The 144,179-nt window shown below is 39.4% G+C and overlaps 1 protein-coding gene across 4 annotated transcripts; it reads right to left on the reverse strand.

Moving 5' to 3' along the window:
* Window positions 1–14,588: 14,588 nt before the first annotated feature.
* ANO5 (anoctamin 5) lies at window positions 14,589–87,746 on the reverse strand. 4 transcript variants are annotated; one of them, XM_045194288.2, is made up of 22 exons: window positions 87,247–87,746; window positions 75,681–75,727; window positions 65,854–65,901; window positions 59,964–60,005; window positions 57,308–57,421; window positions 54,323–54,391; window positions 52,936–53,220; window positions 50,048–50,161; window positions 47,529–47,644; window positions 43,100–43,234; window positions 41,813–41,918; window positions 41,653–41,713; window positions 37,618–37,769; window positions 35,583–35,657; window positions 33,795–34,017; window positions 31,737–31,906; window positions 30,970–31,067; window positions 25,291–25,421; window positions 22,596–22,801; window positions 20,789–20,967; window positions 19,363–19,468; window positions 14,589–16,696 (listed from the first exon to the last, which is right to left on the reverse strand). In XM_045194288.2, the coding sequence occupies exons 1-22, from the start codon at window positions 87,284–87,286 to the stop codon at window positions 16,475–16,477; spliced, it is 2,739 nt and encodes a 912-aa protein (XP_045050223.1). In that variant the 5' UTR covers window positions 87,287–87,746; the 3' UTR covers window positions 14,589–16,474. The 4 variants fall into 4 exon arrangements, with proteins under 4 accessions (XP_045050223.1, XP_045050222.1, XP_053781208.1 ...); XM_045194287.2 differs by having other exon boundaries at window positions 65,854–65,904; XM_053925233.1 differs by lacking the exon at window positions 59,964–60,005.
* Between the last annotated feature and the right edge of the window lie 56,433 nt (window positions 87,747–144,179).

Below are 144,179 nucleotides of genomic sequence, written 5' to 3' on the forward strand. Positions count from 1 at the left end.
ATTTAACTTTGAATTTCTAAATCAATATACATGCTATTGATCATGCATTTTTTCCAGGTTGAGGTGTCTGTCCCCTTTTTTCTTATCAATGGTTTTGAAGGGGACAGTTTTTAGTTCAGCTTCATTTGACTTTACTTTGTAGTGATAGCATCAGAGATATTTCCAAGAAATTATAATTATGCAATTTCTTGAGGGCCAGAGATAGGAGAAATAATTTAGTTTGTCTTACCCATATGTGTACATAACATCTAATCCTCTCCACTGCTATATTTAGTGACCTAGTATAAAATATCTTCTGATTTCTCTGTGTTCTGTCTGATTAAAAAACTGGAAGCAGGAAGTTTTAAATAGATATACATTGTAATCTTAAGAATATATATCTACTTACCAAAAATATATGTGTGCAATCACATTTGCAGTGTGTCCTATTTGTGCACATCTCATGCTGTATAATTCATCATTGCAAAGACTTATACATTTAATTCCAGTTCTGTAGTTTTGTACTCAAGGAAAAAAGAAACCCTATTCACTACATGCCATTGTGCCTTGGAAAAAGTCCAAGGTTTGAAGTGAATGAAGACCAAATACTGCTTTTCATTGTCAGAACAGTTTTTCTATTTTTGAATCCAACACTGTATATATAGAGTAATGAAATAAACTACAGAAGGACTTTGAAAGCATTAAGTCTCAAAAATATTTCTCTAAAATGAAATATTTGATTGTATAAAGAAATCTTGGGGAAAATAAAGAATAGAAAAAATGCAACTTATGAAATGAATAAAAGGAATATTATATTCTTCAATATGAAAAAGACCAAGGCAGAGATCACCACGACTAAAGGTATTTTAGAGAAAAATAAATCGATTAAATGACAAATAATATATCATAGTTTGGAGGTCTGATGAGATCATGCTTGGCTGAAATGTCTGTGTATTTCTGGGTCCTGGACAATCCCTGTTCGCTTTCACCACCCTGGGTTACTGACTCTCGTCTCCCTTTGGGCACGTATGCTTGTCATTCCAGGCTGTAAAATGCTGTCGTCCTTGAAGGAAAGCATGTAACATTATTGAAATCTCCCACTTGGCTGAGAACACCTAGAGAACACAAAATATTTTGCTGCTGAAAGCATACTGTAATTATAATTTTGGAGAAGTAAAAACAGTAACAACAAAAAACAATGAAATACAGTGGTGACCAAAAATATTTTCTAACTGCTGCCCTCTAGTGGTCACAAAAGGAAAACATTTCTTTGTGTTGAAAAGGCTGACCTAAAGCAGGTTGATTTAAATTGTTTGAAGGTAACAGGTAAACGTGTTTCAAATGATTTTCATATTCTATGTGTGGCTTCTTTACGAGCATAAGAATAAAGTGGCAGATGCATTGGTATTTAAAAGTTGTGTCACAACTTACACAGTTTTTCACGCCTGCCGGTGGGATTATGATAAGGTAAAGACACCATTATGCTGTGGTGAGAACCACAGTGGGCGGCAGGTCTCATTGCGTAAATAGAGAGGCCATGGTCATTCACTGAGACTCTTCGGATACTCAGCGCCAATCCTTTCAGTCATATATCGTGGAGAAAGAGCGTCAGAGATCTGTCACACCACACCTGAAACCTGCTCTGTAACTAAACTGAGTTGCCTACTTTTTGAGTCAATTAATCCTTTTTAATTAACATTTAAGCCAGTTTAAGCTGGAGTCTCCATGACTTGCGACAGAGAGGATATTGCTATCTCACCTTAAATGTATTTGGTTGGATAAACGTATGAGCGAAAGAAAAATGGATTAACAGAGCCAAGTTTTAGAGTATAAATAAAAAACACTGGAAAGGGGGTAGGGTCATATAAGAATAGTTATAGAACAACATATTAGAAAGATGAAAATACTAGCTTCTTTAAAGCCTTCAAAATATTTGCTTATAATATTTAATATTATAGGGAATTTTCCCCATTCTTCCTGACACCTGCTCATTGGCCAATGACTGTTCTGACGCTACCATTCCAAGTCGATTTCCCACTTTTCCTTGTACACACTCCCTGAACCAGAATACTCTGTTACTCACAGAAGCCCCGTTGCCGGCTCTTCTGCCATTTTCCACAACGTCACTCTCAACCTAATACCATTTCCCTTTCCTTCCATCCACCAGTGTCCACATTGCTCATCATTCAAGACCCAGATCAGCCCCAGCTGGTGTGGCTCAGTGGATTGAGTGCTGGCCAGAGAAACAAAGAGTCGCCGGTTGGATTCCCAGTCAGGGCAGATGCCTGGGTTGCGGGCCATCTCCTGGGTAGGGGGTGCGCAGGAGGAAACCACACATTGATGTTTCTCTCCCTCTCTTTCTCCCTCCCTTCCCCTCTCTCTTAAAATAAATAAATAAAATCTTTAAAAAAGAGAGAGAGAGAGAAACCAAGGGTTAATGGTCCCTTAGTTTCTTAAAAAAAAAACCCCAAAAGACCCAGATCAAATGCATTCTCTTTCATGAGGTTCTTTCCCTTCTCCCCTCACTGGAAATGGAGATCTAGCCATATCATTGGAAGAAATGTACAACTGTGGATAATGTCATTAAAATTCACCATGTCTTAGACTCTCATCTGTTAAATGGAATACGTTGTAGCTACCGTTAGCAGATTAAACTGAACAATGCATGTAAGCCGCCTCTCACCGTGCCAGGCACATGCGTACTTAATATGCGAGAGCAATCATTATATTCATGGTTATCGTTATTTCTCTAAACTTCTTATATGACGCTTGTCTCTTTCTACCACTCAGTCTTTGAAAGTGGATCCCATATGTGCATCATGCGCACTTTCCGTAAGTCTTGCCACAATACCTGGCAAACACTATAAACAGCAAACAGAGCTGAATAAACCAATCCTCCTAATCTTTACTAATAGGTTCCTCTTGTGGCAAAGGGTATTGCATTAGTTTCCTAGGGCTGTCATAACAAATTACGACATTGAAATAACAGAAATTTATTCTTTTACAGTTTAGGAAGCTAGAAGTCCAAACTCAAGAAGCGAGTAGGATTGGTTCTTTCTGTGAGGGAGAAATCACCCATGTTTCCCTCCTGGGGTCTAGTGGTATGGGCAATCCCTGTAGCTCCCTAGCTTAGAGATAGGACCCTCAGGTCTCTGCCTCTGTGGTCACATTGTTTTCTTCTCTGTGTCTCTGGGTCCTTTCTTCTTACAAGGCCCGTGGTCGCTGGATGTGGGGCCCACCCTCACTCAGGAGTGATTTTACCTCAAGGCCCAAATTTCAGGTCATGGCCTATGTAAGGTCACATTCTGAGGTCCAGGTTCACATGAATTTTGGGGAGACACTATTCAACCCACAACAAACATGAATAAGGCTTCCTCTCACTTATAACAATGGTAAGAAGAATACGTGTTTTACAGCTAGATCGTACAGATCCAGGCCCTGCCCTCCTTTTATTGGGTGTGTGGCATTGGTCATATTACTAATTACACCCAGTTTCAGTTTCTGCATGAGTGATTATAATAATACTTATCTTAAAGAGTTTCTGTGTGGGTTAAAAGAGATAATCCTTATAAAAGACTTAGTATAGTCTGGTTGTTATTAATCAACCGATAAGTGTTGGCTTTTTCTTTCATTTTTTTCTTTTCATAGGGCAGGTCTCTCCGCCTGAAAAGCTCAGGATCATCACACTTTTTACATAACCCCTTCGAAACAGGTGCATCTTGGTTTAGGTGTCACTTCCTCAGGGAGGCATTCTCCGACATTCTCAAGAAAATCTAACAGTCCTCAACCTCTCATTTCAGTCCTTAACACAATTGTACAAGGTCTGTCCAGAAGGTATCCAGCCACATGCTATGAAAAGGAGACATTTACTGAAGAAGATATAAGATATAAGAAACATTGTGCATGGGACGAGGATGCCTCAGTTCCCCTTCAAAGTAGGCACCTTGGGACCTCACACAGTTCTCCCAATTGCCATCAGCTGCCCATTGTATTTTCCTGAATCTCACTGATGGCCTGAAATCTCTTCCCTTCCAAAGGTGATTTTAGTTTGGGGAAAAGCCAGAAGTCACAGGGCACCAAATCTGGGCTGTAGGGGTCTGAGTCACCTGGGTGATTTGATCTTTCGCAAAAAAACTCTGCACGAGATGTGATGCATGAGCAGGCGTGTTGTCGTCACAAAACTGCCAATCACCAGTTGCCCATGGCTGAGGCCTCCTGAATCATCCAGTTTCTGCAGAGGAATGTTCAAGCTTAATGCAAAATTTGATGCAGATTCGTTATTCTACTCGCTCAGTCATTTGAATGGGACGGCCACACATGCTCACTGAACAGCATCTACCACCCACCACTGACTAGTACATCATCATTCACGTATGCACATTCCAGTCCACTCTCCTTGGCTGCCAGGTTACATGGATGTCTCACAAACCATTCTCATTATATTAACAATAGCTGGGCTTTTTCAGGACAGACCTCATATAATGATTATTTCCATCAAATAATAATTGAATGCATTTTAGGTCATTAGTATTTAATATCTGGCTCCCCATGGAGCTGTACACTCCATAGGGACAAGAACTCTCTTTAGTAAAATAAGGACCCAGGTTGCCTGGGGTTGAATCCTCCTCGGGTGAGTTTCTTAATCTGCTGAAGTCTCGGTTTTCTCACATGAAACGGCTCTAAGCACATTACTTACCTCCAGCAAATGCTGTGAGGATTAAGCGAGATCTTGTATATAAAACACAGTGCCCGGCACATCTTGTGTTTAAACATTGCTAATTAGTATTAATATATTTGTTAGTCTCTGGCAGCTAGCTGGGTAAGTGAATGAATGAGCCGGGTCATTGGCCAAATCTAGGAATGCAGTCTCTGCCGCAGAGCAGCACAACAGTTCAATAGGCTCCCGTGACCTTGTTCTCATTAGAGAGTTTCTCGAACCAAAGCAGCTACAAAGCCCAAGGAAAGAGCTGCCACACCACTGCCCCCAAATAATGTCCTCTGTTGTGACCTTTACAACCCCGTTTAGAACCAGAATTAAAATAAAACAGTTCGGAGAATTCCATTTGGTTCTAGCCCTAGAGAGGGGGTCTTTTGGAGCTGGAGAAAAGGCTTCTGGGAAGGCAGGGATAAAGATCAGGATGAGCAAGTCTGGTTCCTTAACAGTGACGTGTGACTTCAGGCAGCAGTGCCTTCGTGTGAGGAGGGCTAGAAGCGCATCAGGATTTTGTACTTTTAAAGTGCTTCTCTACAGTCTAGGGGGAAAAACCCAATAAAGGCAGCTTTAAAATTTGAAAGAACGTCATTCACTACCCTGAGAATAGATCGGTGTTCTGGAACAGATACGCCCATGGAAGACCATGCAATGCTTATTTCTGCCTTGCCTCTACAGCACGGTGACAATTCAGGGGCACAGCCTTGCCACCGGACTGACCCGGTTTAAAACTCTGGTGGAAACGTCACTTTCTTGTTAAAGGGAGTCGTGAATCACACAGCTTTTTAATCTACTTTTGCAGGGACCTGGCGGGGGTGCTGACACATTCCCCTCAGGCCTCGTCTCCCAGGGCGTGTGACTTATATTTCCAGGGTGGGTCAAGGATTCTAAATTTAAACTATCAGGAATTTAAAAATAATTCAAGGCAATTCTGATACTGATGATCTACAGACATTTTCTTGAAGAAAAAAAAAACCCAGCAAGAAAATCACTGTTGCGGACAACACTTGGTGTCAACACAGAAAAGGTACAGATTTACCTGTGTCCTGTGGCAGACACGGAGCTGGCTCCCCCACTGACATTTGTGGTTAGCCACGGCCCCTCAGCCTGGGAAGCAGACCCTGACATACGACGGCCCACCAGCCCACCCTCTTTCAAATTGCCTGATACAGAAGTGAGGACCTTGTTAACCGGACTGACTGCCCGGGCCCACTGGCCCACCACCCTCGTAAGGACGACCTGAAGTGCAGCACCGTCGAGTTCCCATTTGTTATGGCAGAGCATCAGTGGTTGAGGTACCTGGATTTGGGCATCCTCCGTGGTAATGGTGGCCGTTTCCGAGTGGTGGTTTGCCCAGGGCTTTCACAGTTTGCCACTAAAAGTCTTGTGTCTCCGTTCAGGGCCCAGCAAACCTGGGTTATTTGTGACCCTATGGGCTAGGCTGACATTGTCAATGCAGGTGGTTAACTGCAGTTTCAGTAAACCGAGTTTCTGGAATGTAGTGGGAAGTAGTGGCAGTGGCTGAAGTTCCAGGTGTGTTTTGCAGTCAGATTTTGAAATTTCCTCCTAGATGCTGAACTGAAGGTCTTTCCCCCCACCCTTCCAATGGTTTCCTGAGCTGGTAAAAGTTCACCGTGAATTACTTCTAAGCTTAAACCAGCACGAGTGAATTTACTGTTTTGAGCTAAGGTTCCTGTCTAATACACCCTCTTGCTGCTCCAAGTACCACCATGACAATTAGAGATAGAGACCTAACATGAAATGATGAAAATGAGGATAAAAACCAACAGTAAAGGATGACAGAGTGGAAGGAAAAATGAGCTGGTGGTTTTGCTGGTATAATTAAGACAATGAGCAAGGCCTGGAAGTGCCTACCTGTTAAGACTTCTTGTGCCTGAGATAATAAATGTCTAGTGTGAGGCCATTATACCCCGGTTAAGTAGCTGTCTTAACTGAAATGGGCTCCTGTTAATCGTGCTGTTCATGTAACCTGCTTTTTCTCACCCCGTAGTGTGTGACTTCCTTTCTCTGACAATAATGCGGACTGACGTGCCGACCAGGATTGAGCCTGAATTTCCTTGGACATCCTGTCTCCTTTTCCCACCAAGTTTTATTCATCTGTTTTTTTGAACTGTTTTCTAATATTTTTTCATGATTCCATCTCATATTAATTGCTTGTTAAAATTTCAATAAAATATGAGGGTAAAGATATTATATTTGAATATATTGATAAACTCAAGGCATAAACTACCTGAAAATGGTTAAAAATTACTATGTGAAATCTGGTGGATAGTTGCTGCTGCAGCACAGGTTTCTGTACAACAAAGGAATTACATCATCTTTTTTGTTCCTTTGAAACCTTACATCCTGACTCTGCAGAATCGGTCCTAGAAGAAATAGGTTAGAACATTGTCTGTCTCCTCCAAACAAGGAATGAGACAGTTATAGGGGGTAAGTTTCACTGGGTTGCTCAGAGCAGATGGTTAAAAGAGGAAAAGAAAAAAGCGGGGGAGGGAGTTAAGGGAAGGAAATGAAGAAGGAAAGAGTAAGAGAAAAAAGATAAAGGAGCACAAATAATATAGGATATAAAAAAGAAAAGATTAATCTAAACTGCATATGAAAAGTATGAAAAGCAAGTGATTAAGGACACACATTACCTTATTTATTTTTAAGTGAAATCCCATTTGTCATCTTATTTAAAAACTCTTTCAGCTAGCCCTTGCAATTATTTCCCTTCAATATGTTAGCGATTCCTGTATCTTCCCCAAAAGAACATTCTGCCAAGACAAGAGACTATCAGCAAAGCACAGTGCTTCCAGCTCACTTCTCCCTTAGCCTGGAGTCTCCCTGCTGCAGGGATACAGGTGATACAGACATCCCATGCCCACATGTCCAGCCCTGCTCTCTCAGGATCCGTGATGCATCAGACTCACCCAAGCCATTTGCTGCTGACAAGCTGCAGTTGGGTCTCGTGGTGTGTGGAACCTGCAGACACCTGTACCACAGCCCGTTAGTATCTTTGCTTCCCCTTAACTTGCTTTCTCTAGCATCCTGCCTCCTATTTTCACACTGTTTGTGAGAATAAAAACTAATCACTTCTGACCCAGTATGTCAACCCAGTACATCATGAATCTTCCAGGACAGCCTTCACAAATCATTTGCGTTGCGACTGAAATCTGCAGCCATGTAAACTTTTTTTTTTTTTTTTAAAGCAGCTAATTCATTTCACTTCTGAGCAGGTTTAAAAGAAAGAAAGAAAAAAAACATTGGCTCCATTGTTATAGATTGGAGAAGTTACTTTATCCCTCTGAGCCTCCATTTCTTTGCATATGATGTAGACAGCCATCCCTGTTTTACAAAATTGGGTTGGCAGATAAAAGAAATAGTACATGACATGTAAAGTGCTTAATTTAGCACAGTGCCCAGCACATAAGCAAAAGCACCTTTCTCCCTTCTGATCCCCACTACTCTAGCAATGAAGTTTATTTTAAAAGAAAACGTTTATCTATTTTTTTTTAGAGAAAGGGGAAGGGATGGAGAGGGGGAAACCTTCGGCTTTGTGGGATGACACTCCAATCAGCCGAGCTACTCCAGCCAGGGCCTGAAGTTTCTAAGAAAGGCTGGGTTTTGCCAGAGTGCTGGAGTGGGTCTAGAAGTATTCTTAGAAAAATTTTGTGACAAATAGAGTCACAATAAAAGACTGAAAGGGTCTCAGCCTAGGGACAGAGAAAGTTTTCAGGGATGGGAAGTGCCATCAGTTAAAACCACCTGCTCTACCAGAAGATAATGTTGGAACTTTATCACTAAATTTTGTTTTTCATAAATTCCTCCTATACAAATACATGAAGTGGGCGCATAGTGGAAACTCTAGCATCGTAATTAAGAGCCAGTCTTATTTAGCCCCGAGTCTAAATCCTCTTACACAGAGTGCTGACTGTACACTTACTGAAAAAAAATCTATGTAGAAACAGACCCACACAGTTCCGTCCTGTGTTGCTCAAGGGTCAGCTGTAGGTTGATTTCCAAGTACTTGTGCAGTAAGTCAGCAACGAAAACATGACGAATGCATTGTTCATTATTAAAGATACAAAAATAACGCAGATAACGGAGTGATTGGCATGATGATGTGGCCTTGTATGTCATTGTCATTAATATTTTGATTTTTGGTTGAATAAAATGTATTTTCATAAAAATAAAAAAATCCTCTCTCTGGCATTTATTAGCAATACCTGGGTAGGTTCGTTTACTTCTAAATTTCTTCGCTAGTTCAATGGGATAACATTTCAAATACAGGAACAACATAAGAACGAAACGTGTTTAAATGGTAGGCACTCAATAGGTTACGTTCCATTCATTGGACAAGTGTGGATGCCTGGAGCTACCGGGTGCAGCCGCGTGACTGTCTCCTGAACTACGAGCACCCTGGTTGCCGCAGGGGCACGGGTGGAAGAGCACACACTGCTCTTGCAGCACCGACTCTGCGGCACTGTCATCGCCAAACTGCTGTTTATGAGAACCACAGTTTCTACCGTATGGACCAAGACAGATTTAGATACTTTCTGGGCCCGCAGACGTTTTCGTCCATCTACACGATCCTTCATATTGGTTACTGTTTTGATTAGGAGTACCAATTTAAGAATCGGAAACACAGATCTGAAGCCCGGCTTGGCCAAATACTAGCAGGGAGACTTAAGATTATGTATTTAATGCTCCATGATATCTACTTCAGGATTTTTTAAATTTTAGTTAGTGCCACTGACATATATAGATGTCACTCATCTGAAGTGTTGAGATGCATGAGTGACAAATGAATACCCACGTAACAACCGTGATCAGGAGTAGAATATTTCCTTCATCCCTGAATCTTTCTTCTTGCCTTTTGCCTGTCTCTGCACCAGGCCGTGTCCTCGATCCATTGTTTGTCCTAGAACTTCATTATTATTGGTGTATGACTCTGGTAAATGACTTCTTTCACTCAGAATAATAGTTTTTATATTTACCCATGTTGTTACAAATGTAAGTAGTTAATTTCTTCTTATTCTATTCCTTTGCATGTATATACCAGTTTGTTTATCCACTTATTGTTGCTAGACCTTGAAGTTTAGTTTTTGGCCATTACGAATAACACTGTAAATATTTGAATATGAGTCTTTTGAGGTCTATGTTCTTATTTTCTTGGGATTGCTAGGTCACATGGCAAGTACCTATTTAACTTTTTAAACAAACTGCTGATCTGTTTCCAAAACAATGGCAATTTTATTTTATATTCCCACCAACTGCATACGAGGGTTCCAGTAGCTTCATCCTCGCCAACGTTGGGTACAGAGCTTTGTTCTACTTCAGCCATTCCAGAAAGTGGGCAAAGGTATCTCACTGTGACTTTAATTTGTATTTCCCTGATTACTAACAATTCTTAGTATTTTTCAAGTGTTTATTTTACAGCCACAAATGCAGGCTTACCTCTGTTTTTTCTCGCTTTTCCTAGATGTTGGTTCTATTGGGTTGACCAAAAAGTCCACTTAGTTTTTTCCGTAAAATAAGACACATCAATTCATTTTTACCAACAACTTTATTGATTTGGATATTTTGAGTATGTCAGTTATCTCCCATATGGTATAATGTTGACTAGTCTCAATTAATGTCTCCAAGTGATCACTATCAGCTTCAACTAATCTACCCAAACATGGAGCATCGTCCAGCGAGAAATCTCCAGTAAAAACTTCAAAAACCACTTTTGACACGTTTGTTCACTCACAGCACCTTCTCTGTACACTGTACAAATCCTTTTTTTTTTTGCATTCAGTTGCATTTTTACCTTTCTTGAATAAAGCATAATATGCTCAAAATGTGTATTTTCTTCCACCTTCAACATTAAAATGGCTACACAAAAATTCACCAATTTTGATGTTTTTTTTAATGCGTGCTGATATGACAGCTGTCACAATATAACCTAACAAAATTGTTGTGAATGAAGTTAAAGACAACTAAGCACTATTACAGCCATCTTATAGAAAAAACCAAATGCACTTTTTGGCCAACCCAATATATGGCCATGTCTGTCTGTGCCTTATAATTTTCTGATACTTTCAGTTAATTTTTAAAAACATCTTAGCCAATTTTTCTAGTTGCTTTCAGGGCTTCAATGGTCTTAACAAAGCTCACGGTATTATTCCTGAAAGTGTATTTTCTCGTTTCTAATTATGAAAGGGGTAAATCTAACATGTTACATTAAGAACAATGTTTTCTGATGCTTTCCATGAATTTCTCCTCCTCAAAATTGATTTTCCTTCCTTTTTTAAAATTTACATTACCATTCTGTAACTTCTCTTGATGCTTGTCCTGTTTCTTTCTCTTTAAAAACTTAAAAGGCCATACATTTCCCCTAAAAACAACCCTCAAGAGGTATTCAGTGTGCCCACAAAATTTGAGCTGTACAGTGTATTTGATACCATGTAATGAAAATTATCTTTAAAATTCCATGTTGATTAACTTTTTGATATGTTATTTCAAAATTTCTTACATTATTTTCCTAGCTATCTTCTTGTTTTCTAGTTTCATTTGATTGTGGTCAGAGAAAATGATCTGATTTACTTGTTTGAAATTTGCTGAGTTTGTTTTTTTTTAATAGCCTGATAGTTGGTCAGATTTTTGCCAATGTTTAAAATATGCCTGAGAAGAAATGTTATTTTTCAGTTATTTAGTACAATACTCTATGAAAGCAAATTAAGTTGATTTTTAATCATGTTCAAAATAAACAGTCAAAAAATTTGTATCTTGTCCTGTGTCAGCTTGGTTAAGCCAGAGTCGCATTACCATTAGTCTTTTTCTTACACGGTGTCGGGTTAGATTTGCAAGAGGAAGATAGAAGTGAAGCTGCCGCTATTTATCTCTGAAGGTCTTTGAGGCCAGATATGGTGAAAGATGGACAGAAAGGGAAGCATCCAGTGGGTCCAGCTTGTCGTCACTCTTTTCCACTCAATGTCTAGGTTTTCCTCATCAGCAGTGGCCCCAAGCCCATAAGTGGAGTGTGGCTGCAGACTCTCAGAAGTAGCTACACAGCAGCAACAGCTTTCCCCAGACTTCTTCGATAGCTTTCCTTCCCAGACTCACGTCCGCACTGGGGTATCTGCATCAGCTCAATCTGTCCACGCATGGCCGTGTTTCTCAAAAGCTGCAGGGTCTTTTCACTGACCCTTCAAGTATTACTTCCCAGTTCCTCCCACAACTTCAAAAGGCCTCTTTTCTGTGCCAAATCCTTTACAATATTCATAGTAGCGTTGTTGTCCTGATTAAATCCTAAGAATCTATTTGTTCTTCTTTTTTTTAAAAGACTGTATTTATTTATTTATTTAAAGAGAGGGGAAAAGAGGGAGAAAGAGAGGGAGAGAAACATCAGTGTGTGGTCGCCTCTCACGCGCCCCCAACTGGGGACCTGGCCCATAACCAAGGCATGTGCCCCGACTGGGAATTGAACCAGTGACCCTCTGGTTCCCAGGCCCGTGCCTAATCCACTGAACTACACCAGCCACGACTATTTGTTCTTTTAAATACTTAGACTGTGATGTATTCACCTTAATTTCTGGCCTGTGTGCACTTCTCTTTTCTTGAACAGATTTTATCTTATCCTCTTTCTCTTTAAGTAGAAACTACAGGGCTGGGGCTCTGAAGGTATAAGGCTTCCACTGCTGCTGCACACTGCAGGACTGGCAACTTCTACAGGCTTGGAAATCCTGAGTCTGCACGAGCTGGCATACTTCCCTGATGGGTTGGAGTGGTAAATGAATATTTGACTTTGTCTCAGGAATGACTGAGGCTAGGGAATTTGGCATTTTTGTGAAATTTTTATCAGTCTCTCGCCCCCAAAAGGTAATCCTGAAGACTTTTTTTATAGCTCCTCTCCCAGAGTTTCAGTCTGATCCTAGAGACCTAGGAGAGGGCTCAGGGGTACTCACTTCTCACAAGCTGCCCAGCCAAGTCTAATGAAGGTAGCTGTGTATTTCCTATTGGTCAAGACAAGACTAGAAAAACTTTAGAAAATATCTTAACATGTTATTTATGTCCTTGGGCCTTTCTATTCCCCTCTGTCACCTCACAAAATAGAAAAAGAGGCAAAACAAAACTACCATCCAGTTTTTCTGGGCCATCCAACCTCTATTTTAAGGAATTTGCATCTTTAAATATAACAAACATGTAATTTTGTGACTTAAACATGTTACATATAATGCATTTTAATGTCCCTAAATAAAAAATGATGTAAAAACTCTTAGAACACTGAAATTCAGAAAAAAGTATATTAACATTTTACTCTAAGAACAAATTGAGCTCACGTCAAAATGTAGCAAATGTGAATCTCCTGAGATTTATTACTTTGGAGCAACTTTCCCTGTATAGCGACTTCTTTGCACACACACAAATTGGAAGAAAAAAGAAAAAGCAAAACTTATTTTCTTGGTTAACAGCATGGCATATATTCACTTACAGGAAAGACACACCTAGTTAAATATTTTGGGGGGATGAAAGCAGGTATCTCACACACATTAAACCATGTTACTTTTAAAATATTATCACACATTTTTACATAATGGTAGAATAACTGATATACTTAACTGATATTATACATAAAGGAGAAGAGTAATAATTGTCTAGAAAAAATAATATGAAACTTATAGTAAACCATGGTAGCAGAATTGTAAGCCAGGTCAATGGTACTTCTTTCAATGCTATTTTTCTTAATAACTTTATCTAAAGAGATAACAACTGTTGCTAATTAAAAGCACTAGTAGAGAGGTCCTTTCAAAGACAGTTGACTCCCCTTTTGCACAAGCGGGGAAAATTCCTTTCCCTCAACTGGAGTCAATCAACAGAGATCCAGGGCTACACATAGCATCTGATGCTACAAAAATCACTTGGAATCACTTTTCCCTTTGACACACAATGGTTTCCAACTTGAACTTTCTTGGCTTTTCTTGCACCCTCAGTACACAGCTTAGGAAAGAGACCTTCTTCTTCCCCCTAACAGCTGCACCTTGACAACCCATCTCCCTGTGGAAACTCGCACAGTTCATAAGGAAAGAACTCTCTTATCTCCTTCTTCCTCTTGTTTATCATCTTCTTTCCTTCTTCACCTTGATAACTGCTTAATGGTTTAGATAAAAGGAGAAAGTTAAATCCAGGAGTCATGAGATGCAGCAAAATAAAGCAGCATTCCATTTAATGAAAATATTCCCTTTTTGATGGATTACTCTAAAACAAATGTTTTGAAGTGGATTCTGCTTCTTGTGTTCAAAGAAAAACTGATGAAGACAAGGATAAGAGATGACATTTGAAAAGAGTTATGTATTTTTCAGCTTTTTCACGTAAAATTATTTTAAATAAAATCTCAAATGTTTCCTGGACCATTTCTGAAAAAGTAACTATGGGTTTGATTGGGTGATAAAAACATCTGTCATGCAGATAAGTATCAACTTACACTTGATAGTCAGATGCTGCTCTTAATTCAGTCCTCCCATAATAACAAGTGGGTTTAATTAGGTAGGACAAATCATCTGAATTGATTTGGCTTTGGACGTGGGCTAGCGAACTTTTAGAATAGTGATGGATACTTGTATTTCATTTTAAAATCTGTGAAACTAGGAGAAACTTCTTGGTAGAAAAAACACGGATACAATTATCAATAATATTTTAAAAGAAAAATATCTATGAGTCATAAGAACTATTAATTTATTTTAAAATTACTACTTCCTCTCTTACCCTCCATACATCCTAAAAATCCAACACTTGAGTTGGTTTAAGATTGCAACGAACAGACAACTTTGTGAGATAAATGTCTTCATTTTCTTATAATCAAGCTCTATAAATACTGATGGCCATAAAAATTAAAAGCTATAGGAAGCCAACATCCACATTCTTATTTTTATTAGCACCCAAGAAGGAAGCAGTATGAGCTGTGCACAATGTATAACGTTGTAGTAATTCAATTTCATTTAACGAGCCAAACATACTACATATCTATGGCTTCTTTCACAGTAACACTGACTGGTTTTCTCAAGAAAAGTATCTTCTCTACACGTGAAACCATGTTTCAAGAATGAGATCATGTCAAATTACACAAAAATGTTCACAAGATCTGTGAAAATGATGGATGCCAAATCATTACTACCAATAGTGGGATCACTGTCTCATAGCCTTATAAAATTCATAATCCTCAGATCTAAACACTTAACACTGATCGTTATGTAATACTGCCTGCCATACACTTAATAGTGACAATTCCATAAAAATATATCAGCATCAAATAATGAAACACTACTTTTAGAAAACTACGATGAAGTTTCCTCTTTCATATGCAATTAACACTAATTTTTTTGGAACTAACATGTAATTTAAAACTAGAGATTCAAATAATATATAATTGAAATGTATCTCTCACTCTATAATGTTAAAAATATATATAATATATATAAAGAATTTTTTAAGGGAAAGAAGAATAAGAACCAGCATACATGTGCTATTGGCCTGAGAAATAATTCAAAGATTTTTTTAAACTTAGCTGTCAAATCTATCACCTCATTCTTTCTTAGTTCATCCACTCTTGGCGTTAAACTCTGTCATTGATGTTCAACTGACAATTTCTCTAAAGCACGCTCACATTTGAGATGTTACATCACATCAAATCAGCAGCTGCTTGTGCGTCAAAGGCACAGGGACAAGGCACAGAGCATTGTGTAAAGGGGTGAATCGATACAAAAGACTGCAAATGCGTTCAAAGATTTGAGACTGCTGTAAACAAAGAAAGAAAATTTCATAAACAACTTGTACCTAACTTAAACAAATAGCTAATGCTCAAACAAGCTTCATGATGCAAAAAGTCACTGCAGAAGACAAGTAATTTTTAAAATAATTCAACAATTTTTTTACATTAAGGTCAATAAATTATCAGTGTGCCTTGTCTTACATTCCTTAACTGCTAAGAAGAGACATTTGCTGCTATATAATAGCTTTCATTTACTCAAAGACCTGAAGCAATCTAATAACTTCTTAATGCTTTTTTCCAGATAAGATAATCCGGTCTTGAAATTATGTTTCCCCAAAATGTTATCTTTAAAGAACTGAGTTGTTAGTCTTTTGTTGAAACCCAAATGTTCAGTCTCTTGAAAAATCAATTTTGCATGTACCTGGAAGGGCTATCTGGGATTCTGATGGAAGTCTAACTTATTCAGGACGGTTTCAGAAACAAACCCTCACCATGGTATTCACCCAGTATATTTAATATGTGAGTTCCCTTATGTCATCTGACTTTGGTTTCTCATTTGCATAGTCTAACATTGCAGGGTAAATATAGCTCATTAGGCCCCTTCACTTCTTTTCTTTTTGCCCCAATATTTTCCTGGATGGGAAAGAGATACCAAACAACCCAGGAGAAGACCATGAAAATGTGCAGATTCTCTGGAAAGTGACGGGACAGCCCAAATCCAGTGTTTAATACAAACTGCAACATTCCATGATTTTCCGTATTCTGATTCCACATGCACTTTTAACAGTCATTTCTAGAATCCCAGAAAACAACACCTAGGAAGGGCCCAGCCAATGGAGCAGACAAATGGCTCTCTTCTGACCTCACAAAGTTAGCCTCTATAAAAATGTACAAAAACACTGACTTAGAAAAAAAAAAAAAAGAACAACAAGGAGAAGGGGTAAAGTTGACACATAGCTTCTGGCCTCTGGCCCTAACCCACGGAAAATGTGACGCTAGACAGGCAACCAGCTGCTTACTCATTTTGTTGACTAGATTGTTGATTTAGCCAGCTGTGCTTTGTTTTCCTGAATCATGACTTCCTTGGCAAATTCGTTAGAACCAACTATCAAGTTCTCTTTTAATTTTTTAAGCTCAAAGTCATGGAGGATCTTGACAGTCATTAGCTTCTCTCGTTTGATTCTCTCCAGAACATCTTTCGGAACGTCAGGGATCATCCAGGCCAACAAAAACTTAACTAAAAACACAACGTGCTGGAAAAAACATAAAAAAATCAAAAACACTGTTAGAATTGTCAGGTGTTCAGCAGGAAGTTCCTATAAATCATTTCATACACTCAAAAAACAATGCTTGACACACGAGGTACAAAGAAAATAAAAAAGATATCCCTGTCCTGGAACTTTCCTCTAAAGACCAACAGTAAATAGATAAGTATATTCTAAAATATGTAACAGAGATACTGAAGTTGAACGTGGTTATTGAACATACCATTTATCTATGCTCCCTTCTGAAAACCAGTAAAATATTTAAAAATGAATTTTAAAAAATGATGTAACTCACAAAGACAAAAAGAAAAGGGAGGGGACAGTGATAATAACAGACTCCAGAGCAAAGGAAGCTGGCACTTAAACTTGCACTTGGTGATGTGGTAATGGTAGAAACCGGTAAGACAAAAGCCAATTTTGTTTTAGATCATTAGAAAAGCTCAGGAAAGAAAGTACTAACAACTTTGAGGGTACATGTGTGGGTGGAGCTGAAAACAAGAGGATTAGTTAAAAAATTGTATAAGGATGGCCCTTGCTGGAGTGGCTCAGTGAACTGAGCGCCGGCCTGCGAACAAAAGGGTCCTGGGATGGATTCCCAGTCAGGGCACATGCCTGGGTTGTGGGCCAGGTCCCCAGTACAGGGCGTAGGAGAGGCAACCACACATGGATGTCTCTCTCTCTTTCTTCCTCTCTTCCCCTCTCTCTAAAAACAATAAATAAAATCTTTTTAAAAATATGTATAAGGAGCAGTTGAATTTCCAGAACCTCTCTACCATCTGTAGATGTAGCAACATTCCTTGGGTATGAATATAAACCTTATACTTGTCTCTCATTGCTTCACTCTTCAATATGAACAGATTGCCAAGAACCACCAAATAAAAATGTAAGCAAGTATCTCACATGAAAGAAAAAGACTGAAACACAAAAACAGTAACTAGGATGAGTGAGAGTAATGAACAGAGCAGAAGAAGAGTAGAATAAAAAGACAAAGATATGAATCCATCTATTTATAGGAAAGAAAAATCATAAATTAAAATTTCAAAATGGGAAGTATAATATCTGAATAACAGAAGTCCCAGAAAGATAGACTAGAGAAAAGGAGGAAATTATCAAAAAAACAAGCTAAGAAAACTTTCTTAACTTGAAGGGTAAGTATGTTTCAGACCTACAGGGTTTAGTGACTATCCACAACAATGAGTATGGCCCAATATAAAGACACTGCCGTGTAAAATGTCATAAGAGAAGGACTATTGAGAGAATTCCCAAAGATTATTGACATAGAAAAAGATCACAGAGACTGGGGAATCAGACAGGCATCGCATTTTACAACACTGGAAAGTGACAGAAAATAGAGCAATGTCTTAAGTCATTTCAGGAATACCTAAATAAGGTTGGCTGAAAATTTTTCAGGAAAAATGACTTTCAATCCTGAACTGTATGCCTATTAATCATCTATAATGAAAGAAGTTTTTAATATATAAGTTTTCAAAAATTGATGGCCCATAATTTTCCTCAGCAGATTACAGGATGATGCGTTTCATTAAAATAAGCTAGCAATCCAAAAATGGGAGAAACGTAGAGTGCAGAAAATATAGTATTTAATACAAGAGAAGGTGAAGAGAAGTCCCAGAAAGATGCTGAGTCAGAGCCTGGGATGGTTAAAAAAATTCGTAAGAATCATGAATAAACAAACAAAACAAAAAAACAAACAAATAAAATAAACAAAACAAACAGAAAAAGATTCCTAGTGCAATTTACTAGAATGAAACGTAATGAAAAATATGGGAACGAAAGAGTGATGTATAAAGAACTGAGAGAGAGAGAGAGAGAGAGAGAGAGGGAGGGAGAGAGAAGAAGGAAGGAAGAGAAAAACATGCAGGGGAATATTACACAAGACTGAAGTCTTTTTTATCATGTAAAATTATTTGAATTTCAAATTATTTTTATGTATAAAAATAAGGAAAAACTGATTAGACTGTGTGTGAGCTTGCATTGGACTTTTCCATTGTTGGGATTTACTGTAGAGGGAAACAGTGCCACCCACTGATTCATCTCTCCCTTATTGGCTTTCGTGTTTTGTGACTTAAACACTTAATTTCTATCTTAGTCCAATACCACCTCTGTATGTGTTCTTTTTTATTGTCTTACATCTGTAATTGTACTAGAAACCCCATGGGGGAGAAACAGAATATGCAGTGGACAGAGCAGACACTTGGGAGTGAGCCATCCGTCATTAAAACCCAGGTTTAATATTAGCTGATCATCTCTAAACCAAACACCTAATTTTACTAAGTCCGAGATTTATTTGTCAAGGGTTAATAATAAAGTCTACGTTACAAGGTTATTATTATAGCCCCTGGAACCATTATATAATAGGTATGCCGTAAAATCAGTGGGTTCTCTGCCCATTTCCTGACCCTCAAGGGATGCGGCCACATTTCTTTTTTCCTGTGTCTTCGATATCTTCAACAATAGTAAGTGAATAGTAGGCAATCACTGTACTGACTGCATCCCTATGCTGCTTTTTATGACAACAAATATGTCAAAACAATTGACTGAGATAATGCCAATTTTCTGCTGAGCAGATGCCTTTAAAAACGTACGACCAAAGGGAGCAGAGAGGCTAAGAGGAACGAACGTTAAGAAGGGCTTACCTCCATAACTATGATGAAGGTCATCTTGGCAGCAAGGACGTGCCAGAACTGCATATTATGAAAGTACTTCAGCTCGTGATCGGGGGGATATCTGTAATCTCTATACCTGGAAAACAGAAATACAAAAATTAGCGAGCGCTTCAGAGAGACCTAGCATAACTTCTTACTCCTTTCAGCTAACCTCCAAAGTCAAATCTAAGTAAGATAATTGCTACCTTCAAACATTTCTCTGTGTTATAACACAAATAAAAATTATGGCCAAATGTAGTTGATGTACAGTATAGAGGTAGCAGGAAATACAAGTGCAACTTCTCTCTTGCCCGTCAAAGCCAAATTTTGCTACCTCCATTCCCTCTCTTCCCACTCCTTAACACAGTTAGTTGTATCTGTCACCGCAGTGAAACCAGCTGACTCTTTAATTAAATGGAAGGGACATTTTAATCCTCATCTTATTTGATCTTTTGAGAATAAAACTTGACATTCTATTTTCTTGAAATTCTATTTTTTCTTGACTTATCTGGCAGGGCATTTTTTTTCTTACTATCCTTCTGCTGGTATCCTTACTATCCTAAGTGTTCTTAGCGCTCAACTTTGTGAGCTCATTGTTTTCTACAAAGCTGCTAGAGATTGATAATCTTCAGAGTTTTAGTCTGGTGATGACATCAAGAAATACGATACAAGTGACCATACTCTCAAAGACTACGCTATGATTCCTCTAGATGCAAATATGGCAACGCTTCTGTCTGCTTGTGTTGCAACAGTCTGCAGTTTCTTTTTTGGCATCCAAGATGAAAACACTGGTTCGAGATTTAAATTAAGGGGCCTTGATGTTCGTTCTTTCTTCATCTCTGTCTGTCTATCTACCTATCTAATAAAATATAAACATATACATATTATATACAGATTTTACATGCACATAAAATCTTTAAGTCCTAGACTAAAAGGATCTTCACAGTACATGAGGCACTAAGTGGGGAAAGAGTGGGTTTACAATCCAATTTCACACTCACTGCATGAAACCCTTTAAGTAGGATGGATGGTGAACTGATCATATTTTTATTTCTTTCTCATGACACATAATTCAGTTCAAGTAGATTAAATGCATACATAATACAATTATGCTGTATGGTATATACATATCACAATTTGGGGGCATTTGTTGCTGAGAAATATTTCCAATAAATTTAGAAAATAAGAGACAACTCAAAATCGATGTTATCTTTACCATAATGTTCTCTTACTTTGGGGCATTCTATGTTTCCAAATCAGAATCTTACAATGTGTGAATTCCAGAGCCGATGCACTTTATTCATCCAGGATTTGTACTGCCCAACGTAAATCCTTTACATTGCAAGGCAGATGGAAATAAAGAACAAAACAAATACAGTCAAAGGCCAAATTAACACCCAAGGAAACAGGAGCAAACCTGCAAGTGGTGAAGTCCCGTCTTTCCGAAGGCGCAGTGTGGTTTGGTAAATCAGCTATCAGGAAAACCGACAGGCTGTTATTGATATAGCCTTTCAACGGCTCACTGGAGTTTGTCGAGTAGGCGTAGTAGTAAACTAAACGAGGAATGATGTCCGACGTAAATGCCACAATAAAAGCCTAAAAAGGATAAAATAAGAGGGAGATCACGAGCTAACAACGTAGTCTGAAAAATGCCTGACTTGTATTGCTCAGTTCCTTGTGCTACATGGATGCAAAATGATGAAAATGCTATTATTAATCGTATGAATATGTGAGTCTTTGGCCTGAAACATGAAATGCCTCATTTACAGCATGTGACTAGTAGTCCTAGATTTCATAGTTAGAAAGTGACTAAGTTGAAAATGGAACCTGAGTGTGTCTGTTGCCAAAAACCAAGATCTTCCCACCACACCTCTCTATTTCTGCATTTGTCATTGTTTCATTCACAGTTCCACTGTCTTTAACCAGATTCATTTGCCCGGACCAACTCCATGTGCTAGGACCGAGGGTGCAGGCCTGCGTGTGGGGGGGAGGTTGGTGGGGAGGGAAGGGAGGGATAGAAGACCCTGAGCTAGTAAATTTCACACGGGTCAGTGCAATTAATTTCAGTATTTGATTTCATAAGAAGGGTATTTTCCCATCCTTTCTAAAGCTCTAAATAGTATAAACAGTGTGTTTCCTTCAGGTTAGATAAGTCAATTTAAAACCACGTGGCTCTGATACCTACAAGTGGGTGGTAGATTTTAAAACAACCTTTTAATATTACTTCTATAGCTACCGGTCTATTCAGTTTTTCTATCACCGAATAAATGTTGGCAGTTCTTATTTTCTAAAAAAGTAGTAATTGCAAATAGATTTTAAAACTTAATTGAAATACATACGTACATACTAGTCTCTCAATTTTCTCACCTGCACCTTGTTACTCTTTTACTTGTTTGAGATTTTTGGAGTTTTGGTTATTTTATTTGTCTTTTCAATGAGCCAATTCTTGATTTACTTAGCAATTATATTGTTTTTTGTTTGTTTTCTAATTAGATTATTCCTGTGTATATCTTTAGTAATTCTTACTACTTTCTATTGATTAGCTTACATTTTTCCTTACTTTCTTAAGTTAGTTTCTTCTTTTTTAATCATGAAAGCATTTATTGCTATAAATTTTCTGTACCAGTGATTTTAGCTGATTCCTATAGGTTTCCCTTTTAATAACTTCCTCTTTATATAATGAAGTTGACTTAGAAGTGTGAATGTGAAATGTTTATTTATTCTTTTTGAGTACCTTATTATCAACTTTAATTTTTATAATACTATTTTAGGTGAATGTGCATTATAAAATTAATGCTTTGAGGAATCTATTTTTACTTCTATTTTTAGTGATCCACAGACATAACAGGTAAATGCTGTGTATTCTGTTTGTTGTATACAACTTTACGTATAATCAAGATTTAATTGTACTGTTCAAATCTTTATACCATTACTTGTTTCCTGTCTCCTTTGCCACATGCTATGAAACTATACTGTGGTATTTTAATGAGAGTGATCCTACAGCTTTCCTTGTGGATGATCTTAAAATTTTCCTTGTTTTTCTGAGTTTCTATGTCAACAATTTCTCTATGTTGTTTAGTGAATTAAAGTTTAGGAATGTTTTATCTTCTTAGACTGTCGCCATGGTGAAGTCAACATAAATAGAAATTGAGTTAAACATCATTCACATCTCCCAATCCCCAAGAAAACAAAATACAGTCACCCACTGAAACAGGTCCACTTACGTTACTTGCAACAGAAATAACAGTCATTCCATAGAGAATGTCTTGCCAAACACCTATGCTATGAGCTTTAGCAGCCACAGGTCTCCGGTACTGAGTAGTAAGTTTCCAGGCATCCACTCGGATCTCTATAACATTATTCAAGAGAGCAAGAAGAGGAGCCAAAGGAAAAGACGCCACAAATAATGTAACAAATCCGAATTGGATTACTGCAGGGAGAAAAGAAAAAATTTCGAACTCATTATCGTGGAGGGGAAAAGAGGGAACACCCTGCCCAGCTCCTGCTACCTCCCGCATTTTGGGAGGATCAACACCAGCAAAACACGCCAGGTCTCTTTCCATCTGCCCACGTCTCCTCCCCGTGAGAAGCAGCGACTTAGCTGTTTGCTAAAACAGGAAGGAGAAACAGGGCACACATGGCTCAGTTCCACACTTGCTGCTTCTTTTGAGATCTGCTCATCTAAAGAAGCATTTATTCTTGTTAGATAAGATATACTTCTTAAAACACAGTCTTTTATTTTTTTAAATATATTTTATTGATTATGCTATTACAGTTGTCCAATTTTTTCTCCCCTTTATTTCTCTCCACCCTGTATCCCCCCCTCCCACTATCATTCCCCCACCTTAGTTCATGTCCATGGGTCATACATATAAGCTCTTTGGCTTCTCCATTGCAGAGATCCCATGGAGGGTTACCAGCAGGGAGGGGGAGGGAGAACGGGGGAAATGGTGCAGGGAATAAGAAACATAGATGGTAGGTATAAAATAGACAGGGGGAGGTTAAGTATAGTCTTTTATTATAGTCTATGTTTAGGTCTATGCTGGTCTAGCCTTGACGCTGGCCCTGCCACAGCAGTGGGGTAATCATCAAGTTTTTCTGTCTTGCTAATCTGTGTACTTTCTGAGATCAGGGATGATGACTGATTCATTTGTATGCTTCCAACAGCCAGCATGTGCTGGGTTCATAAAAGTACTCAACCACAAGCCTTATGAATGAATGCATTATTGAAGATTTGAAGAAGCTAAGAGATAAAAAGGCAGTGCAAAACAAGATATATTTGAGAATAAACCAGAAAATGAATTACTAAAACATCAGAAATATATGTAAGTTATATGTGGGCAGAGGAAATACACATTTCCTGGAATAAAGTATTTGTTACGGTCCCAGTCCTTTGGGATATCTTGCCTTCTTTCTAAATCAGTTTCACTCTCCTCCTTAAGACCTAACACCTGTGTCAGCTGTCTTCTCTCACCTTTTCTGTTTTTTTTGTCTCCAACAATGTTTGGAATAAAAAAATCCACACAACTGGCAGTCTGGGCTTCCCACACGAGTAAAAAATAGTCATGAGAAGTACAGAACAGGATATCCATTGTAGGAAGGAAGGATCTTCCACTTGTCCTCTATTTTTAGGTGGATCATGAGTATTTCTGGATTTCAGCTTTTCTTTTAAAATTTCCTCATAAAAACCATCTTGTCATCTACTAAACCAAGTGAACAAATAGCCTCATTTCCTGCCTTCTCTGCTGACTCAAGAATAAGAAATTAAGAGGAAGTAGTATATATAAACATTTAAAATTTTCCATGTACGAATCCTAGATCTTTACCTAAAATCTTTGTGAACCATGGGAAATAAATTAACCTATCCACATTGCAGGATCCTCAAAAATAAAATGCAGTGAATAATGACTACTCTGTAGAATGTTTCAGGATTAGAGACGATGTATGTGAAACATCCAGAATAAATTAAGTTAGCTGTGTCTCAATAAATGGTAGTCAATCTTATGAAACCTTTTATGTCATCTTTTTAATTTCAGTGATCATTTCTCTGATGCATTTATATACAAATCCATTTAAAACTTATCTAATTAAAAATTAGCCTTAACACTCCATAAAGTAAGGACTACCTAATTTTATAGCCAGCTACGTATCAATAAAATAGCCTTCTTGTTTGTCCTAAATTTACCTATTTCATCCCCAGCATCACATGCATGTACTACAGTGGAGAACCAGTAGCCCTTGCAGGCCATCTCATTCATCCCACCGTGATTTTATGGGCCTTAAGAAAAAGTTCAAAAAACTGTCCTCCTTAATCTCACCAGAGAAGCAGGGAAGTGTCACTCAAAGGAGACACTCTGAGTAGACGGCACACGCAGCCTCCGCCATTCTCTCTCCTAAAATTTCACCTCAAGATCTCTTCTCTGTTCATCCCTTGGCGTATTTTATGGATTTACTGGGTTCAATCTGGGTTTCCTGGAATAACTGCTTTTAGCATTCTTCCTTTTAGCATTACATAAAGGAAACACTAAAACATTTTGTGCTGAAAATGTTTTTCTACTTATTCTCTCTCTGAGCTATCACTGAGGCAAACAAAAGGAGAAAGAGCTATTTAAGCTAATTTGAGTCAGTTGTTAAAAAGTGGTCCTTATTTTGTTTTGTTCAATATTAACACTCAATTGATAAGAAAAATATATGTGAGATTAGTGTTTTGAAACTAAACTTCATTCTACATTCTGTTTGGTGGGTAAAGTCAATATTGAACCAATCTTTTCTATATTAATCCATCTATCTTCTCATCTACTATCCAATGATTTATTGAACACCTATTATGTCCAAGGCAGAAAGAAACACTAAAAGCTGAAAAAACACTTATTTTAGTCAGCCTCATTCTATGTTTCAAGACAAGTGGTTAAGAATTACCTGTTTCTAAGTATTCATAGAACAGCCCAAGAGATCCAAAAGTTTCAAGGTCATGGTCCTGCTCCCATCGACTGTACAGCTTCTCAGAGTTGGTCCGAGCTTTTCGGCGTCTCCACCAATTTAGAATCAACCTGTTGGAAATCACCAAAGTAAATATATAAAATAGTTTTTAAAAAGGTTTACAGAATCGGAGTGGTAAATCTAGGAATTGGCAGTAAGAGAGGTGAAATAACAAGATTACAGAGCAAGTAGAGCTAAAGTCCACATCAAAATATAGTGTTCTTTTCATAAGACAAGACAAGGTCAAAAGTTCTTTATTGGACTGATTAAGAAAATATAACAACACTGGCTCTCCTGATGGAAATATATTTACTCAGTGATAGTTCTGTTAAAGAACAAGTGGAGGAGAGCTCCTCTAAAGGATGGTTTTTTTCTATTTAATTTACTAACCTTTAAGTTGTTATGATACTAAGAAGGACACTCAAGGAAATGAAAAATTGGTCACAACAGAAAATGCATGACAACGAAAATGCAGAGGCTTATCTAACACATGAAAATAAATGCAATAATCCTAAACAAAATATTACATAACTATACTCCATAGTATATGAAAAATAAAACATCATGATAATGTTAGATTACTTTAAGGACCAAAAAGTTTTTTTTTTTCATTTTATTAGAAAACCAAACAATGTGATAGGCCGTATCAACAGATTTAAGGAGAAAATACAAAATCATGTCCATTACTGCACAAAAACATACTTACTCAAGTATTTCAAGTACTTATTTATGATAGAAAGGTAGAGAAGGAAGGAAATTACCTAAATCTAATCAAAGGCATCTAGTAAAATTTGGAGGAAAACATCATTCCTAACGGGGAAAAGTTAGAAGCATTCTCTTTTGAACCGAGAACAAAGTAACAGTGTATTTCATCACATTCAAGACTCTCCTAGAGATCTTAGCCAGCACGATAAGGTGAGAAAGTAAAACAATGGAAGTGAAGGTGTAACCTATAATTATCCACAATAATGTGATTCAATTGTCTGCACAGAAAATCTAGATGGAGTTAAACAAAAAATATTAGAATTAACTAGTAGAGTACATCAATATATTTTATTCCCTTATACTCATAAAACACAGATGTAGAAACCTAGTTTTTATTTATTTTTTTAAAGATTTTACCCATTTATTTTTAGAGAGGGGGAAGAAAGGACAGAGGGAGGGAAACATCAGTGTGAAGACACACTGCCTCTAGCACGCCCCCAACTGGGGGCCTGGCCGGGAACCCGACCTGTTCAGTTCCCTGACCAGGAGCTGAACCACAGACCACTCGGTTTGCAGGTCAGCTCTCCATCCATTAACCCGACCAGCCAGGGCTAAAGTCCTAATTTTTTAAAAGATACCATTTATAACAGCAACTAAAATGGAAAGTACTTAGAATTGGATTTGACAGAAGACTGATATGACCTATATGTAGAAACTTAAATCTCAAGGTCATTGAAGTTCAAAATAAACATTCATGAATTAAAAGACTTATCATAAAAACGGTAGCTGTTTTTATTAAAACTATTATAATTCAATATTACTGAAACAAATATAATGTTATTAAAAAAAACCAAACTATATTCATGCCAAGTTTCACAAGATGTTTCTAAAATTTACACAGAAAGACAAGAACCATGGATTAACCAGATATTTCTATAGAATAACACAGTAAAACTCACCCCACCAGATACCAAGATTTATGACAACGCTGTACTAAGAGAGCGCAGGACTGGTGCAGGGCCTGACCAGTCAGGGACCAGAGCAGCCCGAGCAATAGTGGTGCCCTTGTTATACGGCACGACTAGTATATAGATACCAGAAAAGTGGGCAAGAGGAACTTCTCAATAAATGCTAACAATGTTCTTCATTTTTAAATATGTTTTATTTTTTCTCATTGGTTCAGAAAATAGCTCACTATAACATTAAGTCTTGAAAACAAACAAACAAAATAAAATCAGAGAGCAAAATGAGCCCCCCCTCAAAATAAAGCAAGCAAGCCTGCCAAAATTTTGTCAACAATCTAGGTCTAGAAATGTAAGAAGCCTGAAAGAGAATAAAATATTCTATGTTTGTTAGTTGTTGCTTGAACTTCAATCTGCTGGAAAAACTTTTGTTGCAAGCTGGTGGTTGCATTACTTGAAGGTATAGGGAGATACAAACAGGAGTCTGTTCATTGAGAGAGGGCGTGTTACTGAAAAAGCGGGGAGATATGTGTATGTGCAAGAAATTGAATTTGAACTTCACCGCAATCACGAAATCTTTTTCATGTACATTAAGAACTTAAAAGAAAGATAATGATGTTAAAAATGAAGAAATAAGTATATTAGAATATCTTTTTGACCTTGGGCCAAGGAAGGACTTATCAAATAAGACAAGAATATGCTAACCCATAAAAGAAGAGATTAATACACTTTATTATATTAAAAGTATGTATTTTTGTCTCCCCATAGTGGTGGTTCCCAACTGGGAGTGACTTAGCCACAGGAGTACATTGGCAATATCTGGAAAAATTTTTGACTGTCACAACTGGGAAGAAGGTAATCTATTGGCATCTAAGGGGTAGAGACCAAGGATTTTGCTGAATATCTTACAATGCAAAGGAAAGCCCCCCACAACAAAAAATTATCTGGCCCAAAATGAGTGCTGACATTGAGGAACTGTGATCTAATGATGCTATTAAAACAATAAAAAGACAAAACTTCGGATGGTATAAAATATTTGCAACACATATGACCAACAAGACAAAAAACACAGGAACCAGAAGTTATAAAGTATTTCTACACATGAATTAGAAAGATAAACAAGTAAAAAATGGTTAAACGCCAACAAGCATTTCATTGAAGAGAAAATACACATGGCCATAAAATGCTCATACATGTTCTTAACCAGGGAAATGCAAGATAAGACTAAAATGAAATACCACTTATGCCCTCCAAACTGGTAAAAATGAACAAATAAGACAATACACTACTGCAGCAAATGTTTAAAAGGAACCCTTGTATACTGCTTATGCTGAAACTAAAACACAAAGAGATGAGACTGTTGAAAAGGTAACAGAACACCTGAGAATTCTGATGCAATACTAGGCAGAGGATCGAGTCTGGAACCAGGGAAAGGAGACTGCCCAGTTCAAGAAAAAGGGCTTGGCCAGGACTCCCGGAAAGGCTTCTGCGTGCTTCTTCCCAATTACAGACTCCTAACCCCCCACACAGCGATCGTTATCTTCAATTTTATAATGATCTCTTAGTTGCTTTCTTAAAAACGGTTTATCATCATGATTTATTTTGAGTTCATTTTTGAATGAGGTATAAGATTTACTTCAAATTTCATTATTTTGCATATGGACATCCAGTCGTTCCAGCCCAGTTAAAAACTCTTCCTTGTTCAATGAACTGTTTTTGCAACTCTAGCAAAATAAAATGGCCAGACTTGTGTAGATTTATGTCTGCAGTCTCTACCATGTTCCATCGATCTATATATCTATCCCTCCACCAATCCCACTGTCTTGATTAATATGGTTTCATATTAAGTTTTAAAATGAGCAGTGTAATTTCTCCAATTTTATTCTTCTTTATGTTTTGGCTATTTAGTGCCTTTGACTTCTACATGCATTTTAGAACCTGCTTATCTATATCTACCAAATGTTGCTATTTTGATTGGAATAACAAATCTATGTATCAATTTGGGAGATAATTGGCATCTTTACTATGCTGAGTCTTCCAATCTAACGCTTTTCATCAAGCTTTGTAGTTTTCAGTATATGAGTCCTATGTATTTTTTAGATTTATACCAAAATACTTCATTTTTCTAGCACTAATGACTTTACTACTGACCAATGTTTCTCTAATTTTGTATTCTGTTCCTGCTCAAGTACATCTTTCATTACTCTCCCAGTGAAGTTCGGGACTAGGAACGTAAACTCTTAGTTCTTTTATCTTTGAAAAATGCCTTACTTTCACTTGTACTTTTTCCAATAGTAAACTGGTTCTAGAAATTTAAGGTGAACTTTCTTTTCATTAAGAAGCTTCAAAACGCTCAACTGTCATTTGTATCTAATACTACTTGGTGAGAGACCTGTTGACAGTAGAGACCTTTCTTCCTCTTCAGAAAGATACTGACACAGCCTCCTCTCACTTCATCCAGCCCTGCTCTCTCTCTGTCCTACTGCACAACGTGGAGACTTCTCAGTTCACTAAGTCACTCTTCAGTGAATTTTGTTCAGGCTGTAACCAATCCCATCTATTATACTCTTTCATTGGAAGTACCCTTTTTCATTGTTATATAATTGATTATTCTTTGTATTCATTGTTCTTGTGTCACTTATATCTGTATTCAAATTACTTCCTGAACTTTTTAAATGACAGTATCACCTCCTTTTATGTTTTCAGGCTTTGCCAGAATCTTCTAGCTAGAGTGAGTTCACTTTCTAAAAATTGATTTTGCCAGCAGCCTTGGTAGCATTAAATCTCAACATAAAGTTTTAGAATTTTGCTTCGTTGGCTTAATTTTACTCATTATTTCCTTTTATTTCCCTGGCTGTCTCTTTCCCTCTCTGTGCATGTTTATTCTCCCTCCTGTGTTGGGTTCAGGGGTTACCTCTATTCTGCCCTCAGGACCCCAATCTAGAGCCAGGACTTAAACTTTAACAGTTTGGAGTTATCTCCCTGTGGCAATATTAGGAGTGTGGTGATCAGCTACTGCTTTAAAGCATGTCTGTGTTCCTCCTTTGTTAGTACAGGAACTGGAGCCCCAGGGGCACTATCAAACTGTGGGGCACGGATGGGGGCAAAGCGGGAGGGAAACTTCTTTCAGGAACAAGAGAAAAAGGACATGCTCCCTGGTTTAAAATAGACGGGGTTGGGCAAAAGTAGGGTTACAGTTGTGAGTACGCAAATCAGTTTATTTTTGTATTATTCTTTATTAATTATTGTATTGTTTTCCATACAAACGACTGTAAACCTACTTTTGCGTACACCGTAGTTAAACTCGCCAGACACCTGTTTAAACGGCGCACTTTTAGCACACTTTATATCGCACGTGCGAAACAAACTTGACACTTGCTTTCCTAACTAGGAGCCTTGAAAGAGGGCAGCTTCTGATTGTCTTTTTCCCCAGGGGAATGTTCATCTTATATTTGAGATCAACAGTTATTTTGGTTTTCTCTTTTTATGTCTTCATTATTGCTGTGCTTTTTGAACAGAGAGCAAACCTTTCATGCTTTCAGGGAGAACAAGAGGGAGAATAAACACGCACATCAGTATTTCATCCATGCCCAATTTTTGTGCCTAAGTGTGTCCATGAAAAATGGATACTTCTACAGAGTTTAATTTTTGTTATCTGAGAATATGCAACGTGCAGAATAATCTACAGAAGATGAAAGATTTATATATCCCAGACGAATCTTCCCGGGACAGGGGGACAATTACCTTTCCCTTAACATCACTCAAGCCACAGAGATGCATATTTAAAAGCCTGTATGTCCTTAATGCATTCGACTGTTGATTAAACATGAAGGCTTTTTTTTTACTGATTTAAATACTTGCTAACAAAGGCACTGTGGTAATCCAAGAATTTTACCTTCTTCCAGAGGAAATCCCTCGTGGTTACTTACATCAAGTTCTAAGGCATACGTACGGGTAGATGGCTTCTTTGATGTTTCCGAAGATCTGCTTCCCCGTCATTATTATGGTCAGCTGGGTTGTCAATTCTATTAGACAGCCTCCAGGATCACACTAGTCGGAAGCAAGAAGAGAAAACAAGAAGTGAGTGACAAAAGATGGCACTTCTGCAACAAAAGAAATCCCAGACCGGAAGAGCAGAGTCTGCAGACTTGGGTTGAAATGGACACTGACAGGACATCCAGGGGCAGTAGTTCAACAGGCCGAGTGTGATCACAGACCAGTGCCGGGCTAGACGCATTAGGTTCGGCTGTGGGATGTGTTAGCAAGAGATTTCTAGACCTCATGCTTAGAAAAAATTCTGCATCTTTGTGTCTGGGTGGGGGCTGGAAGTCGTTATTTTCTCCATGTGGTTTGGATGCACAGCCAGGCGTGGAAACCACTGATCTGGCCTTTCACCCACGGCAGAGCCCTTTCTGCTACACTAGAGAAAGTTATCGTTCTTCCTGTGCCGGAAGCCCTCTGAAACACAGGACTGACGTATTCCATTCCACAGCTCGTATTTTGCTGCCAACAATAAGCACAAAATAACTTCTCGCCCAAAAGGAACTGGAATGTCTGTCGGATGACAGGGTTCTAAGACCAATATTCTCTGTGGACAGAGTCAGTGTCTCACATACTTCTCGTGCAGTCTGAATAAATCTGGGTTCGTGCTGCGCACAAAGAAGGTATTAACACTGAGTTATTGGGACCACAAACCTCACCTCTCAAGAGAGTTCTTACCTCTTCACTTCTCCACACATTAAACAAATATGTGTACTTTCCAGGATAGCCCACAAACTTCCCTTTAAAGAAAGCCACGTAGAAGCAGGACGAGTAAAAATTGACAAACTGGAACAGGAACATTTTCAAGGTCAGACTGCTTTCATACTCCTGGTAAGTTCGAGGAATTTCTGGTAAGTAAAACACACCCAGGTTTAATAATGTGCTCTCCTGTTTCTTCTTAAAATGTTTTACTCCCTGGGACAAACGGCTATCGAGTTACATTATTCTGGGAGCCTGCTGAAATGTTTCCCATTCTGCTCGTAATAAACCAATATTAAGTTAACTATGGCTCTGTGCTAGGCTTTCTGCTAGAGACTTCACGTTAATCCAATCACTGGAGAAGCCCAGGAAGCAGCATTACCACAGGGCGAAGTGCTTGCCTGGAGCCACACAGTCCGAACATGGAATTCACACCCCATCAGACTGAGGAGCCCTATGCTCACCCCTGCACCCTACAGTACGAGGCATCCTGTAAACATATCAGATCTGTCATCTGTTTTCAATGAGGTTTAAACAAAGTAAACATGTCAAGGGCAGAGGATAACTTCCAAACCAAACTGTGTTTTCCTCTCGTGAATTAAACAGTTATGGAAATTTTTAAAGGCACGTCACACAAGTGGTGGTAGCAATAGTCCACATTTTCCTTCTCCTTATCACGATCTACCATTTAATGAGTTCCAAAGGTAAGAAAACATTAGGTTCTCTTCACACCACAGTAAAGCATCATGGGGCATAAAAGAGCATGTTTTTCTGAGCTGATGACCTCTGATCCAGCCAAATCCACAGCATTTTCAGCGACACCGAAATATAAAACACATTATTCTAGAGACACAGGTAACACCTCCATTTTAGTGAAATTTAGTTGCATTATTACAAAATCTCAAAAATGAATGGTCATACTTCAGTATTCGGCTTCAAACTCGTCAAACCCTATACTCATTGCATTTTGACAAGAAAAACATGTCTCAGCACTCAGCGCTCGCTCGGGACTTGTCACACTTGCTAGAACTTATATGAGTGACGATGCCACCCCGCAAGAGCAAAAGCTTCATCATTTGGTACTCGGTACTCATCGCTCTTGGCACTCGTCATGAGTCCTGGAACAGTTAATGACGAGTACCAAGGTACCACCGTACAAGTGATTTTTCTCATTGAAGAAAGCTGCCATTTTGTAAGTACTTCACCCTTAGGTGTTTCCTGCTATGATGTTTTTGTTGTTGCTAGCAGAAAGACAGAAGTAAAGTTGAGAGAAGACCTCCAAATTGGAGGGTGATAATTAATGCAAATTGCTTCCAAATAGTCACTGCTGGGTGGAAAATGTGCTCTTCCGGTCCCAGGGAGCATGGCAGTGCCCAGATTCAGCGGGGGCCCAGAGAGAGAGCACTCTGAGAAGAGGCTGAGGCCCTGAGCTGAGTCTCTGATCTACTTCCAGCTTGCTGAGGCAAGACTTGAACCGACTCTGCTCTGTGCTACTCTCCCTGGCTCATCCTCCCGCTTCACCTGTGACCCCTTTACCTTCCTTCACGAATTTAGGACGCCTTTTAATATCTTAAAAAGAAATTAATCTAGATTCAAAGACATTACAACTGAAAAGAGAGACACAAATTTTTACATTTATTAAGGAGAAGCTGAGCTATTTTTCTCATGATTGTTTTCAAAACCAAATACCTTCTAAACACCGTACACATGAAATAAAAATTATCTGTGCTTGAGAAAAGTAAAAATTTTACTTAGGATTCAACTGATCCCATCAAGGGATGATTATGACAAGAATACTCAAAAAGATCTACAGAGTCCTAATTCTTCTTTTTAGTTCTTCCTCCCGCTCTCACTGTACTGGGCTGAATGTAGTGGTGAGGGCGTTCTGAAGTCCCAGGCGACTGGGTCTACCTATGGCGCAAAACTGCCTGTAGATGTGCCTTTAAAAAGTCAACTCCCTGGGGACGATCCAAAAATGGATGTGAGCACTGGCAGGGACCCTGTTTCACAGTCACGCTAATAATTTGGCCAGCTTACCCATTTTTGTAATCCAGGCAGATATCTTTTCATAAAAGAAATTCAAGATCAAGATGACAATGAAGTTCAAGCAGGACCCAGTGAGTGACGTGGTTATCTGAGGAGTGAGGAAACTTTTGACGTGTTTTAAGGATGCGTCACTCTCCATGAAGCTGGAAAACGTAGCAAAGACCGACAGGCGGTATACAATCACAGCTACCATGCACGCAATGACAAGCGACATCTGTAGAAGAAAAAGACAGGGCTGGTCACTCTGGTCCCTGCGGCTCTGCACTGCATGCATTTCTGAAACACACTGTTCTCTGTCTTCATTCTAGTGCGCTTAGCAGCTCTGCCATGGAAAGGAAACCAAGTCTGTCTCTCAGTGCCAGCAGCGGGAAACGAACACTGGTCAGACCAAGTCAGAGACAGGGTATGGGAAGCGGCTGGGTAAGTCTGAAACAGAGGAGCATGTCTGGCCTGTCCTCGAGCGAGAGTTAAGACTAGTGAGCGGGCCAAGTCCTGTCTGTGGCCTTACCAGTCTCGGCACGGCCTTGGAGTGAAGAATATGCTTTACATTTTTCAAGGTTGTAGAGAAAAATAAAGAATTACATGCCAGACTATTTGTGGCCCACAAAGCCTAAACTACATCTGGCTTCTTTATAAAAAAATGTTTGCCAACCTCTGCCCTGATGGTAGTTAAACATGTAGTGTGTGAAGACGACTTACTTTCCCAAGAAAAATACATTTAAAGATTGCATTTCCCCTTAGAATGTTGCCATTAGTGGTCTGATATGCCTGAAGGTTTAGATATTTGTATAGATTTGGTATAAGCTTTAATATTTCCCACATGCAAAAACACAAAAATCTGGAGATGGCTTCATATCAATGCCTTGAGAATTTTATTCTGACAGTTGAGGAACTGAATCAAGTAGAATAAACACTAGAAATAAAAGATAGAAAACCTTTCTCGGACCACACTCCAGAGTATTTCTCAAGGAGAAACTGATTGTTACCCCATTTATTCTATCCTCTTTCCTTAATGATTTTTGTAACATTTAAGAAAATGCATATTTACAATAGTAAAATCAGTACATTTAACAAGCAATGTGAGAATAAGAAATTACAGGACAGTACAGACTCGTAAGGCTAAGCTGTAGTCTATCATTGCTAATTTTTTATACTTCAACATGCTAAACTCTCAGAGGTTAACATGCCTCTTTTCCTAAAATTCAAGTCCAACTGTAAGGGGCACACATTTGGACAAGAGAGGGCAGGAAACTGACTATGGTGATCACAGAATCTATTGGCTAAAAGGCTCGGAGAAAACCTGCCTCCCTCATAATGGGATATGATAACTAAATTCTTCAAGGAGACATTCTTCTGTCTCTCTACCTCAGCAAAACAATGAAAGTTTAATGGTATAAGGGCTTTTTTCCCTCTTTGTGCAGATATTCTAAGTGGAGATAAAGGTAAATAAATGATTTGTAAAAACTAACCAAGTAATTTGCAGTGAGATTGTCTAAGCTGGTCTGGTTTCAAGCTATCCCCTAATTCATGAAGAGCTGGGAGCAGGAGAGGGACAGGCTCTAAGAGAAGGCACCTCCCTCTCACCCAGCTACTTTTCCAAGGTCCAATGGTGGGCCATTGTGTAAATCACAGTTTATTTTATCTCAGAGTTCTATTCAAGACAAAAAGAGTGGGGAGGGAAAAGGAAAGAAGGGGCCCACGAGTTATTTCGGATGAGACTGTGGAGGTAACCCTCGTATGACTGAGTGTCCAAGAGAGAAGGTTTTTGAAAATGCTCACCCATAATGTCACCGTGGCTCCTGACAAGAAGTACCATGGAATCCGACTGTATAGAGGCATGTAAGGTTCCAACTCCTGTAGTTTTGAAGAAATCACAGCAAAATTCAAAATCTACCTGCAAAGTTGGGACTCCAAGCAGTAGTCAAAATCACAAAGCTGGGTTAAAGTAGAAACCTCCCACAGGGTCCACTACAGCTTACGGAAAGCTACACTGTAGCAGGCTCATTCCCTTTAGGTAGAGAGCTTCCGGGCTCTCAGTTGAGACATTTTATACATGATATGAGACACAACAGGTACACGCTATTTCTGGAACGTTGAATTAGTGGTATTCAGGTCCTGGTAGACAGGAGGGCAGTTGCCTAAGTAGATATGCTTTAATGATCTTATAATTTCATTCTAATGCAATTGAACTGAGTTGAATTGCATTGCTCTGCAATTGCGCTGCATGATATGAAATAGGATACCTTCTTATGTTTATAGGATTGTGTTCTTCCACACAGGTCAGGGGCCCAGGCTTTTCCATTTTTATGCTTTTTAAGTCATTAATGGAAGATAGTTATTATATCAGCTGACATACAGTAAAAAATATCTATGAGCATAAATCTAAATCATATCATTTTATCTAAAATACAAGGTTTTACACTGTGGATTTTCAGGGCAGACTGAGTGGACACAGAAGTCAACGGGTAGCTGTTCTAGAGCTCTATCGAACCGGGGATGTGTGCACATATGTGACTATGTACATGTGGATATGTGTGTAGAATGTGTGTGTGTGCATACGGTGTGTGAATGGGTGTGGGTCCCCCATATGGGCTCAAATGTGCCCGTATTGGCTGTTTTTGTTGCCTTTGGCTGTTTTTAACCACTAATGAAGCACTGCAAATAAGTCAAAAAAAACTCTCTTGATTTCAAAAGCATTACAGCTAAGTGGATGATTCGCAGTGAATGAACACATACTGTTTCATCAGCTAGTTTCAAAAGCAATCATTCAGTACATGTGGTTTTTATGTCAATAATTTTTGGCAAAAACAACAGGCCTGCTTTTATTTTTTTATCCCATGGAATATGAATAGATATACATAATGTCATTAGTATGACATTATCTCTTTTAAACAATTTCATAGTTTCAAACTGTTAATTTCCCCCAAGTTGCTAATGTATTTTCTCAGGTGTTTTTCCCCCTTTACACGTTTACTAAATTTTTTAATGTTTCAATGCAATTTAATAAATGTTAAATGAATGCCTGAAGCGTGTAAAGGACTTTGAGTATTACACTGCAAGAACAGGGCCCTGAGCAGAGTGGGAAATCCCACTGAAGACGCTGTGTTAGAGACACACTCTGTTCTCCCTTTAATAGCATCCATTAACAGAATGACTATAGATTATGGAAATGCAGGAACTCTAAGAACATACAATCAAGAGGCTGGTGTTTGATGGCAAAGTTTACCTGCCACTTTCACATGCAAAAAACTGAGGTACCAAGCAGTCCAATTACTCAGTCAACATATAGCTGGTTTGCCAGTTAAAGATCCCAAAATAGAGACTTTCCCCCCAGATGGCAGTTCAGTGATCTTCCCATTGTAATCAATTAAAAAGGGATGAATGGAATAAAATTTGATCTAATAGAACAAACATTCATAAGCCCAGTATCTTAATATAATACTAATTTAATTTTGCATATTAACTTTACTTTCATGTCTACATATTTACATACTACATAGGTAAAGCCCATAGCCTTGGGTTTATTTCAAAACGATCTAGTGGCAGGGAGGAGTTTGTGTATAAATAAAGGAAGACTGGCCATGAGTTAATATTAACTGAAGCTGGGCGACGGGTCCATCCTGAGATTCATTATATTCTTCTATTTACTTTGTATACGGTTGAAATATATCATAAAAGTAAGTGAAGACGTTTATAAGATTCACATGTTGGAGAATATTTTAAAGGCAAATTAAAACGCACATCATTATTTGAGAGAGAACCTACGGCAGCACGTCCACTGAGATACGCTGCCCACTTCAGTCTTCTAATCTACCTTGGTCACTGGGTTCATTTTCTTGTGTTTACACATAGCCTCGAATTCAGGTCTCAGCTGAAGCTGCTGCTGTTCCTCTTCAAAGTCCACCAGGTCCCACTCATATTCCAGTCTGGCTTGACGCTGTTTCCAAAACTCCAAAAACAGTGTGACTATAGAGAAGTAATAGATAGAAACAAATACAGTCAAGAGATGGAGAAATAAAGTGAGTAAGAAACTAACTGGGTTCTCCTCTAGTTTTATTTATTTATTTATTTTTATTGAACTTATCGGGGTGGCATTGGTGGTAATAAAATTATATGGGGTTCAGGGGTACAATTCTGTAACACATCATCATCTGTAGATTGCACTGTGTGGTCACTGACCCAAATCAAGTAAGTTTCCCCTATTTTTAGGTAATTTTTAAATGCTCACCAGAGGGTATGTTTATTGATTTTAAAGAGAGAGAGAAACATGGATGTGAGAAAACATCAGTCAGTTGTCTCCCGTAAGTGCTCCAGCTGGGGATTGAACCCACCAGCTAGGTACGTGCCCTGACTAGGAATCAACCTGCGAACTTTTGGTGTATGGGATGACTCTCCAATCAGTTGAGCCATCTGGCCAATATCAATTTGGTTACATGATGGTTCTTCTGTCATAACAGTTTGATGACAAAATTACAAAATTATTAATATTGGCATAACTAGGTAATAACATTGAAATAACTAATATAAAATTTCCAGTTAATTTCTCAGATAGCGGTCCATGCAAGAAAAAAAATCAGGTTTATTACTCTCTCTCCTTTTTAAGATAATTTGAAGGAATATTTAAACTTAACTTTTTACTAACACGTAGATTTTGTTTACAAAATCAGTCTTTTACTGAAATAATTCTTTTAGTGAAATCATGTGAGCACCATACCTTAGCAAAATTTAAGAAAAATGTAAGAGCCATTCCACAGAACACTCTCTCTCTTTCTCTCTAAAATATATATTCTTTGTTTACTACGACATTATTTACAATAGTCAAGCCATGAAAACAACCTACGTGTCCATCTGTGGATGAACTGATAAAGAAATGGGGTTTATATACACCATGGAATACTATTTAGTCATTAAAGAAGAAAATCCTGCCGCTTGTGACAACATGCATGGACCTTGAGGGTATCATGCTAAGTGAGATCAGTCATACAGAGCAAGATAAACACCGTAGAGTCTCAGTAGCATGTGGAATCTTAAAACAAAACTCATAGAAACAGAGGACAGTTCTGTGGTTGGTGGGGGTGGGGTGGGGAAAATTAGTGAAGTGATCAAAAGTTAAAAATGTCCACTTGTGAGATTAGTAACTTCTAAGGATGTAATGTACAGAACGGTGACTACAGTCAAAAATACTGTGCTGTGTATTTGACAGTTATTAAGAGTGGATCTTAAATGTTCTCATCCCAAGAAAAAATTGTAACTATGTGAGGTAATGATAACTAAACTCCTTGTAGTAATCACTTCACAATATATACATCTGATAAAATCATATTGTACACTTTAATAAAATATTATATGACAATTATATCTCAGTAAAACTGGGGAGAGGGGGTGGAGGTGACCTAAGTATCTCACAATAAAGAACGGGTTAGATAAAGGGTAATAATGCAAGGCAATTCAAGGCAATTCTATTCATTCATAAATACACACACATACACACAAGACATATACATATTCACTACTACAAAAGGAGTCCCATAGTTCATTGTTTGTTTTATAAAGAAGTAGCTTAAACTATATATGATGTTATACTATTTGTGGAAAGCTATATGGACACACATGCCAACACACAGAGAGTAAAAGGTTCTAAAAATCATGGCCAAAATAATAATTCTATTTCTGGTAATTTTAACATTATTTTTTTCCCGTTTCAATGTTCTGCTTGAACTTCCTAAGGTGGGTATACATTTTCATTATAAACAGGCAATTTTTTTAAAAAAGCATTTGTACCCTTTAGTACAAAGCCCAGTATACATTATTTTCATGTCTTAATCCCTTGGACAAGTGTCGTTTCTTTCCACCTGCACTGCCAACTCATCCTTTGATTCAGCTTAACTGTTAGTTATATTTGTACTAAAACAAGTATCCTGGAAGTTCTGTGTTCATAGAAGTTGGCCAAACTCCTCAAAAACCCAAACTATACCAACTCACTTCTACAATAAACTTTTCTGAAAGAACCAACTGAGGACAGCACCTCCTCCAAATACTCAGTGTTGCAGGGGGATCCACAGGGGGTTGCCCTCTGTGTGGGAGGGACTACAGTGCTGGTGTTGGCGAACCATCTCTGTCAGTGGAAACAAGTGAAAACTACTACCTATATTTTAATCTGTGCACCTATCCATCAATTCTGACTCCACTTAATGGGAGAGGCAGGATATGGCTGCCACATCACGAAGAGAGACCACACATGAAGTTACCAAACTTAGGGCTGCTGGGGAATTGTTAGCAAGATTTCTCTATCCTCTGTTCTCTTTGAATCAGGGCTGGTCTCTCTCTTTAAATTTATTGTTGCTCAGTTACAGTTGTCCCGCCTTTGTCCCCCTTGCTCACCCAAACCCCACCTCCCCACCCTCCCACCGTCAAGTGTCCCCAGTGGCTGCTCTCTTTGGACCCTGGCAGCCAGGGGACAGGAAATCCATTTCCTCTAGGGTATTGTGAAGTGACACAATATCCTTGTTGATATTTTGTTTGGAAGACCTGTCCATTTTTGATAGTGGGGTGTTAAAGTCCCCTACTATAATTGCTGTCAATATCTTTCTTGAAATCCTCCAAGATTTTCTTTATGTATTTGGGTGCTCCTATGTTGGGTGCATATATATTTACAATGTTTATGTCTTCTTGGTGGATTCTTCCTTTGAGTATTATGAAGTGACCTTCTGGGTCTCTCTTTATGGCCCTTCTTTGGAAGTCTATTTTGTCTGATATGAGTATTGCTACCCCTGCTTTTTTTTCCTGTCCGTTTGCTTGGAAATTTTGTTTCCAGCCCTTCACTTTCAGTCTGTGTAGGTCTTCTGTCCTGAAATGGGTCTCTTTTAGGCAGCATATGTGTGGGTCTTGTTTTCTTATCCATTCAGCTATTCTATGTCTTTTGATTGGAGCATTTAATCCATTTACGTTTAAGGTTATTATCGATAGGTAGTTATTCATTGCCTTTTTTCCTACCTGTGTTCCTCTCTCTTTCTCTTTTCCTTCCTTTCCTTAAAGCAGTCCCTTTAGCATCTCTTGCAGAGCTGGTTTGGTGGAAGCATATTTTGCTTCACATACACACCAACAAATTTTGTTGTCTCTTTGCCTGGATCAAGCTACCCTTGTATTTTGCCCAGTTTTTAAATGCGCGTATTTGTGTTTGCTGAAGATTTTTTCTTAACTGTAAGGGAAAAAAAACCTATTTTTTTCCTGAATTTTGGGACATGTTTTAGAAGTCTGTAGGCCTCCTCTCTCTGAGTTACTCTTACTGAAAATATCTTCCTATCTGATGGTGGGAGCAACTTCACAACATTTCTACTTCCCATGTGAAATGAAAAAGATGAGATCCTGGAACATTTCCAAAATTAAGGCCCTTCCACTTCACGTGGAACATTTTTACCAAATGGAACTAGAAACTGGCACGAGAGTTAGCCACAGGGAACTCGGCCTTTAACACCAACTTATGACCCTCCGTGACTTTTTTATTCTTATTCCACTTTGTATCTGTGACTCCGTATCTTCTAGCCACCAAATATTTATGTTATTCTCTCCTGAATTAACCACTTATTGACCGTGCATTTTACCACAGCTGGGAGACAGTGTGAGCCAAATACTCATGAAATTTCAGACATTAGGTTGTCTCTTAGAGAAATGGGCAGATGACTCACAGAGACATTTTTTGAACCACGAACTGAAGACCACTGATGTGGGCCCCAGCGGTGTGCGGATGCCTGCCAGCCACAAGCGTCCAGAGTCACCGCTGCTGTCACACGGATGGGCCACATAACTTGGGGCATGGAGAAAGTCGTTCTTTACGTCACTATATACTCACCCCAAATTCCCATGAATATTGCAAAGAACACTGTTGACTCATTATCAAACAAATGGGAGAACTGTAAAAACAAAAAGAACATCACAAAGACTAGCTGGAAATGCAATGTAAAAGGAGAGAAATCCCAAGAAATTCCTAGAAATCCCAAATACATACACACCTGTGAGGCCAAACATGTGGAATTCAGTCTCCAATAATCACACGTGGCATCACAGAGTGGGCACATGATAATCTGGCCTCCGATCGTAGGGTCACAGATCTCCATGCTGCAGAGGGAACAGCAAAGTGACTTTCAAAGTGATGTGTGTCTGGGAGAGAGTACAAAGCTGTTCTTTTGTGTGTGTGCGTATGTGTGTAAAACAAGATTTATTTTTATTTTATTTTATTTATTTTATTAATATATTTATTGATTATGCTATTATAGTTGTCCCATTTTCCCCCCTTCACTCCACTCCATCCTGCCCACCCCCTCCCTCCCACATTCCCCCCCTATAGTTCATGTCCATGGGTCATACTTATAAGTTCTTTGGCTTCTACATTTCCTATACTATTCTTACCCTCCCCCTGTCTATTTTCCACCTATCATTATGCTACTTATTCTCTGTACCCTTCCCCCCTCTCTCCCCCTCCCACTCCCCTGCTGATAACCCTCCATGTGATCTCCATTTCTGTGGTTCTGTTCCTGTTCTAGTTGTTTGCTTAGTTTGCTTTTGTTTTTGTTTTAGGTGTGGTTGTTAATAACTGGGAGTTTGCTGTCATTTTTACTGTTCATGTTTTTTATCTTCTTTTTCTTAGATAAATCCCTTTAACATTTCATATAATAAGGGCTTGGTGAGGATGAACTCCTTTAACTTGATTTTATCTGGGAAGCACTTTATCTGCCCTTCCATTCTAAATAAAAGCTTTGCTGGATAGAGTAATCTTGGATGTAGCTCCTTGCCTTTCATGACTTGGAATACTTCTTTCCAGCCCCTTCTTGCCTGTAAGGTCTCTTGTGAGAAATCAGCTGATAGTCTTATGGGAACTCCTTTGCAGGTAACTGTGTCATTTTCTCTTGCTGCTTCTAAGATTCTCTCCTTCTATTTAATCTTAGGTAATGTAATGATGATGTGCCTTGGTGTGTTCCTCCAAAGCTGTTCTTACCAGAACAACTGTTCGTAGAGCTTCACTCATGGCAGGAGGGGGGAATGCAGCAGCAATTTCTGTGCTAGGTCAAGGCATGCTTTGAGGAACCGAATTTTTGGAACTAATTGTTAAAAACAGATTTCCCATAAAGCACCAGGTGAGGGGCAGCTGCATTTTTGATACTTCTTTTTCAGAAATATCAATGACCTATGCTGCCATAAAGAAACACTCTGAGACGAATGTCAGGAAAAACAGCAACGCCGGTTTCACCCAGCCTGAGATGGAGACACGTTCTCTAGCTGAACAACTCAGCGGCACTTACCTGCTTGTGGTGGTGTGCATCGATAACAAGCCATAGATAAAACAAGCCAAGCCAACTACGGCCGCAAGGAACAGCATTTCTGTGTAAAATCCAAGAAAGACAAAATACATGCCAATTTTTTCTCCATAATAATTCCTATAAAAGAGAAGAAAGGTAGAATCAGAGGCTGGAAAAATGATCCGGTCCAGACCGCCTTGTCTTGCCCTCAGACAAACCCGGATTCTAATTTTGGCTCCACTGCTTTCTAGACGTGCAATTTTGGTAACGTTACTAAACTCTCTAAACTTCAGTTTCCACACCATAACATGCAGGTGATGCTTAGCCGAAGAATGTGTGAGGAGGAAAAGAGATACCACACCTAAGCAGGAAGCCAGCTGAGTGAAAGTTAACTTGTAATTTTGAAATAATATAGTAATTTAAAATTTTTCTAAATTTAGAGAGTTTACGTGTTTAAAATAAACTGGAGAACATTCTGCAGTGTAACTTCTAGCAATTAATTTAACAAATCAAAATTACCTGCACAATCTGCACAGACTTATGCTTTATCCCTCTTTCTAAAACTGAAGAAGGTACTCTGACCACATTAGACAAGAGTGGTTGTTTGCATAAAGTTCCATCTCCCCCCCAAGTTTGGATCTCTGATAAATACTTCTGGAATCTCTGATAAATACTTCTAGCACACCAAGGAATTTAAAAAGTGACTGCTGCCTTGGCTGGCGTAGCTCAGTGGATTGAGCACAGGCCTGCAAATCAAAGGGTTGCCAGTTCGATTCCCAGTCAAGGCATGTGCCTGGGTTGCGGGCCAGATCCCGAGTTGGGGGCATGTGGGTGGCAACCACGCATTGTTTCTCTCCCTCTCTTTCTCCTTCCCTTCCCCTCTCTCTAAAAATAAATAAATAAAGTCTTTAAAAAAGTGACTGCTTAGTAAAAGTTCCACAAAATCCACAGTTCAACTTTTGTTTACAAAAAGGTAAAAAGTGACAGCATTAATTGGCATAACAGTTCAAGTCTTAAACTAAGTTTTTGTTGTGGCTGTTTACCCCCAGTATCCCTTAAGGAATCCCTCAAGAAACCAGAGAATGCAGATCAGCTCACAAAATCCATAAATTTTTCCAGTTTCCTAATAGCATGCTATATATAAATCTATTACAGCATACAATATTAAATTGTAATTTCAAAAAGGCAACTCTGAACATGAAGGGAATAAGCTTAGTTCCACAATAAGATTTAAAAATGTTTTCCATATTGAATATTAATTTTATTTAACCTTCCAATCTTCAGTTTTCAAAATTTCTAATCACTTCTAATTAAACAGACACCTTACTGCTTGCATCTTCAATGCATTTTGTCTTACTATTGAGTTGGAAGAATTCCTTAAATATTTTAGATAAGAGTCCTTTATTGATATGTATGTTGCAAGCATGTTCTTCAGTATGTGGTTTGCCTTTTTATTTTTATAAGTGTCTTTTAAAGTACACACATTTTTAATTTCAGTGAAGTCAAATGTATCCACTCCTTCAATTGTGCTTTTTGGATCTTATTTGAAAAGTCCATACCTAACTCCAGGTCGCATATATTTTTGTCCTATATATTCTTCTTTTATAGTTTTAGCCCTTATACTTAGTTCTCTGTTCCATTTCATATTAGTTTAATTTTTGTACAGCAAAAGGTCAAAATTCATGTTTTTCATAGAGATTTCCATTTGTTGCAGCATTTTTTAAAAAAGACTACCCTTTCCCCAAAGAATAACCAGGCACCTTTGCTGAAAACCAATGGACTATAAATGGATCTGTTTCTGGACTCTCCTTCTATTACAGGTCTTATTTGGGAATACTTCTAAGTACATAAAAATGTTGTAAGAATATTTCAAATAATACCCACACACCCTCTAATTATTTTATTGTAAAAGTATTGTTCTGTTTGCACTTTCTCTTCATGTGTATATTTCTTTATATAAAGAAATATGTATATTTCTTTTAAGATATATATAACTTTTTCTCAACCATTTGAAAGTACATTTACCCCTAAATACTTCATTGTCCCTTCCTAAAAATAAGGCATATATAAACACTGAAAGAAACCCTAGAGATAATAACTATTTTCCGCAAAAGCTACCCCTGTGATAACACAGTGTTTCCTTTTTGCCTTTGTAGTTCCTTAGTTTAAAACTTTACATGATCAATTCTTTACATTAAGTTTTGTTAAAAACTTACATTTATTTAAAAATTATCTCACTATTGAAGCAGAAAGGGAGTATAACTTGCTATAAATAACAAGTTACTTTACTAGGATAATAAAACCTTAAAAAGTTGCTAAATTTAAGCTTGACGCTGTCCCCTGATGAAATACCTAAACTCCTACTGTGCTGTATGGTTAGCGAGTTGGTAGGATATCACCGACACACCTGCAGTGACCTGAGACGCATGCGTTCGCGTGTATCTAGGGTTGTGAGTACAAACCGCCGGGGAATACTTACAGCAGCAACCCCTGCAGACAGTTCAAAAATGTTAAGATGACTAACAGTCTCAATATATTTGAACAATGTAAGGCATGAAAACCTTCATTCTGACAGCTTCACTTCTTTGAAAAATTCTATGAAAATATTCTCCAAAGAAACAATGTCTGGAGATGTTCTTAGCAGCCTTGATCTTACAGTAAAAAATCTGAGACAGCCTAAAGGTTTCCAGTAGAAAAATAGATTAATCAATTATGAAAATGTGTATGTTTTATTACGCATGCACATAAAAATAAGACTGACTGGATATTACCAAATCAAGAGTAGTTACCTCCGCAGAGTTCAATGGAAGTGAAATTTAACTTAAAACTTCGCACACCTCATTATTAAACTTTTTTTAAAAAAAGATTTCTTATTTATTTTTAGACAGAGGGGAAGGGAAGGCGAAAGGGAGGGAGAGAAACATCAATGTGTGGTTATCTCTCATGCGCCACCCCTGGGGACCTACCCCAACAACCCAGGCATGTGCCCTGAGTGGGAATCGAACTGACGACCCTTTGGTTTGCAAGCTGGCGCTCAAACCACTGAGCCACACCAGCCAGGGAAATTAGCTAAACTTTTTGATAAATATGCTATTTTATAATTTAAAAAAATTAAATGACCATTACTCAAAACAATTAAAACATCCATCCAACAAAGAGTTCGTACGATGATTTAGAGAAAGCATCAGGTTATGTATCCAGCTGCCTTTCATTCTTAAAAGTTTCTCCTTATTTGCCTTCAACAAAACTGTTGAGATAACATTTCACATGATTTGCATTTATGCATCAAATCAGTCTCCCACAAAGGATGCTGTGATGCCGTGCAACCATCGCAGTAGAAGCATAGATCACCAAGTGAATTGTTCTAATTGATTGCTACTTCACTGAAATCATAGCAGGAGTCTCCTAACGACCTGTATGTATGTGGTATTATAATGGTTCAGAGCAGAAGCCTACAGCCATAGTCTTCTTGCTTAGCTCATAAAACTGTCTAAGAGATTGTCTGAGAGCATGGAACTCAGACAGGCTCACACACTAACCTTGTCAATTCCCTGAGACCAAAGAAAAAAGGAAAAAAATAATTAAGGTTACAGAACAATTGTCTTCATACTTCTCTGAGATCAATATACACATACATGCACATCCATACACAACCTTTCTGCTCTCTTCTAAATTCCTGGACTGAAAGGAAAACAAAAGTGTTGTGTATTCAGCAGTAAGTGCTAGCTCCTATGCCAAAAGACATGTATCTCATTTAATAATCAAATAACCCCATAAGGAAAGTGTTACTGTTATTCCCACTTTATAGATGAGCCTCATAAAGGTTAAGTAACTTGAACAAGTATAAAGAACTTCTAGGAGGAAGAACTTGGATTTGAACCCAGTCTACCTAAGGACTGAAGCCCGACCTCTGAACCACTGAGCTATCTCTGCATTGCGGTTAAAAGCACTCTGAACAGCACTGTGCTCACAAATTAATGACTAAATGATAGTCTAGATGCAAAACTGGGAAGGTGTCAAATGTGCTGGATAAGAACAGTTATAAAAAAAAATGGAGGACATTATGCTAAGTGAAAGGAGCCAGTCAGGGAAAGACTAATACCACATGATTTCACTCACATGTGGAATCTAATGAACAAACTGAACCAACAAGCAAAACAGTTACAGACTCATAGATGGAGGGCAGATGACAGCCGTGCAGTGTTGGGGGGAGGTGAGGGGGTGGAGGAGTTGAGAAAAAAGGAAAAGGACTCATGGACATGGACAACAGTGTGGTCATTGCTAGCAGAAGGGGAGTAAAAGGGGACTAAATGGTAATGGAAACAAATACAATAAAGCTTAAATTAAAAAAAGAGAGTGGAATATGATGCCATCATAAATAAAAATCACATCAAATGTTAAGCATTAGTAGGACCCTATGTAAGAAACTTACCTAATCAGATCTAAAGGCTGCTCCTTGTAAAAATACGAGAACCGAGCCCAGTTCTGGAAAAGTATGTACCTTTCATTGACAGGATTAGGGGGTTCAGACGGCTTCCAGTATTGACCCTGCAGATATTCCAGAAGAAAGCACGTGAGTGACACAGCACGAGAGGAGTGCAGAGGACACCAACAGCGCTTTCATGAGGTTAGCGAATGGGGCGAAAGTTCTCTTTTACCTTCAGGCTTGGGCTTTCATATTCCACTGATGTGAAATTATTTACTAAAATCCATAATAAACTATAATAATAGTGATTTATTTTTTAACTTCTTACATCCAATTATTTTAACATTCACAGCTCAGGAATGCACACAACTACATAAGTGGCTGAGATTTTAGAAATCACCCAACATTGTTATTACAGAAACATAAACCTCAGAAGAAGGTGAATGAATGACCCAAAGTCCGGCTGCTATGACAGGAATGTCCTCTAGGGAACCTATCTTCACTGATACCCATTTCCCAAAGAACTTAAAATATCCACAAAAACTTGAGCACTTAGGAGCCTCAGCACTGTTCATGCACAGGTCCTTTCCGCACTGCTAGGCACTGTTATTAATATCTCTTCAGGGACTAGCAGAGCCCTGAGAATATACCGCCGTTCAATATGTTCTTTTAACTGTTCACCTAGACAAGGGGACCGCTGAGGACAACATTAAATATATATCCAGTTTAAAACGAAGCACATGTGAAAATCTCTGGGATAAGGTGTAAGATTTTAATCTTCCAGATTCCAACAGTTTTCTTCTTCTGTAGCTAACCCTCTGAACCTTGAGAATTGAAATAGAAAAAAGAAATGCAGCCTATTTATATATCAGGAATAATGATTCTTTAAAGCACATTGGTGAAAATCTAGTACCGAAACGTGAATTCAGAGGAAAAGGAAGAAAAAAAAGTAGAATGAACAGCCGATTAAAGCTAACAGCATCTCAGTAACGCTGATTTTCCAGTAAGCATGAAGGGTTCTACTGCAATACTACATGAATGGATCAAAATTTCTGGTGACTGAGGATATTTGGTCTTTTTAGTTTGGCTTTATGACCTGGTAATAAGAAAAAGAGAATTAAGGCCCTAAAAACAAACAAACAGTCCTCAAAATCTTCAAAAACTGAAGGAGCCCGTCTGTGAAAAAAGACTGACGAAGAATGTATTGCCCATGTTTATTAACACCACAGATCTCTCTACTTTAGGTCCATGACATTCTTCAGAATCCATAATGGTTTAAAAATTCTTTTGCCCCAGAGGAAAAAAAAATACAGGGGATGAGGAAGGAGCAGGGGTTGGAGGAGTAGGGAGGATGATTTCACCTGGATTGATACTCCTGCTGAAAACTGCTATCCATTTTGGAACACTCTGCTGTGCCCTCAGAGGGAACATGTCAAAGATAATCAACTAACCAGTGTGGAACGCACTACAGTCAATTAGCATCCTGCTGAATAAACACTAACAGAGGGAAGCCGCACAAAAGTTTACGTCCTGGAAAAGAGAGTTTGGCTCCGGGCTTTTGGAAACTACTACAGCAACATTACCTTCAAAAGAAATGAGCAATGATTTACAGGCCACCTGTTTTAATGGACATACTTGGTTTTTCTATATTCCTAAGGAATGTGTTTCTCAAAATAAAGAGCATGTCATCAGAAAGTTTACTACAAGTATGGAAAAATAAAACAAGAATAAAAGAAACAAAAGTCCAAAGCGATGATTGATCTCAAAATAGTCCATACGTGTCTAGCCATATGACGTCTACTGCCAACGGTGGTGATATTTAGACATGTAATACCCAAAAGAAAAAGTTCCCCTCAGAAACTCCCAGAAACTAGGCCACCAGGCTTTCAGGTTTGATTGAATGGGTGCATCGTATAAAATGCCCCTTCTTTGTTAAACAGATAAAGCTCAATGGTTTTGTGCAATGATCTGACAGCCTCAGAGAATCATTCTTCTGTATTGTAGTTATTGGTCTGAATCTTCCTGTGGACTGAAGTCTTTGGCTTGTTTTGAAGCTGTACACATACTTTATCTCCCAGAAATTCCTATTCTGTGAGTAATCATGGATGTGTTCCAATAATACCTAACAGAACGCTTTACATATAATTAAAATAAAGTATGCTTTTGATGAATGAATACATGAATGCATTTAATTCCTGTATATAACTTAAGTCCTTTACAGCTTTAAAACTTTGTAAATGAGAAAATATCTGATGAATTCAGGTAGAAATTCCAAATATTATGTCCTAAAATGTTTACTAAAACTGCTATTTTCAATATGGGTCTTAAAGAAAAATCACGTGCAAATGTAATAATTTTCCCAAAATGAATTTCCATTAAAACCTCAGTGTAAAGAGGTATTAACTTTGTGTTTCAGTATCACTCATAAAGCTCTCAGATTGCAACGAGGGGGCCTTTGGGGATCTTCTCAATATGTGAAAGAATCAAGCAACCTGTCAAAAAAGGGAAACCAAGCTAATACTTACATCATGGAGTGGATAGGCAGATGAGTAAGTGTGAGAAGTTAGGAGTCTTTCAATCCCAAACCTTTTCTTCCCATCTTCCATGCCAAAAGGACATCGTGAGAGAATATAATAAACCTACAATGTAAGAATAAAGAGACAGGCATTTCATAAATTTATGTTTTCTACATTTTTTTCAATCACAATTTAACAATGTCTGCTTTGAATGTAGGTAGGGACTCTGATTACAGAAGAAACCTTCCCTTTGCTGTTTGGGGGAAGATGTACAGGGGGGGCTACCTGGGGTTTGCAGGTATTTCAGCTCCTGGGTAGGAGAGCCCATTATTCCCTGGAGGGGAATGGAGAACGAATCACAGCTTGTTTTGTTTCTCTGCCAGGTTTCTCTGGGAGTCTCTTGTGCCCAAATTCCTATCACAATTAGGGCTTCAAGCTGGAGTCAAATATCACTACAGCTAACAATTCAATTAGGGGAATGGGGAGCAGACTTGATACTTGGGCAAGCTGTCTGAATAATTCTATTAATTACTCTGATATTGATACAGGGCATTTTCTTGCTATCTACATTTACTAACTCAAGCTTATCATGCCTCTGTAACTGTTTTGCAATCACTTACGTCTTTATATGAGTTTTTTCCTCCATATAATTTGGGCTTTGGTGTCCTCAGCTCTTATGTTTTGGTCAATTCAATCTTACCTGTTTTTTGTGTTCCAGCAACTTTCCAGAATTTCTGCTTTTCTGATTGTTGAATTTGGTCCTTTTAGTACTATTTCAGATGCATTTCCTTCTCCCCACCCCGCCCCCTGCTTTTATATTTCAGCATTAAAGAAACTGTGATAGGAATGACTATTGTCCTTGAATTACCTTTTTCTAATTGGTTAATTCACATTAAAAGTGAGCGCAAGATTCCATCTTGGTGAATCTTAATTTATGTAAGGTAGCTTTAATTTTTATAAATAACGTGATAAATGTTAAGTATTGCACATACTATGAATTATATCCTTAGGAAAGATTCACCAAAAGAAGAACTCTGTCTTGGGGTGTTAACAAAATGAAAAATTTTACTCTACCAGATATTAAAACTTATTATAAAACTATGATAATACATTTAGCATGGTATTGTCAAATAAAAACAAACCCAGAATTAGGAAAGATTTTATTTGAAAAGATTATTATAAGAGGATGAGGTGGACCACTGCAACGGGGCAATCTGTGAGCATTTGCCAAGTTAGGCAGAGAAGGGCTTTTCTTTCCCAGGGAGAAGCAAGCCAGCTTCAGGAAGTGTCTTTCACTGTGCTAAGGAAGGGCTGTTCTAGATGCCGGTGTTGGCTCAGGTTGAGGGGGAGTCCAAGTTTAGTGTCCCGAGGGGAAGAAAGAAGTTTCATTAAAATTTGGTCAATGGGGATAAATAACTCAGCTAAACTTTCATGAAACAGAATGGAAATGTAGAGGGCCTGAGTCTGACGGACCCTTATCACTACAAATAACAAAGGGAGGTATCATAAGGGTAACTACAGGTGTAGAAGACCTGGAATTTCCCTGGTGCCAAAAGGAATTAAGACGTCCTCCAACTCCCCTTTCTTAGAGCATTTCCAACAGAGTACTTGTAATTATAAATTCTTTCTCTAGCCTTCTGATGTATGTAAGTCTTTTTAAAAGCTAATTAAGCCTCCTGCCAGTTTTATAACCCAGGAGTGCTTTTCTTTAACTTTCTAGGAACTGTCTCTTTTAAATGCACACATCAAGAAAGAAAGCATCCCTGTCTTCCTGTATCTATGGGAGTGTAGCCGGGGCTCCTGGCTCCCAATTGTAACTACCTGCTTGACATGGAGATATGAGAAGCTTAGTTTTTGGATAAAGACAACTAACTCAGACGAACCCTTCGATTACCAGGTGAATTTAGGTTGCACACTGTGGCAAATGGTTCTGCAAGTCAGACTGGGAGTGGGGAGTTAGCTACGGATCTTCTTTAAGTCACACGCGGACAGGTGGTTCTCTACAGCAAGCAGTTTCCCAGAATGAGAAGGGTGGGTGATTTCTTTAAATGTCCCTGTTTTCTAGAACTAGAGAATTCAGATAAAGTTCAACATCATTAGTTTTTGTTAACCTTCACCCGAGTACCTGCCCACTGATTTTAGAAAGAGGGGAAGGAAGGGAAAAACTAAGGGAGAGAAACATCCACGTGAGAGATAAGCACATCAATAATAATCATATCTAGCACCTATTGAGCATTTACTTAGTATGTCCCAGAAGCTGTGCAAAGCCTTTCCTATCTAAACTCAGTGACCTCTCAGGGTAGCCTAGGAGGCAGACATCACTCCTATCTGAACACGAAGCAACCATGGCACAGGAACCACCGTGATTCTTCAGGGGAGAGGTTTTTAATGGTGAACTTAAAAGATTTAGGACTACGAATGGAGAGGCAATATTATTCAAAAGACTGAAAATGGTTTTAAATGAAAACAAAAAGCTCTGAGGCTTCTCAGATACTACCTATACTACAGAAATTAAAACATTCCATTTCCATTTGGAATGACCAACATGCCTCCTACTATACACTGAATTCACAAAACCAACCTTAAGGTCATAAAACCATTTTCCAGAGAGCTTACAAAAGCAAAGTTCTGTCTCTGAATTAAGTTCTTTCCCCAGCATCACATGATGCTTCTTTCTTTCCTCTGTCCACAACACCAATTATTCATTTTTAAACAACTAGGGCGGTTAACACGTTTAGGTGGTCCAAGCAGGCTTTCAAACCCGCCCAGTATCACTAAATAAATTACCAAATTTACACAGAAACCCCTTGCAGACATAGGTTTGCACATATATTAAAGAAAACATGGGCAAACATCCCTTATTCGAAGGGAAATGCACACAGGTTTTCTCTACCTACAATTCTGTTTCTTGCTGAGGACGGGAAGAAGCTCGACTGGTCATCGATGAGGAAGAGTTCCTGGCGATGTCTGCTGAACTGGGCAGTGAAATACTCAGGATGAGGATGCTTCACATTCCTTGCGAGCCTCAGAGGCCCAAGCAAAAAGCTAAAGGGGATTTTCTCAGGTCGGGGAATATCACTCTCCTTTATGGGCATTTTGATTCCCAACACTTCCGCGTAAGTGACTAATACCTCCCAAGGGGCATGGATCTTGACAAAGAAAGTTCTTCCATCTTCGGAGTTCTGCATAACAAGGAGGCAAAATAAAAGAAAGCTTACTGCTCTTTGCTATTGATCTAAGGAAAAGAAACAAAATTGTATAAAAGCATGAACAAATAAAGATATCACAGCATATTCAATTTATTAAAATTTTTTAGCAAAACATTTAGAAGAGCAATTGCTCACAACAGTTATATCCTGTATACGTAATTACATATACATGTATGTATATGTTGTGTGTGTGAGAAAGAGAGAGAGAAGCAAAGAGAGAATACTTTAAAAAATATATTTCAAGGTCAGTGTATACCAGCCTAAAATCCAAAGGTACATATGTGTTCTGGGCGATCTCTTACATATGTAGCAGCCAGCCGTGAGCTCAGCGCTTAGGGTGTACGCAGGGTACTTACAAAGCGTAAGATGCACTCACTCTTTGTACCTAGCTCCTATGTACAGCCTACACCTAGAGGAAGAACTTTCGATGATAACAGTTCATTAAACAGAATCTCATTACAGATTGTGTGGTATAATACACCTGTATTAGTTCAGTAAAAAAGAGGGATAAATAAGGAGTAAGGACTGTTCATTTAAAACTAGAGAATATTAGAGTTTCATGGACAGAGCAGAATCTCAAATATGTCTTTAAAAACAATTTTGAAGGAAATTCTAGAAAACTAGTAAATGGTAGGGGGTTAAAAAAAAAAAAAAAGAACTGTCTTATTCAGGAGCAGGTAAAGGTCCTTGGCTCAAAAGTCGGTTGTGCTACGAGACAGCCAGGTGAGCTGCACTGGGTACAGATTAGGGCAGCCTTCCAGATGAGACGGCCGTGTAACAGAAAGCACACTCGCACTTTCCCTGTATCCTCAATGGAATTATTTATGTGTATTTTTAAAGCGTCCTACTCATCACCTCATAGCGCGAAGAACAGTTTACCTGAACCACGACAGACATTTACCATTCCCAGTACGTACATTTGGAACCAAAAATAAAAAATAAAAATAAATTTTTTTTTAAAAAAAACCCTACTGAATTACTCCCAAGCACAAAGCGTATCTAGTCAAAGGCCAGAGTAGAAGAAAACACCACTTAAAATGCCGAGACTCTGGTATAAATTATCAACTATTTTTACCGTTTTGTCTTCAATTTCCAACTCAAGACCTGTTTTTCTGAGATTTTGTTCAAACTCTTTTCTCCTCTCCTATGGAAACACAAACCAACAGAATTATGTAGAACACTTTTATTTACACAGTAACAAACAGACTTCTTACACAGAGACTGGGCCTCCGGCAGTCCGGTCCCCACCATGGTCTCCCATAAAAGTACTCCATGTATTACCCCATCTTAGTGCCACGTGCTGCTTTTCACCTGGACTGTAACTTCACAGTATAACTAGAAAACTCCAGTATATTTAGGAATAATCTCCAGGAAATGTACGGGATCTCTATCTGAAAAAATGTACAAAACTTTACTGCATAACATTTAAAAAACCTGCATACACGGGCAACCAGATCATGCTCCTATGTGGGAAGACATGGTGTTACAAAGTTATCAGTATCCTTCAAACAACTGCGTTACCTAATGCAATTTTAAGCCAACATATTATCATGCCTTATTGATCTTGAAGAATAGAATAGCTTCACTTAGTAAAATTAAATTAAATGCAAATAATCATTACTCGTGGACTTCAAAACTATGCGCTGATTGCGGGAAAAACATGTGGCTCCCCAGCAGGGAAACTGCTATCCTTAGAAAGGCCTGCCTGCAGGGCGCGCTGGTATCTGGGGACTTGGTTTTCCAAGGGTTCCCGCAACTCCCAAAACCGACAGAAGGTGCTCACTTCACCGTAACTGTTTGTACAGACAATATAGTTCATGCTAAACATCTGCTTTCCTTCTGGGACTATGACATGTTGGTATGTGCCAGGCAGAAGGCGAGAAGGTGAGCGATCAGCCCTCAATAAAACCGTAGGGCACTGAGTCTAATGATCTTCCCTAGTAGACGACACTTCACGTTACCAGAGGAATTAGGTGCGCTCTGTACCACTTCGCTGAAAGAAAAGTCTCGTGCGCCTGCTCTGGTTTCCTCTGGACTTTGCCCCATGCGTCCTTCCCTTCTGCTGATTGAGTGTGACTATATGCAGTGCCCTGTGAGTCCTTCCAATGCATGACCAAGCCTGGGGGGAGTTTTGGTGTAGGCAAGAAGAACAGGCAACCAGGGCACAAGCAGAGGTGTTGGCTTTAGGCAGAAGAATCGTTTTTCTATGGTAATGGGCAGAATGGTAGATTATGCAGGCGAAGATGCTGGCAAGTGGATGGATGTGGTGATGGAAATTTAGAATTTCTCTTCCCCTTCAGTCTTCCCAGTGAAATGCAAAAGTATGGTCAGCTAAGGTTGAAAACGGGGAGGAGGTATTGGAGGCGCGAGGAGAGAGAAAAAGTAATAAAACAGTCATCCAAAAAGTGGGAGCAGAGTAATATAAGGAAGGAAAGCAGGATTGCCAGAAAGTGCTAAGGGCCTAGGTGAGGTCCATGGGTACAAACATAAGGTGAAATCAGTAAGTGAACTGCATGTCTTTCCTTCTGCATGCTTCTGGCACACAGTAGGTGCAGAGTTGGTTTAACTAAAGTTGTTGATTTGCCAAGGAAATATAATTAAGGGAGGGGCAAGGAATTTGATAGCCTAAATAATGACGTAAGTAGATTTTTTGACGTATGACTTACACTGGATAAGCAGAGGAAAGAGGTGAATATGGAGCAGCAGTAAAAAGATAGTTAAGAAAGGAGATGGATGGTTAAGATGGTTAAGATGGATCTTATCTGACGTAGTTGGAAAACAGAATGGTATTGGTCCGAAAGATCTGAGGGGTGGGTCAGACCAATGAATGTCTGGAATGAGATTATGAAGAGTTGCAGTTATCACTAGTGCTGTATTCTAGGGGAGTGAATGGCTGAGTTAGAGACTAAGGTAATTAGAAAAGGGAGTTCAAGGAACAGAGAGGTTAGGACGCCAAAATAATCATCTATATATGCATCAAGATTATCAATAATTAAAAAAAAGAAACATTGGTGGAGAGTGTGATAGTGAACCAGGGGCTGAAATTGTTGAGAAATAAAGGGAAGACCAAGGGACAGATTAATGACGGTGACAGTGCGTGGCAGTGACAACTCGGATACAATTTAAAGCTCGGGAATCCTGGGGAGAATGGACTGTGATCAACAATATCCTACCAGCAGGTAGGCATTTACCCATCTCTGGAAAAAGGCTCTGCAAGGAAAACACAATCACCACTTGTGAGACCTGTTGGGGAGGCAAGCAACCTCAATGAAGAAGCAGGTGTGAAGGGGACATTGAGAGAAGAGATGAAAATGACGACAGCGCATATATTTAGAGGTGTAGTAGAAGGGTTTCCAGGGAAAGGGTGAAAGAAAGGGACAGAAATCGGTATGCACGAGGTCTTACGGGGATAATATCTGTAACTTTTTGTTTTCATTTTATAGAACATTTATTTCTTATGTGCGTATGTTAGTAAATGTGTGTATATACTCACACATAAGAAACTGTATCAATTCATTATTTGAAATACCTCCGACCTCTGCTCTATGCGTTTTGGTATACGGCAACGAACAAGGCAAAGTCCTTGGTGTTATGAACTTAAATGATGGCGTGTGATACAGTAAACAAGTAAAAAATAAATAAATAAGTTCACAAAGGGAAATGGCATAATGAAAATAAGGAACAGAGCATTAACCTAAAGCTACTTCATAGACAATAGATCAATGAAAATTTAAATGGAAATTGTATACAAAAGATCTATATTTAGACATATAACTCCAATTTTATAGGTCACATTTAATATTTAAGGTAAACTATACAAAAGCATATCAGAAACTTGGGAGATCAAAAAGAAGTTAGTGTCCAAAATGTCCATGAAATAGACCTGACTTCACACGGCCACTGGCAGTCTGCCTATTTTGTAGTCTTCCTGATCAGTTCAGCTTTTGGTAACGCTTCCGAGGGCTCTGTCTTTTCCGATTAAATTCATTGGGAACCTCCCTGTCGAATTACAGATTGTGTTTCTTTTTATTAATCCCATTTCTTTCACAGAAGTACTTACCGCCTTTAATTCTGCTTCTTTCTTTATGTCATCAACATAAGAAAGCACAAAATCAATTTGCCTAATCCCATCTCTGAAGAAGATAGAGTCTTTGCTTTGTTTGTCTTTTTGAAACTGTAGGAGACATGAATGACAAACTTAAAATTATATTTTTATTTTCAAATGGCAAAAATATCATATCCTTATTAGCTAAAACCTGATCACCATCTCATTTTTTTCAGTCCTACAATGGCAGGTGAAGACAAATAACCGGAGTTTTCATCAACAGAAACTTATGCTTATTTTAGACAACGAAGCTCCATAAAGGAGACATATATTAAACAATAAGGACTCAAGATGAAATTAAGTATATTAAAACCATGCACACAACAAAAATGATAAAATTATACCAAATATAAAATTAATATATATATACATTGATCCCAAAATACACATTCGGAAAGAGACCTGTTATCTTCATTAAACAACATGCCAATTAGTTCAACAAAGAAATAATGGTCACACACTGCTTTAGAAGTACTTAATTGTAGACCAATTAATGAATCTCAGTATCAAAAATAAACTTATGATTAATGCTTATACTATGATTTCATAAAATTGCCACTTTCTAATTCAACTTTTTAAGGGTTAAAAATAAAATCAAGGTGCAGTTAAAAATTAGGAAGCAGGCAGCTGGCCGCTGGCTTCAGTACAAGTGAAGTCTCATGCAAACCTCCTTTCAACATCAATTTCTTAGGTGAGCCAAAATCAACCCTTGTCTAAATTTGTGTTTATCAATTCTGTCAGTATAGTAACCAAAGCTTCAAGTTTATCTTTCACATTTTTTATAGTTCAATAGTGCCTTCCCTTTCAAAACTGTAAAACACTAGAGAGCCTCAGAAAGAAGGGATTTCATGTTTGACTAATTTGGTCTTCTTCACAGTGTATATACAATATATAACACTTAATACTTGGAAGAGCCCCCACGTAATACTTAGAATGATGCAAACAGATAATGCGGTGGATGTCAGTGATCTCTCTAACCCTGTGATGCGAAGTTATAGTACAGACAACTTTCCAGTTGCTGTATCTAACCATCAAGTGAAGAATTAAATTTTAAAATTTTCATAACTGGTATTCCTATCAGTTTATGAGTTTCTTTTATGGTGTTCTATGCTGTTTTGCACCCAAGTCATGCCAGACAGTCCTCCCATAAAAAAGAATAAATTTGGATCAGTCACATACAAATAAGTCGGAAATTCATATATGACCTGTCATCTATGAACAGAGTAACTGTATTGTATCTATATGAAGACAAAGCTGATGTGTCTGAGAAAGAAGTAGCTCCCAATGCACAGAAGGAAGTGGGTGGAAAAACAGAATAGGAAACAAAAAATATTCCAGGAGCCTGAAGATTAAATATCAAAATACAGTAAATCAAATGCCATGCCTGAGTTATCTGTACCTCAAAGGATTACATAATCATCTCCCTTTTCCTAAAAGAAAGTAAAGGAACCGGAGAAAACTCAAACTGTTATCTTATACATTGATTACAATCACTAAAAGACGTAAAAGCAAACAAAACAAATTATTTGAGCTCTCTTGTAAGTCATCATGGTATTAACATAGGAAATTGACCACAACGTGTGGAAGCCAACTGGGACAGGAAAAGCAAAACAAAACACTAATTAGACTAAATGTAATCAAAGCAAGTAATGGGGGGGGGGACAAATATCCTTTGCTCTAAATCTGTGACAGCTATATGTTGCATGGTATTTTATTAAAAAGCAACATATGCTTACAAGTGCTCTTATTGTTTGGATAAGGTAAATCTAGGTCCACAGAGAGTTCTCGTAACAGAAGGTCTGCACGTGGAAACCAACAAAAATCACCCGCAGTGTATTTGACTATTAAGGAATAAACCAAGTAGCTACAATAGTGACTTCAATACTTTTCCTGAGGGGTCAGTCAGAATGGGTATACGTATATGCTTCCCTTCTCCTGAAAGCCAACGGACTTCTGTTGTTATGTTGCGCCCTAACTAAAAAGTGTAAAACTTTTAAAAATACAAACGAAAACACTGGTGGCCTTGTAAATCACCACGAGGTACATGTCAAGACTGTTAACAACTGGTTGAAGCCACTGGGGCAGAGAAACCTAGTAATTTTGTTACATATACCCAAATACTATTAAAACCCACCATCTTCACTTCTGCCTAAGACATGACATTGAAATCGTATTTTCCATTGTGCGTAGGAGTCTGTGTGTGTGTTTATATTTGATTTCCTATTAGAAATGCCTACATATGAACCAAATATTAGGGTGCCTTTCCTTTGAATGATGTAGTTACTCTCAAGTTCATAAACTTAGATTCCTGTTGGGGGTTCATAAACCTCTGAAACTGTAAGCAAATTGTATCGGTGTGTATGTGTGTGTATGTATATATGTATGTGTAATACACACACACACACCCCTTTTTTTAGGAGGAGGCTCCACAGCTTTAATCAGGTCAAAAAAAACCCCATTAAAAATCACTATTCTAAAACCTCAATAGCTGGGAAACAGGAACAGAGCCAACCCCCCAAATCAATACTATTCATCGGGATAAAAACGACCCAGACTATCTATCACTGCAGCCATCCAGAGCATAAGCAGCATCATTCAGCATTGCTTTTACCATAAGACGTCGCCTCAGGAACAAATTGTATCTCTTTGCAGGCTGTGAAGCAATCAATACAGAGTTAACAGATCCTGCCCAGGATTAAAGAAAGATTTCCAAAAGCATTGATGAGCCTGGAGAATATTTTGTGCTAAGTGCAATAAGCCAGTCAGAGAAAGACAAGTACCACATGGTTTCACTTACATGTGTAATCTAATGAACAAAATAAATAAACAAACAAAACTGGAACAGACTCATAGATACAGAGAACAGACCGAAGCTGTCAGAGACGATTGGAGAGCAGAGGGAGAGCGGAGAGGGCTGGGTGAAAAGGCAGAGGGATTAAGCCAAAACAAACACACACACACAAACAACCTCACAGACACAGACAACAGTGCAGCGATTACCAGAGAGAAAGGGGTAGAGAGGGAGGCAGAAGGAATTCTGATTTGGGGTGGTGAATGCACAACACAATACACAGACGATGTATTATAGAATTGTACACTTGAAACCTATATAATATTGTTAACCAATGTCACTCCACTAAATTCAATAAAGTTTTTTAAAAGAAATAAAAAGTCTAATAGCGTATTAACATTTTGTCACTCATTTGCCAAACTGACAATACTAATACAAATTTGATCTAAAGTACAGACTCTCAAGTGACAATGTACAGCCTTTTTATGTCCTACATGCTAAGAGATATAAAAGTTCAGGGTCAAAGAATATTAAAAAAAGAAAGAAAATATTCCAACAAACAGACACACAATCAATCAGTATTATCACTCAGGTGAATGTGTACATTTATGTAATATTTGAATTTGAAGGGTGGAAGAAGATAGAAAGAAGAAAATAGCAAAAATAGAAAGAAAAGAGTAAAGAATAAAGAAAAAAAGAAGACTTCAAAGTAAATTTCCCTAAGTCCTTTATACAGCAACGTTAAATAATACATATTTATGGAACTGAATTAAAGGAAGGAGAGAGATAAAACAATGATGAAGGGAAACATGGAAATAATAGTAAAATAAAATAGTTATTCTGTTAAGTGTGCCACATATCACGCAAAGAAAGCAAAATCACTACAATTATACTTGGACTGTATATGGTATTGAAAGGTTATCCACTAGTATAAAATATTTCATAGCCTCTCACAATGCTGAAGGGGGAAAAAGGAAAGTCATTCAATTACTTATTTATTTAAAAAAAGATTTTATTTATTTATTTTTAGACAGGGGGAGGGAAACACCAGCGTGTGGTTGCCTCTCACACACCCCTTACTGGGGACCTGGCCTGCAACCCAGGCACGTGCCTTGACTGGGAATCAAACCCACAGCACTTTGGTTCGCAGGCTGGCACTCAATCCACTGAGCCACACCAGCCAGGGCTCATTCAATTATTTAAATGCTAAGTTGTTTTTCATCATCAGTAACTATAGCCTTTACTTTTAAAACACCAAGGCAATTACCTAAAAAAATATCTGGAATAATCAATAATATTGCAAAGAAAACCAAACCTATGGCACAAAAATGCAAGCATTTTATAATATATGGAAATGATAAATAATATAATAAAATTATCAATAATACCAGTCTCATCATGAAAAGTTCCTGGAATACACTAAACAGACCAAAGCAACTGGTGACTATTGGAAGCCAAAATCCCTACTCTGTACAGTGATGAGCCAACCAAGTGTAGATGAGTTAATACTGCTGTTATCTGAAAACACAACAGATACATGATAGATGTTGGTCATTGTATCAAGCACATTTTAAACTATATTCTTCTGCTAAAATTCTTCACCTCAGCTCTTTGGTTTTCTTGGGATCTTTCATGAGATTCACAAGCTCCTGTTTTTCTCAGATGTCTTCCCTAAATTTATTACAGAATTGTTAAGGGAAACAAATGAATTGTGGCCATGCAGAGCCACGTTGTGACTTTCATGAGCTCCTACCTACTTGCCTTTGTGGACCCCTTCCTCCTCTTAAAAATGTGTGTGTATTGTGTCCAGAAAATGTCCAGCTATTGTTGATATAATGAGAACGGTTTGTCCGACACAGATGTAACCTGGCAGCCAAAAAGAGTGGACTGCAATGTGCATGTGTGAACAAGGACGACATCACTGCACTGGTCAGTGGGGGTAGTAGACAGTGTTGAGTGAGCATGTGCACTATGTGGCTGTCGCACTCAAAATGACTGAGCAAGTAGAGCAACGAATCTGCATCAAATATTGCACCAAGCTTGAACAGTCCTACATTCCTCCACAGAACTATCTGGATGAGTCAGAAGGCTGCAGCTATGGGCAACTGGTGGTCGGCAGCTTCATCACGACAATGCACCGCTCATGCACCATGTTTTATGCAGAACCTTTTGGTGAAACATCAAATCGCCCAGGTGACAGCCCCACCACAGCCCAGATTTGGCGCCCTGTGATGTCCAGCTTTTCCCCAAACTCAAATCACCTTTGAAAGGGAAGAGATTTCAGACCATCAATGAGATTCAAGAAAATATGACAGGGCAGCTGATGGCGATTGGGAGAACTGTGTGAGGTCCCAAGGTGCCTACTTTGAAGGGGACTGAGGCATCATTGTCCTGTGTACAATGGTCCTTGTATTTTCTTCAATAAATGTATCTATTTTTCATATTAAAAATGACAGACCACAGCTGTTAAACAGCAGCTAGTGTGCCTTGATTTATGACAAACACAGTGTCCTCTGTTTAGTACTGTTACCAGGCAGACCCTGTTAACCATCAGAAAATGGCAATAAAGACATAGAACCATCATCCAGGGCTGAGTCCTAGGTGCAGTGCACCCTTGGTGCAAGCAAAAATAAAATGTTAAGACCAACAAAAAGTCAGTTGCCAGCAAATTTTAAACATCATTGATAAAATACCCCTTCTTGAAAAAAATTTTTTTGTCTCAGTCCTATACAATTGCTGAGTTTCTCTTCAGTTCTAATGACCTGTACATAAATTTCAATTTAGTGAGCAGAATTGAATTTGGAGAATCCCCAGTTACGTGCGACCAGATCCTGATCTGCCAATGCTTGTGCATTCAGCGATGGCCTTGTCTTTGCCAGTGCATGCGTAACTGCCTTGAAGACTGCTTTGAGTGCATTTCACATCCCCAGCCTCTGTGGTCCACGCATTCCTATGTTTAAACTGGAGCCTCAAACAGTAATAGCTGTGTGAAATTTTCTGTTTTTCTAGTGTAAAGTATTAAATGAATAACCAGACATGAAAATATTTGCAAATACCTACAGTGAACCATGAAGAACACACAGTGAAACACTAAGCTTTAAGACTGTCCCTTGAAGACCAGTGCACAGAAATTGTAGTGATGCCATTGACCATGTACCGTCAAATTCAAGGAAATAAATATTCACATGTGAAAATACATTTCAATTTATGAGAAGAATGCCCCTAAAATGACAAAAGATGTCAGGCATGGCCAGAAGAAACCACAATTTCAATTCCTTAACTCAGTAATCAGTTTTACCAAGAACTAACACACCTTGCAAAGTAATGGGACAAAATGTTCACTTTCATTTAACCATTTTCTTGATTTTTGTTTTGTGACATTGATGGACCTTGAGAATTTATACTAAGAGAAATCAGTCAGTCAGAAAAAGCGACAAAGTGTGGGTGTCTGGCCAAGATGGAGGCGCAGGTAGATATGCTTTGCTTGCTCACACAACAAAAAGGACAACCACCAACTGAAAAACAAAAAATAACCAGAACTGCCAGAAAATCGAACTGTATGGAAGTCTGACAACCAAAGAATAAAGAAGACACATTCATCCAGACTGGCAGGAGGGACGGAGACAGGCAGTTGAGGCAGAGAGGACGTGGGGCAAGACGGCAGTTGGCAGACTGGGAGGGCGAGGTGGCTGGCGGACCAAGAAGTCCCACATTCAAGTGCAGATAAACTGGGAGGAACAACAGAGGAGCAAGACAGACCACGCAACCCAGGGCTCCAGAGGGGAAATAGAAAGCTTCAAAAACCTCTGGCTGTAAAAATCTGTGGGGGTTGCAGCGGTGGGAGAAACTCCCAGGAGAGTCCATCGGAGTGTCCCACAGGGTCCTAGAAAATACACAAGCCCACCCACCCAGGAATCAGCACCAGAAGGGCCCAATTCACTTGTGGGTAGTGGGGGAAGTGACTGAAAGCGGAGCAAGAGCTGAGCAAATGGCATTGTTCCCTCTCTGACCCGTCCCCCACATATAATGCCACAATGCAGTGAAGTGCATTGCTCCACTCTGGTGAATACCTAAGGCTTATAACCAGTCAGCTGTGCTGAGTTCAATTCCTGAACTCAGTAATCAGTTATAGTAGGTGTGCTGAGACAAAGAAATATGGCCCAAATGAAAGAACAGATCAAAACTCCAGAAAAATAACTAAGTGACAAGGGGATAGCCAACCAATCAGATGCAGAGTTCAAAACACTGGATACTCAGAGAAATGATTGAGTATGGTCACAAAATAGAGGAAAAAATGAAAGCTATGCAAAGTGAAATAAAGAAAAATATACAGGGGGTCGACAGTGAAGAAAAGGAAACTGGAGCTCAAATCAATGATTTGTAATCAAAGGAAGAAATAAACATTCAACCAGAACAGAATGAAGAAACAGTATTCAAAAAAAAATGAGAAGAAACTTAGGAACCTCTGGGACAACTTTAAACGTTCCATCACCCGAATCATAGGGGTGCCAGAAGGAGAAGAGGAAGAACAAGAAATTGAAAACTTACTTGAAAAAATAATGAAGGAGAACTTCCCCAGTCTGGTGAAGGAAATAGACATACAAGTCCAGGAAGGTCAGAGAGTCCCAAACAAGTTGAACCCAAGGAGAAACACACCAAGACACCATAATTACATTACCCAAGATTATCGATAAGGAGAGAATCTTAAAAGCAGCAAGAGAAAAGGAGACAGTTACCTACAAAGGATTTCCCATAAGACTATCAGCTGATTTCTCAAAAGAAACCTTATAGGCAAGAAGGGGCTGGCAAGAAGTATTCAAAGTGATGAAAAGCAAGGACCTACATCTAAGATTACTCTATCCAGCAAAGCTATCATTTAGAATGGAAGGGCAGCTGAAGTTAAAGGAGTTGATCAACACCAAGCTCTTATTATATGAAGTGTCAAAGGAACTTAACTAAAAAAAACCAAAATAATGAAAACTATGAACAGTAAAATGACAACAAACTCACAGCTATCAACAACTGAACCTAAAAGAACAAAAACAAACTAAGCGAACAACTAGAATAGCAACAGAATCACAGAAATGGAAGACCACACAGAAGGTTATCAGTGGGGAGGGGGTGGGGGAGAGTGGGGGGAAAAGGTACAGGGAGTAAGAAGCGTAATTGATAGGTACAAAATAGAAAGGGGGAGGTTAAGAATAGTATAGGAAATGAAGAAACCAAAGAACTTATATGTACAACTCCCATGGACATGAACTAAGGGGGGGGGGAATGCTGGAGGGAAGGGGAATACAGGGCAGGGGGAGATAAAAGGGAGAAAAAAATTGGACAACTGTAATAGCATAATCAATAAAATATACTTCAAAAAAGAAAAAGTGTGAAGGAGAATTTTAAAAGTAAAAAGAAAAAGGGAAATAGAAAGAAAAGCTGAGAACCATATGATTTCACTAATACGTGGGATACAAAACTGAAACTGACAGCACAGACACATCACCAGAGGGAAAGGGAGGGGTAGTAAAGGGTAAATGGGGCCAAATATCTTCTGATGGCAGAAGATGATCTGACCTTGGGTGGTGGGCACACAGTGCAACATACAAATCATGTACCCCAGAAATCTACACTTGAAGCCTATATAATCTTATTAGCCAATGTCACCCCAATAAATTTGATTTAAAAAGAGGAAAAAATAGTACTGATTGCTGCTCACCGTTGGTTCTTCCTTGATGAGAAAGCTGGTCTCTCTGCTGCTCAGGCTCTGCTAATAGCACCATGGGGAAGATACAATGCTGTTAATAATAATGCAAATGGGGAGGATATAACTTTCAAAAACCAAAGCTCTAGCTTCTCCACACAGAAATACTAATCCAGCAATTCAGGGGAGCTGTGAAACACCTGAAATGAAATGCACAACTATATACGTATGTGTATATGTGTGCATGTGTATTCATGCAAGTGTGGGTGTGGGTGTGTGTGAGTGTGTGTGAAGACAGAGCTGGAGAGAGAATGAGAATTTCAGAGGTAGCTTTATCAAATGATAAAAAAAAAAAACCCTGAGACACAATAAATGGTTAAGAACTACTATATTACAGAGCAACAGCAAGGATCTCCATTCTTTTAATGATGCTGAATCCTCGACAGGACCAAAACAAAGGGAAGGATTAATCGACTATTTAAGGCCTTACAAACATTTGATGATATTGAAGTTATACTGAAATAGTGGGAAGAGCTGTGGGAAAACTGAGTCTATGAGTTAATAATGCTTAAAGTCCTATTTCACTGATACTTGATTCCAGTTGCCTGTGGACCTTGAAAGAATTCCATTAACTCACCTAAAAGAGTCAGGTATCAAATAAAGCTAATGAATACCTTGATCATTTAATTCTGAAATAGTAGCCTCTGATAATAAGTTGTGCATCTACATGTCTGCATTTAAGACAACGTATAAATTTATTGCAGCTTCATATTGCAGCTTCCTTATAATGTAGTGTTTTCTGTTATGCTAGAGATCAATCAGGTGTTTTACTTATAGGAGGGTACAAAAAAACATATTAAATATTACAAAAGCAATCAGGCTAGGCACTTTATAATTTTTCACTTTAGGAAAAATGAGTTTGTTGTATCTTTCTATTCGAAAGCTGTGGTGTTCTGTTTGCAAAATGTAAAATAAAACAACATAGGTTCTTTCATACTTTTTGCTGAGTATTTCACTGTCTCATTTCTCACTGACCTTAGTCTGAGGAAAAGAAATATCTATGCTGTTCTCAATTCTACATTCCCCTCTTCAGTGGCCTTGTCTCAGGGTGCCTCCAACCATTAAGGAATTGAATGAAATGGTATAAAACGTAATGCAATGAGTAAATGGATGAATGACACAAAGTTCCACTAGCAACAGAACGTGGAAATATACAGAAAATCTATGAATCTTATAGAAACTGAGTGGTCATCCTGAATATTGTAAACATAAGAAGCAATGATTTGGAGACTGATATTCAGAAAAAAAGTACTTCTAGACAGGGCTCCTAAAACAGCATCTTAAAGAGGTACTACTGTGGAGTGATTGAGAGAACAGCTCTAAACTCGGTCTGCCTGGGTTCAGAACCCCGGCACCAGCATTTTGTGGATATAACAATAAGCCAATTTACAGCCTCAGCTTATAGACTCTTCAAAACCTTTTTTAATTATGCAAATCTAATTATTTTATGTATGTAAACTTGAGCAAGTTAACCATTATATGGCTCAATTTCTGTACAGTGAGATTAAATAAGGTAACACATGGGAAGTTCTCAATAAACGTTGGCTTTTGAAAGTTAATTTCTGCTTCATTTCTAGTGCGATCATATAATAAATAGATTTATCATAATTTTTGATTCACATTCATTTTGTGGATATCCAAAAGATTATAACAATGTTCAATGTTGACCTACATCCATTATAAATCAATGGTAACACTTTAGAATTTAGTCCTTTTAAAGTTTAAGCAATCATAAAAGCACATAATATCCTTTGAAAGTAAAAAACAATTTTAAAATAGTGAGCCTGGAATTTCTACATATTCTTCTGTCTTATAAAAAGACCCAAATATTCATCATAACTCTAAATTTGTGAGTGGACTAAACTGAATGATTCTAGCCATCTCTGACTCAAACCAAAGCTTGAATGAACATTGTTATTAATATGCCTTTTTAAAAAAATTGACTGCAACGTAGTTTTCACTTCAGCATTTGAGTGTGAATAAAAGCAAATCAAGTTGGCACTGAAGAATGTAGAATAAGTTGTATCCACTTTCCTTTTTACTGTAAGATAATTACAGATTCACAGGAATCTGCAAAGATAGTACAGACAGATGCTATGTACCCCCACCCAGTTTCCTCCGATGTTTATACCTTACCTAGCTACAGCGCAACGTCAAAACCAGGAAACGGACGTGAGTACAATGTATGCTCACAGGGCTGTCATCGTATCATATGTATGTATGATATATATGATATATACATATGATATATGATAGCATATATATATGATATATATGATATAGATATAGATATATAGATATATAGATATATGAAGCAGCCCAATTAAGATACAGAGCTATTCCATCACGAAGATTCCCCCTGGTGCTGCCCCTTTAAAGTTATGTCTACTTTCCTCTCCCTCAACATCTATAACCCCTAGCAACCACTAATTTGTCCTCTATCTCTGTATGTCAAGAGTGCTTTATATACAGGATCATACGGTATGTGGTCTTTTGAGATCTTTTTCCCCCTTCACTCAGCAAAATGCTCTGGAGATCCGTTCAAGTAGTTGTGTGTTTCTAGGTGGTTCCTGTTTACTGGTGGGCAGGATTCCACAGTAAGGTGCCACCGTTTGTTTAACCGGTCGCCTACTACAGGCCAGTTGGGCTGTTTCCACTTTGGCCTACTACAGATAAAGCTGTTACCAATATTTGTGCACAGGTTTTTGTGTGAATGTAAGTTTCCATTTCTTTGTGATAAATGCCCAAGGATATGATTACTAAGTGTAATTACTCATCACACACTACATACTGGTAAGTGTATGATTAGTTTGTAAAGAAACTGCTCAACAGTTTTCCAGAGTGACTGTAGCACTTTACATTCCCACCAGCGATGTATGAGGGATCCAGGTTCTCTGTGTCCTCACCAGTATTTGGTATTGGCACTATTTTCCATGTTAGCTGTTCTAAGAGGGGTTTACTGATATCTCACTTTGGTCTAATTTTGCAATCCCTTAATGGTTAGTGATACTGAACACTTTGCCATGTGTTTATTTGCCATCCACATATCCCCTTTATAAAGAGAAATATCTCATCATGCATTTCGCTCACGTGGGTTGCTTGTTTTTTAACAATATTGGGCTTCGCTGTTTCTTCATATATCATAGATGTGAGCCCTCTATCGGATGTATGACGTGCAAATATTTACTGCCAGTCAGTAGCTTGTTTGTTCTTAACAGGATCATGCCTTTGGGTCATGTCTAAGAATTCTTCACCAAGACCTAGTTTCTAAAGATTTTCTTCAAAACATGTTATAGTTTTAATCTATGATCAACACTGCATTAATTTTTACACAAGATGTGAGGCTTAGGTTGAAGTTCATGATTTTCCCTATGACTATTCAAATGCTCTAGCACCGTTTGTTGAAAAGGCTATCCCCCATTGAATTGCTTTGGCACATTTGTCCAAAAATCATTTGGCTGTACTTGTGTGGGGCTATTTCTGCAGACTTTGTTCTAACTAATATCTATGAGCTTCTCTGCAAATACCACAGACTTTGATTAGAGAAATGAATTTTTTAAAAGATTTTATTTACTTATTTTTAGAGAGAGGGGAAATGAGGGAGAGAGGGAAACATCACTGTGTGTTTGCCTCTCATGTGCCCCCTACTGGGGACCTGGCCTGCAACCCAGGCATGTGCCCTGACTGGGAATCGAACCAGCAACCCTTTGGTTTGCAGGGCGGCACTCAATCCACTGAGCTACACCAGCCAGGGCTAGAGAAATGAAAGTTAAAACCACAATGAGATATCACCTCACACCTGTCAGAAGCTGTATGCCTGAAACTGAAACAATATTGCACGTAAACTGTAACTGAAAAATAAAATTTAAAAATAAGAATGCAGCTAATAAGTCTTTAAATTGGGGAGAGCGCTCCCTTCTACTTCCTTCTCTTTTCAAAATTGTTTTAGCCCTTCTACTTCCTTTACAGTTCCACATACGTTTTATTTTTTATTGTTACTTATTACAGTTGTCCTAATTTTTCCCCCTTTGCCCTCCTCCTCCCAGCCCGCCCCCCACTCCCCCAGTCCATCCTTACATTGTTGTCCGTGTCCGTGGGTCATTCCTATGTTTTTTGACTAGTCCTCTCCCCTTCCATATGCATTTTAGAAAAATCTTGTCTACATAAAAAGTCTTGCTGAGATTTTGATAAGAATTACATTAACCTATATACATTTTGAGCTTCCACATGTTCACTGATCTTAAATAGAGATGCAATTAATTTCTGTATGAAATTCACTTCTTAAAAAGTAGAGACAGGGTTTTTGTTTTGTTGTTTTTGCTATTGTTTGGTTTTTTCGTAGATTTCTTGGTTTTCCGTTTAGACCATCATGTCATCCGCAAATAGGAAAAGCCCTATTTACTCTTTATAGATTCATGACCCTCTCATTTCCTGGCCTTACTGCAGGCACGTGCAGTGCGAGGGTTCACAGGAGTGGAAGGTGAGGACAGCCTCACCAAGTTCCCGATCACAGGGGACAGCGTTCTGTCTTGCGCATTAAATGGGATGTCACAGCAGGTGTTTTCTACATGTTCTTTATTAGGTAAGGAAGTTCCTAGTTTCTGAGAATTTGTGTAGCTACAGGCACTGAATTTATATTTCTTCCCCTGAAAAAATAGATAAAATCATGTGTTTTACTTTTTTAGCCTTTTAATGTGATGAAGTATCTCAATTGATTTTTGCATAACAAATAAGCCTTCCATCACTGAAATTATGTCCACTGGGTTATGACACTAAGTTCTTTTCATATTTTACTAGTTAATATGTAACTAAGGACGTGTGTGTCTCCAACCATGAGGGAAGCTGGTCTTCCTTTTTTTGTGCTGTCTTTGCTTGGTTTGGTGCCGGGGTAATGGAAGCCTCTGAAATGAATTCTAAAATGAATTGGGCTAGTGCTTATTCCTATTACATTTTCTGGAAGAAATTGTATAAAACTGGCACTAACTATCCTTTAAATAAACATTTGGTAGAATTCTTCAGTGAAATGATTTGGACCTAAAGATTTCTTTGGGGAAAATTTTTAAATTATACATTGGATTTCCTAACAATTATAGGACTTTCAAATTATTTCATATTGAATGGGTTGTGGATTCTTAGTGTTCCTTTATTAGCTTTTTTGTATCTGCAGTCTACAGTGATATGCCTTGTTTTATTTGTTTTTGGTTATGTCTCCTCCCCTCTCCTCTCCCTGTCTTCTCCCTCCTCTTCCCTCCCCTCCTTCCCCTCCTTTTTGGTCAGTCTAGCTAGAAGTTTGTCAATTTTATTACCTTTTCATAGATCCAACTTTTTGTTTCAATAATTTTCTCTAATATTTTAAATTGATTTCTGTTCTTTATTTTTCTGTTATTTCTTGAGATAGCAGCTTATTATTGATTTAGGCTTTTCCTCTTTACCGACATAAACATTTAGTGGTGTAAATTTCTTTCAGCATTGTTTTGGCTACGACCCTCAAATGTCAGTATGTTGCATATTCATTTTTAGGTTCAGTTCAACGTTTTGCTTTGTTTTTTCCTGGAGACTTTCCTTCATGGATTGTTTAGAAGTATGTTGTTTAGTTTGCAATTGTTGATGTTCCTGTTATCATTCTACTACTGATTAGTGTGATTCCACTGGGATCAAAGACACTCTATGATTTCAATTTGTTGAGGTTTGTTCTATGGGCCAGGATATAGTCTATCTTGGCAGATGTTCCATGTGGACTTGAAATAAATGTGTGTTCTCTTATTAGTTTATAAATATCAATTACATCCTGTTGGTTGATGTATATCCTTGCTGCTTTTCTCTTTAGTTGTGCTACCTATTGTTGAGAAAGGAGTGAAGTCTCCAGTTGCAATTACAGACTTGTGTATTAGTCCTTTCCATCCTGTTATTTTTTTGCTTCACATATGATGATGCTACTATTTGGTACATGCCACTTTAGCATTGCTATAACTGAATGCTGGATGAACACTTTTAATCCTTACATAATGTCCTGCTCTGTCCATGGTTATGTTCTTTGCTACAAAGTGTACTTCATATATATTCATTTAGTACTCCACCTTTCTATTAATGTTTGTATACATTTTCAGCCACAATATATAGTTTAATCCTTTAACTTTCATGTTTTTAATCCACTTTGCAAAACTGTCTTTCAATTGGTGTATTTAGACTATTTACATTTCATATAATTATTGATATATTAAGAATTAATTCTGCCATTTTATTTTTGTTTTGTTTTCTGTTTGTTCCATTATGTTTCTCTAGTTTATTTTTTATGATTTCCTGTAGGTTATTGGAACCATTTTTATAATTCCATTTTGATTTATCGAAATAGTTTCTGAGTGTATCTCTATGCAGATTTTGATATTACATTATATATATACACATTATTTATCACAATATACAATGTGTATGTTTTATCTGTCAAGTGAAATATATAACCCTCTTTTCCATTTAAAACCCCAAACCTCTTTGTTTATAATTTTCTTAAATACTTCTCTGTGCACATTGAGAATATCAGAAATTGTTAAAAAATTTTACTTTAATTGTCAAACATAACTGAAAACTCAAAGGGAAAGTCCACTGTATACTCATATTTTTACTCTTTCTGTTTCTTTCCCCTCCTTCCCCACATTAAAAAACTTCTTATTTCATCATTTTCTTTCTGTCAAAGAACTTCTCTTGGCTAACCTTTTAGGGCAAATGTGCTGCTTAAAAGTTTCTTTAATCTTCCTTCTTTTGAGGATGGCTTGATTTTCTGTTTATTCCTGAAGGGTATTTTCACCGGTTATACCATTCTCGATTGGCATTTTTTTTGAGCACCTGGAACAACTGTTCTACTTCCCCACGTTTCTGAGAGGAAACTACTTTCATCTAATTATTGTACCTTCCCCTAGAGTTAAGGCATTGTTCTCTCACTGCTTTCAGGGTATTTTTTTCTTGCCTTTAGTTTTCTGAACTAGTTTTAGTAATTGCTGTGAATTTCTTTGGGTTTATCCTGTTTGTGATTCCTTCAGCTCCTATTTTTTAGCCTACTCTCTCCTATTCTAGGACTGCAACAACACAAGTACAAGATCTTCTGTTACAGTCCCAGAGGGGCCTGGAGCTCTGTTCGCCTTTTTCTATTTTCTTTTTCCTTCTGTTTACACTGGATAATTTCTACTCTATCTCCAGATTCAGTGACTCCTTCCTCTATCCATCCCACATGCTGCTGAGTTGGGTTTTTTTTTAATTGCAGTTACTCTACAATTTCCTGTATGTTCTTCTTTAAAATTTGTTGCATTTTTGCTGAGACTTTCTATTGTTTTTATGTTTCAAGCACGATCACAACTGCTCATTGAGGCGTCTGTATGATAGATGTTCTTAAACCCTAATCGGTTATTCTAACACCTGTCACCTCAGCATCGGTATGTGTCGATTGTCTTTTCTCCTTCCAGTTGATATGCTTCTGGTCCTTAGTATTATGGGTGATTTTCTATAAAAATCTAAACTTGTAGAGTATTGTGTTATAAGACTCTAGATTTTATTTAAATTTTCTGTGTCACTAAAGCAGAAGACTTGCTAAGTGTTCTCTGACACCACTCTGGTGGGGTAAGCATTGTGATGCCTTGTAACCCAGTGGGGGCAGAATTCCTGGTCTCCGGCTCAGCCTCTGTGCGTGTGAAGGGGTGCCGGGGTGTTAGAAGGGTTTCCCGTCACTGCTGGGTCAGGCAGAAGTTCAAGCTTACCATTAGGCCTTCACTGGTCCCAGCCTGGCTGGGAAGTGCATGGGTGCCTCCTTTCTGTTCCCTACATGGCCTCCACTGTCACCATGGCAGGGAGTGGAGTGGGGGTGGCTTCTCTACTTCCAGACAGAGGTGAAACTCCTGGCTTTCCACCGGGCTACCCCCGACAACACCCCAGCAGAAAAGAACTGAGCACCTGGCTACTGAGGAGAGTGAAAAGCCCCGGCTGCCCCGCTGACTCCATGCAGATGAGTGTGGGAGAGACACATTTTCCCAGGGCCTGCCTTTTCCAATGCTGAACATACTGTACACTAGCTAAAGAGTGAATATTTCAAATCAGAATATTTTTACCATGGCAACCAGTCAATAGTTCAATTTCAGCGCCACTAAAAACAAAACCCCCCAAAACCATGACACGTGATATTACTAACATCCTGTAGTTGAATTTCTCTGAGTTTGACAAGCCAAATGTAAAGCCTTAAAAATCTGAACAAAATGGTTTGACCTGAAGACCTGCGGATGAAGGCAAGGAAGTGATATGCCTTGTTTTTGAAATGTGCAAAGGGACAAGGAACAGCATAAATATGACATGAAGTTATTTTCCTGTTACAGAAGTGTGAGTCTAGGCCATATGTAAGTATGAAAATTACACACAGGAGCCCAGAATGTGAACTGCGATGGAAGTTAACCTGAGAAATACATATAAAGGTCCGTGAGGCGTGTATTATTATGACGTCAATAGGAGCGAAGTGAGAATGACAGTACGTTATCGTCTAAGTTGGTTCACTCCCGTAGGATACATCTTTCCTCAGTCTGCTCTAAGGGCATGGAAACTAATTTTTCACGTTCTTTACTTTCTAGATAACTGTCTTGATTTACTTCCTCAATAAATACGTCCTCTGTGTCACATCACTTCAGTTGTGGGGACGCCAGTTTACGACGGTGGCTTTCAGACTTTAATGAATGGCAGTAAGAGTCACCTGGGTGCTTTTGAAAAGTCTAGACTTCTTACCCTTACCCTGACTAGGAATTAGTCATCTGAGGTTGGGCCCAAGAGTCTGCATTTTAAAGAAATTTTTCATATACTTCTTGTTCAGGCGGTCTACAAATTACACTGTAGAAGTTACTGGACGACATGATTTTCGTAGTCCCTTCAGTTCTCAGACTGTTTCTCTCAGCATTTTGGTCACTGAGCTTTTAAAGGAAACACAGAACTGCTGGGACTCCTAAATCAGCCAGCTTCTCCAACAGTCTACTCAGCTAACTCGCACACGGCCAATGTACTCCCACACGCTTTCTTTCCCGCGGTGGGAATTTCAGTCATTCCTAAAAAGCCATGTTTAAAGAATCTTTTGTTGTTTAAATCTTGCTGAGTAGCCCTAATCCAATGCAAGGACACACACCTCTGTAAGCCCTGCTTTCAGTCAGTTAGAGCCTACCAGAAAGATTAATTTACCTAAGTACCTTCGGAATGCTTGTATTCTGTACATAAAAAATCCTGTCAGTATATTTTTGCAAGTTTATGTAAATAAAATAGAGCCTTTGGCTAAGAAAATTCTGTGTTTCTATAAATAGTGTGTTTATTATTTAGTATTGTATTTAATATGTTTACTTAACTCAGGCTGAGTCCCTGGAACCCCGGCATAGTCACCGATAAGCACTAATCACATACTAACGCCTGTAACATAAAAAGCTGTCACATGCTACACCTGAATTCTACTCCTGCATTAGTGCTAAGGAAAATACTATTATCTTGCATATAAAGTCTTAGTATTCTGAGTTTATTTCACAGGGAGCCTGAAAAGAAACCCGAGCTTATGTTTGCTCCCTTATAACATCTAGAGAGTCCCAATACTAAATCTGCACGGAACATGGAATTTGCTTTACTTACTAAAAAGTGAACAGGTTAGAAGATGAAATACAATGCAGTATGAGTAACTAACCAAGGTACAAAGACCTAAGTATTCACATGAAGTACGTTTCTAACCTAGTCTCATTCTTTGTTCCGACTCATAGGAAGCTAGTGTATATTTAACTTACCTCGTTCGTTTCAAAAACATAGTCTGCTTCCCTACTGGTTCTTCTTTCTAAAATTAGTAAGAAAGAAAAAAAAATGTTAAAATGGCCAATTGATCAGAATATGTTAAGAGCTTGCATATAGAGAAGATAGCAATTCAAAAATCAATCAAAAAAGTTCAAATTAAAAAACACTGGAAGAAAATGATCTTCTTCCCATGATCTTCCTGGAGCTAAGTTGTTCAAAGCAGCCTCCACAGTAAGTCATTACCAAAACCTGTCCATAAGCTAGGAGAAAAACGTCAAATACTGACAGGTAGGATATAATCGCGCCAACTAAGACATAAACTTAACTGGCATAAGTGCAGTTATTAAATACATAGACACGAAACCGCTGGGAGGAAAATGTCCAGTAGGATGTCCACTGTTATCTCTTAGTTCTTCCTGTGTGAGATTTAATACTCTATCGGCATGTTTTCCCAAAGTTGACCCAACCTGCTTGCTAGCAAAGCAACTTCAGAATACAACATAATGTAAAAGTTATCAACTATCACTTAAGTGGCATCAATGTATATCTCATAAGGTCTGTGCAAGCATTCCATTAGATAGTGCATGTGCAGTGCTTCACAAGGTCACGAGGTCAATGAATGTCAGTTATTCTGATCGACGTTGTTATTATTATCAGGATGTGTTCTATTCTTTTGTTGATTTTCAAAACTGTTTTAAATTCTTTGGGATACATTTTAGAGTGTCAGAATAAAGATAAAATAATTTCTTTTGTATTCAAATCTTTTTGTTACAGGATGTTATTTTAAAAGTTAACAGGAAAGCAGGAAAACAGACTGCCACTATAGCTATATCACTTAGCTTTTTTTAGTGCAGGTTTTCTCGTCTATAAGATTTAATATATAAGTAAAAGTTATTTGAAAATATGAAACATTATATAGTATCATCATAGTACTGTTTAAATGTACACTTCAAAACTCCATAATGTCTTAACCATCTCTCACTGGACTTTTTAATCAAAAAGACATCAATCTAGTAAATAAAGAATTGGATTCTAAAATATAGATGCTTTGTCTCTCAATGTACGGTACTTGAGAACTGACTTGGGAAGCCTCTCATTCTCCAAGACAAAAACGGTCACTATTACCCAGAATAACTGAGTAGAGTTCCAAGTACAGAGCAAACAAGTTCAAGCCTTAGGCTAGGGGTTATAGATGTTGATATTGAGAAAAATGATACCTACAAAGAAAGGTTCCTGGAAGATTAAACAAACGACAACAAAACTCCCAGCCATTTCTATACAGGAGCCTCGCACACAACTGCACTTGAGGAGAACGCTGCACTAAGCTGCCCGCCTCCTGCACCAAACTGCCTTCCTGATCTGTGTTCGTGCCATCGGAGCCAGCCCTTAAAAAGGAGTTTGGAAATTTATTTCAACCAATAGGACTGAAACTTTCTCCCTCCAAGTGGAACTGTGCAGTTATACCCCCATCAGCATCTTCCCCAACCAATCAGAGTGTCTCCCTTCTGACCAATTAGGAACAGTGCCTGTTGCACCAAACTGCAAGGATTTTTGGAGACCTCTTTTGTAGGATAGACCAATCAGGGGCCAGGGGCAGGGACTTCTGTCTTTATAAGCCAGCTCCCCTCTGGCTCAGAGTGTGCACTTTCCCTTTCCACGGAAGACTGCATCCCCTGGCTGGAGCTGCAACACCAAAGGTGACTCCTGGGCAGAGTGGAACAGAGTGGAGCACACAGAGGCAGAGCAGAGTGGAGTGAATGACACGGGAGCAGATGGAGCAGACCAGAGCAGAGCTGGCTAGCAGGAGAGGGGCATGGCCCTGGGGTCTCTTGACACTGGGCCACACTATAGCCATGCTGCTCTATTTCTGTGCTGCTTGTCATTGAGCTATAACACTATTGAGCTATTCCGTAGCAGCGCTGTATCACTGAATAAAGTTTCCTTCTTCACTCCACATCAAACTGCGGTTCCGAAGTTTGTTGGCACTGACTTGGTGCCAACCGCCATCAGTTGACACATAGTATTTTATAATTTTATTTTTTAGAAGAGAAAGTGTTTCAAGAATCTCCTTCATCTATTTATTTATTTTTGCTGCATTTAACATATAGTCAAAAATATTTTCAAACTGCTATTGGAACTTGAAACATGGTATTTATTTGAGAATGTGGAAAAGGGGCATTAGTTCTCCCAATTATCTCCTAATCCTACTAGTTCTCCCTTATGCTTTGCTGCTTGCTTTCCCTGGAACTGTTTTCTTCCTAGGCCAACTCTTGCTACTTTTTCACATTGTATCAGTTTGACATCCTCCTTTCAGGCCGTGCCTGAAACCTCTTCATCCACCCCCTGGATTAGCCCCCTACCTGTCCCATGGCACCGTGAACACAGCCCTCTCCCGGCACCTAGCCCAGTGATGACCCCTCTACAAGACCGCAAGTCCCTGAGAGCCAGGTGGAGCATACTGTGTAAACGGTATCCATTTTTGGAAAAGCCGAACATTAAAGAGGAAAGATGTATTACCTCCAACGTGATGCTCCCTCTTATACAGTGTTCACTAACTCTCCTTTTCTCACAGACACACAAAATCAGATGTTCACTCCTGTCAGATCCAGACACACTTTCACACTCACTCAAAGCATAAAGCTGTAATAACTGTGCATAGCAACAAACCCTGTCAAAACAGAGGCCTAAGAGGCAAGCATTTGAACCCCACGACTCTCAATCAGCTTTTTGTTACTCTTCCAACTTCCTCTAAAATCGATGAAAATGACTACACTCTTCCTAATGGGATAGAAACCTGAGGTATGAAGGGCTTATTAATACCAATCACTGTGGTGAATCATAAAATATGAACTAAACGTAAAGTCAGCCCGAAGACTGAGCTTTAAGTTTTCACTGAAAGCACATTACTAAGAGTACACACTCCAGCAAATCCAGAGCCCAAAAATAGCCCCTGCATTTACCAAATGATCTTCTCAGTTTACACCCCTCCCAGCAGGTTAAAATGACAGTACACTTGACCCTTTAATAATGCAGGGGTTAGGGGCACTGACACCCACCCACCCTGCTCAATCAAAAGTCTTTATATAACTTTTGACTGTCTAAAATCTCAACTAACAGCCTATTAACACATATGAACACAGGAAGCCCGTCAACACATATTAACACATACTTTGTATGTTATATGTAGTACATACTGTATTCTTATAATAAAGTTAGATACCAAAAAATATTATTAGGAGACTCAGAAGGAAAAACATTGACGATTATTTATTGAAAAAAATCCGCATGTAAGTGGACCCACACAGTTCAAACCCGTGTGGTTCAAGGATCAACTCTATGTGCAACCAAATATTCATATTACCAAAGGAGAGGTGGGTTAGCTAAATACAATGTTTAACACGGTTGTAAAGATGCAAACTTTGTATTCAACCTTAAAACTGCCTTTTTCCATTGTTAAACCCTTAAGCTGTATTTTCCGATGCTGAATGTACGGCAAATCAGCTGAAGAATAAATATTTCAAATCAGAACGTCCTTTCTATGTCAACCAGTCAACAGCTCAATTTCAGCAACACGGACGTTTTAATGGCAGCATTTGTTTACATAACCAGTTCAGTGCTCTATTACATTTTGCCCTTGGAATTACACTTTAAAAACTACTAGACAGTGGGAAAACTGACTGGAATATCACTGACTGCTTAATGTGTTCAATTATCAAGGAAATAAACAGAAAATGTAACGTATCCAAGAAATATTAACTAGTGTGACAAAAGGCAAAATGTTAACAGTCTCCCTGGGGAGAAATCTTATCACATGTAAATCAATTGTTTACCTTTCTCATATTTACTTTTTGAATGTGATTTAGGAAATACATAATATATAAGATTCAGGCTTTCAGTAAAGATGTATACAAATATATATAAGATAAATATATAAGATCCTGTTTCAGTAAATTTATTTTAAGAAATATGTTTATATTTTAAAACACAGAAATATAAGTAGCTTCTAAAATTTGATACTATGTAACCCAGTATTTTTCAACCTTCTGCAATCAACACTTTTTGTTTCTTATCCTCACCCTAGGTCATTTTTTTTCATTGCTGTTAGAGGAGGGGAGAGAAACACTGATGAGAGAGAGAAAAGCATCAATTAGTTGCCTCCTATGCCCCCTGACCAGAAATCAGACCCCACAACTCATATGTGCCCTGAAAGGTCATCGAGCCCACAACCTTTCAGTTACCAGACAACTCTCCATCTAACTGAGCCACACTGGCCAGGGCCAGCCAACACTCTTGTTTTCTTTCTTATTTTTAAATTATATTTTACTGATTATGCTATTAACAATTGTTCCAATTGTTCCCCCTTTGCCCTCCTCCACCTAGCACCTCCCACTCCTTCATGCAATCCCCACACCATTGTTCATGTCCATGGGCCATACATATGAGTTCTTTAGCATGATATTTCCTACACTGTACTTTACATCCCCATGGCTATTCTGTAGCTACCTATTTGTGCTTCTTAATCCCTTCACCTCTTCATCCATTCCCCCAAACCCCTCCCCATCTGGCAACCATCAAATGCTCTCTGTATCCATGATTCTGGCTCTGTTCATCTTGTTTGCTTAGTTTTTTAGTTTCAATTGTTGACAGATATATGTATTTATTGCCATTTTATTGTTCATAGTTGTTATCTTCTTGTTTTTCTTAAATAAGTCCCTTTAACATTTCATATAATAATGGTTTGGTGACGATGAATTCCTTCAGTTTTTTCATTTCTGTGAAGTTCTTTATCTGCCTTTTGATTTTAAATGATAAATTTGCTGGGTAGAGCAGTCTTGGCTGTGGGTCCCTACTTTTCATGTCTTTGAATATTTCTTGCCAATCCCTTCTAGCCTGTGAAGTTCCTTTTGAGAAATCAGCTGACAGTCTTTTGGGGACTTTCCTGTAGGTAACTAACTTCTTTTCTCTTGCTGCTTTTAAGATTCTCTCTTTATCTTTAACCTTTGGCATTTTAATTATGATGTGTCTTGGAGTGAACCTCTTTGCATCCATCTTGTTTGGGACTCTCTGTGCTTCCTGGACTTGCATGTCTATTTCCTTCACCAAATTAGGGAAGATTTCTTTCATTATTTTTTCAAACAGATTTCCAATTTCTTGCTTTTTCTCTTCTCCTTCCAGTACCCCTATGATGCGAATGTTGGACCTTTTAAAGTTGTCCCAGGAGCTGCTTATACTATCCTCATTTTTTGGATTCTTTTTTCTTCTTCTTGTTCTGATTGGTTGTTTTTTTATTCCTTATGTTCCATATCACTGATTTGATTCTTGGCTGCATCCATTCTACTGTTGTTTCCTTGTAAACTGTTCTTCATTTCAATTAGTGTATCGTTTGTTTCTGACTGGATCTTTTTTTAAGCTGTTGAGGTCCTCACTAAGTTCCTTGAGTATCCTTATGACCAGTGTTTTGACTTCTGCATCTGATAGATTGCTTATCATCATTTTATCTAGCTCTTTTTCTTGAGTTTTGATTTGTTCTTTCATTTGGGCGATGTTTCTTTGTCTCTTTGTTTTGGTAGCCTCCTTGTGTTTGTTCTTATGTATTAGGCAGAGCTAATAAATAAGCTCTGTATTTGACTCCGTGTCTTGGTAGCACGACCTAATGTGGTAGGTGTCCTGTAGGGTCCAGTGGCACAGCCTCCCTTATCACCCAAGCTGGGTACTTGAGGTGGGCCTTTGTGTGGGCTGAGTACACCCCCCTCTTGTACTCAGTGAAACAGAAAGAGCAAGAAATTGGAAATCTGTTTGAAAAAATAATGAAAGAAAACTTCCCTACTTTGGTGAAGGAAATAGACATGCAAGTACAGGAAGCACAGAGAGCCCCAAACAAGATGGATGCAAAGAGGTCCACTCCCAAGACACATCAAGTTGAGACTTGGTTGCTCTTGGTAGATCAATGGGAAGACTTTACCCAGGCCAGTCGCTGCAAGGATTGGCTGTGACCACTGACCACCAACTTCCACCCTCTGTGGAGGATCAGCTGTGTAGGGACCGGGTGGTGGTGCTCCAACATGGTCTAGAGGTGTACTGGGTGTGCTGGCCCTGGGGTTTCCAGGGTGGTGCAGGCCAAGGTCAGCCATCACCTGTGTTTTTCCCGGGGCCACCCTGCCTGAGTTATAAAGCAATATGAGATGGTTGCTACTTGTGGTGGGTTTGCAGATTCCCAGGAGAAGTCAAGCTATGAATCTAGGAAGTTATGTAACATGATCTAAGACCAGCCATTCATACGGAAAAGCAGCTTGGGTGGGTCCTTATGTTGCGTGGGGCAGAGTCTCTGGGGATCTCCAAGGTGGGTCAAAGAGTGTTAGCCAGGTTGATGGAGTCTCAGATATGGCACCAGCTTGCCAGCTCTGTGGGGGGCAAGGGTTCAGAAACGGGACAATGGCCTCTGCCTGCCTTGATGCCAGACACTTCAGTTTCTCCTTGTATGACACTGGTGCCTGGTAAGCTGCTACCCTGGTGCTGGAGCTCAGAGGGAGTGAGTCTGAGTAGGTGAGTCCATGTATGAGTTCTTTAAGAGAACTGCCCGGGGCTCCAGAAGTTTCTTCCAACTCAATCTCCACTGATTTTTGTAGCCAGCAGTTGTGGGGACTTATCTCCCTGGCACTGGAATCCGGGGCTGGGGGGCCTGGTGTGGGGCCGGGACTCCTCACTCCCAAGATACCCCTCCCGAATTTTTATCCACCACCTGTGGGTGTGGGACCATTCCATTCCGCCCCTGTGCCCCTCCTACCATCTGGATGGATGTGGTTTCTTTTATTCCATAGTTGTCAGACTTCCATTCAACTTGATTTCTGGCAGTTCTGGGTGATGGCTGTTCTACATTTTAGTTGTAATTTTGATGTGGTTGTGCAAAGAGGCAAGCTACGTCTGCCTATGCCGCCATCTTGACTGGAAGTCTCAATACTTTTGTTTTTATAATTGTGTCATTGAACTGCAGGAACAAACTATATATTTAAAACCAGCCTTCCAAAAATTTACTAAATTGTTCATGTTAAAAATAAATCCTCCTTTGTTAAATTTATTCCTAGGTTTTTTCTCTTTTTTTGATGCAATTGTAAATGGGATGTTTTATTAGTTTCCCTTTCTGATAGTTCATTATTGGTGTATAAAAATGCAACTGATTCCTGGTTATTTATTTTGAATACTGCTACTTTACTGAATTTATCAGTTTTAGTAGCTTTTTGGGAATAAACTCAAAATGGAATACACGTAAATGTAAGACTTGAAACCATAAAACGCCTGGAAGAAAAAATAGGCAGTAAAATCTCCGATACTGCTTGTAGCAATAATTTTTTTGATATATCTCCTTAGGCAAGGGAAACAAAAAAAATTAAACAAATGGGACTACATCAAACTAAAAAGTTTTTGCCCAACAAAGAAAGCCATCAACAAAATGAAAAGACAACCCACTGAATGGGAGAGCAGATTTTCCAATGGTACATCTGCTAAGAAGTTAACATCCAAAATTTATAAAAAACTCAGAGAATTTAACATCAAAAACAAAATCAAACAATCCAATTAAAAAAGGGGCAAAGGCACTGAACAGATACTTTTCCAAAGAGGACATATAGTGGCCAGTAGACACTGAAAAGATGCTCAATGTCTCTAATCATCAGAGAAATGCAATTTAAAACCACACTGAGATACTGCCTTACACCTGTCAGAATGGCTATCATCAGTAAGTCAGCAAACAACAAGTGTTGGAGAGGATGTGGAGAAAAGGAAACCCCTGTGCACTGTTGGTGAGAGTGCAGATTGGTGCAGCCACTGTGGAAAACAGTATGAAGTTTCCTCAAAAAATTAAAAATAGAACTGCCTTATGATCCAGTGATTCCACTTCTGGGTAAATTTCCAAGGAAACCTGTACACTAATTCAAAAGAATATATGCATCCTGGTGTTCAGTGCAGCATTATTTACTATAGCCATGATACAGAAGAAGCCCAAGTACCCATCAATAGACGAGTACATAAAAATGTGGTGGTACGTATATACAAAGGAACAATACTCGGCCATAAAAAAGAACAAAATCTTACCCTTTGTGACAGCATGGATGGACTTAGAGGGCACTATACTTAGAGAAGTAGACAGAGAAAGACAAATATAATATGATTTCATTTACACGTGTAATCTACAGAAAAACTAAACGAACAAAACAGAAAGAGACTCACGGATACAGAGAACAGACTGACGGTTGTCAACGGGGATGGAAATTAGGGGACTGGATGAAAAAGGTGAAGGGATTGAGAAGTGCAGATTGGTAATAACAATACAGTTATGGGGATATAAAGTACACACCGAAAATATAGTCAATAATATTGTAATAATTATGTATGGTACAGGTGGATACAGTAATATATTAGGGGGAACACTTTAGTAAAGTATATGATTAGCTAACCACTATGCTCTACACCTGAAACTAACACAAAATAATACTGAATGTCAACTGTAATTTTAAAAAAATTTAAAAAATACATCCTCACTGCAATGCATTTTTCATACAACCCTAGTAATAACAAAGGTCTTAATAATGGGTAGTAAAATCAGCCTGGCAACATAACTGACATATTGAAAAACATTTAGAAACGTATCATCTGAGTGGCCTGGACCCTGCTCTTTAGGCCCCGCTCTCACCCATCCCCACTACCGTGCCAGGATTGGACTCGGATCTATGAACCAAACATGGCCCAGAATCCGGGCAGCAGCAGTCATCAGAACCAACCACCACATACACGTGGTATTCCACATCGATATCCTTTTCTCCTACTTCCACCCAAACTGGAGGCAAACTTTCAAACACAATGAGAGGAAACATAAATAAATTACAAAGGCCTTTGCCAAGAAAAGAAAAAAACTGAAATTCCTGTGGGAAAAGTTCTAAAACCTTCCTGGGACGGATTCAAGCTGCAATATAACATACGCTGGGGTAATACTGATTTAAGTACACATTCTAGTAAGTAAAATCATCCTGAGGCTAAATGAGACCACACTTCGGACACCTGAAAGAGAGTGACGGTCAATCTCCGCAACGCCACGTTGGTATCTTTTTTCATTATAGAGAGATAGTCACATGCTTCGCATTTTTTCCTCCACTCTTCCTTCAATGACGTATCTATTTCTATACCTTTCCACGGCTTTACTTCAAAGGATTGATTACAAAAAATTATCGAATGCTTTAAATTTAAAATATCTATTAAGGCCTTCAAATTACTGAAATTACAACGAAAAGTAATTCTCAGCAAAGAAGAAAACCACTAAATAAGTGTAGAAAGGGACTTTTAATTTTATACATTCAAAAGTCATTTCATTCTTTTGCATCAGTGAATCCAATCATTTCCCTACTAGATAAATTTATTGCGTCATTTAGCAAAGCCATTAGTCAAAGCTGAAAGTTTTCAACAGTTTTCCCTCTTTCCTTAAATTATTTTTTTATTTGAAAACAGGGCAGTTGCTTTGTACAGAATTGGAGAAAATACTTGCAAATCATAGATATGGAGTATATAAAGAACTTTCACAAAGCAATAATAAAATGACAAATACTTCAATTTTTTTTTTAAATGGGCAAAGGATTTGAACAGACATTTCTCCAAAGAAGATGTATGAATGGCTAATAAGCATTGCAAAAGATATTTGACATATTAGCTACCTGACAAATGCAAATCAAAACCACACTGAAGCCCCGGCTCGCTGTGGCTCAGTGGATTGAGCACTGGCCTGGGAACCAAAGGGTCGTTGGTTCAATTCCCAGTCAGGGCACATGCCTTGGTTGAAGGCCAGGTCCCCAATAGGGGGCATGTGAGAGGTAGTCACACATTGATGTTTCTCTCCCTCTTTCTCCCTCCCTTCCCCTCTGTCTAAAAATAAATACTCTTAAAAAAACACACATTGAAATACCACTTCATAACCACTTCAATGGTGATAACTAAGACAGATAATAAAAAATGTTAGTGAGGATGTAGAAAAATTCAAACTCTTATGGAGTGGAACTATAAAATGATGCAGACACTTGAAAAACAGTTTGATAGTTTCTCAAATTTTTCACTATAGAGCTACTACCTGATCCAGCAATCCCACTCCTGGGTATACACCCAAGAAACAATTTCATACAAAAGCCTGTACATGACTATTCATATCCAGATAGGAAAAAAAAAGTGGAAGCAACCTAAATGTCCACCAGCCAATGAATGGATAAAGTGTGGGGTGTGTGTGTGTGTGTGTGTGTGTGTGTATATATATATATATATATATATATATATATATATATGAAATGGAATATTATTTGGCACTAAAAAGGAATAATGTATTGGTGTAAGGAATAACGTGGGTGAACTACAAAATCATTATGCTAAGAAAAAGAAGCCAGTTACAAAATAGCACATATTATATGAGTCTGTTTACAGTATGTGTCCAGAACAGGTAATTTTATATAGTAAATAAATGAGTGGCTGCCCACAGCTGGGAGTAGGGACTAGGAGAAAGGGGGATGGGTAGTGACTACTAAGAGGTTTCTATTTGGGGTGATGAAAATGTTCTAAAATTAGATTGTGGTGATGACTGTAGAACTCTAAATATACCAAAACCCACTGAATTGTACACTTTAAATGGCTGATTTTTATAGTCTGTAAATCATAGCAATAAAACTGTTAAGAATGTGGAGGAGGGGAATGCAATAATGTATTGCATTTCTTGGTGCCTTTGAAGACTGACTAGTCAGACTACCTAGAACTTTGATCAGTTAAAAAGAACTGTTTCCGGGTTTAGATCTAATACTAAACAAGCTATGAAAACAGTGTTATCAAGGGAACTGAGAGTCATTGAGGGTCCTGGAGACAGCCCGAGAAAAACAGGTGCATTTTTTTTTAAAAACGTATGTACTAAAATAAACCCACAGAGTATAGGTCTGTGAAAAGGCCTTAACAAACAATGAGCAAATATTCCTCGACTTAAGATTCAATGAAAACAGGGAGTACAGCAGCGTTGGTTCCCCGGTGCACAAGAATCTGAACCCTTAGGGTCCGCTAATTAACCAGGATCTCAAAGCTTGAGCAGTAATTGGCGAATACAGCAAGGCAAAAGCACTCAAGGGCCAGCTTCCACACGAGGGTCGGTTGCCGTGCATCCTAAGCTGTGGCCTTGAACTGTTCGCGTGCCTGGGCACTCAAAACTCACATGCCCAGCACGCTCACCTATAGCCTCCCAGCATTTTTCCAGAGCTCCGCCGCGTACCCAGAAGCAAAGGAGGATGGTCTCGGAAGCGCAGGGGATCACAGGACAGAGGCTAGGGGCTTGCCGGAGCAGCAGTGGACATCAAGGGGCGCCTACTCCCACCCACCGGGGCAGGGTCTGTTTTGTCTTGCTGTCCCTGTCTCGTGCAAGGCACGCCTCCCAGGGAACGTCCCCGGGCTCCAGGCCGCAAAGCCGCCAACGTCCCCCGGGATCCCTGCGTCTGCGGTGCCCGGGTGTGCGCACGGAGTCCGACACTCCTGCGGCGCCACTCCTCCGGCTCCTACCTTCCTCCTGCACCATTTCCAGGACGTTCGGATCGCCCATCTTCGCCAGCTCGTTAATGACACTAAAAGAGGCGACAGGACGCAGCGACCGGCGGCCGGTTCTCGGGCAGAGACTGATTGTGATCGTGGGCCGACGGACTACGTGCTCCGAAGAGGAGGTGGCTTCCTTCCTCTCCTCTCGGAGGATCTCGTGCTCCGGCCTCTCTGTCGTCCCCGGGATCTCCAGCCAGTTGGGTTTCTTCTCCAAAGGATACTGGCACTGGACCGGCCCCGTGCCCTCGGCCGGCCGCTTCGCCGCCCTCTCCCGGTAGCGCTCCTGGGACCCCTCCCAGTACCTCTCCCAAAACGAGCCGAGAGGCCGGTCTCCCGGCTTCCTCGCCCCGCCCCCGGGCTTCCCCGGGGTCTCTCCACTCTCGCTCTCTGGCAGCCCTTCTTCACTCCCGCCCGCGCCCTCCCTCTTTCCCCGCCCTTCTCTCCTCCCCCCGCCCTCAAGACCCGCCGTCGCCCCGCCCTCAGGGGTCGCCAGCTCCCCGCCCCCCGGCAGCACCGGCGGCGGGTCCGCCCACTCCTCCCCGCTCGGGGGGTCGGAGCCCGGCGGCTCCGCCACTGCCGCCTCCGCGGGGCTGGTCTCTCCCGCGCCCTCGTCGGTGCCCGCCGCCCCCCGTCCTCCCTCGGGGCCCACCGCCTCTTGGCCCGCCGGCTCCATTCTCAACAGGCGTTGCTCGTCCCATTCCACCGAGTCGGCCCAGGTCCAGGACTCCGGGTTCTCTGGCGTTGCCGTCTCCCCTCTCTCCCAGCCGTCCTCCTCGGATCCCCGCCGACCAGCCAGCTGCTCCCTCAGCCAGTTGTCCTGGTCCGCTTCCATTCGTTTGGCCCTCCGCCTTCGGCAGTGGCACTCGGAGGGCACCCCCTCCTAGTCGGAGAGGTATTTTCTGTCGGGTGAGAAAAAGCCCCCCGACCTTAAGGGGACCCTTCCCCTTAAGGCCAGCACCCTCCAAGGTTCTAGCAGCCCCTCCCTTCTGCGTCCCGCGTGTGACTGTTAACTTTGCTTCTAGCCGGTCCGGCTGCCAAAACAGGGAACCAACCTCCCAGATCTCTGCCGAATAAGGCTGGGGAAAGTCCAACATTGTTGTCCTGAATTCGAATTCAGCCTCCGCCCCTAAAAGTTGAGTGGCATTGACCAAGTTTCTGAAAGCTTCAGTTTCCCCATCTTTAAAACGAGAACGGAACAGTTCCCGCCTCCTAGGAATGTTGCGAGTACAGTGTAGAGTGCTGGCAAAATGTGTTAAAAATTAGCCTCCATCGAAACTAACCCCAATTACGTTGGGACAGCAGTTCAGCCTCAGGTAGCGTGAATGGGTGCCACTGTTCGCAGGCTCCTCCACTGAAATCGTTCAATGTTGTTGGGACCCCAACAGCTCCCAGCTACCCAATAATTGGGAGACATGAAGAATTACTGTCTAATGGGTGAAAAAGATACGAGCGACGATGCACTCAGGGTAAAGCAGAGGTGTGAGCTGGAAGGCCCTGAGAGTACTGAGGATTGCAGGACTTTGCCTTTGGGGCGGGGATGGGATGGTTTAAGAATAAGGAGGAGATAACCAAGGAAGATTTGCCTTTTCTTTTTTTCTTATGCTGTTCTATTTCTCCCTCTTTCTATTGACTGTTTAGAGCCAAGAACTACCATTTACACATAAGGACAAAGGCCTACTAGACAGAAGTGTTTTGGTGAAGGTCATGGTTAACTGGGGAACTGGAAATCACCTTTTTGTTTTTTCCTCTATTTTGCTGTCTGTGCTGTTAGTAAACCTCTAGGAAAACATTAGTTCAGGTCAAATGGTTTGAGACAAGCAATTCCTTACTTGATGAATTTTGGAATTGTGTTTGAAATGTGAATCAAACAATGAACTTACATGTAATTAAAATAAATCTCAAGTTATGATGCAAGTGTTTGGTTTTCACCTCTTGATTACTAATCATTGTTTGATTCTAATAAAATGTTTACAACATGGTTTATTTCACGTTCTTCCTGTATACTTGGTACTCTGCTAGGTGCTGTGCATATTGGGATTCAACAGATGAGTGCAATCTTTGCTTTATGTTTAAATAAAAATAAACAACAAAATTATTTATCTGGTTTTATATGATTTTCAGTTTTATAGCTCTTGATTCTGCACCATATTTGAAGTGACATATGCGAGAAGACATTTAATGCTCTTGATTTTGCACAGAATTAAATGGAACATTTTGTTGCTGAATTGGCTGGTCCCTTGACTTCGGCAAGGGACCCCTTGACACAAGTGACACCGAGCCATCTACTGCAAGTAGGGGATGATCAAAATAAGATATTTTGAGAAAGAGACCACATTCACATAACTTTATTACAGTATATTATTGTAATTGTTCTATCTTTTAGTTATTGTTAATCTCTTAATGTTCCCAATGTATACATTAAACTTTATCATAGTTATGTATGTTAAAAAAATCATTTAGGAAACTAAGGCTATATTGGTTAATTTCCCAGAATGGCATAGCTGTTTTTTAAAATACTTTATTTATTTATTTTTAGAGAGAGGGGAAGGGAGGGAGAAAGAGAGGGAAACATCAATGTGTGGTTGCCTCTCACATGCCCCCTACCAGGGACCCAGGCATGTGCCCTCAGTGGGATTTGAACTGGTGACCCTTTGCTGCACAGTCCAGTGCTCAATGCACTGAGCCACACCAGTCAGGGCTGCACAGCTATTAAAAGACAGGACAAGAGCTTGGATCCAGAAGAGCCTGACTCTTCAGTTTATGTTCTTAATCACCATATCGGTTTATAAGATGCAAACTAAAATCAGCTTTGATTTTGTTCAATATTTTTATAAATAGCTCTAAATTTCCAGTTTTCTGTCATTTCCTCTTTTGAAATGTCTCACTCATCAGTTATTGAATATGATTTCATGTAGCTGGAAGCCATAATGGGTAATTTCCCACAATAGTCATTTTACCACCTCCCTCTTTAATTCCTACAATAGCCTGATGAGTGAGGCTATTCAGTGTTGGCTGATGGGAGGACTTTCTTCCTTCCCATCAGGCAATACTGTTTTTAGATAAGTGGTTTGGGTATGATGACACTGATTTCAAATTTGAGCTCTCTTAGTTCTTAACTGTATGGTATTTGGTGAGACTCTCACCCTTTCTGAGCTCCAGTTTCCTAACTTATAAAATAAACCAAATAATTCCTACCTCAGGGTTGTTTGGTACATCAATTGTTAAGAATTCCTATGTCTTCACTTCTTCAAATAGTAAACCATGGATGCCATTTTAATTCTGTTGAATTTGTTACTGTTGGTGAGTTGATTTTAAGTGGTAGAGTTTTAGAGAGCTTTAGAGAAGCCTGTTATGGTCAACTACATTCATCCCTTTAATTTTCATGACAATTTTATTAGTCTTTAATAATTCAGGGAATCTATGAAGCAAGCCCACAGATTTCTGGACTTTGAAATCAAGTACATGATGCATAAAAATGTCAATACAAATATTGCCTGAAGCAATGGGAGGAACTCTTAAGTCCCCGCGGACTCACATATTGATTAAAGAGCTCCATTAGGTAGCATTCAGATGAGTTTTAGGGCTGTGGCAATGAAATAAAAGCTTCCGAGAAATAGGTTCCCGTCAAAAGATGATTTAATGTTTGGATTCAAATATGCTGTCTGCCTGCTGGTGTTCCCTAAAATATATCCACTACTGAAATTCTAAAGGAGACCTTAAAACTTGGGTTACATACAAAACCAAAAGATTGAAATACAGAAGCTTCAAGTTAGTGAAAGCATACAATTAGGAACACTAAAATTGGTCAGGCCTTTTATAAAATGTGTATGAAAATATAGTCTGTTTTCAAAGTATCTAATTTGGTTATAATTTCAACCATGAGTACAAAGAAAATGCAATTAGAGAGTTCCAGTGCCTCAGTAGTTACATCCGGGGTTTTATCCACCCAATTAAATCCTCTTTCCTCGGCTCCACCCAGCAGCTCCATGGTTTCCACCAGCAGCGTAAGAAGCATCAAAACTATACTTGACTCCCCTGAAATTGTGAGCATTCTTGTATCTGAGCCTGCTGTGGTCTGTAATGTCATGTTTGAAGGAGAAAGTTGTTAATCACATTCATTCTTTAGTTCCCCCAAGCTGGTAACATTTGAAGTTGCAAGCAGTCACTCGGGGGGAAAAAAAAAAGCTCACCCTGCTTTATTACATAGTTGCTTTACATTATGGGATGGCTCTAATCTTGAATTGCCAGAAAAGTCATCTTCAAAGACAAAGAAATGGGAGTCTGTAACATAAAAACAGGCTATTTCAAAAATGGACTGATCGATAGCCACTCCACTGATGTCAGAGAAGGCCCTGCAGATGGGCCCCAGGGCAGGCTCTGCCAAACAAGGCTTGTCCCAGTAGGGTGTTCAGCCAGAAGAGGAAATTTCTGATGGCCGCTCAGAATATTTTACCAGGTTGGCCAAAAGGTTCGTTTGTTTTTTCTCTGTAAGATGGCTCTAGTAGCGCTTAGTTGTCTTTAACTCCATTCAAAACAATTGTGTTAGATTGTATTGTGACAGCTGTCAGGTCAGCGTGCACTAAAAGAAATCAAAATTGGTGAATTTTTGTGTAGTCCTTTTAATATTGAAGATGGAAGAAAAATAAGCAACACTTTCAGCATATTTTGCTTTAATTATTTCCAGAAAGGTAAAAACGCAACTGAAACGCAAAAAAAAAAAAAAAAAAAAATCGTGTAGTGTATGGAAAAAGTGTGTGACTGATCGAGCGGGTCAAAAGTGGTTTGCGAAGTTTTATGCTGGAGGTTTCTCACCAGATTATGCTCCACGGTCCGGTAGACCAGTTGAAGTTTATAGTGATCAAACCAAGACATTAACTGAGAAAAGTCAATGTTATACCACAGAGGAGATAGCCAACATACTCAAAATATCCAAATCAATAAAGTTATTGGTGAAAGTGAAAAATGTGTCTTTTATGGCAAAAACCATAGGGACTTTTTTGCCAACCCAGTACAGCTGTGATTATTTAACTGTTTGTTCATTGGTCTCCCTTTGGTGCTCCATGAGGACGTGAACCATGTCTCATACCGTGTCTCTTACTCATCACCGTATCAACCAGAAGCAAGCACAGGGCTTAACATATGAGTATTCATTGACAGAAGGCCAGTTGAATCTCTCCTTCACTGCTTTGCTCTCTCATAGCTTCTTTTGTGATGGTCTTATCTTGCCAACCAGATCATAGTCATCTGATAGCAGAGACCATATCTTATATTCCTCCAAAATCTTTCCCAGTGATGTTCCATTCAAATCAATGTCAATAGGTATAGGATAGTAATGTATGAATTTGAGAAAGTAAAGGAAAATATAGGGAAGTAAGAGTGCCCATAAGGAATTGTGATGATTTCTGCACAGCACATCTTTAAGTCTACATGGGACTATATGAAATTTCCAAATTTGACCATACTTGTCCTACAAATTTCACATTAATTTTACACAGTTACATCTAACTACTGGAGAGTAATAAAGGTTGAGAAACCAAGAAAAATCCTTAGCATTTTATGAGGGGGAATAAGTTTAAATCATAGCCCGGCTACTCACTAACTTAGTAACTTGCACAGGCTTCTAACTCTTGTTGGATCTCAGTTTCCTCAGCTGTGAAATGGACATCATGCCCATTTGGGAGGGTTATTGTGGAGATTAGGTGAGCCGAGAATTAAGTCTCTAGCCTGTTAGAGATAAAAGTAGCTCCCAACCCCCTTGTGCAAGTATATTAACATCTCTTTGTCTCAATCTGCTTATCTGCAAAACAGATAAAGAAATTAAGTATGGCTCAGAGCTCAAGTTCATAATTACTGTACTATACTGTAGGTTTTTTTAAGTGTAGGCTTTAAACTCAACTTGTATAAAAAATTAATAGTCCTTCAGACACCAAGATGTGGAGTTAATATAAGAGACAGAAAAGAATTGTGTGTGTGCATGTGCGTGCTTGTGTGTGTGTGTGTGTGTGTAAAGCGGGTGACTGAAGATGTCCGTGTCTGCTTGGGTTATCTGCTTTTCTGCTTCAGGGATGAGTGAGTGACTAGGATCTGCCCCACCTCGTAAATCTTTGTGTGCCTAGCCTTCACTTGGTGGGAGCCCGAGGTGTTTATTTCTGAGTCAGAGTTTGCAAGTCTACTCATACTATAGGTTTAGCTGTTTGAATAAAAGATAATTTATGCCACAGAATATGTGTCATTTTCTTTATATTTAGGGATCTTCCTTTTAATTATGTTAGTCAACTGATCCCAGTTTTAACACTGGCACTGTTCTAAGGACTTTACATATATTAATCCATTTAATTATTATAACAACCTCATACAATAGATGTTCTTCTTCTTTTTTTTTTCCAGATGAGAAAACTGAGGCACAGAAGACAGAGGGTTTTAGTAACTTGCCTAAGGCCACACAGCAGATGAGAGGCGGAGCCAGGATTTTCAAGGAGTCAAGTTCTAGAGGTCATGCTCTTACTCTCTGTGCTGTTCTATGTCCTACTGGTTTATTAGTTTTATACATTAAAGCTGAAAAACCTATGATCTAGTAGATGTATTGGCGGCCAAAGTGACTACCGATTATTGTTATGGAATGCCCCTGGGCGATGCCCTGACATTGATAACTCTTTAACTGCCTCTAATTGCACCATTAAAGTTTCATTTATGTATATCACAGGTTCCCTTCTTTAAGATGCTTTTAGTGGGTGAGAACACAGAGCTGGGCATGGGGAAGGGGGGAGGAGAGAAATGAATGCTGGAGTATTGGAGGAGTGCTGGCGGGTGTGGCCAGGACTCGGTGCCTCTTGTTGGGGAAAGAAAGAAGCCTTTCTGTTAAACTCACAGCAGTGAGCTTGCTACCGTGAGTCCCACTTTGTGAGTGAGGAAACTGAGCGTCAGAGGTTAAGGACTTGCCCATGGGCACAAAGCTGGTAAACAGCAGAGTGTGGATCAGAAACTGTGTTTAACTGATCCCAGGTTTAAGTGCTATTTCTTCCACTAACCTGGATACCTTTTAGGGACAGATAGAAGAACTGGAGGCTATGTATCCAGGGTCCTGAAAAGGGAAACAGGAGAGAATGGAGAAAAAATAGTCTTCTTTCTAATTTTATAAGTTCAAGTGTCTGAGCCTGGCACACTGGACCATAGCCTTTCCTATTGTGCTCACAACTCTGTCCTCCTCACGCTGACCTCAGTTGAGAACACACAGAGACTCACCTTGTAGGCTCCTGCCTTGGTGTTCCTGGTAAGTACAGTTTTCCGGAATGTGTCTCTCATTTGGGGTATTCCCTTACCTCCTAATACAGCGGCTGATAGAGCAGCAGCTAGAGAGCAGTCAGAGGACCTAGACTTTGCCAGTCAGATGCTCGTGTTTAGTCCTTTGAAATGACAAAAAGAAGATCCTCGTTTGTTGTTCACTGTGGCGGTAGGGGGACTGTAACGGGCACCGTGCCCAGGCTTGCCACAGGAGCAGCAACACCACTTGGATTGGCACAGTGTCCTGGCCGTACCCTTCCTGCCGTAAGATGGTTATTGTCCTTCCTGTCCCTTGGCCCTTTGGAATTACTTTGATTTCTGTCTCTTTCTTAAGCCCGGCCCTCCTGTGAAAGGTTGAATCCCTGAGCCCTGATAGTCTTTCACTAAGTCCGTCTCGTTGCTGCAACCCAAAACAGTTCATTGTCCGGTCTGCCCTCAAACTGTGAAATTTTCTCGAGCATTTTTCTGGTGTCCTTGATGTGAATTAAATATTCTCTTGGGAAATGTGTCAGTTACTATGTGAGATACATTAAAAATTCAAATAAGTGATTACAAAGAATGTTGTTCTCTAAGAGTATAGTATAGTACAGTGCAGTATAGTATATATTAGACCCTTTACTAAAATAACGAAGAGATATACTAAGGACTTAGGAAAGTTTATTTTAAGTTTATCAGTGATTTTCCTGGGTATTCTACCATTCCTCTCTTTTTCTCCTTTTTCTCCCTCTTTTCTCTCCTCATTTATTCACCAAACATCACCGAGCATCTTCAGTGTTCATTCGCAGGCATTGTTGAAAGGTATGGAGATGCAACAGTGACCAAGAAAAACCCAGAGTTTTTTCTTGTATTGCTTTTTATTAATTATTATATCACTTTCCATACAAATGACTGTAAATCTCCTTTCCCCCCACCCTGTATATCCACTATTGGCCGAGTTGTTTCTGCTTCCAAATTCAAGTTGTTTCTGTCCCCAAGTTCATGTTGAACCCCAAGTATGTCATGATGTGACTGTATCTGGGGAGAGGGTCTTTAAAGAAATTACGTTTAAATGAGGCTGTGAAGTGGTTCCTAACTCAAATGAAGAGGAAGTTCGGATACACAAAGAAACACCAGGGGCATGTACACCCAAAGGGAGGACCGTATGAGGACAGAGAGAAAAAATGGCCATCTGCAAGCCAAGGAGACAGGCCTTGGGAGAAACTGAACTGAATTGAACTGAAATTGCTGACACCTTGATCTTGGACTTCTAGCCTTCAGAACTGGAAAAAAATTAAATTTCTGTTAAGCCACCCAGTCAGTGCTATTTTGTTACAGTAATCCTAGCAAACGAATACACTGTCAGTTACATATTTGCCATATCACACAATTTCCCAAACCTTCTTGTCCTCTGTTTCTAACCTTGAACTTATCTCTCAAACCTGATTCACTCTTTATTTCCTCTGTTATTATTCTTGGCTTCTTTCCTTAGCTGCAAATGGCCTCTTTCCTTTTGCATTGGGCCTGCTTTTAGTCTCCACATGTACCAAACAAACAGATGATGTAAATGCATGCTGGAACTTTTCCCTGAGACTCTTTTTACAGGGCTGATGCAACCACCAAATCCCATTCTTTCCATTCTCAGCCTAAATCTTGTGGTTGAATTGAGCCAAATCCCAACAGCTATACCTTTTAAAGTTCTCATTATCTAATAACCCACCAAGACAGAGGGACACAAACTTCCTTCCCTGTGGCACTGGAAATAAGTAGCAAGTCATGCAAAAGCTGGAACACAGGTTCCAAGTCTTTGATGGCTCATCAGCACAATAGGACCAGCCTCAGCCTCAGGAGAAGGGCTGTTTGTCTGTGGCAACTTCATGCTTGCTCCACAACAACAATCTCTCCTTTACTTTTATTTTATTTTTTCTTACACAATTATTGTTTTACCTGGAGCAAAGCTGTGTGAGGTTAGGACACACGCCACCTTTGGCCAAGAGTTGTCTTTACATAAATTGTTATACGTAGGGCTTTGCTTTAACTGGAGCAACAAAGATTCTATTTTTCTTTCTTTCTTTCTTTCTTTCTTTCTTTCTTTCTTTCTTTCTTTCTTTCTTTCTTTCTCTCTCTCTCTTTCTCTCTCTCTCTCTTTCCTTCCTTCCTTCCTTCCTCCCTTCGTCCCTCTCTCTCTCTTTCTCTTTTTTTCTTTTTGAAAGAGGTGCCAAGGCGATGGAAAGGGTAGAGGTGATTGATGAGGTGTGCTGCCCACCAACCTCTTGGTCACATGAGAACTTCTGGGCAGGAGAGGAGTAAGGCCCCGAGCACGACGAAGCCAAGTCAGGAGGGACCTAGTGAGAGTCTAGGAACGGGCTTGGCCAACATAAGTCTCAGTTGCCCTGAAGTCGAGGAAGGGGTCATGTCCATCTCTTCTTGAAAATACCCTGCTTTGACCTCCTGGGACACCAGTAGCTTCATTGCCACTGGGTGTGAGTATCCGCACAGGCATGCTGAGGTTCCTTCTAGCAGCTGTAGCAGCTTGTTGGCTGCAGCTGAGCTGAAAGACCCAATTTTGAGTATGTGTTACAGGTACTCTTTAAAGATCCCTGGAAATGACATGGGGAGATAGTTTGCTGGGGAGAGAGTGTGGGACACTTTGGAAGTACTGCCTGGGACAGTATTAAGGTAGGAATCTACTTTCCTTTTGCCTCATATTTCCACGTAGAGGGACCTCTACAGAGAGCCTATTTTCAAATAAGGTCACATTCACAGGTTCAGGCTCAGCACTTGGACGTGTCTTTGCGGGGTGAGAACACTGTTCAACCCATTAACTGCCCTGCAGAAGTGTTCCTTCACTTGAAAATCTCTATATTTCCTCCTCATCTCAATCAGGCAAGAAGATCTTGTCCAGCTTTATTTTCTGAAGTTGTATTATCAAAACTTCAGTGTTTTTCATTTTTGAAATCAAGATCATATTTTCTTGAGTTTTTAAAAATACACTCTGTCTTTACTCACTTCCATCCTATTAGGTAGAAGGCTCCAAAATGCCCGCCCATTACATTGTGTTCCACTGATACTCACCAAGAAACGCAGCCTCGGCCATTCGCTACACAGGCCGTGATAGGTTGAACTACATCTCTTTACTCATCTATTCATTAAGGCTACATTTTTTCACCCCCCTTTGCAGTTTGGCGAGGTCATGTCGCTAAATTCTGCCCAAAGAAATGTGACAGATGTGCTGCTCATCACTTGCTGTGGGCCCATGAAACCCCCTCAGGAGATCACACGCCCACTGCTCTCCCCCCAGTCCCCGGTCCCCAGCCCACCCTGGGGTGCATATCCTCATCCAGGGCCAACTTGAAAGCCATGTTTTGATTACAATGAAGCGTCCATCAGTTTGGGTCCCTTATTGATTAAGTAAAATAGAGCTCTATGCCACTAATCAGGAACACTATTTTGGAATCTGTTGGAGTAAGAAATAGGCTTCTCTTCCACCCAGAATGAAGTCACTGAGACTCCGAGGACTGTCAGAGAAGTAAACATTCTATTAATTAATACAAGCAACTAAGGCGATAAGTAATCTATTCAATTAGATTCTTCCTAATCAGGAAGGTGGACATCCAGAGAGACACACAGAAAGGAGCGGAGGAGCATATTCCATGAAAAGTAAAAGAGAAAATTCAAACATTTCCCAGTAACACATTAGACACTAACGAAAGAGCCCCTACCTCCCCGCCTTTTGCCTCCTCTCCTGTTCCACCTTTCTCCCTGTGTTCCCTTCACACTGGTCTCTTTCCTGGACTTCATTATGTCTTTCATTTTTTGTAACTAGCTTGTCCTTATCATTCAGGTCTCAGCTTAAACATCATCTTCCCAAAGAAGCCTTCCTAGATGTCCCTGTGTGAACTGCATGTCAAGTAACCTCTCTTATGCCTCCAACCAAAAATTCTGATCACATCACTCTGTCTTTGTTCCTCTAACCCTTTAAAATGATCATTTTATTTTTTGACCTGTTTTTAATCTCTTTCCCAGACACTAGAAGGTTTATTAGAATAGGGACTTCCTTACTACCCACTTGCTAGCTGATGTTTCTGGCTTCTAGAGGTAAAGAGAGAAGAAAGGAAGTAGAAGTAAGGAAAGGCACTGTCTTAGTTTGGGCTGCTATTAAAAAAATACCATAGACAGGTAGCTTAAAAACAGACATTTATTTCTCACAGCTTGGGGACTGGGAAGTCCAGGATCAGGGTGCCAGCCATTTCAGCTCTTGATGAGGGCTCTCCTCCTGACTGTAGGTAGCTGCCTCCTCACTGTGTCCTCACACAGCCTTTCATCAGTGTGTGCAGTGGAGAGTGGGGGATAAAGGGAGGAAGAGAGAGAGAGATCCTGCTCTTCTTATAAGGGCACTAATCCCATCTTGAGGGTTACACCCTCATGACCTAACTAAAACTAATTACCTCCCAGAGGCCTCACCTTCCGATACAGTCACACTGGGGGTTACGGCTTCAATACACGAATTTTGGAGGACACGGACATTTAGCCCATACCAGGCACAGAGGCGTTGATGAGCATCTCTCTACTGAAACTCCCTTGACCTGGGTAGATGCTTTCCTATTCCAACTGGTTGCTTATAGCTCGTTTCTTTAGCCCCCAGGAACCTATTGGCCAGATCCAGCATTTTGCATCCAGGGCTCCTCTGCCCTTCTAGACAGCTTTGTTAGCCAGTACCTAACTGCCTGTTGATCCCAAGTGGTTTACATCTGGTTATTGGGAAACCCTTATCATTTCCCTTGCTTCAGCAAAGTCTGAAAGTCCAAACCTGTCCCAATTTGCTTTCCTGCCAAGCTACACTGGCATTCTCAGACACACAAATCAGTTACTGCTCCTCAAGTCGTCTTAATTGCAGAAACACATTTGAAGTCTTGTGAGTCCTATGAGAACTCCCTTGCCCTGAGAAGCTTCAAGTGAAGGTTTATCTGGGGTGAAGTGAAGTGAAGCTCACATTACAGGAATAGCTTTTTCCATATTCTTCTGCATATTTGCCAGTCCCTCTGTATTCTCGATTTGATTGAGACATTCAAGAGTCAGTTAAAATTTCACATCTATTGTATTTTAGAATCCTGGTCAAATCACAGATACACTGACCCAAAGGGAGTTGGTGAATGTGAGAGAGAAAAAGGAAAGTATGCTAAAAACATTGGAAGAGATCAAAATAGAAATAGAGGGATAACTAAGGAGGAAGGAAAGGAGAGAGGAAAGAGGGGGAGAGAAAGAGAGATAAAGACAGAGAGACGGAGTGAGAGAGAAAGTAAAAGAGAAATATGCTAAAAATACTAAAGGTATTTATGTAGAAATGCTACAAAAGATTAAGTTTTTCTCTTTATATGTCTTGCATTTTCCAAACATTCTATACCAATTTTTAAAACAAACTTTTTATTTTAGAGTAGCTTTAGATTTACAGAGGTATTATAAAGATGCAGTAGGGAGAGTTCCATATGCCCACAGGCAATTTCACCTATTATTAATATCTTACATTAGTACATTACGTTTGTTACACTAATGAACATAAATTGATAAATTGTCATTAACTAAAGTTCATGCTAGTTCAAATTTCCCCACTTTTTACCTAATGTCCTATTCCCGTTCCAAGATCGCACCCAGAATACCATATTACCTTTAGTAGGCCATGTTCCCATAGGCTCTTTTTGGCTGTGGTAGTTTCTCATTCTTTCCTTACATCCAATGACCTTGAGAGTTTTGAGGAGTAGTGGTCAAGTATTTATTAGAATGCTACTCAATTGGGATTTGTCTGATGTTCTTTGTGTGATTAGATTGGGGTAATATGCTTTGAGGAGGAAGACCAGAGAGGTAAAATGTCATTTTCATCCCATCATTTCAAGGGTAAGTACTATTAATATGACTTATCACTTTTGATGTTAACCTTGATAACCTGGATGAGAGTGTTTGGTAGATTGATTTCCTATAAAGTTACTCTTTTTGCCTCCTTTTCCCACTGTACTTTTTAGAAAGAGGTCCCCATGCACAGCCCACACTTAAGGAGTAAGGAGTTGTGCTCCGCATCCTTGAGGACAGACTGCGTAAACTATTTAAAATGCTTCTGCATGGGAGATTTGTCTCTTGTCCACATTTATTTACTCTAATCATTTACTTGTAGCAGTGTGGACTCTGATACTTATTTTATACTTTTGGTTATATGATGCTTTTCATCCTCAGAAAAAAAGAAACGTAAAAAACTAAATACATGAAAATATTTTAAATTTTGCATTGAATTGCAATGTGTTAATAAGTCCAGAAGAACCTTCGAATTAGCTTATTCATGTAACCTTAATGTAATTTAATTTAAAATTAATTTTTCAAATAACATAACCACACTAAGAGAATAAAAGAGCTAACCAAGTATCTTTTAAACATATTTTTAAGAACAAATAGCTCTTAAACTACACCCTTATTCTAAAGACGAAAAGAACTATGAACTAATCTTGAACTCTGCTTGGTAGGTTTGCATTTCACAGCAGCATGCGTGGAGCAATTTGGAAACTACTTTCTGTGTATCACGGGATGAGTGCGTGAGCAAAGACGCCGGTGATGTTCAGAGGCAGGGTTTTCACTATTAGAGATGAGAGATACAAAAACGGAACAGAGGAAGTCCAGAAAGAACCTTGTCGTGTTCGACTGAAATTTTCCAGAGTGAGACAGGAAAAGTACAAGACGATCTTAGAACACTTTATGGTGCCACAAAGTAAGGAAGTGCTTAAAAAATAATGGGGGTGTGTCAAAAGGACCGAGGGGCCAGCCTCAGGTGACTTCCCGTGACCAAGTCTAGCAGCACTGGAATGTCAAAATGAAAAAAAATAATAGTGGTGGCTTACAACCCATTAATTAAAAGAAAAATCCGTGTGCCCACGCTGCTAATAAGTACATTGGGAAGAAAAGAAAATTTCAAAAATAGAAGGCCAACCATTAAAAGCAGAAGCAGTGATGGTCAGAAGGCCACCATCCTGTGCTCCAGGCACGAACAGTCGAACATGACAACACTCTAGTTTAAACTTTGATGAGGTGTGGGGGGTGTACATTAGCTCAAAGCATGTTCCCAGAAGTAACTCATTCGTCTCCACAAGTGGGACATCTGACGGGATTTACTGAATTTCCGGCTTTACTTCATTAGTATTCCAGACAAAAATGTATAACCGGAACTGAGTCATAAGGAAAAACCCCACAAATTGTTGAGAGACATTTACAAAATTGGCTTGTAGTTCTCAAAGAAGTGCTGGTACATTCATGGCACAGTAGGTGGTCTCGTACATCACTCATATGTGTGTATATTGAGGAATGGAGGGACAGATAGATAAATAGCAATGTATCATTTAACTTGAAAAATATCAGTTCTTTAAACTTACCCTAATAAGAGATGTCTTTACTATTCTTACATATTTTTGGACACTTTGATTTTTTTCAAAATAAAAGTTAAAAATGTGTTTTCCTTCTAACTATAAGATTAGTATGTTGCACCTTGGCCCATGTGGCTCAGCTGGTTGGAGCATCGTCCCGTACACCCAAATGCTGCAGATTTGACCCCTGGTCGGGGAGTGCACGGGAGGGAACCAATTGATGTTTCTCTCTTACATCGATGTTTCTCCCTATGTCCAAAATCAACAAACATATGGTATTTGTCCCTCACCGCCTGGCTTATTTCACTTAGCATAATGCTCTCCGGCTCTATCCATGCTGTTGCAGAGGGTGTATGATCTCACCCTTAACTGGAACATAATCAACAAAAGAAAAAAGCAAACAAAATATAACCAGAGATACTGAAGTTAAGAACAATCTAACAATAGCCAGAGGGGAGTAGGGAGGGGATAGTGGGGAGAGGGGTTTACAGGAGCTACTATAAAGGACACATGGACAAAATCAAGGGAGAGGGTGGAGGTGGGGGAGGGAGGTGGGTTTGGCTGGGATGGGGTGGAGGGATGGGGAGAAATGCAGACAACTGTAATTGAATAACAATAAAAATTTTAAAAAAAATTTTTAAACCTAACAAAATAATAAAATCAATAAACATATTTTAAAAGATTGATATGTTGCCCATCCTAGAAAATTTAGAAAGTATAGAAAATTTAAAAAGAAAATTTAAAGTATCTGTAATCCTGCTATGTAATTAACCACCATTAATAAAGGAACTTTTAAAAATATTTGGGGAACATACTGTATATATAATTTTATTTTCTATTTTCTTAAAAAATTACCAAAATAGCATGATGTTATCAAATGTTATTTAATAGCCTTGGCTAGTGTGGCTCAGTGGATTGAGTGCCAAACTGGAAACCAAAGGGTCTCCGATTTGATTCCCAGTCAGGGCACTCATCTGGGTTGTGGGACAAGTTCCCAGTAGGGGGCGCATGAGAGGCAACCACACATTGATGCTTGTCTCCCTCTCTTTCTCCCTCCCTTCCCCTCTCTCTAAAAATAAATAAATAAAATCTTTTAAAAAGCGAACTTAAAAATCTTATTTAATAATTTTTAAAGACCTAACTTTTAAAGTAAGCATAATATTTTTGAAGTGATATGAAAGCTATAGTTTACCTTTCTCTTTACATTAAATTTATTTATGCTTTTTTACTATCACATTGCTCTGGCAGATGTTACTGTACATTTATATTTTATTATATCTCTTATGATTTTCTTAAGGTAAATTAAAAGAAGTTAAAAATTATCTACCTACTTACCTACCTACAAAAATGCGTTTCCACATTGCTTTATGGAAGATATTTTTTAACCAGTTATTACTTCTACTGTGGTGTATGAATGCCCATTTTGCTATATACTCACTAGCATTGAACACTATAATTTGGTTTTTGTTTTACATTGCATTGCCAAATTACTATTATAAGTGAAAAATTTTTCCCTCACTTTCTTTGTCATGTTACTTCTGTGAATTCTATTTTTATGCTTTTCTGACTTTTGTATTGAGATGTTAGAGTTTTCATCATTTGCTTTATGTAATATATAGCTAGAATTATATAAAGATTATATGTCTAAAGATACAAAGCTAGAGATGAAAATAGAAATAGAGGGATAAGTATAGAGGGATGGGAAAAGGAAGGGAGGAGAGAGACAGGGAAAGAGAGGACAGCAATGATATATAATACATACAGTATAGAAATTATATATATGTTATGTATATTATATAGATACAATATAGATATATGTTTTCCACTTTCAGATTCCTGAGAAAGAGATTGTCTTTTCTGGTTGATTTTTATTAAAATCATCCTGATAGTAATATATTTCTTTAGGTTAAAATAATGTGTTCCCTTGTCTTACAAAAGTATATATATTCTATCTAGAGAGACTTTCTAGAGTGCGTGTAGAATACTATTTCAAATTAACTTTCCCTTTGCTCCCTCTAGTGAGAAAATCTATTTATGTACATGTTGTAAAATTACTGGCTTCTATTTCAGTAGTTAGTGCCCTCTGGTGTTTCCAAAGAAGGAATGACTTCGGCTTATTAGATTTCCTAATGAATTCTAATGAATGAATTCTGAATGAATTATATCTATAAGATTGAGATCATGTTTGAATATATTCAAATTTCAGAATATAAAAATAAGTGGCAGTCTATAGAACTAACCATAAATGTTAGCGCATAGTTATTTCGGCAGACTATAGTTATTTTATTTCTATAGAAATAAAAATAAGTGGCAGTTTTCAGAAAAAAAATAAGTGGTGGTCTATAGTTATTTTGGGAGAGTTCTGACATTTAAAAAATATCTGGTATTCCCATCTCACAAATGAAAATAAAAATTGCCCGGGAAACTTAGTTACCAGTGACTCTCCACTACAAAGTCACAAAATGAAATATTCATATTCAACCTATAAAGTCCATTTTTTGATAATGCAGTAAAATTGCGTGAATAACAGTAGCAAGAGGGAAAGGGAATGCCCGAGGAATAGAAAGCGGTGATTCCTCTTTGTTTTCAGAGGACTACTGTATTCTTTCCAGGGGATTTTCTTGAGAATTTTCCATTTTTTAATCTAACATAGAGATTCTGTATTAGCCATTTTTGCAGCTTGGGGTTATTTCACTCATTTAATGTGGGCTTCAATTTTCTTAAATGTGCATTGATATTACTTAGTCCAGAAATTTTCAAACCATTTTGAGGGGGGGGAGGAGGAAGAGGAGGCACTTATTCAAGCAAAATATTCCATGGAAGTCTAATGTAAAATGCAGGGAAAACCAAAGTTAATCTGGTTCAAGTGGAGCAAAGCGCTTGGGAGGGTGTCAGCTCCCTGCCTTTGACCTTGCCTCTTGTTGATCTCCCTGCTCACATCTGGACCACATCACCTCTGAGGCTCCCCAAGTCATTGAAGACCACATTTTGATCAATAAGGGCAGCAAAAAGGAAATTCACAAAATGCTTCCTCCCCACAAGTGGTTAAATGTTACCCTCAAACACAGAAAGTCTGCCCTCTGTGATTTTGTATTTCAAAACCTAGTAAAATTTCTTTCATTTATGTATGTACTTAACAAACACAAACACTTACTGATAACCAGACAGTATGCTGGGTTCCAGGGGTACAAGAAATTAATACATTCCTTGTCCTCCTTAAATCCTATGGGGGAGAAAAAGGAAATGATTACATAAATAAATATAACACTGTGATGGTTATCCATGTAATGAGGGAGATGCAAATGGTAGCGGGAGAACGTCTGATAGGAAGGTTTGGTCTAGACAGGAGTATCAGGAAGGCTTTCTAGGGGAGGTGATGAGAGAAGCGAGATCTAAAGATAAGTTAGGAATTACCTGGGTAAAGGGAAGAAGTGTTTCAGGCAGCATACAGGGCAAGAAGCAGCAGGGCAATTCAATTATTTGAAAACAGTCAGTGGGGCTAAACCAAAGGAAGCAAGGGGCCGGGAAGAATGGAATTAGTAAGGGTCAGGACGAACAGCCTTGTAAACTACTCCAAGATTTTGATGTATACCTTAAGAGAAATAGAAAGCTATTAAATTGTTTAAGAGAGGTGACATCAGAGCGCTCTGCCTATAGCAAGGTGAACGTATTAGGGCGGGGTGAGTGAGAAGTAGAGACACGGACAGGGATGCATGTGAGACTTGTTAATGTCTGGTAGAGATACTATGGTGCATTGAACTCGGACGTGGCTATGGAGATAGAAATTCTTAAGGGATAAAATTGACTGAACTTGGTGATGAATTGGACATACAGTTTATGGCAGAGGAAGGGATAACCCCGTTTTAGTATCTTACTTAATTGAAGGGATGAGACATGGATTATCACAGGATAAAATTTTTTGGTGAAAGAAGGGGTGTCATGGGTGTACTTTGGATGTATTATATCTGAGAAGGTTTTGAGACAATTTGTCAGGATGAATATTACAAATTCAGACTTCAAGTACAAAGAACTGTCGAGGCAGGAGGTCTAGATGTAGGAATCATCTATGCTTAGGAGCAATGGAGACATGGACACGGATGCTGGTTCCAAGAAAGAAAGTGAAGGTGATAATATAATAGTTTTTTTTATAGAACTTTCAGGACCTTCGGCATTAAAAAGCTAAATAAAGAAGGCAAAAGAATTTAAAGTGAGCAGCCATAGCTATAACCAAATCAAGAGAATATGATGATTATGTCCTAGGATGATGGGGAAGAGAGTAGTTCAAGAAGGAAGGAGCGGTCAGCATACTCAAACAATGCCAAGAAGTTAAGTAGGTAAGTCCTATAAATATCCCCCGGATTTAGCAACAGGAGGTTTTGAGTGCCCTGTTTCAGTAACATGATAGAGGACACACCGTAGATTCAGTGTAGTGAGGAGTGAGTGCAAGGTGAGTTGAAACATTTTTTAAAATACAAGTTTGGCCTTGTACACAAGGCCAAATACAAGGTTGCTAATTGGTGTAGGATCTAGCATTGAGGGACAGATTTTAAATTTTTAAACAGGCAGTACTTGACTATGCATGAACACCAGTGGGATAATTCAGAAAAATAAAGTTTCAATTTATAAGAAAGGGATAATCAGTAATGCAACTTTCCAGAGAAGAGTAAAGAGGATGAAATGGAGAACAGATAGGAAGGTGCTGTCCTTGGATGGGCAAAGGGCCTTTGCATTCATTTTAACCAAAAAGAAGCATCCTTAGCTTAGTTTGCTATATAGAGCAGGTCTGAATATTTGGTGGCAAGTGAAGGAGGCATTTGTGTGTGTACGTCCACAATTCTTGGACTTTATCTGTAAAGTAAATGGTGATATCATCTGCTTGATTTAAGAATCAAGAAGGGGTGAGTTAAGATTTAAAGTTAGATTCAGGTCAAAATAACAGAAGAAGAATGAGTTGCCCAGACAAATCTAGAAGGTAGACTAGCAGTGTTGAGTGTATGTCAAGGTTGGTTACTGTGAATTTATGGTGGCCCATTGGCTTTCCCTGACTGATTCACCTTTATTTTGTTTTCCCTTTTACCATATACAGTTTAGCTGGAACAAATGTAATAAGAAGGCAACCATGAAAATAAAACTTTATCTCTATTTCAAACAGTCTGCATGGTGTTCTGCCCATTCACTATATGTAATAACCTTTTGAAATTCCTTGGAGCCACGGTTATAATTGAATATGTATAAATGTAAAACAGTGATCTAATCATTTAGCATATAAAGCCACTTAGAGAAAAAAAAAAAGAGGAAAGACAAGACCACAGGACCACAGAATTTAATGGGGCAGTGACATTTGGATGTGCATCCTGACCCTTCCTGGGCTTGGGGAGGAATGAAAGATGACGGACTGGTTTCTTCCTGCTTTCAGGAGCAAACCTACAAGATGAATCATGCTAGTGTATATAAATGAAAATGTTGTTACATAAAAGGAAGGAAATGGGGATTTAATGTGACTAATTTCATTTCTAAATCAATTTTTTATGCCATTGCACAAAACCTTGGGTCCTAAAGCTGAAAGAACAGGTAAAAATATGATGTAGCAAATCTTACAGCATTTTGCTGCTGCCGCTCCTTTTTTTATATGCAATCTATTATCCTTTTAATGAGACTGGCATTATGTAAGCAATAAAACCTGGCTTTAGTGTAATAATCATTGTGGCTTCTTTTACTTCCGCTCTCCTCTGTAGTAAGGAATTTGACCTGCTCCAAGAGAGGTCTGGTCTTTGTTCCAGATTCCTGGGAGGTAACCTCTCAACCCTGGGACTTTCCAGAGTGAAAGCAGTATCTGTGTTATCCATTGTAGGGCCCGTGGCCATCACCTGATAGTTTATGCTACCTGCTACCCAGGTTGCTCATGGTGGGCCCCTCTGGCCCGTGTGATATTACCCCATTCTCCAAGGAAGAAATGGGTACTGGAGATAGTCAACCACATAAGCAACAAGTCAATCAACCAGGCTTAGGTAATGAAGCCAAATAAAGTCTCCGGCTGCCAAAGCTGGTGTAAGCTGCCCCGGGCAGCAACACTTGTGAGTGCTCTCGTACATCACGGCCATAAGGCAATGGGGAGAAGATGGGCTGATCGGAAGCTCTGTGTTTGCCCCTCCTAGACTTTACCCTTTCTATTCCTTTGGCTGGTTCTAATTTGTATCACTTCTCTGTAATAAATGTGACCCTAAGTATAACAATGAGTTCTGTGAGTGTTTCTAGTGTATTATCAAACCCAGCAGCAGTTTGGGGAACCCCCAAACTTGCAGTGGGAGTCCGAAGTCTTGGGCAGAGTTGGCCCTCTGGAGGACTGTGCCCTCACCTCCCAGTGTGGCTACCTCCTGGCTGTGCAGGACCAAATCAAAGCTTTTGAGTGTCCCCTCTTGATTATTGAGATGATTTTGGACTCTAAACGGCTGGTTTCTTTTGCATCCCAAATGGAGGTTTATCTGTCCTTCAAGTATAGTTCTCTTCTTATTAAAAACCTTGTTTCACTCTCCTGACAGCTCACTTCAGAGCCAGTGCCCCTCTGGGAGGCTTAGCAGTGAGATTAGAAGGCCCTGTACCTACTAACATCACCTCTGAAATCAGTATTTCTGGGTTGCAAAATCTTACAGCTGTGTATCAGTCAATGCCCAATCAGAAGACAAAAATGACAAAGTATTGAATAGGGAAAATTTACTTTAAAGAATTATTAGCTGTAACAGAAATGGAGCAATGAGGGTTTGGTGAGTAAGAGGTAAAGAGAGGTGTAAGAGTATAGAGAAAGCAGATTAAAGGAGTAGGCAGCACCTCTAGTGCTGAAACAGGGCAACGAGGGAGGCTGTCTCCTCAACCTCGGGCTGAGACCCAGACCTTGGAGAAGGCTCTGCCTGGCTCAGTGGACGGTAGAAAGTGACTGTGGGGTCTCACTAGTGGATCTTGGGGCAAATTCATCCTCTAGGGGCTGGGGAATTCACAGAAAGTTATTTTACCTGAGACACTTAGGTGCAAAATGCCTGGGTGAGAGGATTCTGGGGTGCTACTATGCACTGTTCACTGCTGGAGCCAAGATCTGGGGAAGCCACACATGCTGCAGGAGGCGGATGCTGGTGAAGCCCCCGTGTCCTGCATAAAAAGCCAGCACAGCATAACCAGGAGGGAACATCCCTTCTCTCAGCCGTGTTTCTCCAGCGCCCTCTACTGATACAGCTTCATATTGTGCCAGCTGGCAAAGAAAAGACGTTTAAAGGGCCCAGTTCCATTTTCACATAGCAGGTGATAAATTATGCATTTAGCTCTGAGAAGAAATTGATAACTGGCAAAAGCTTAAAGCTATATGATAGATTATTTTACTATCTGGAAGGTTAAGGGGCTTGCCCAAGGTTACACAATGAGCTGGAACCAGGTCCCTTCCAGTACTCAACTGAACTGCATATATATATATGCAGTTGGATGAACTCATGTATTTTTACCATAGTTTAATCCAACTGAACATTGTTTTGTTCTGGAAGAATTTTCTCTTTTTAAAGTTCAAGCAAATAAAACCAATGACAATACATATTTATTGGGTAGAAACTGTGTACTCGCAAAAATCCAGTAAAAAAATATAATATTATCCCCATTTTACAAATGAAGAAAGTAAGACTTAGGGAGATTAAATGATTTACTTAATGTCAGACAGTTAGTCTTATTCCAACACCTGGCTCTTAAATATTGTGCTAGTTGAATCAAATACTTTATTAATTACAGCCCAGAAATTCTTACCTGAGGGGAATGGGAGTGTTCCTAGGATTAGGGGAAGAGAGATAATTATAGAGCAATTATGGAAGGGAGAGACAACAATAAAGCGAAGATATACCAGCGTGGGTGGGCTGCTTCCTTGCCTCTGCAGGGGTGGGAGTGGGTGGTGGAAGGGTTGTAGACCAGAGTCAGCTGAGAGCACCCTGATTCTTGGCAGCTGGGCAGAAGGTGAAGGGCCGTGGCAGCTGGGTTTGGGGTAAAACCTCAGGAAGCAGGGTGCTCTTACAGTTGACCAATGCCCCTTTTACAGCTGGTTAAAAATACAGCTTTCCTCTTTCTCCCTTCCGGTGTCTGGTCCAATGGGCTGTGGTAAGGTGTGGGAATGTATGAGTGTGTGTACACACGCTCCCCCTTCCCAGCTGGGTTTGGGAACCGCTGAGGTAGCACAATCCTCTCATTTCGCAGAGGAGAAGCTGAGGTCCCAGGGAGCAGATGTGACTTGCCCCCCACCACAAAGGGACTCTGTGAAATGCGTTCTCCTCCTCTGCTCCAGGGCTTCCCACACAAAGATCCTGCCCTGTAGGGCATCAGTTCAGCTGAGTTGCAGAGTTTCTTCCCTCCTTTCTGCCTTGCTTCCTCAGCTATACATTATAAATTTTATTTTCATATTTGGCAGTGGTTTGCATCATTTAAGTAAGAGCACGGTATGAGTGCTGAGCAATTACCGTGGTGTTGTAATGCCCCCACAGATCACGTTCTCAGTGCTGAAGGGTCTGGAAATTTTGCCAAGTTCTTCTGGGTAAATGCAGAATAGGTACAACATTTTTCATAGAGCATAATCACTTAAATGAGGTTTTATTTGTATCCTTGGTTGGAAAATAAATTTTCAGTGATCGGAATGAAATGTCATTTGAGGTTGGAAAAGGAACACTTTAATACTCTTGAATCAGCTACATTTAAGTCAGCCTGGCCAGTGACGGTAGATCTTCACTGTCAGTTGCTGGACTCAGAGGGGCTGCTTCTGAGCCTCCGACGTGACCTGTGCACATGCGCTTAGGGGATGCAAACAGATTTTCTTGTGAATTTACAGAAAAAAATGCACAAATATTAGTAAGCATACTTACAGTAGAATGAGAAAAACAAAAACGCCGTACAATAGAAATTACAAAATTTGACAAAAAATACAGTTCTACAAAACACTTTGTAGAATGATAGAAATGAAAATAAATCTTGGATATATTATCATCCAGCCGCTTGATTTCACAAAGGGACATGGGAGTTGGGTTTTTCCCCGGATGGGCAACTTTGCCTTCAGAAGGGCTGTTAATCATGTAAACATATCACACAACATCATGTAACATATGGACACAGAGCTGAAGTTGTCATTACAAAAGCCACCAGAGCAAAACCGTGAATTTAGAGCTAAAAGGAACCCACACCTCAATTAAGTCCTCATCTCAAAGTCGGGAAAGAGAGCACTATGGAGATGGAGGTCTCTCCAAGCCAAGACCCGGCGTGAGTTTTCCCGTTTTGCTGTTAGTGGCCCTGCCCATTGCCAGGTGCTGGACTTCGGGCACTGTTCAGAGACTGTTATTTATCTCCTTTGTAAACTTGAGATAATAATTCTTTATGGGGTTGTTGTAAGAATGAATTACTAGCTAGAAAATTAATAACTAGAAAAACAGTTTCAAAATATGTAGTACTACATATTCATATAAGTAAAAGTGAGTGTAGTGTATATTAATATAGAAAAGCAACGTAAGTATTATTGTTCATATTATTTCAAAGGAAAACTCCTAGATAATTTAAGCACTGAGTAGAGCTTCTAGTTTCATGGAAGAAACTCAGTGTTTGAAAGAGCTGACTTCCAAAGGAAATAGGCAGCATTTAAGGCAAATCCACAAAGTATCTGGTAAAAATTAATAGGAATCATCACTACAGGAGTGGAAAGTCACTGTCTTCGTTTTTAAATTTGCCGAAGACTTCATGAATTTTAGTGCTAAACAGCAGACTATTGACCACTTTTAAATATCTTCTCAATTAATCTGTTAGGCTTAGTACACCTTCTATTACTATGGCAAAACCATCCAAGTGTCAGAGAGGGCAATCGGAATGTGGGCGTGTCTATTGTGAGGCAGGTGGTGTGGGAGTGCGGCGTGGGCCGGCGGTGGAAAAGGGCCTGGTGGGGTCCTGGCCCCTCTCTATCGTTTCCATCTCTGTCCTTGTCTTTTCCCTTATTCTCCCCAAATTTAGCACTTACAACCATTTCTTGTTTTTATACTTTTAAAGGTTTTATTTATTTATTTTTAACAAGGGGAAGGGAGGGAGAAAGAGAGGGAGAGAAACATCAGTGTGTGGTTGCCTCTTGCCTGCTCCCAACTGGGGATCTGGCCCGCAACCCAGGCATGTGCCCTGACTGGGAATCAAACCAGCGACCCTTTGGTTTGTAGCCTGCGCTCAATCCACTGAGCCACACCAGCCAGGGTTACAACCATTTCATATATTCTCATAGACTTCGGTTTTCATTTGTGTCCACCCAGAAAATGTAAGCATCTGGAGAAAATAAAGTTAGATCGGAAGAGAGCCTGGACATGCCGGCTGCTCAGTACTCACTTGCTGGGTGAGTGCAACGAGTTGGACAGCGGGAGAAGTTGCGGAGTCAGATGGAAGCACCTAACACTGAAAACACTATTTCAGGAATCCCAAACGTCGTCTTTACTTTCTGTGGTTTTGCTCCTGCCATTTGCGGGAACTGTGGCCACCCTGCTATCCCCAGGATCCAATGCCACTGCAGGTACGGCCGTGTACTTCAGCTGCAGTGTGCAGTCGGTTTCACTTTATGTCTCCACTTACTAGGTGAGGATTTAGTTCTTTTAGGAGGCAAGTGTGACTCTTGGCTTACAGTGAGTTTGAGTCCATTGAAACTCTAAGTTTTATTCACCTGAAATGATGTTGGGTAGAATTTCTATATTCTTGAAATTGTGTGTTCAATTTTCAGATCTAAGTACAGGATTTTACCCTGTTCCTATGGTAACTTGTGGAAAGCTTTTCCAATATATCAGCTGTAAGGGACATATGTTGTTTCTGACGGGGACTTAGCCTTTTGGACACTATGCTCGGTTTTCTCACATGCGCTTTCCCAAGTGCGAAAGCGTGGCCCCGACCATGAGCGCAGTCGCAGGCCTTCAGCTTGGCTCCACGTCGGACAGGCTTCTTCCTCGCTCTGCGTCCCTGACCTCCATTTGCGGGGAGTAGTTGCTTTAGAAAATTTGTAATCCCAACTCCCTGCCCCTTGGAGATGTAAATCTTTTAAAAAGCTTGTTGCCAGTTTTATAACCCAACAACGATTTTCTCTAGGTCTTGAGAATCATCTCTTCCAAATGGACTTACAAGGAAAAAAAGACCCCTCTCTCCCTGTTTCTGTAGCGGGGTGGGAGATTAACTTCAGCTGGCCCCTTGCTCCCCATTAAAAACTATCTTCTGTCGCGAAGGTGCAAGAAAGTTCACTTTTCCTTTTGAGTGTGGCCAGTTAGCGAAGACAGATGGCCTATTCCCCACCCCAGCTCTGAAAAACTCTGTAGCTTCTTTTCATAGAAGTTGGGTATCCAGAGCTGGTCTGTGGGTTTTCCCTTATTGCCAGTAATGGTATGGAATAATAACAACTTCTGTCTGATTTTTTCTTTAAGATTCCTCTTTTCTATACTTGTTTTCAAGATGAGAACTCATTAGAATGCTCTGTGTAAATGCCGGCTGAGTTTTCTGGACACCACCCTTGTTTCCTCATGCGTGTCTATATGCCAGGAGCTTCTCTTTGAATTTATTGTCTTCCTTTGGAGCTTCCTCCCGTCGCACGGTAGCTGCGGCTGAGTGTTTGGAGATATATGTATCACTATTATTCTTATTTACATTGGCAGTGACCATTAAATGAAATAGCTAAATTTTATGTAGCAGTTTTACAGAGTACTTTATATAACGCTTACACATAGGAGTCTCGTGAAGAATATTCATGTGCTCAATGGAATTCAGAAAGTTTTGCTTGAATGGCCTTCTTAGTATAGTGATATTTTGAGGGGACAGCTGTCTGATTCAAGTTTTTTGTAAAAACACACCTTTGGGAAGTGTCTGATGGCTCGGGAACCTTATAGTTCAGGTCATTCCATTCAGAGGAGGGCGTTTGGGAGACGGGAACAGTATAAGTCACTATTTGGCAATTATTTCCTGAATCAGTGATATGACAGGAAGCCACATTCTTGGCAAAAGACACCAAGGAAATAAGTCTCATAAATAGTGCTTTCCCTGGAATTTTGCTAAATACAAATATAAATAAAGGGGAAAAGTAAACTTCCATGAACTCTCCCCTTCAAAAAAACCCCCAACCCCCCCCCCAAAAAAAAACCAGCATAAGTGCTATTCATTTTCTAGTGACATTGTAAACTCCTGATCGCAAGAATTTTGCTTATCTTCTCCTTTTGTAGGACCCAAGCAAAGGGACTCATTGATATGTTATTATGTATGTTTCTTCTATGCCACACAATGCCAAATACATAGTGCCACCAGAAGGGACACGTACTTTGGAGGTTAGCTTTTTTGCTGGGAGGAACCATACATTTACTTTCTGGGGAAAATTATGTTATAAAAATATAATAATACTAAACAATTATTGGACACTCTTAAGATGAAATATCTGCTTTTAATCTTCATAATGACACTATACATTTAATCTATTATTACAGAAGAGAATGCTCTGGTTATTTTATTGTCCTACATTATATCATGGATTTTTCCCCATTTCCCCATTTTTCCTACTGTAACCTCCCAAGAGTTGGAATTGATAAGTCTAAGAAAGAATACGAGAAACAAGAGAGTAAATATTAAATAGGGGGGAAGCTTTTACCAGTTAGAAACCTTATCAAAAGTATCAGAAATTAAGAGCAGAGAGCTACTTAGCTTTGGTAGGGTAAGAAATTTAGATTAGAATTTGTGTCCCCCACCTCCTAACATTTGCAATTAGAACAGACTATAAATATTCAGATTATCTTAAAATAGAAATTAATTGGGTTGCTTTTCTTGCCTTTCTTTGCTATCCTACAAGAACTGAATGTAAATTTTTCTCTTTACCCCCTGGATGGTTTGAAGATTAAATCATCTTTTCCCTCAAAGAAAGAGGAATAAATGAGGATCTGATTTTAATGAGCCACCCAAGTCAATTGAGAAAAATGAATAGAAAGGCTAGAATTTGATGAAAGAGGCTAAGAGAATGGGAGAAATGGAAAGCTGAGATAGGATTCCCTTAGCCCAGGGCTAAAAGAAAGAATGTGTTGGTTTCATGTGATTTCAGACTCACTCGTTTATGACTTAAGCGGAGTTGTTTTAACCCACTAGTATATAGCAAAGAACAAAGCTGCTTTTAGAAGTAAAGTTGCTTTGCTATAAGAACGAAGTGAGTCTTGTCTGGACGTCATCGTCTCCTCTGTTGTCATTGATCGGCACTTAGCGGCTCGGGGCCCTGCTCCGGGCTCTTCTATAAGAACCGATGGCGAAGCAGATAGAGCAAGCGGATATTTAGACTATACACACTGAGACTCCGTGAGACCTACTGAGGAGTTTCCGTCTGGGCAAGGCCCCCTTTGCTGACCAGCGCTGCAAAGATCTTGAGATATTTCCTCTCGCCAGGGCCAAGGTGATTCTTTGGTGGGCAGTGGAGCAAAGTCCCGGAGCGATGACCCTCAGAGCAGCCGCGGTCTGCCTGCCAGCACTGGCTCCTTCATCCCTGGCAACGTGCTCTCATCCCTAGCAATGTGCTCTTGCCCCAAGGCTTGCTTATTTATTTATTTATTTATTTATTTGCTCTGGGAGCTGGAAGTCAACTCGCAGTTGGTCAAGCCTTCCATCCCCTGAGAAATCAAATTCGTATAAAAATGTAAACCTCTGTTAAATTTGGACTTTAGTCCCTTCACATGTCCCTTGCCTGGAATAATAGTATGATTAATCTGTCATTTGTTTGAAGTATGCTTTTTCTTTATTTGGCTTATTAAGATATATCAGTTTATAGGCTCTTGGCTTATAAAATTATTATTTAACACAGCAATTTAACACAGGTTTGCTGTGTTAAATAAGTGGCTGGAAAAGAGAAAAATCAGTCTCCAAGCATAATTTTGCTGCCTAAAGCAAAAACAAAACAGGAATATGGGTGGGCCCTGGGGCCGTGGTGATCCAGCCCCGGAAGTGCCCTGGAGAGGCAGCGAAGCCCTGAGCAGAAGGGCTGGGTGATGAGGCCAGCATGGGGGACTCACTGCGCTCTTCCTTCCTCTGACTGAGTAGGTAAGGACTGTAACAATTCCTCCCTATGTCTCCCTTGTGTTAAGTAGGAGGGGGGACCCCCCCAAAAAACAAATTTATTTTAAAAATTGTGTATTTACTCTTACACGTTGAAACTTCACTCACCTTCAAAGTGCTCTCCATTTGATGCAATACACCTATCGACATGTTTTTTCCACTGCTCAGAACAGTTTTAGAACGTGTCGATTTTAATGCCTTTTAGTACTTCTGCTGTTTTTTGTTTCACCTTTTTCACATCGGCAAAATGTTTCCCTCTGAAACATGTTGCTGCATGATCTGATTTCATTTGTACAACAACCTTGTGAAAGCCCTCTGAGGACTTTTTTCATCCAGGGAAGCCAAAAATAATCACTCGGGGCAAGGTTGGGTGAATAAGGAGGGTGGGGCTTGGGGGTCATGCCGTTTTTGATAAAAAACAGCTGAACACTCAACTCAGTGTGGGCAGGTGTGCTTGTAAATCACTCATCATGAAATGGGCAAACTCGTTGAAAGAGTTTTCAAAAAAAAAATTCACTGAAGCCAAATGCAGCCTCTCACAACAATGCCAGCTGGCACACTGATACAAATGGGTTCCTAGAACACTGACCTAGTGGGGGAAGCCTTTATTATAAGGGTTTGCCCTCCAGAAGATAATTACATATTTTGGGGTCCCTCCCTATACCAAGAGGTAGTTTTTGCCTTTTTTTGAAGCCAAAGTGTTCAACAGGAGGTGCTGTAAGAGGCAAGCTTGAGGGCAGGACTCCTGAGGGGACTGATTACGAAACACTCTCCCCATCCCACCCCCAGGGGAAGGTGAGCCTCAGGACTTCTTAGGCAAATTCCTCTTCGGGATGTTCTTCTGATGACCAGTATTGGTGGGTCTAAGTTTTATTTCGTTGAGATAGCATTATTTAACAGAGTACTCTTAGGATCTCTGACACGACACACCTGTATTCTGAATTTAAGGAAAGACATTGCCGTCTATTAAGATTATTACAACTGAAGTTTTCTTCTTTTTTGGTTTATGGCTGTGGGAAGCACTGCGCTGACATGGTATTCTCTGTGTTCTGAAGGAACTGGGAGAACCAGCTTCCAGCTTGTGTTCTACAGTGTAACCACTGTGAGGCTGGGGCATGCGACGGCCCCCCACCCCCAGGCCTCGATTTCCCCGTTGTAAAAGTGTGAAGGGTGATACTGTGCCAGGCAGTTCTGATGAGTTTGTGTCCCTTTATTCTCCCATACAAAGGCATATTATGCCAAAATTACCCACGACTTGCCAGATGGGTCACTAATAAAGACTAAAAAATAAAATGGCATTTAGAAATTGCCCTGGGGACCAGTTCAGATTGAAAGGGAGTAGTAAATCCCACATAACTGAATACTGAAATTGTTAATTTGGTGGCTTCTGCTGGAATGAATTTTTAGACGAAGGGAAGGGAATGACAAAAGGAGCTGGGGCAGGGGGTGGTGAGTGGGAAACCTGGCCCGTGGGCTGCATCTGCTCTCCGCCTGCACCAGCACTGTCCGGGCTGCGTGAAGCTCCCTTCTCCGTGGTGTCTGGAAGCAGCAGGGGTTCTCTGCAGCAGTGCAGTCCCAGGCACCTGTGATCTAAGAGTCCCAAGACTTGCTTTATTATTATGAATAATTAAAGTAATGGTTCTCCCATCTATTGAGCATTTAGCTATATGCTAGGTAAAGAACTTTTGCTGCATGATCTGATTTCATTTGTACAACAACCTTGTGAAGCAGGTATTTTTAATCACTGCATTTCAGAAACAGGGACTGTAAGACTCCGAAAGTGTTACTGATTTGCCCAGGAAGACCCAGTGAAGTGTTCTTGTAATGGATAAGGAAGCCAATGGCCATTATTTTGGAAGGGAGTGTAAAGAAAATAACCATCACATCTCTAGCTTATCCCCACTTCTACTCTCCTGAAAACTCTTTCAACTTTAAAAAATGAAATCAAATGAAGAACACTATCCAAGCAGCAACTGAGGTGGGGGGAAAAGTCCAAAAGGGGTAATATTTGAGAAGGTCTGTGTGGAAAGTGGAAAGGAACAGACTTCTTAACATGGGGGAGGAGGGTGGGTAGGGAAGTACCACGGCTGATTGGGTAGGGACATGTAAGACTCGGGGTTACATTTTTTTCTTCCCAATATATTTCTCATTCTGTGTCTTCTCTTCCTTCGTGCAAGTCCTGACGCCTGTCCCAGTCAGCAGGCAGTGGTTCTGCCCCACTGCAGCGGTTTGCCCTGCAGAGTGCAAAGGCTTTGACTATAAAGTCATCCTAACAGCTGAGGAAAAAGGAGTGGGGCCATGCACTGGCTTCCTGACTCAGCTGATTCAAGACAAGATTTCCACGCACAAATATCCACCTCCCATCCACTGCCTCCATTTCATCCTGCTTAAAGGGACTGAAGTAATTTGTCTTCTCCAAGTCCCGGTTAAAATGAGAAGTACAGTATTGCATACTTGAAAGTTGCTAAGAGGGTAATTCTTAAAAGTTCTCATTGCAAGAAAAAAATTGTAACTGTGGAGGGTGACAGAGGTTAACTAGACTTATTGTGGTGGCCACTGTGCAATGTATACAAATAGCCTGTCATTATGTTGCACGCCTAAACTGATGGAATGTTATATATCAATTATACTTCAATTTTAAAAAATGGAGAGAAAATTCAAAGGCGGGGCGTGGGAGTGGGAGGTCTGGTTAGTGCTATAATCTAAGTCCAAGTATATATCTTAGACTAACTTTCCTAAAACAGATCCCAGGAAGTACTAGTCTCACAAGTTGCTGTCTAAATTAGAGGCTCTGTGGTCAAATTCCTTTCTGTGGTCAAGTTCCAGTGGCTGGGGAATCTCAGCCAATGTCAATGAGAGGCTACTAGCCCTCAGGCCCAAACAATTCTTTGTTGTGCGGGATCATCCCAAGTACTGCAGGACATTTAGCACCCCTGCTACGGGGCCTTTAAATGCAAGTAGAGCTCCTCAGCCTTCATAATAATTAGATACATTTTTAAATGACCCTTGATGGGAGGTACCAAACAAATGTAGCTATCACCTTACACAAATTCAGAGAGCATATTTTGTGTTGGTATAATAAAGACCCTGAGAAGAATTCCTTTTTAAAAAATATTTTTATTCTATTCAGTTTGTCCTAAATAGATATAGAACCTCCCCATTCTCCCTACTCCCTTGCCTAGTTTTCCATAGAACACCTGGCGAAACTGCCATGGGATACTTTTTGAAAAATACTGCTTTAGCAAGAAGGACCAGAAGGGGATTCTAGCATGTGAAGAGATGCTAATGATCACCAAATGTCCGGCATCCACAATTTATGCTAGGAGCCAAATATGGTGTGCTTGGCCCTGGGGACTTTTTGAAGTTTTGTTTTAAAGGTGATCACTACTCCTGATGTTTGGAGCCATTGGGACCCGCGCATCTGTGAGACTGACCCAGGAATCAGGCTGAGTGGCTTGGATTAGAGAGTTATTTTATTTGATGCTGATAGCAATTCATTATACAGTTTGAGCTGTTCAGGTTTCATTTTAGTAACATTTCATCATAAAACAACAGGGATCCTTATGAAAGAATCCTGCCAAAAGGAAAATAGCCGTGAATAAGGCCTCCGGTTGCACTTTACTCGTATTTGCGCCATATATGATTTTCATATATCAACTGTGGGCCCTTTGACCCATCTCTGTTTTCGTTTGAAAATCTTGCTTAAACTAGATAAGCACATGTGCATAATTGTCTAATTACATAGTAGTCACCAAAAAAATTTTCTCATATTCTACATTCTGAATTTTGCCAATGGGAGAAACCAGCCCAGAAACTGGTAAGTGAGTGAGATGTGATGTGGGCTCAGATATCCTGAAGCCCAGGCAGGACTCCTATGTTGCTACATTTTGTTATTTCTTAACAAAAGACCTTCCGGGATGTGGTATTTTCAGTGAGATGGAGATGAAAGAAAGGAACCGAGCTTGACAGAAGGGCGTTATAACAGAAAGTCCCCAGAAAAACCATTATCTAACTGTTCCAGGAAAAATAAATAACTAAACAAAACCCAGCTCATTTTATGCCAAATATATACGCAAAGTAAACTTAGTAACTGCATTGGTGAACCAGAAGTACCTGGAAAGTCTCTTCTCGAGGAGCAGGGAACCCAGATGGCAGGTTCAAGTTTCTTGGGCCCACATAATAACAGACCAAATAAGGATTTGCTTTTTATCCAAATGCAGTGTAAAAGGAGGTTTGGGTTTCCTACATTCCAGCCTGTCTTGGGCAGGTCTTGGTAAGATTATATGGTGTTTTCTTGGAAATCCTCAAATACTGCTCTCACCCCTTTCTCAGTCTCAGTGCATTGTTTTCTTCTGCTACTTAGCTGGCAACGTTTTCGGAATATCGCTCTCTCTTTTCCGCCTTGCTATGAAGGTAGACATGGATTCAGAAATAAACTGGTAACTCTAAACTATATTCTTTGATAGTTTTTCCTCATTAAGAGAATTCTCTGTATGCACTCTTCTCATGTTTAAACTCAAAAGCTATCTCATTATAAGCAGTTAAGTTTTATCTCATTATAAGCATTATAAGTTTTCACAGAATACTGTATTATGCCATGTATAATGTGTACTTTTTTGCCCAAACTTTTGAGGGGAGAAGTAAGGGTGCACATTATATGTGGGTGTAATAATGAATATAATAACCCTGTTCATAATGCATTATACATGGCAAAATATGGTACGTTTCCCCAGGCATGCTAGCCCTTTTTATGTCAAAATAACAACAACAACAAAAATCTGAGCTTGAAAGGGGTGGAAGTATGAGGATGTGGAGGAATAAATAGTAGATTTTAGAGAAATGATTCTTGCGGTATGTGTCAAAGCAGAATTCTAAGACTCAAATACCCGGTAGAGTTAGGGCACAAAAGGTCATAAGTGAAATGGACCAAGTACACAAACAAGTAACTGCTCATCCCTGATGATAATGGGCCCCCCACATTTGGTCAGTGTTGCTGAGATCACAGGGAAGACCAGTAACTGTGGCAGATTCTCGCCAGGATGCTCCACGTAAGGGAAAGGACAAACCTAGATTTTAAATATAACAAACCAATTCATAAAGATATTAAGGGGATGAACATATCCAACAGAATGGGCTGAGCCTCACTGGTTCTTGGCTTGCATAGACTTCGTCTGCCCTTTCTATCTCTCTGCCCTTCCAAAGGAGAATCTTCCGGCATCGGGTGCCATTCTGACACTTCTCCATCTGAAGGTGGCTTTCAGTGTACAGGCATCAGAAGCACTTTTCGCTTCTGATTCTAACAGTTAAAGAACCAGCAGGGGGAACCCACAGACTGCGTGACTTAAAAGTAAAGGGCTGATTTTGAAAAATTTATTCATGGAAAAAAATTGAACCAATTTGTAGGACCAGCACCCAGCTTCCAGCTCTCTGGCCAGCAATGTGATTTTATCTTACATACCACACCTTGCTTTTACGTGCCTAGTAAAATATTGTGATGCCAGTCATCATTTACACAATCGGAAACATTGAATGCAGTCTTTTCCGGAACGTAAGTCCTAGAAAGTGGCCTAAATGCTGAAAGTCAGACCCGTCCCCTCGCCTGGGTTTGTCTGAGTGGCGACTCAGTGAGGGACCGGGTGCCGTGACCTGCCACAGTTGTCGTGACACAAGATGGACTCACACCCGCCAGAATTCCACTGTTCAGATCTCACTGTGGGTGGAGCAATGTACTATGCACCACGCAGTGGCAAAATTGTATGATTTTGATTTGCTGCCTTCAATAAATATTAGGGATAGTTACTGAAAGCTAATACACACACACACACACACACAGTAATAGCTTAGTATGGTCTGTTCTGTGGGGAAGGCTTAGGGAGGATTCCCATAAGCAAGTGCATTTTAATTTTTATTTCACAGTGACGTTTGTAAAAGATAATGTATGTGGACACATTGGGGAAAAGTAATGTGATTTTTACGCGATGTCTAACCCGTGCCCCATGGGCTGCATGCGGCCCAGGATGGCTATGAATGCCGCTCAGCATTTGTAATCATAAATTTACTGAAAACCTTTTTTTTGCTCATCAGTTTTCATTAGTGTTTGTGTATTTAATGTGTGGCCCAAGACAACTCTTCTTCCAGTGTGACCCAGAGACACCAAAAGGTTGGACACCCCTGATGGCTCTGACTGGCCCAGGCCCCATCTGGCCGTGAAGGAGGCTGTGGGGATCCCTCCGTGTCTGGGCGGCCCATCAGCCCCCAGCAGCACTGCGGAGTGCTGTGGGCCACGGGTGTGGGAGTCGCTGCTGTTGGGATGTACAGGGATGGGAGATGGAAATAGAGGCGACTTTAGGTCAGATTCCCCTGTCCCTTTCCACTTTTTCCTAATGTTGGTTTAGTTATTGCTCATCAGCGTTTGCCAAAAAACAACTTTTTGATCATTTTTTCTTTACTTTGAAAACACAGGATGAAATTAAACATTTGGTCTTTCAGAAATGTTCTACCCTTTTCCAAAGTTTGAAGAATGATTCATCTTATCCCTGGAAAAGATGAAATTTTTATGCAAGTATGTGTTGATCCTGTATAAGTACCGCGCGCTAACCGATTGCGCCACTGGAGCTCGTATGTGTTGATCCTATTGCCAAAGCTGGTTGAATCTTGTCTGGCTCATTGAGCTTTGGCTGCTGTATTGTTTTGGAGGAAGAGTGAGGTCTGCAAGCAAGGGGTGGGGGAAAAAAAAAGAGAGAAAAGAAGCCACTGGTGATGTTATTATTATTTCTAAATGAAAGTCTAATAAATATCCCCTCTGTGCCATCAACCTCCATAAACACAGTTGGTTCTTTAAAAAAAAATGAGCTGCTACTATTTTGGAATGGACTGTTCAATTATAACCAAGCATATTGAAACCTAATGATGGAGTTACTAGTGAACTTAGAGGGGAATGCAAATTTTTATCTTTATTCCGCACAGCATTACATGACTGCACTGTGGCGCACTGGCTGTCCTGTGTTCCTTCCTTCACAGCTAATCAGGTTAGATTGCAGCTGCTAAACAAACGTGCCTTCACGCTTTGTGCCCAGACACCACCCTCTATAAACAAAACTAGAGGTAGAAAGCTGAAGACTCTCTCTTTGCCCCAATTTGGAAAACAAAAATATAGAATTTGGAATTTTGATGTTTAGCACAAGCTGCCAAGAGTTCTGGTAGTAGCTCAGTTGGAATTTAAAAAGTTGAGAAAAAGCCTGTGAGGACAAGGGCAATGTCACAGTAACTAGTTTTCTTCATTATCCCCTTGTTCTCACCCCCGTCCCCAACAACCACATCTGTGATTCTGCTGTTATGTTGGGAAGGGGACTGTATTAACCAGAAGGGACTTGGAAATTTGTTGTAATTTTAAAAATTATAAAATCTTTATTAATGCCTTTGGTCTGAGGTAGGCTGGATCCAAGAAGATACTGCTTCACTCCTAAAGTATGGGGAATACTATAAGACCACTATAATTTTCCAATATTCTCATAAGCAAATAGTGGCTGGCAGTCTTTTTCTTTGCTTTCCTTTTTAAAAAAGATTTTATTTGTTTTTAGAGAGAGGGGAAAGGAGAAAGGGGGAGAAAAGCATCAATGTGCATGAGAATCATTGATTGATTGCCTCTCGCAGGCCCCCCACTGGGGACCTAGCCTGCAACCCAGGCATGTGCCCTGACCAGGAATCAAACCAGCAGTCTTTTGGCTTGTGGAACGACACCCAACCCATTGAGCCACCAGGCAGGGTGGCTGGCAGTCTTTAGAATGCCTTCAAGACTCTAGATCTCAAAGTTACTAGGGTAATAGTCCTCATTGTTGTAACAGAGAAACTCCTGAGCACTTTTCTGTAGTCTGTTTTAAACTTTATTTGAGTGGAATCTCTCCCAGTGGCTCCTAAACCACCCCCTCTGCCAGGTCAGAATAGTTTTTGCATTCCAGAAGAGAGCTCTGTCATATTCACTTCTCTCCCTTGTTCATGCCAGCGGCCTTCAAACTCTTCTCTTGAAGAATGTTACTTATTTGTCTTGGGTCATCAGAACAGATCCACAGCAAGATTTTGTAACTCCTGAGTCAAAGGAGACAGCCACCATCATAGGAATGATTGAAAAAAAAAAAAACAAATACAAGTATTAATTGGAGAAGAATTAGGAAGCAGCCAGGAAAACCTTTCCTGGGTGAGTTGAAGGCCATTTGGTATCTTTGTGTCTATGGGGAGCATGGGTGGGAGGCGAGTGCATCTCAGCTCAGCCTTTCTGCCAAACCACGTAATAATTCTCAACCTGGGACCCATAAGGCAATGATGTGAGTTTTGTCTACTCTCCTTAGATTTTTAAAAACTAGTAGAAATTGCACATTTTTTTCATAATGACACTCTTTAACTTAAAAATAAAAATAAAAAACCTTAAGATTTTTTTGTTTTGTTTTGGCCTGTGATTCTATTTGCTGAGTTATTTGCGGTATCTGTTACCTGTGGCAGGTTAAACCCCTGGTCAGGTATTGTCGGCATTGATGACAGTGGCTCATGAAGAAATTAAAAATGCAAGGATTTGCTAGAAATGGAAAGACTGAGAAGTCCTTCACCAACTAACAATGTTAATAAAAAAACAATAATTTGAATAGCACACTGAAGTTTTTTAATTATCTCATTTGTATATCCCAATAGCTCCGATGAAATGAATAGGGTAGGAAAACCGAACACCAGAGAACTAACGGTAGTTTTTGGAAAGTGAAAACACAGACAACTTCTCTGACCCCCGTGGCCACCACCGGGTCCCCTCTGATAGGGACATGTCACCCCCGTCTTGTTGCCGTTGTGAGTGCGAAATCTGCACGAAGATGGCCTGAGTTTAATTCTGAGTCTACTCCATGTTAGCTGTGATCTTGGAGAGTCACTTAATCTTAGTCTCCATGCCTCAGTTTCTATTTCTCTCAACTCGGGTTAAATGGGGATAAGAGTATCTTGCTTGGGGTTGTTGTGAGGATTATCAAGTTAATAGATATAAAGTATTTAGAAGAGTGCTTGGAATGATAAATATTCAATAAACATTAGCTCTTATTATTTCAGAGAAGAAGATTGATTCTCGGAAGCTAAGACCCCACAACTCGTACGTGGTAGGTCCCAGATCATTTTTCATTTGATTCTCAGACTTCCTACCTAGTCCTGCGATAAAGTCCTTTGAAAATCTAGAAAGTGCAAAATCATAGAAAGCGGTGCTAGGGAATGTTAGGTTCCTCTTATCAATAGTCAGGGGATAATATCAGACTTGGAATAATTAAATGTCTTTTCCAAGGTCACATGGCTAATTACTGGGAATAGAATCCACAGCTCCTGATTTAAAAATCATGGCTTATTCACTAAATTCACATTTCTTAACAATGTATATACCAAATCCTAAATTATTTGTCATGCTTTCAAATATTTTACCAGCCCTGGCTGGTGTGGCTCAGTGGATTGAGTGCCATCCTGCGAACCAAAGGGTTCAATTCCCAGTCAGGGCACATGCCTGGGTTTCAGGCCAGTTCCCCAGTAAGGGACCTACAAGAGGCAACCACACAATATTTCTCTCCCTCTCTTTCTCCCTCCCTTCCCCTCTGTGTAAAAAAATAAAATAAATAAAGTCTTTAAAAATATTTTACCAAAGGAAAGCAAATAATGGTAAACTAAAGTCTCCATTATACACCATCTAGAAAATTCAACTTTAATAACAATGGTCCTCTATAGACCTGGCATTTTTTATCATCTGAAATGCAAGTGCAGATTGGAATACTAATCTGAGCACTTACTGTTGTATCCATGGTGAGGATGACTCATCAATACCTCTCTTTGTAGGACATATTCTGGGAAGGTGTAGCGGGGGAAGGACCACGGTTTTTAGTGCTGTGTTTTCACAACTGAAATAAACAAAGGTGCAAATTTCCAAACAAGCTTTCCTCCATATTTTTCCACATAGGAAAATTGTAAAGACTCATTTTGGTAATAATCGTAGACAATCTGAGTGTGTTCTTTAGTGCCTGCCAAGGAAAGGAGAGGAAAAACTATTCTTTGACAAGACTATTTATTGAACATGGCAGAAGGATTAGAATTATTATGCATATTTTTTAGAGGGCAGAACTAGAGCAGGTGAATTAAAGCTACAAAGAGGCAGATTTTGCCTTACTGTAAGTAAGAGTTATCTTGCGAGTTCCCTAGCTCTAAACATAGCATGTAGGACACACTACGCATATGGTAAGATTTGCTGATTTCTTGTCTCGATGTACCTGAGTTTATCTCTGTCTTGGCACTTTCATGCTGTATTATGTTTTTATCTTACCCCGAACTAGACTGTAAGCTACTTGAAGTTAGGGTTTATATCTTTTTCATTTATATCATAATCATAGACCTAACAGAACTTGTCATATATTAGCATTTAATAAGCACTGTGGGAAGAAGGAAAGAAAAAGCAAAGAAAGTGGGGATAGAGAGAAGGAAGAATCATATCAGAGTTTTCCAAAAACAGAATGAAATACTTTGCAACCAATTTTTGAACCCTGGTTTTATAACTATTTACTGGAGCACTTGTGGAGTTGAACTGAAATTTCTTAGGGTGATAAAATCTTCCAGGTGATATAATCATACACAGTATATGAAAAGCTACATAGGTCATGTCTTTTAAGATTTCAACCATTTAGAAATTACATTCAAAATGTGGCATTTACTTGCCTCCTAAGTTGAGGAGCTGATATGTAATTGTCATAACATAGTAACAAAAGCCTTGGAACCGCAGTTACATGTATCTTTGGTAAATGTGGGATTTAGATTCTAAGACGGAAACGTTCCATTGCACTTGTAGTCTTGTAACTGCAGGAGGAAGATGTTCAGTTATTCTTGCTACGTAAGAGAACACTGAATTCGGTAGAACTACTTTTAATTATGCTAAATTGAAGCAAACCTTGATCCTGCTGATCTGTAATTATATCTACACTCTGTCTGCCCCAGAAGACTTCTGGGGAAAGATGATTCTCTAGTTGCAACACAGCCATTTTAGGGCACATCTTAAAATCACTTCAAGCTAACTCATTTCAAGGTAGTGCTCAATTTCATCCCAGTTTCATATTAGAACTTCTTGTCACAAACATACAGAAAAATAAAGGTGATTGTTGTCATTATGAAAGGATCGTGACATTATGACATCCATGGGAGTAAGGAAGAGCGAGGTCATTCCCAGGTGACTCCCTGAGCAATGTCATTTGTCTGTGGTTTCTGCCTCCAATATGTTGCATCTGCTCTGCTTTTGCTTAGAGTGACTCAGTCCTTCATTTTCGGAGCAGAATAGTCTGTGATATCTCACCAGGAGATTCCAAATCAGCATGCATGACTCATTCCTGGCAGTACTTCTGAGAAAGATGAGCAGGTGCAATAATTCATTTGTTGCCATTCTGTTTAACAATCAGTTGATAAGTGGCTTTGTCACTCCAGCTTCTTTGACTTAATGCACAAATTGCCATAATCTCAACTTTACCGAAGCTAATTCTTTTTTTTTTTTTATTTTTTTTTATAATATATTTATTGATTATGCTATTACAGTTGTCCCATTTCCCCCCCCACTCCACTCCATCCTGCCCACCCCCCTCCCTCCCACATTCCCCCCCTATAGTTCATGTCCATAGGTCATACTTATAAGTTCTTTGGCTTCTACATTTCCTACACTATTTTTACCCTCCCCCTGTCTATTTTCCACCTATCATCTATGCTATTTATTCTCTGTACCTTTCCCCCTCTCTCCCCCTCCCACTCCCTTAATGACAACCCTCATGTTCTAGTTGTTTGCCTAGTTTGCTCTCGTTTTTGTTTTATGTGTGGCTGTTAATAACTGTGAGTTTGCTGTCATTTTTACTGTTCCAATTTTTGATCTTCTTTTTCTTAGGTAACTCCCTTTAACATTTCATATAATAAGGGCTTGGTGATGATGAGCTTCTTTAACTTGACCTTATCTGAGAAGCACTTTATCTTCCCTTCCATTCTAAGTGATAGCTTTGCTGGATACAGTAATCTTGGATGTAGGTCCTTGCGTTTAATCGTGGGTAATGTAATTATGATGTGCCTTGGTGTGTTCCTCCTTGGGTCCAGCTTCTTTGGGACTCTCTGAGCTTCTTGGACTTCCCGGAAGTCTATTTCCTTTGCCAGATTAGGGAAGTTCTCCTTCATTATTTGTTCAAATAAGTTTTCAATTTTTTGTTCTTCCTCTTCTCCTTCTGGCACCCCTATAATTCGGATGTGGGAACGTTTCAAGGCGTCCGGGAGGTTCCTAAGCCTCTCCTCATTTTTCCAAGTTCTTGTTTCTTCATTCTTTTCTGTTTGGATGTTTGTTTCTTCCTTCTGGTCCACACCATTGATTTGAGTCCCAGTTTCCTTCTCATCACTATTGGTTCCCTGTACATTTTCCTTTGTTTCTCTTAGCATAGGCTTCATTTTTTCATCTGTTTTTCGAATAGATTCAACCAAGTCTGTGAGCATATTGATAACCAGTGCTTTGAACTGTGCATCCGATAGGTTGGCTATCTCTTCGTCGCTTAGTTGTATTTTTTCTGGAGCTTTGAAGTGTTCTGTCATTTGGGCCATTTTTTTTTTTTTTTGTCTTGGCGCTTCTGTTACTTTAAGGGGCGGAGCCTTAGGTGTTCACCAGGGCGGGGGTAACGCTGGTCGCTGAGCTGTGACGCTGTACGAGGGGGAGGGGCCGAGTGGGAGCAATGGCGCCTGCCTCACTCTCCTCCGGATTTCAATCCTTCACTCAGCTACCCACAATCAAACTGGGCCCCTCTGGTGCTGGTTCCCGAGTGGGTGGGCCTGTGTACACTCTAGGCCCCTGTGGGTCTCTCCAACGACCTCTCCTGTGATGCTTGGAGTCTCTCCTGCTGCTGCCCCACCCCCCCGGGGCACTTTCAATCAGAGGTTTGAGGCTTTATTTCCCGGAGCTGGAGCCCTGGGTTGCACGGTCTGCTTCGTTGCCCGCCGTTCGTCAGGTTTATCTGTGGGCAAATTTGGTGCCTCGGGGTGCTACCCGCTGCTCTGCCTGCCCCACTCTCCGCCACTCTGAGTCCGGCCCTCTCGGTTTATCTGTGCAGATGTGGGGCCGCAGGGTCTGCTAGTGCTCGGACTGCCTGCGCCATTTGTCCCACACTCCGCCAGTCTCAGTCCCGCCACAGCCACGCGAGTCCTCTCCACCCCGGTGCCCGTCTCCGCCCCTCCTACCAGTCTGGATGAATGGTTATTTTCTATTTTCTTGGTGTTGGTCCCCCTTGCTGTTCGATTCTCTGTCAGTTCTGGTTGTTCGAGGAGGCGCAGTATGTCTACCTACGCCGCCATCTTGGTTCTCTCCCGAAGCTAATTCTTATACTTGTTTTATTCATACTCACAATTTTTCTGATTCAGATAAGAGAAAGAAAAAAGGAAGGCAAGAAGGAATGAAGGAAGGGAATGAGACAAAAGAGAAAGGGCAGATGAGGCAAAAAGGGGAAGAAGACAGGCTAAAGGGAGGGAATAAAGCAAGAAAAAAATAAGGAAAGATGAAAGATATTCTTTTATTTTGCAAAAAATGCCAAACAACAAAAAAAGAAGTTAAAATGGATGAAAGGTATGGCTGATGCCATGAGTTTCTGGGTTTGGGTGCTCCTGACTGCATATCCAATGAAAATTCCTAAAACAATAAGAAAAATGTGTTTGCTCGTATAACAATAAACCTAGGGCAGTGGTTCTCAACCCAGGTCAGCTGTGGGACCTGCTTTGGCAGTCAGAGGACATTTGGTAACGTCTGCAGATCTTGTCACCTGTTACCACTGGGGGGAAGAAGGCTACTAGTAAGTAGAGGCCAGGGATGTCACTAAGCATCCTATAATCTTACCATGGGCAGGGCAGCCCACCTCCCACGCACATAACAGAAATTATCCAACCGAAAATGTCTATAGTAATGACATTGAGTAACCCTGATGTAAAGGTAGGGAGGTTCCATACAGTAAATTCAGGGGCTGCACGGCATTATTGAAGATTTTTTTTTTCTGTCCTCCTGGCTCTTCCTCTCAACTCGGCTAACCTCAGGGACTACCCTCGATGTCAAGGTAGCTGTGATGGCTCCAGGTATCACTTCCAGTCCACGGCATCTCAGAGGGAGAATAAGGCAGTTTTCTGTTGGACCTGTACTTTCCCAAACTTTCTACCGGCATTAGTTTAAGTACATCGTGATTTACCCCTTGAGCTCGGGACAGATTTAGATTTCTCTAAAGCACATGGCTGCCTGGTACTTGAATAAAATCATTTTGTTTAACAAGGAAGAAAGGAAGCATTGGTTATTGGATAGGAGAATAATTTGTTTTTCTTGAGTTTTAATACTCTGATGCTCTTGTATGCAGCCCGGCGATAGATAAGTCTGAAAGTGTCAACCTACAGGAAGAAGTAAACAGAGGCAAGCTTGAGTTATCAGGAATTTAGTTTATCTGGGAAGAGCAAAGGAATCGCAATACATGAAATGCGTGCTGTGGTAAACTACAGACGAGTTAACGAGGTTTTAGGGAAAGCTGCATTTATGGGTAAGGGATGAGGACAGCAGGAAGTCCACCAGAGTCTGAGCAGTAAGTTCATGGCTGTGGGATGAGGAGAGATTTTTGGTGGATGTTCATTGGTCAAGAGATGAGTCTTGGTCTTCTGTAAATTGGGCGTTTACAGGAAATCTGTCTCTCAGTTGTTAAGTTTTATTCTTCTGAGGGTGCCGGAGTGAGATTATCCATTTCATATCTTCTGCTTCAGTTTTGGATTGGAATCCTTTCATAGTGGGAGGATACTTCAGTCATCTTGGTGGGGCACTGTCTCCCCTGGTTAGTGCTTGAAGGACACAGGCAGAGTATACCTTCCTGACTTTTCCCCTATGTTTTCATTACTACTTGATTCCCATACACCCGACATTGTTTTTTTTTTTTAGTATGGTAACCTCTTAAATGAGTTACATTCCCATCTTGCTGTCATGGAAGCTATTCTTATATTTTCATCTCTAGACTGATGGTGTAGACCATATATGTTACAGGTTTAAACCTCAGAAAGCAATATGTATTTTATTTATTTAAATAAAACATTTAAATAGAGCGGTTGCCTTTCCTTCCCCATGCACAAATACTTTAGCTCTTATGCATCCTGAAAAGCAAGATATAACTTGCTAGATAAGCTTATATATCAGTGTTCATGAATCTTAGAGCCATAATTCACTTTTTTCTTTTCTTTTTCTTTCTTTGTTTTTTTTGGAGTGTGTAGTTGTTTTAGATAATAAGAATGAAATCTTTTTTTTTAAATGTGACATATTACCTTATTTCTAGCTAGGCAATTCAATTCTTTAAAAATTGTAACATTTAAATTAACTTAACACCATATATATCTAAATAACATTATGACAATTATGACTCGAGAAGTATATATTGCAAAATGACTACATGCAGAACTCTGTGAAAGGTTGGATAACAATATTATTGTCCAATATCTGCCTCTCCAGTTTTTTGTTGTTGTTTCTTCTATTTACCACAAGAGAGATTAACCTATCATCAATGACAAGGGGCAGCTGGAATCCTAGGAGAAGTCACATGGTGGTTAATACTGACAAGTGTAATACAAGTGCTTCTGTCTCCTCCTTACCCAGAGCAGATAAGATACCAGGTCACAGCACTTCACTGCGTCAACTTCATAACTAACTTTGAAAGCTGTAACCGGGTAAATCTGAGCAGTCTGACCCTGTACCCACTTTGCACATGTGATTATTTAAATTTAAAATTTTAACAGCATTTTGAAGTTTCATTGACATTCAATAAACTGCACATATTTGTAATTTACATATTCATAGTTTTTGACACATGTATACACCTATAAAAATATCAGCAAAATCAAGAACAAGTGTATCATCTCCCAAAATTTATTTGTGCCGGTTTATCGTTTCTCCCTCTCACCCACCCATCCCTGCCCCACCCCCGGTACCCAGGCAACCACTTATCTGCATTATATCTCCATAAATTAATTGCTTTTTAAAACATTTTATATAAATTAAACCAAAGAGTATGACTTATTTTACACTCAGCGTAATTATTGCTATGTAGAAAATTACGATGTATACAATAGAGATGTCTAAAATAGAAATGGTTTAAATTCTTCCTTCACAATGTGTCTTTTATTTCCTTTTGTTGCCTTATTGTACTGGCTAGCGCCTCTACCACATAGTGCAGTGAGAGCTACAAAAGCAGATATGCTTCCTTTTTCCTGATCTTAGAGGGAAAGGCTTTTGTCTTTCACTATTAATAATGAAGTTAGCCATAGGTTACACATGTACTTTATCGGGTTGAGGAAGATCCTCTATGTCCTTATTTTGCTGGAAGTTTATCAGAAATAAATTTTGAGTTTTAACAAACATGTTTTGCACCTATTTATAGAGTTGCACCTTCTATTTAATTTGTTTACTAACATGGTGAATTGCATTGATTGACTTTTTTGAAGGGAAGTCTTTAATATGAGCTCTATAATTATTAATATTAAATATTAAACCAACATGGAATAAATTTTACTTGGTTATCATGTAGCATCTATTTTATACATTATTGGATTCAATTTGCTAAAAATTTGTTAATGCAACTATGTTCATAAAAGATACTGGTCAGTGACTTCGTTTTATTATAATAATTTTGCCTGGTTTTGGTATCAGGGTAATGCTGGTTTCATAAAATGAGTTGGAAGTGTTCTCTACTTTTTAATTTTCTGAAAGATTTTTTTGTTTCTTTTTTAAGTGTTTGATACCCTAGAAGCCATCTGAGCTTGGAGTTTTCTTTGTGGGAAGTTGTTTTTTAAGATCTTACTTATTTATTTTTAGAGACAGGGGAAGAGAAGGAGAAAAAGAAGGAGAGAAACACTGATGTAAGAGAAACATCAGTTGGTTGCTCTACGCCTCCCAACAGGGGACCGAACACTCAGCTCAGGCATGTGCCCTGACCTGGAATCAAACCTGAGAACTTTCACTTTGCGGCATGATGCCCAGCCAGCTGGGCCACACCAGGCAGGGCATGTGGGAAGGTTTTTAACTCTAAATTCAATTTCTTTAATATATATATAGCTATTCTGGTTATCTATTTCTTTTTGAGTCAGCTTTGATAGGTAAGGGCTTTCAGTTGTCCATCTTATTTAAGTTGTCAAATTGAGTATTATAAAATTGTTCATTAAACAGTGTAAAGTAACTAAACTGTAATACAATTATCAATCGCACCAATGAACATTAAGGACAAATCCTCAATAAGTACATATGGCTAACTGATACTGTGTTGGACAGCACAAGTGTAGAACATTTTTATCACTGCAGAAAGTTCTACTGGAGACACAAGAGATGGCAATTAACAATGTAAATTGTGCTTGTAATGAATCCTATTCCTATATATTACTTACTAATTACAGATCAAGATTGGGAATGTGTCTGCTATAGGTGGGACATGAGATGTATCCCCAAAATTAATACAGCCTTTTATTTTTAATATTTTTTTAGATTTTATCTATTTATTTTTAGACAGGGGAAGGGAGGGAGAAAGAGGGAGAGAAACATCAATGTGTGGTTGTCTCTCATCATGCGCCTCCCACTGGGGATCTGGCCCACAACCAGGCATATGCCCTGACTGGGCATCGAGCCAGGGACCCTTTTGTTCGCAGGATGGCATTTAATCCACTGAGCCACACCAGCCAGGGCCTTAATAGTATTTTTAATACAGAGGATAGATATTAAAATCACATACTCCTTCACTTAGATTGTGTTCACTTTTGCCATAGGGTTTACCAAAGAAGACAGTCTTTTTAACATTCAGAAGAGCAAGTGCTGGAGTGAAGCTGGTTTTACCCACCCGACTTGATAAATCCTAGGAAGAGGAAGTGCAGTAGCCCCCCTTATCAGTGGTTGCAGTTATCCACAGTTTAAATATATTAAATGGAGAATCCCCTTGGTCAGCACATCCACACTGTATACACTACCTGCCTGTTAGCACTTAGTAGTCATCTTGGCTCTCAGATCAGCTATCGGAGGTATCACAGTGCTTGTGTTCAGGTAGCCCTGTTTTACCTAATACTGGCTCCAATGTGCAAGTGTAGTGATGCTGATGATTCAGAAATGCCAAAGAGAAGGTGTAAAGTGCGTTCTGTAAGTGAAAAGGGAAGAATGTATAGGAAACAATATAGTGCATATAGGGTTTGGAACTATATGTGGTTTCAGGCACCCACAGGGAGTCTTGGAATGTATTCCTGTGGATGAGAGTAACTATTGTAAATGTTTCTTAAAAGAAAGAGAAATACCTCTAATCTGTAAATTCTACATTATAATAAAACCTCTGACTCTCTGTATGTTTGTAAAGATCTTTGTAAAGCCTTTCGACAGATTATTTTTCTTACTCAAAAGAGGTAGTTTTGCATATATTTACACTGAGCTGTCCTCAACTCTGTAAATCAGAATTTCCATAGTGGAGTCATCACTTGTAATAGGGTTTGCTATTTCTGAGCAGAACTTCCTCCTTGTTTCGCTGGCATTTACAAATGATTTGTTTGAAGTGGCTTTCCCTGCTGATGAGAGTGTATTTTAATTATTCACACCAAAGCAGAGAGAATCAATTGCATTTAACAGCCTGACTTAAAGATTTAGTGTTTTTTGAATGGAACACAATATTTTTTACAATTTAAAATTGGTGAGGACCTTTGCTTTTCTTACCTAGAAGAGTAATCAGAGGCTCTTTTTCTATTCAATTAATTAACATTGCTTAAAAGGTTTTTCTTGAACCATCCACATTTTCAGACCCAAGAAATTTGTTTTTAACAACTGAATGTTTGTTTGTTTCTTTCCCTTGATATTGGATAAAATAGAGCTTTCACACAAACCAGATCTGGGCTTGAATGTCCTTGCCTATGTCACTTAATGAATCTGATCCTCAGCTTCTGAGCTCTATAATTGGTACTTAAATATACCTCACAAGGAGATAGTAAAGCATATAATTAATATCACATATCTTAGAGTCAGACACATTTGTGTCCATAATCTTAGGTCTACCATTTACTTAGTGACTTGATCTTGGAAACTTATGAATTTAAGTTTCCCCATTTGTAAATGGATATGTGTGTGTGTGTGTATATACATATATACACATATATATTCAAATATTGCAATATGGGTTAAAATGTAATAGCATTTTTAAAGTACTTAGGACGATGCTGGTTTGAGAAATAAAAGTTATCCTTACTTTCCTCACTTGCTTATTGTCAAGTAGATGATGCACAGTGTCCAGTACTTCGTACTTACTGAACAAATTTTACTTCTCATCCATTCTCTCCATCAGACCTATTCAAACCTTTATTCAAGTTCTACTTTATAAAAAACTAAATGGATTAAGCACTTCGTATATATGTATATTTAAATCTTTTGCTTCCTTCCTTTTTCTCTTTCTCTAGAATATTTGAATAGTTGATTCAGGGAATATCCATAAATACAGGGTGCAATAGTATGTCTACAGTTGTGAACAGGTGAAACACAAAGTTTATTTTTCTATTACTATTTATTAATTATTGTATTATTTTCCATATGAACAACAGTAAACTTGCTTTTGCTCCATACTGTATTTCAAATTCTGGCCTTGTCTGTGTGAAATATTTTCAACAATTTTCATCTATACATCACATATTTGTTTAGCAAGCAGAACCTAGGTAGCCAGCCACACAGGGCACAGAGGGAAGGAGGAGACATACCCTTGAGCCATAACTTATAGGATGTGATACAGAAAGCACTGTGGTGCTGTGCGACGGTCAAGACAAAAGCCATTCCCACTCAAGGTTCCAGCGCAGTAAAGAAGGACATTTGAGAGCTGCAACTGCCCTCCCCTCATCCCATGCTGCAGAACACTTCCGGCACTCAGGGGTACAGACCAGAGAGCTTTGTCAGATGAGAGAGAGTGGCAGTTCCGTGAAACTATCAAAGAAAGCAGAGGGCCGAAGTTGTGGAGAGTAACAACACTCCACAAAGACCAATTTCAACGCCATAACTAGGTAAAAAAATTAAGCAATGCATAATCAAAGACCGAGAACATTAAATAAGATAAACAGACATGGAGATACTAAAGTTCAAATGGGACGTAAGTGTTTCAGTTCTTCAAACATGCCAACCTTCTTCCTCAATAGAATTTTGTAGTTACACCCATTCCATAGATTTCAGACTTTATTTTTAGTAGTTTTCATTAGTTATTGGACAATAATATAAATATAATTCATATTATATAGTGTGAATCAGTTTGTTCTTGACATATTATTTTTATTTTTCATAAAGTTCCACCTGAAAGAAACCTTCTCCATGTTGTCACAGAGATGTGTTTGACTGGATCTTCCGTAACTGTTAACAGTCAGACATTCTGGTGCTTATCTCTGTTAAATACTTTATTAAATAGTGAACTTTATTAGTAATCAAAGAAATACACTTAGAAATGAAACAATATGCCTTATTAATTTATTAAATTTGCAAAAATAATGTTTAAGATGACACATTGCTACTTTAGAGGTAATGTGGCTCCTTTCATATATCGCTGTTGGAAAGATATCTTAATAGAATACTGCTGGAGAGCAATTCAGTGATATATGTCTACGTGATTAAAATAACCTGTACTTTATGATGTAAGACTTTATTTATAGGACTGTGAGGAAAACATCAGAAATATGAGCAATAATTTATAGACAAGGATCTTTATTACATTATTTTTACTGTCAAAAATTGAGAAAAATATAAACGTTCAACATTTAGAGATTGGTTGGACAAAAACATTATATATATATAATGCAATATGTAAACATTTAAAATTATTATGTTTAATATTTAATGTAGAGAAATGAGTAGAAAAAATCCACAGTGCTGCCTTAATTTTACATATATATATATGTATATATATATATATATATACACACACACATATACACAATATAATTTGTTCTTATTTATATTAAATATTAAATACTGGGGAAAATATGACACAATATCATTAACAATAATTTTGGGGGGTTGGAGACATTAAGGGAAACTTATTTTTTCTTTATAATTTCTTATGTTGTCTACACGGAAAATATGCTAATTTAAAATATAAAGAAGCAAACGGAGAGAGAGAGAGAGTGAGCATGTAATTCTAGCGGACCAAGTGGGCATAACCGAAAGTCAGTATACCTTTCAAAATACAGTGTTATCCAGGTTGATTTCCTTGTTCAGACGTCTACACCCTGCACATGTTTACCTTTGATTGAGGATAAGCAGAAATTAAGATCTCTTCAAAGAAATGGCTTGTTTCACTTCTATCATCAGAGACCAGAGAGAGATGGGACCAACGAGCTAAATCCTGGCCAGGCCCTGGGAACTTCGGCTGGCTCAGCAGCCTGGCAACATCCTGGGCAAGTGCATCGCTTCTGCTGCTCTCCATCGGTTTTTGAGCCACTCAGAGTGCTACGTATGGTATAGTGCCTGATACTTGCGGCTTTTAGCGTTTCAGATCACCTTTGAAAACTTCTAAAAGTGGTCACGTGGGGTGGGAGATTCGGGTGTGAACTGTCATCCATTGCTATACTAACATTTTGCGGCTGCTGCCCTTACTCATACCCAGGCTGTGCTATTAAAGGTAAGGTATTACTCTGCAAAGTTTATGATAGTAGTCTTGTGGAAACAAGCAAATACCTTCTATTACACTAATGTTCTATTTAAATAACAAATAGCTGGCCCTTGGCTCTGCTTTATCCTCTTATGTGTGTCTGGGCAGTTGGACTTAACCTGCTGGTGAATATTTTTGGCTCCTTCAAGCAATCAGAACACCAGTTAATGCAAGATCATCCTTTAAAAATCTGACAGCCCTTTAAAAATCTGAACACCTGATGCTTTCTTTCTCTGAATGCTTTGTAAATGCAACCTTTATAATTCCCACCTCTAATACAGTCATAAAAGAGTGATGTGTCTTTTCAGAAGAGAACCCTGCCATAGCAAGGGAAAATTGAGTAAATTAAGTTCTGGAGTTTTTCAAGCCATCAAGTAAGGTGTTGTGTGCCATCGTGGCATTTCAGCTCGATGTGGTGCTGAAACTCATCAACTGAGCTGATGAGCTGTGTCTGCACAAAAGGAAGAATCCAAGCTAGGCAGATACCTTTCTTAGCAGTTTGCCTTCTCCCAATCTATTTTTGCAAGTGCCCCACCAAGGGCATTTATTCTCCATTGTTCCAGTAAAAACGGAACTATCAATGAGGAGCAATTGCCTATTAGAATTTGCTCAGTGTTGAGCTTGGAACCTTGCTGGAATCTTAAGCTTCACCCATTCACACATTTATAAAAGCTTCATCCTTTAGCAAACTCTTTCATAATTGGAAACATTTTGCGATAAAACACCAATAGGGTCTGTCTTCATATGGTTGTGGAAAGATGGATTAACTTAATTGGCTACATGAAATAGAAGATAATACATAAACTAATTGTTAATGTAAGTGCTATGCTTGTAATAGTGACTAGCAACTTGGATTTTGTCTCAATGTCCTTTTCAGCTATACTCACCAGGGGAAATAATCTTTGACCTTGGATTGAAACTTGCACATTTCCCATCACGTTACTCCTTACTCTCAGATAATAAATTACATTTATAACTCTTAAAGTTGCAAATGCAGCTCTAATTTACAGATTAGATGGTCCTGTCCAAGATATTAACTGAATGTTTCAACCTTGTTTCAAAGGTGAGATTCCCCCTTCAGCTGCTCATGCCCCTAAAATAAAGGCTACAGTGGGCCAGGAACGGGTATATAGTGAGCTTTTGGTCCTTTATTTCACTTAACTCTTTGACTTCTACAAAACAGTGGGAAGAGATAGAAAGAGAAGTTAAGGATATAAGGCAGTTTTAAAACACATGATGCCTTTGGGTGAAATCACATTTATGGTGATGAACCCTAAATTTGTATGACTGCTTGAATTTCTCCCATGATCTCTAGACTTTTATTCCCACTTACCCAGTCAGCATGCCCTCTTGGATTTCTAGTACTCACCTTAAATTTAAGATGCCGATTTGAACTAAATGTTTGTCCAAAAACATCTATTTGCAATCAACCCCACCTCAGAAAATCAACCTTCCAATTGTTACATCCCAAAATCTGTGGAGTCATTCTCGATTCTTCTTTTCACACATCTGACTGGCCAGGAAATCCTATTGGGACTACCTTCATTATGCTTCCAGAATTCTCCATGTGTACTGTTACTAGTGGAGCCCAAGCCTTCATCTTCTTTCACCTGGAGTATTGCTTCCTATTGGTTGCCTCCACTCTACCCTCATTCCTTTTTTTTAATGAGCAGCCAGTGTGATCCTAGGTCAAAACCCCAAAATGACTGTGATACTCACAGCAAAAGCCAAGTTGTTTCAACGTCCTTCCTTATGGCCCAACCTAATGCAGTCAGTCCCCTTATCTCTTCCATTTCATCTATTCTTAATTTTTTCCTACTAATTTAGCAACAGCCACATTGACCTCTTTCCTTAACCATGCTAGGAAAACATCCATCTTTTGGGACTTGGTACTGACTGTTTCCTCTACTTGGGATGCTCTGTTCCTGCCTTGCTCATATCTTCATACTTATTTCATTAGTTCCTTCCCATCTGTGTTGGGATTGTTCTCTTCTAAATGATGCCCATTTGGCCTGCTCTAGCATTCCTGATCCCCCTTGTTCTGTCTTTGTTTTTATGTCTATCGTCTGTGACCCCCTCGCCCCCAACTAGCATGAAGGTTTTAGGAGGCAATGATTTGTGTCTTCCTTAAGTAAGGATATGTCCCCAAGCCCTAAAACAAATACTTATGGATTGAATTCAGTGATGTGCTCCCTCAGTTTTCTTGGATGTTTCCCAGTTGTAGGGACTTTTCTTTAGCAGTTATGACCCTGGTAGATGTATCAGTTTTCTAGGAGAAAATTCTGAGATGTCCTAAGTTAAATTACAGTAGGCTGGAGGGTAGAAGGAAGAGACAAGAGAGGTTAATCAATTAATGACTGCAGGGTAAAATCAAGAAAAGACTTCTTACATTCCTGAATGTATGTTGAAACTTTGAATTAACTTCCAGATGGCTACTTCTGCAATTATCTAAGGGGAATAGCCAAACACCGCCAACCACAAGGCACCACCATCCACTAGATACCACTGCATCCTACTTATATGCATGAGCCTTCCAGACTGTGGCTCACAACCCACCAAATGCGCAAACACGTCCACTTGCCAGGCGATGCTCCTATCCCAGAGCTAGCCATGCTTCACCTCCTCCTATCCCCTTCATCTATAGCCAGTATGACATGTTTCAAAACAACTTACATCTTTCTTCCCTCTACATGAAGTTTTTCAAAAGCCTGTCAACTTCGGGATGGAGGACAATGTTACCTTTTCCACTTAGCCCTTCATTTTCCATTTTTAAGATTTCTCATCTTTAAAGGGAGAAATTACATTTAATCTCCTTGTAGAGAAGTTATAGAGAGTCACTGAGACATGGATATAAAGCACCCGGTATAAAGTCCGGCATGTACCAGGGCCTCGATTAATGTTGACTTCACATCCATCCTCCTACTCACAGCAGAAGCTAGGTCTGACACATTCTACAGGCCTCAGCAACTAAGATGAGGCAAGACACCCAGAAGCTGCTGAGTAAATGCGTATAGAATGAACATGTAAGTCAAGGGCTCTAAACACACAAAAGAGAAAGCAATTAATTATGAATTCATTAAGATTATCATATTTATTTTTCTTTATCTCTGAACATACCAAGCAACTTTTTCATATTAATTCATTTCCCAAGAAAGCATGCCTACTAGAAAAAAAATACACTATTCATTTGACTTCTAAATTTTGGTCCATGAAGCAGTAATATTTCTCATTATAAATTTTAAAAAATAGCTTTCAAGCCACTAATCAATCTCTAGTGAGTTTGATTAGCATCAGCTAGTCCCCTAGAATCTGACCAACCTTGAATAAATTAATAAGAGATAACTTTTGACATTGAGAAGATGAGGATCAGGCCTTAGGCCCATGGAGACTTTGCAAGGAATTATGTAAGACACCGACAACCTTTTTTCACTGGGAAATTGGTAAGTCTGAGCTTAGCAATGCTCAGTGCGGGCTACACCCGCACTTTCCTTTTTTCTTTATTTAAATACGGCTCGTATTTTTCAGGATAAATTGCTACCAAATTAAATCTAAGTGCTTTTAAAAAAGACATAGAGAGCCCCTCCACAAGCTGCTTCTATCAGTTATGGAGTGAATTTCCTTCCGTCAGGATCCCTCTGTTCACATAAACCATAATAGACTTCCTATTACTCGACCCTATCTCTACGTGAAATGCCTTCTTTACCCAAAGAACGAAATAAGATAAACAATTTTTAAGCCTGTGTTCCAGCATGCTTCTTCCCCACAGCCTACCTCGATGGAGCTGGTTGGTTAGACTCCGTTTTCTTTACTTTCATAGGTCTTCGGATCTTATATCAGAGTATATATGTCAATTTATTCAGGCAACCTGTGAATTCAGATAGGCTTCTTTATATGCAATGATAGAAACCCAATTGTGGTAGTCAGCCTTCTAGATGGCTCCCAAATGTTTTCACCTCTGGTATTCTTCTCCTTGAGTGGTTCTCTCCCACACTGAATTAAGGCTGGCCCACAGAAGTGATGGCACAAGTGATGGTGTGTGTGACTGTAGAGACATAAAAATAATTTTCCTCCCACCTTTCTAAGTTCTTTTGGCTGGGCTAATAATCAGATTAACATGAGACAGATTAACAGGAGAAAATGTGCATAATTTATTATAGATGTACATTTGGGGGTGCCATAAGAATATGAGACCCAAGGATACATTGGGCAGTTGAAGCCTATATGCCATTCTGGAGATAAGGAGAAGGTGGGGGTGGGGGGGTGGTAGTTTGGGACTTCAAAGGGCAAGAAGGCAATTCGCTTCAAGATGGAAAAGCAGATGCTTGGTAAATAAACATTCGTTGGCCATGTTTAACAATGGGACACAGAGAGGACTTGGATCAAATGTCCATACTAGTGTCCCTATTCATCACACACTAGTTTATATTAACCAACAGTTATCTGTGATGATCTCTTCCTTCCTGGACCAGGTCCTCTAGATAAAATTTTTTAGGCAGTTAGGGGGATGGTTGTAGGCTTTTACTGAGTCTTTTGTTTCTTAAAACAACCAGCTTAAGGTAGTCAGTACCCCAAGGAGTCATACTTTGAGGTGGTAAACTCTGCTCCCCTTCAACTTCTACGGGTTGTTGGTTTGGCTTTAAAAGTCATTGCAGCCTTGGCCTTGGGCTCTTGGGTAGCTTACTCTGGGCGAAGACAGCTACCATGTCACAGGCAACCCTGTGGAAAGGCCCTTATAGAAGGAAACTGAGACCCCTCACTAACAGCCAGCATCAACTTGTCTGCCTGGTGAGTGAGTCACTTTAGAAAGGGATTCTCCATTTCAGTCAAGCGACAGTATGACTGTAGCACCAATCAACATCTAAGAACAATATTAAGAGAGACTCTGGGCCAGCACATTCCATTTGAACCACCTGTATTTCTGACAGAAACCATGAAGAATGATAAATGGTTTTTGTTGCTTTAAGCCATTAAAAGGGATGATTCATTATGAACAGTAGATAACTAAATCACTAACTCAAATATCCCAGGGGCATGCTTTGGGGTTCAAAAAACTCTGCTTTCCTTTACCTTAAATGCCTTAAAAATAAATTCTTCTAGTCCTTGCTGAGGGGTTTTGGGCATGTGTTGAGGCATGCCTTCAACAATTAGCCAGGCTAATTGTTCCAGTTTACACAATGGAATACTACTCAGTTGTAAAAAAGAAGAAATGTTTACCCTTTGCAACAGAATGGATGGACCAGGAGAACATTATGCTAAGTAAATAAGCCCGTCAGAGAAAGACAAATACCATATGATTCCACTCCTATATGGAATCTAATGAACAAACTGAACTAAGAAGCAAAACAGAGACAGACTCATAGATAGAGGGCAGGATGAGAGCTATGAGGGAGGAGGAGGTTAGGGGATATAGGGATTGAGCAAAAAGGAAAAGGGCTCATAAACAGGGAAGACAGTGTGGTGACTGTGGTGGGGAAGGGATCTTAAGGGGGCTAAATGATAATGGAACAAAAATACAATAAAAAATAGCCAGTTTAAATGCCACCTTAGCTTTTGGTTCCTACTTTCAAAGAGCCTCGAGGACAGCCAGAGTTAAGAATTCAGGGCCTTCCAGGCCTTCCTTGAATGTGTGTATAGTCTCAAGAATGTACAAGACCTTCTAGATTCCCTGGAGTACAGGAGATTCACAGAGTCCATACGAGCTTCTCACACATCCTCAGATTTTTCTTTTAAGTCTTTGAACTATTGTACTGTTTGTCCTAAATCTTATGCATCACCTAAGGCAGGTGCAATGTTAAAACACGTGCATGTAAATGCTTCCTAGGATGAGTCTTCTAGCACTGGGTAAACTCTGAGTCAGTTCACATACAGAAAGCCTTTCAAGTGGGATCTTCCAGGGAATCATTGACTAGTAAAATAATGATAATTTCTGGGAATGAGGCTTATTAATAAAGCTTTAGCTTTATTCTGCTTCCTCTAGTATCAGGAATGCTTATTTGGTATTTTTCAAGGCTATGGAAAGGAGCAAGGAATGGGACTAGAGCAAGTTAAAATACCACAGAGCTCACTGATTCTTGTTCTTTTTGGTTTTCAAAATCAAGATTCAGTTATTTCTTTTGAATAGATGCTTTCTGGTTTTCTGCAAACCTTTGCTTAATTTCCAGTATTCTTAAAAGTCGATTCTGACAATTTTTGCCAGCTATTTTGCTGCTTGTATAAAAGGGCAAAATTTTGGAGTTCCTTACTGTACATTTGCACTGGCATTACCTCTCAGCCACTTTTATTTGTTTTACACATTATATTCCCATGCAACTAGCCCATTGAAGAAAGAACTTTGCAAACACACACAACTGAGAGCTGTGTACAATGATTTCTAAGTTCTAAAACTCTGTGATTGTCTTCTTCTCAATTATTAGAAAGTTACCTATATGTTACATATCTT

The sequence above is a fragment of the Desmodus rotundus genome, chromosome 5 (assembly GCF_022682495.2).
Source record: "Desmodus rotundus isolate HL8 chromosome 5, HLdesRot8A.1, whole genome shotgun sequence".
NCBI classification, from domain to species: Eukaryota; Metazoa; Chordata; class Mammalia; order Chiroptera; family Phyllostomidae; genus Desmodus; species Desmodus rotundus.

Bases quoted from the DNA above. Each gene is read 5' to 3' on its own strand.
- ANO5 (XM_045194287.2), bottom strand. From the start codon at position 87,286: ATGGGCGATCCGAACGTCCTGGAAATGGTGCAGGAGGAAG. The intron at 57,422-59,963 runs GTAAAAGCAATG...TGTCTCCTACAG, and splicing joins TCCTGAGGCGACGTCTTATG to TTTCAAAAAGACAAACAAAG. The intron at 43,235-47,528 runs GTAAGTTTCTTA...TCTCTTTTATAG, and splicing joins CAGCCTTTAGATCTGATTAG to GAATTATTATGGAGAAAAAA.